Below are 133160 nucleotides of genomic sequence, written 5' to 3' on the forward strand. Positions count from 1 at the left end.
ACTGAGTATTTAGAATAATGATGACTTGTCATCAATCCTGCAGTTCAGCAACTTGTGCGACATGTGGAGGAGTAGACAAGAAAACACTAAACAACTTGGCCAAAACACTAAACAACTTGGCCAAAACACTAAGAAAAGATGCAATATACCATCAAAATAAGAAAACAAAATCATATTAGAACGGTTTACAACTCTATTAGCAGATAAAAACTAGAAAATATTTATATGGTTGCCTGACCTACTCTCATTGCATGGGTCATATTGTTAGGAATAAATGAATTGTCTGTGGATGCAGACTGGCAGCTCCATAATGGTCTTTCAGTGCCATTGCAATATTAAGTCCATAGTTTTGTGAGCGTCACTCACCACAGTAAAAAACCACAGCATTTCTGACCATGATGTCATCAGGTGAGTGGATGATATGCCTTGCCACTTAGCTGCCTAATGTGTCATGTGACCACATAGAGTGCACCATGTTAAAAATGAGTGTACCTTTTCTTGTTTTCACAGGCCCAAAATGACGCAACCCGCAAAATGTCTGTCAGTATCAAGGTTGTACCGCTCTTTGGCATTTAGAGGTTTTGGGTGGAATGGGTTCTGAAATGTTCTACGGCCATTTTACTTCTCACTACTGACAGCACTTACCCTTGCTGCAGTGTTTGTTCAGTCAGTTTGGAGGTGGAGAATTAAGACCATGTTCACACATTTAAGCTTGGTGCTTTGGCATGTCAGAGGGCAATTTGCTTCTGGTGACTTGGGACTAGACCAGAGAAAGTTTATGGGCAGAAACAATACAATACACACACTGGAGGCATTAGTGTAGTCCAGTGTTTCCTAAACTTTTTCAGACCAAGGACCACTTAACCAATAAAAACAAAAACTCACGGACCAAAAAAAAAAAAGTAGATCTACTTTAGCAGTATATTACACAATAGGCCTCCTTACTGAACCACCTTGCTTATTGTCTTTGCACCTTGCTTATTGTGTCAGTGGATTCATATGATTTAAACTGGCGTAGCTTACATAGGCATGTTGCAAAACTGTTTGGATTTACATACAAGTTGCTTCAATATTGCAAACAACTCATCTATATTATATTTTACCACGTCTGCTGACGGACCACTTGGGACAGCTTGCGGACCACCAGTGGTCCCCGGACCACACTTTGAGAAACACTGTTGTAGTCTAAGGGTAACTCCCATCCCCACAATGTGTGTTATGTAGGCCATTCTATTGCTCTTTTATGAGCACAATAGCACAAAGCTCAAATGTTTGTTTTTGTCTTGGGCTTTACTTTATTTTTCACATAGTTTTTACCATGTAAGTCTAAAAGCTACACTACATTTTTCACCAGGCAATTTTAAAAATTAAAATGAATCACCTGCCTGTTTCCCTGTCAGTGTCTTGACAGCATTTCACAGATAAACCACAAAGAAAGAAATACATCAGAGAAAAAGTCATTTACAGCTGATGTTGACATGGGATCAGGCCTTGAGACCAGATTTCCTGATGACATGTTTCCCCCTGTTTTTTTTACAGTGAATAGCATGGCCCTAAGTGGATGCATAGGGCTTTATTTAAAACTGGCATGGCATGTGTTAAAAAGATTCTGAAATCCTGTTACTCTATTGAATGTTGCCATATGCAATAGTGTCTATGTGTGTTTGGCATCCTGCTGACTCCTGACAAGTGTGAACCTCTGTCAGAGTGTCTGGGTTACACTTTGCCACTACATAAGAGTAGTATGAGGTTCCTTAGTTAAAGAGCTCCAAATGGCTATATGTGCTCAGTGTTTTTTCTTTTCTTTTTCTATTTACACTCAGAGATTTGTAAAGTGCTCTCACCAGATGTAAAGACCAACATACCTAATGCCCAATGGAAGCCTTGTCCTTTCTGATGCTAAAAGCTGACCTGAAATATGAGCAACTTGCCATGATTTGTTTGGTCTGCCCCTGCTGCTGGGACCACTCCTGAAACGCCACTAAGGTCACTGGTGAGAGACCTGATGGCCCCTCCACAGTGCCTGGTGGGCCATTGAGAAGTTCCCCAAGGAGAGGCCATACTGCACAGCAAACCTTGTTAGCCATGCCAGAGGACAGTGGGGACGAGGTCAGGCCAAACACCAGAAACTCTTCAGTGGGCAGGCCTGAATTGAAATCAGGGCCCACATCATCCTGGATGTTGCTGTTCAAGGCCAAAAGGACCACTTCCTTCTCCCAAAGGAAAATATGAATTTCGACCCCTACAGAATCCTCACTTGATTGATTCTCAGTGTAAATGCAGACACTTCCTGCTTCTTTGAGTATGAGGAGGATCATATTTGCTTGTGAGGAGAGTTGTCAACAGAAGATAAAATGCCACTTTTCAGCAGCTTCTCCTACCCTATCTGTCTCCTATGCACCCTCCACATTTATTGGCACCTCTAACGATGAGTAAAAAGAGGCGCTAAAAATATTTTAGTGTTTTATCTTAGTTTCACAATGAAATCAATGAGGAAAAAATAAACCTTGAAGAGAAGAAAATGTATTTAATAAAGATGTATTATTATTATTATTATTATTATTATTATTATTATTATTATTCAACTTCTTTAAGGTAATCAGAGTTCTTATTAACATTCAAGCATTAATCCGTGATTTCCTTCCTTTCCTTTATTAAAGTATAGAAAAAAAGTCACAGAGGTGAAACGCCCAAGGCATTCTTCAACCAGGGGGAGACAGGAGAATATACAATTTGAATAAGGGGAAAGTGCATTGACCTTGGTAAGCCAAGACATGCATTGAAAATCAGGTACTTGTCTAAAAAGGCACATATTTACAGTTAAAACAGTAATTAAGTTCTAATCAAATGGAACTGTTACAGACTTGTCTGGAAAATGATCCATGTCTGTCTTGCCCCTACGCACAATGAGGAGGATGTCAAGAGAGGTAAAAATTCCCTAAAGATCACTGTTGGAGAGATAATGATATAAGTCTCGTCTAACATCTTGGCTAGTCCAATCTGGTGTGCGAACTCATCATTCCTTTTCCATGCATGTGCTTTTCTGTCCAGCACCCAGTACTCACTGTGAACTCTCATCCTAGTCCAATTTGCTTCCCTTCAATGTTGTTTTTCCCTCCCCATTGTTTTCATTGTGAAACTAAGATGAGAGGTTCATCTTTATCACAGCTCTCATCTTTACCAAAGATAGGAAGGTTATGAATGCCTCTGAACACTAGTTTCAATTAAATTACTGAATGTCATCATCCCAAATGGAGACCTTCAAAATGTATTATGCCTAAAGATTTGACTGGGAAGCTCTGAAGGGAGCATATGCTGCTTTTTCATACCTGTTAGTTTTAAGACCTGTACCTTGCACAATGATGTTTAGATCATAGAAAAGGTGGATCTACAGTTGTATCTTTTCTTTAGTGTCTACAGCTAAACTCTATCTGGTAATGTTGGGTAACTGACTCTGCCCCAGAGACTCAATGACAAGAAAGTCAGGACTGTGACCTTGTGGCATTGAAGGCATGGTTCAATTACAGATAGCAGTGGGATGTTTGAATGAGGAAGTTCAAGTAGTTAGATGCATGCTGTATGCTCAAGCTACTCTGTGGGCCCCCTTCAAGACCTTTGACTTGATGTAGGCGCCATTGGGGAGTCGAGTGAGGTGGATAAAGTGTTGGTGTCGTGTGGGAGTGTACAAGTGTTGGTGGAAGAGGATGTCTAGTGTGGTTATGTTTCTATGAGGATGAAATACAAAGCTTTCATCTAAGTAGTGGCAGCATATTTTCTCCCAATTTTGCTGTTTTTGGACTTAGTTTGTGAGGATAATGAGCCATTTAATTACTTTACTTGCATATTATTTGTATGCGTTTAAGTACTTTTTAAATATACACCCATGATTTAACTGGCATCGTTGAATGTCTATGATTTAGTAACTAGTCATTAAATTGGTCACTTGTTCAGTGCAGATACAACACATTGTCTACAACATTGAAGTGCAGGGTGGCAATGTGGTCTGAAAGCTAATGAGGGGAAGAGTAGAAGGGAAGACCCCCCCCCCAGCTATGCATGTTTGTCTCTTCCTGTCGTTACCTTGTATTCTTATCGACTAAACAGGTCAACAGAAATCCCTTTTAATGCACTGAAAAGTTCCCCTGATAAATGGTCATCTTTATTTCACTTTAGATCGTTGATCACCAGGGTAAGCCTGAGTCAGCTCCCACAGGATAGACGTTAGCAAACGCCCACAGGACAAGCCTCATCTGCACACTCGGCCTGCCTTCTGATCCGGCTTGCATGAGTAGGAGGTCACAGCTCATAGCTGCCCTCTAGAAAGCTCACAGGGCCTGGACAAAATGAGTTGGGCTGAGTAAAAGAATGCAGAATGCTAACTTCCACAATTATACTATAAAAAGTACAGATGCCACAGGAATATGTATATTCATTTCATTTATCTCATGTGGGTTGAAAATGCCAGCTATTTTATCAAGACCCTTTTCTGCCTAAAAATATAACCAATAGCAGTGATTATTGGGGTCCAAGCAGAATTGTAAGAAGTGCCCTTAAGCAGGAAAAGGTTGCAGGTCACTGAGGAAAATAAAGTGAAGCAAAGCACACCAAATTTCACATTTCTACGTGTGGATATTGGCATGTGGTAGTTTTAGTGACCCCTATGTACAGAATTTCACAAAATGTGGTATTTGTCTATGGGGTGTGGTGGTGATTGCATGTACCAAGATTGCAAAACAATGGCAATAGAATCATTGTGGGCCACATTATGACATTTGATTGATGTGTTTGAAAAGGAGCGATAAATTAAAAATGTAGACATTTTGTATTGATGTTGTACTAGTGCAGTGCCCGTTCAAACCCGTAGCCCAAAAAACCTGTAGCCCAATTACATGCCCACAGGTATGCCTGCTTTAAAAAATAGGATGATAGGGAAACATCATTCCAGCTAAGCATCCAATAATGAATATTGAATATTATAATATATTATCCTATAATTAATGTGGCCTCTAATAAATGTGTAATAAATTTAGGCATGGCTGCATGTGACATTTCTACAGATCAGAATGACATAAGCTAAATGTGTATTCAGCTTACTGAATAACTTCCTAATACTGAAGACAAACCATTTTGTGGAATGATGCATCATTGTTTGAAATTTGCAACAATGTGACTCAAAAACATCTTTAGCATAAGTGACGTTGCTCAGTCTGCCACTTGTTGTCTAGCTATGTGGCATTAGCGTATCGCTCGTTTCAAGAGACCTGACTCCACTTTTTCTGACAGCGTTTTTTCTGAGACCTGACTCCACTTTTTCTGACAGCGTTTTTTCTGAGACCTGATTCCTTAGAGATGTTTTTCTGAGGCAGTTTCGTTTGAAGCAGTTTTATCTGAGGATGACAGAGGTTTTTCTTACGCTGAGGCAGTTTTGTCTAAAGATGACAGAAGTTTTTCTGAAGCTGAGGCAGTTTTGTCTGAAGATGACAGATGTTTTTCTGAGTCTGACATCTGAGTCTGGTTTTTCTGACGCTGAGGCAGTTTTGTCTGAAAATGACAGCAGTTTTTCTGACGCTGAGGCAGTTTTGTCTGAAGATGACCAATGTTTTTCTGAGTCTGACACCGGAGTCTGAGGATGTCCTAAAATGAACACCTTACAAGCGCCCTCTGTTTCATTTGTAGGTGACTATATCTAATTTAATTGTTGTTATGAACTGGATATGTGATGATTCTGTGAATACTGGATATGGGGCCCCCGTTGTACAATGCCTGCATACCAAAATAGTGCAATCATACAATCAATGAGAGCATGTGGTTATAAATTCTTTGATGCACCAGTTGCTTTTCTGGACCAGTGAGTGACATTTGGGTAATTTTCTGCGGCACGCCTGAGGATCTCTCACGGCACACTAGTGTGCCCCGGCACAGTGGTTGAAAAACACTGGTCTGACAAACGGTCAGCGAGATATGCGTGCCACAGATATTAGGACACACAGACACACAGACGCTTCTTGCTTTATAGATAGATACCAATTTCCTTGACATTATGGATGCATGTTGGAGTGTAAATGGAAAACAATGTATGTTAGATTCAGAAGTTTACAGCGAATGAAGCTGGAAAATTATTTTTGTGCAGTCTCCTGTAATACGGCACATCACACAGTGCAATGCAGCAGAAATCAGTTAAGTTTAACATCTAAAGAAACACGATGGAGGTTAACTTAACTTTAAATGAGAGTTTGTCGTCACCAGTTTCATGGAAATGGTCTCATTTTAAACAAACTCATGTACTGTGCTGAGAACTTCCTTATCTGTGCGCTGATCTACCAGTCATTGTGTGTAGCATGGTGAGATATGGTATTAAACTAGCTACATTTTTTGCCCATTTCATTAAATGAATATTAGCTTGTGCAAGTGGTTATTAACGTATTGCACTGTGTATTGTGTGTTACACCAAAGAGAGCCCTTAATGTATGTCATTGCTGTGGAAAACGTGTGTGGCCACATGGTAACACTTAACTTGGATAGTCAGCCCACAGAGACTTAACAGATCATCTTTTAAGATTCAAGTTCAGTCTTGTCAACAGATGGTTTGTTGATAATCTGAGCATCTGTAGATAGTCTGCGGGCAGTGTGCATGGTTTGATCACAAATGCCATTGATTTGAATATATAGGTATTTCACTTTGTTTATTTATTCACTCTATGATTAAAAAGGACCAACCTGGTGGAGCTGTGGTGCAAGCGGCAGCACCATACCACACTTGGGTCTTAGTGCCCATGGGGACCCAGGTTCGATTCCGGCCTGCGGTCATATCCCGATCCCACCCCATCTCTCTCCCACTCGGTTCCTGTCTCTCTCCACTGTCCTTGGGCATTAACTTTTCCTGCAGGCTATTTTCCCTGAAGATCATCAGGAAGTAGAGTCATTGCTGTGCTTGTTTGGGTTTAAATGTGTGTAGTGTATCCAGGCACCTTTTCACAGTTTCCTGTTGATGTACAGTATGATAGATTTCTGGAAGTATAGTAGAGATCCACTACTTCCAGAAATCTATCATGAGTTATTTTACATTACATTACATTACATTTGTCTGACGCATTTTTAACCAAAGCGACTAACAACATGGTAACAGATTAAGTTTTAAAGCAATTCTCAACAATATTAGGACAATTAAAAAAAAAAAAAAACGGTTGAGCACAGTAAGAATAAGTGCATCAGTGAGTGCTGTTTTTAACAGTTGAGTGTCAGTTCAAGACGGCTGGTAAGTGCTGGTAAAACGGCTGGTAAGTGCTGGTTTTGTTTTTGAGGAGTTAAGGACAAGATTATTCTCTGAACACCATCTTTATCCCTGCAGGCTGTCTCATCCCCTGTTGAGATACTGACCCTCAGTACATTTAGCAACCAGTCCTAGATGAAGGTGTTTATGGCAAATGTGATGTCTAAGAGCATCCTTACATAGCCGTCCTGTTGTCAGATGGGCCAGCACAGTGTGAAGAGTGGTGGTGATGGCATCTTCTTTAGACATGTTTGTGTGGGAGGATGGTTTTGATATACTGCTGGACAGGCCTCTCGAAGTGCCTCATGATGACCAGTGTAAATGTGACTGGACTGTAGTCGCTGAGGCTACTGATGGCTATTTTTTTTTATCCAGCAGTGGAAAGATTGTGGCAGACTTTAGGCAAGGTGAGATGATGGATTTAGTCAGAGACAGGCGGAAGATCTTTGTGAAGACCTCAGAGAACTTGTCCACACATTCCTTCAACACACTTGCTGTCACGCCACCAGGGCCAGCCGCTCGTCTTAGGTTCACAGCTCTGAACACACGCCTAATATCACCTACACAGTGAAGGCGGTGTCATGTCTGTCTCCACTGCTTTCTTCTCCTGGCGAACAAAGAAACTCTTCTCTTCCTCGACAAGCAAATCATCAGCGTTATATGTTGTATGATTGCTGGTCTTGTGGTTGGTAATGTGCTGGCCTGGGTCGTTGTTGGTGAAGTGGTCCTCTATCTTCCTCTTGATGTTGATGTATACTCCTCTGTCTCTGATACAAAACAAAAAATGTTTCATTAGGCTTTCAAAGCTGCTGTAAGGAAGCTCCCTCAGACCATGTCTTCCTAGTCTTAATGATTGATTGAGCTTTCCTCCAGAGGCAGGCTGCAGGTGTATACATACTGTACCCCCCCCCCTTCACCTTTGGTAAAGTTAACTAAAAACAGGTTTAAATGGTGATTTATTGTAATCTCACAATGAAAACAATGAGGAAAAATACAACCTTAAAGGGAAGCAAATTTATTCAGAGAAAAATTAAAATCTCATAAAGAAATAAATATTTGTATTAACACATCACCCACAATTATTGGCACCCCTGCTTGTAAGACCTTCTTAAAGCTACATTGTGTCATTTTTTGGGCCGATTATTAGCAAAAACTAATTTTTTCTTTCAAAAATAGGTGCTCATTCATGTGTCATTACTTCCACCAACAAATCAAAGTATTCTCATAAGCGTAGGATCTGCCATTCAGAATACATACGAGCAAGTTGCCTGTATGGCCTCTATCTTTAGAATACAAGGAGTATGCCGGTGAATATTCAAATGTGTAACAGAGTTTTGCAGCTGTATAAAACTATTTGTGCTTGTGCACGGAAACTTTATTTTGTGCATGTGCGGAAAAAAAATTGTCTTCAAAGATATTATTTGCACATGTGTAGAACCGTTTTGTAGCTGTGGAATTAATTGGTCTGTGTGCAAAAAAATAGGCCTACCTGCAGAAATATTTTGAGCACATGTGAAAAACATGTGTAACAAAAAGTGTGACATCCATCGTTCGGATAGGTCCACACTGTTTTTAGACTTTAGATCAGGGGACTGAGATGGCAATGGCAGAAGCCATTTTACATGATACCATGTACCTTAATAAGGTTTCCAAGGCTATTGGTAATAAAAAGCCATGGGGTTCTTTTCAGTATACTTTAGTCATTCTTTTATGTACGCCAAACCCACCTAAAGTGTTTCTTGTCAAAGAGTACCATTTTCATCTGACAACAGACCACAATTCCAGACAAAGTCAATGTACCATTTAGTAATTCCTGCCATTTACATTTGTAATTAAATGACTGGAGAGGCTTTTACTTGGCATGCCCTCTAAATAATCTATTAGCAGTGAGGTCACTTTTGAAGATTTTTTGGGGGACTTGGTGACCCCAAGATGATGCATTTTTCTGTAACTCTCCAACAGTGATTGTAATCAAGGAATTTTGTGCCTCTCTTACCATTCTCCATACTGATAACCATGGGTCTTTGTCCAAGCATGTTTATCACATTTCCAGTTTATTAGAACCTTTCAATTCTTGTTTTAACTGTAATTATGTAGCCTCGTGAGACCATCCTGATCTCGCGAGCTTCAGGGTTTCACTCGCAGCTCAGTCTGGATACTTTCCGTTAAAGAGAATTTGGAGCAGTTCACCAAACGAACGTCCAATCAGCGTTGGCTTTGAGGCGGGTTGAGGTGTGACGCAACGAACAACATGACGGCATCCACAGAGATGAGCATAGCTATCGCGCAAGTTTTATTCAAATTAGAAAGTATTCCTGGGTAAGCTGTGAAGCTATGAGTCTCAGCCATGCAGCTGGGAGGAATGAAAGACACAGACATCCTCCACGGCTGATTCTAGTTCACAATGGAGGAATATACTTTCTTCAGAAGTGTAGGGCCTACCATGAAAACTTGATGGGCCTACCATGAAACTTTCACTGCGAGTGAAACCCTGAAGCTCGCGAGATCAGGATGGTCTCACGAGGCTAAGAGAGATACATTGCTGGTCAAAACGTTAGCGTAAGAACTGGTTTAAAATGCTGAATGAAGCACAAAGCTTTACTAAAGCACATCCACTGTTTAAAGAAGCCCTATGCAACAATTTTAGCAAAAGTGACCTTAATTGTGCAGGTTGAGAGTCGTTCTGATGGTTCTACAACACTTTTTGGGTCGTTTGGTGGGTGCTTCATCTCCCCCTAGTGTTTCTCCGCGGAAAAAACGAATATGCAACTTTCTGGTCCCGGACCGAAGAAATCCGGATGTGACTCGACGGAAGGACTCGAAAATGTAGTCAGATTGTAGTTTCTAAGAAGACTGCAAAACAGACTCCCAACTAGCCTTGGGTGAACTTCGTTTTTGTAATGTGGTTTGATAGTCTCTTGAACAATGTGTTTGCTCAACCGTTTTATTGTGAGCCCTGTATGTGTTTAGCTTGGTTTCTTGATGGCTAGCTCGCTAGCTAGTGGGGGTTTAGTGTAGCAGTCACTTGCTACCGAAGCTGCAGGGGGAGCTATGTCGTGAAAAATGCGAGCCCAAATCAGGCGAAAACCCAGAAACAGCGAAGGAATAACCAGACTTGCATAGGGCTTCTTTAAAGTCACAAACACAACGAACTAAGGTAACTTTTATGCATGCGCGAACCTATACATACCGGTAGATATGTGTAGTCTGTGCCATAAGATTTATTCCTGCAGGCTGCCCGTTTCGGCTGTCATACTTTAAAATGGCTTCGCAAGAAGTAGGCCTACATAGACCATAACTTGTACTGTCATCTTCTTTAAGAACTTTTCCCAATATTTCCCATAGCCTATATCGCTTTTCCTGAAGGGGTGTCTTTATTATTTTAACTTGCGTCTTCAGCTTCTTTACTGTTGACTTACTGTATTGATGCTTTACTGTATTGATGCTAGCCTTCTCGTGATATTTTAAGTAGGCCTATTTGTAGAAAATATATATTTAATTAATTTTAACTGACCCGCCCGCAAATGACCCGAATATCATTAAAATATTTGGTTTATGACTCATAACCGCGGGTGACCTGCAAGCTTACGAGGGGAGTTTTGGGAGATTCAGATTGCGACTTTTTGGACTCGCCCACTCTGTCAAAGAGACGTGAATCATGTTTTGCCCTACAAACCTTTTAAAATATCGAAAACGGATCATTGATCAGGGGAAAAAAATATCATGGATCAGGAAAAAATAATTTTCCTCGGCCCTCCCCCCAGGCCAAAACATTTCTCCTGGGCCTTCCCCTAAGGCTTAAAAAATTCTCTTAGGCCCCCCCCCCCCCCCTGACGACCGGCCCTCCCCCCCCGGTAAATATCGTACAGTCCCTTAGAAGAACACTTTGTTCATCTAATTGGTTGATTTGGCCCGTCGATAACCAACAAAGGTAGTGATAGACAGATGGTTTATCCAATCAGCTAACCAGTATTTCCGCCCCTTCCCAAAAGTTCTTCAATGAAAAGTTCCCAGATGGATATGCGGAGCAAATCCATCTGGCGGAGTCAGGTTAGTAATTATGGGCATTTTCAATAAGGTATTTTATAGCCATTCCCTGACTTGTGTCAAATGTCAACACACTTTCTTTTTATTTAAATTTAGTGTATTCTCTTGTCTTTCCCATGTTGAAAAATGACTAGGGGATTTAGCCTCTGTGTCACTTTATTTTCATAGTGAAAAATAAATTCATGAATTACTTCTGAAAGTTCACAGACACTATGATTAACTTAAATAAGTTGAATATCAATAAGAAAATGCTTCTGTTACATTTTTCTAGGGTTGCCAATAATTGGGGGCAATGTGTTTTTGTTGAGATTTTGTGAGATTTTCCTTTTCCTCAGAATACATTTGCTTCCCTTCGATGTTTGATTTTTCCTCATGGCTTCTATTGTGAGATTACAATAAATCACCAAAATATTACTTTTTATACCAGTTTTTAGTCAACTTTACCAAAGGTGCCTATAATTCTGGAAAGTACTGTATGCTGGTGTGGAGTTTGATTGTCAGATAAGTGGCCTAAGTTTAATAATGGTAAGCCACAAGCTAAAATCACCAAAGGGGCTCCTTTGAGATAGATGTTCTGCTGTGAATTTATAGCACTGAGCAGGTAGCCTAAATGCTAGCATTAACATCTGATGGAATGTAAATAGCAGTGATGATAACAACAGGAAGCTTCTGTGTAGGGTAAAAGTGCCTGTATTTAACCCTAATACTGCTACAGTTACTTGTTAGTAATCATAGTTATTGTATGTTATGTGGTTTGGCATAGATAAGTAAGATTCAGCCTTGGAGTGAACTACCGGTGATTATTTTGATAGCTTCTATCTTTTGAAGGTATATGTCTATGTGGAAGCTAGTGTGAGTTGAGTATTGATTGTCTCTCATGTGTTCCCACTTCTGCCAGTTTCCAGGTGAGCACCTAATTAAAGTTAATTTTGAAAATACACAGATTGATCACCAACAAAATAGCCTAATCCTTCGTATACATTAAAAAAAAAAATCCACCTTCTCAGTGAGGTAGCACCTGTTAAAACCCAATATCAGCATGCCTGGATAACACTGCTGAAAAGAAACAGTTGTGTTCAGAGCACACTGATATTTCCCCCTCTGGGAAAGGCTGTGGGTGCTGGCAATATGGAGAGAATAATGTTTAGTGATATGATGGAACTCAGCTATCTCGCCCTCACCAAAGGCTGTTGTGTGAGATTCCAGTATATAAATGGCCCCAATAGACCTGCATCCAGCAGAGGTGTAGTGATAGCGCTTGAAGTTCAAAGTGTAATCTCTGCGGGTCTGTAAGGAGAACTAATGAGAGACTGGGAAAAAGAGCGGGAGATGAGTATACTTTACATACTAACCTTGGCTACTCAGCCTGTCCTTTAATGACAGCATAATTCAGCTCTCACCTTGAGAGGCTGCCATGGATTTTGGTTTATGAGGTCACCTGTGTAACCTCAATCATTCAAGTGCAAGCTCTGTCTTTGCACCAGTGACTCCCTCTTTCGCACCGTAGAAGAAGTGCAGAGATGCCGCTGTTGCAGTCTGTCCCCCGGCGCTACAATCAACAACCTGCCGTGCTGCCTTGACTTTAAACATTTAGGTGCCCATATGGTAGGTTAGGGTATGTGAACATTTTTTGTACATCTTATATATCCTATGAGATTTTCCAATGCAGTACACAAGGTTTCTTGGAGGCCACAGAACTTGGTTTCTTGGAGACCACAGCAAGATGTCTATAGTACACTGTACAAAATGTTTCTCATTTTTGTGTTAGTGTTCATGAGAGAAAGATGCCTGTGGAAAAAATGGCTTTTAACAGAATTACTAGAGACAGGAAATGCCATTTGAAGAGATTATCAGTCAAGGCATTTAGACTTTTAGGTTGATATTCTTCAGCCTCACATGAAAATCTCATTTGGTAATTCGAAGTGTGTGATGTAAAGGTCATGAGCTTTACTAAGCAAATTCTAAACTTGTCACCGCTCTCCTCATTATTGAGGTTTGTGTGCATGTCAGTAATTCTGATAAGAGCCTGTGTAATGACAGGCTAAAATAGGTGTTTGTTGTTGTGCTACAAACACATAAACAAAAACAGTACACAAAAGTATCAGTGGTGAATGTCTCAGTTCCATACTGTACGTTGCCTGAAGCAACATTATTAAACAATATTGTTCAATGTCGGGTCTGTTTTCACATGTGTCATCTTAGACTGCAAGTATCATATGCCACCATTATGAGCCTATTTATATACTGCCTTCACAAGTCACTTCAAAATATTACTCACACACATATGCACTTACACACCTTTCACTGTGCTGTTGTGTTGATGTGCGGTGTCCTCAGAGATCTGCATTATTAAAGCTCTTAGATGAGTTTTGCTTGTTTCCAGACAATGAAATATATTACCGCTCTGCAGGAGTGGGGGGTCTGGCCACACAAAGACATGTTAAAAGCCGCTGCCAACCCAAGGCAGAGAGTGAGTGCATCTGTGAACTCCACAAACGCAGCAACTTGGAAAACAGAACACGAGATAATGCACTCGTGATAAAGTCTTCGTACACACACTCCCTGAATCCAAGAGTAGGACGAGCAAGATATGTGTTTAATTTTGCAGTTATGCATGACTGTCCAAAAAGAAATGAGTCGACCACAGAAATATGACTGCCAGTATATAAAAACTTCTGTTCATTTGCAAGTGAATATGCTGCAGGGACATGTTCACTCTGGACTTCGACCTGACAAAATGTCAGATCATTAACAGATCGTTGCAGAGGGTGAAACCATACATTTTGTTTCTGTGTATTGCAAGTGCTTTAGTGATTCCTTCAGATTGGATCTGAATTTAACACAGATAGCCTCTCTCCATGCATCAGTGTAAGTACCTTTTGTAAAGGATCGTTTTCATGCTAATGTGAGAATGTGCTGGGAGAAATCGCTGCGGTGTCTGGCATGCCTTGTCGGTTCAACTCCCTACCCGGGACCTGTCACGGTTTTCAACAGTGCAGACAGGATGAGAGCTCTTCCAAGATATAGGAATACCATTGTGTGTAAAACCATCAGACCTGTCTCGAAGATAAAATTCTTATGGGAGTGGGGCCTTTGAGATATAACAATATATAAGAGGAAGTGTTTTGTCTGATAATTTTAGTGCAAGAGTGATTGGCTGTAGGCCATTGTGAAGTACAGTAGTTATGTATTATCCAGCTCTTAATGAAAAATATCATACAAAAATAGTAAGTAAAGAATTTATTGTTGGTAATGCAGTTGAATGACCACATAAATAATATTGGACATGTGAACTGATTGTGTTAATTTAGATTATATTACTATCAAAGATAATAACAATATATTATATTCTTTAAAATGACAGCCAAGGCCTATGTTGTGCTTCAGAAAAAGCAAGAAAAAAGAAGTCAAATGGCCCAATCTTCCCAAGTTTTTAACATTTACCTTGTGTGTAAATATCATGCAATTGTGATCGAGGTTGATAGATGGAGATATTTGTTGTTTTGTGTCCAGCAGAAGTCTGCATGAGAGGCAAAAGAGGTTTAATGATGATTGAAATAATTGGCCTTGGCTTTCATGGCATTTGAGGGTAATCCTACATTAGTGCTGTGTTGGGGATATGTTAACAGATTCCCTTCATTTTGCATTTTCACGTAAGGGAGAGTCATTTCATTCTATTTGTCTCATACCTTCCTGAAACATCTTATTAAAGATATAATGTACCAGACTGAATGAGACATGAACTTTGCCAGTTGCCTATTAAATGTAAATCTAATTCAAGTGAGATCGAGATAACACAGATGCAAACAATGACTGAATTTCTATTAACCTTGAATGAAGAGATGATATTAACTTTTTTATAAAGATACACAGAAAAGACATATAGCATGTGTTAATTACTTGTGAAGACTGAATTAGAAGTTGCTGTCACCAAGTATGACTTCTCGAATGAAAACAGCGTTCAGCTTTTGTTCTCACTATCAGTGGTGCATTTGAAGGAAATACAGATTATTTTTGTTGCTATATTGCCACCTAGTGATACCTCGGAGATGCTTGCTTAAGTCCTTGAGGAGATAACAGATGGTTGACATTGTGGAACATGGCTGAAATGGACTTGCCATTTTGAACTGCCGGATTAAAATTAGTTCTGTGCAGTTACACTGCACTTGAAGCGGGCTCCCGTTGAAGGAGTTGTGTGGAGCTCACAAGGAACAGTTACTTGTTTCACTTGAAGTTGCTCAAATACCCAGACTGCTGAATTTTGTATTAGACTCACTTCTATGGTAAACAGCTCTGATGGGCACGAGCAACGTGTGTTATTCAGTTCATCCCTGCTGCAGCTCTGCTTATGAAATGAGAAGTCAATATCTGGATAGCAATAAATTATTCACCTGCTGACAATGTATTCCCTGACAAAGAGCATTACTGGTTGACAAACTGTATTAATCTCGAAAAATGATTATTGATGTAACCAGAATGGAAAGCTAATGTTAATAATGCATTAAGTAAGGGACTTTGGATGAGGATAAAATGATTCTTGGCACTGCCTTCTTCTCACCAGGTTCCACAGGGGACCCGGGAAAACCCAGATGAAGCTTGAGGCTGGCAATAGAATGGAATGTCTTAAGCTCTGACAAGAATAACAAAGATTTGGGAAAGGGAGCCGTTTAGCGCTGTGAGTTTCTATTTTCAATCACACCACGGTTGAATAAGGTACAGCATCTAAGATGTATGTTTCTTAGGCTTTAGACTTTCTGTATCTTTCATCAGAAAATAAAAAGCATTGTTGAAATCGAAACTATTGTGAATGCATGTTTTCACATTTCAGAGCAGGGCAGAATCGTGCATGTAGAATGACCCAGGTTAGTTGATGTCGAGGTTGTCGAGGTTGATGTTTTGTAGCGCTGCTGTGTAATGTGGAGCCAAATTAAGCAGATTAATCTGATTGTCGGTGTAAGGTCATTTCTCCCTTTCAGGTGAGATGGCACAACCTTGAGATAATGCTGAATGCTTCTGATGTGATGCTGCTAAATGTGAAAAGAAACTTACCAATCAGATCACAGCGTCAGGTGGGATGCTGCGTTATAAAAGCCTGTCAGCATAGCAATTGTCTCTGAGTCATTTTAGCCTGGATTGCTTGTCTGGCTTGATCAATGGCTTGCCTGTGTTCTCCAGGGAGGTAGGGGATGTCGTGGTGGGAGGGGCATTTCAGTCATCAACTGCACACACCGTCTTAATGGGATATATACAGTAGGCATGACTGGCATGCTTTCAGAAGCCATCCTGATGGATCCAGGGGAATATTACAACTACCAAATTAATATGGAACCCTCTGCAAATGTGTTTTGTGGAAAATGGAGGTGTGTTTGTTAAAGCTGTACCTAAAGGTGGAGAAATCAAACTTATTTAGAGAGGCTTTTAGGATGGAAATAAACCCATGTGAGTCAGAATCCTTGTGTGTTTGACAGAGAATAATAATAGCAGCGTTGTCAGTGTACACCCAGGACAGGCCTGAAGTGTTTGAGAAGGAGCAAGGTGCACTACCGGAGTAGAAAGCCGCTGTTATCTGTTCTGCATGCAAATGCATTGATAATGAATCTTTACCTCCACTTTGACGCAGTATGTGTTATCTGATCTCAAAACAGAGAACCAATCATATTTATATTAACCACTAAGGGAGGTTTTGAAAGATTTCTCTCCCTTTGAATATTGAATGTAGGAGTCTTAAAAATTGCAGTGAATTTGACTGTGCTCTCAGACTGTGTAGACGAATGAATGTTGAAACTACAAACACTATGCACACATTTTCTTCCTGCATAGTTCAGCAGGGCTCTATTTACCCACACATACAAAGCTATAATTGAGATTTTAAAATATACATAGGGCCCGTATTTGAATATAATCACAGTTGGTAGCCTGCAGTGAATCTCATGCAAAAAATAAGTAGACTACAGACTTCAAGGACTCCTTGTTCCTCTCCCAAGGCATGCACAAGTCCATACAACAAGTGTGCAAAGCTGGCGAAAGAGTGAAGCACTTTGGTCAGATATATTCAGTAGAAATTGTTGGAAATTCATCACATGCATTATAGAACACAATATTCTTCTGAATTTTACAGTATCAGATATGCAGATATTTTGGCAAGTCATGACATCACATTGTTCATACAGAATGATTTAACGAACATCTGGTTTTCAAAATGTGTTTAATGATTTCACATTCATCTTACTCCAAATAGCTAGAGTGCGTGCAATTACATTTTTAATTAACTGTGAATGTGGTTTTGTCAATTGCAGCAATTTGTCATTGTCACATGAAATATATGGTTCCACATCCGACAGGATGCATTCATTCAAATTAAATAAACCGTCGGTTTCTTTGAGCTTGAAACTTTTCTTTTGTACAGGATTCTAAAAATGCAATAGGTTTTTTATCTGTCTTAGCCCCTCAAAACTTAAGAGCCTGCTAAGTGCAAAGTGACTTAATTACCCCCAAAAAACAGTGCTCAGTCTGACATCCCTGTTGAACATTGAGAAAATCTTTTTGAGGCAACGTTAATTCCTAGAACCTTCTGCACCATTCAAAAATTTGTCACCAATCAGAAAAGCAAATGGCTGCATTTAACCGTGATGAATGGCTCCCAATATGGCTTCTATCAATCCAGGAGCTCGAAGAAAGCCTCCCAGAGTCTGCCCTGATAGTCATTTCTCCAATGGATCACTAATTCCTCATTAAAAATGATGAGCTTCTTCATCACCTTGCTTTTGGAAAGGTTAGGCCCCGGCCCCAAGGAGCAGAGGAAAGTCCTTTAGCTGGACCCAACTGATTTTTCACAGGTCTGCTCATATTGATCGGGGACTTCAGGTTGCCTTTCCTCCAGTTGAACTCAATGTGGGGTCTGCAGTGCGGCATACTAAGCTGATGTATAATCAATGATTCATAGCACAATCTCCTCTTGTGCCATCCATCAGAATTGTATACCTCAGCAGCTGAATTTTTTAATTCATTTATTTATTTATTTTAAACGAATATCAGCTATCGGAGTGTTCTTGGAAAATGTAATGGAGACTAAAATAACTTTTTTTTTCAGGTTTGCAACAGTTGCACTCACACTGGAAATAACTCTTTCTTTACTGTTCTGTTTATATCAATACATGAAAACGTCCTTTTTCATCTTCTAATCTTATTGCCTCTATCTGTGTGAGCGTCTGTATAGTAATTGATTAGGCCTGATCACTGCGGGCAGTCTAAAGCGAAACGCCCAGTGGACAATGCAACAGCTAGTCTGAAGTTTACATTCCTGTAGCCTATTTCTCATATCTTTTTGAATAACCTTTTACAACTCACCAGTTTGAAAATGTAGCTGCCATCCCAAAGCAAAGTTTGCAGTAAAACAAAGATATGATCTAAACTGTTTTGCACATGCATTTGAACAATATGACTTGAACACTGTGCACATAAAATAATACTTTAATGGGGTGCCAATAAAGAAGGAGTAATGAAAAGTGGTGTGACATCCTTTTGACTGAGTCGAGAGGTAAACTGCACTGCATTTGGAAGCATCAGAAGAGGTTTGGCTGTAGTTGCTGAAAATACATTGGGCATAGCAGCAGTCTAGATGTGAGATCCAGTTCAGTGTCTGCAGTAGGGGTTGTCTGGTGCACTTGGACAGGTAGGGCCTAATTGCTGTCCTGGGAGAATCGCTCTCTTGTACATAAGAAACAAGGTGGTTATTTATGCCACCTTGGAACTTCTCCTTCCAACATCTTTATACTAAGAGCACTACAGTGCAGTACTGCCTTGTGTTCCACTCTCCTTAAGCAATACCGTGTGGTGAGATGTGCACCTTCTCTATCTCTTTATCGGACTGTTTATCTATATGTGTGTCTGAGATGGATCATGAAGAAATCCATATGAATGGGAGGACCTCAGGGCCATGTGGGTGGCATGTGGCAATTATGGCAGGCTACTGTGGAGTCTTTTGGGGAATGGAGGATGGGGCACCTGCATGTTGAGGTCAGGCTTATGAGGTCAGGCTTATGAGGTCAGGCTCAAAATGCTGAAGAAGAGCGCTGTTTGTCATCTTTCACTGCTAAACAAACAGTTCATTATACAGTACATACCCAGTTTTAATCATTACAGTCATTTGATGTGATTATCAGTGGATTTCTGAGTATATTCACATAGATAGATAGATAGATACTTTATTGATCCTCAAGGGAAATTCAAGAAATTCACATTCACAGTACTTCCCAATTCCTTCATTATGTGCCATACTGCACTTTTTTTAATGTAATATTCTGGCAAAGGAGGCAGTTGGAGTGTTCTTTTTCAAGTGGTGTAGTGTTTCCTATAGTAATGAGATTGCAATTGTGAGTTCAAATGAGCAGATCACTATGATTTACTAGATTATTAAAGTGTATGCGTGCTACCCTGTCTATCCCCTGTTTATATTAGCATGAATTCTTCTGTTGGTGATGTATGTGTCTGTGCGTAGTGCTTTTGTGTAGTTGCCCCGTGTTAATGTTTCTGTCTATCCTAATGTGTAGTCTATGTGAATGAGTGATGTCTTGTGTAACTACATAGCTAGTGGTATCAATCCATTTCCATTATATATATATATATATATATATATATATATATATATATATATATATATATATAGAGAGAGAGAGAGAGAGAGAGAGAGAGAGAGAGAGTATTCATTTCTTTGACACTGGCATTCCCGAATGCTCAAGAAACCCTTGTCTCTTCTGGCCATTATAATACTGTTATTTTATTCTACCCTCACACATATAGAGTATTGAGTGTCATGTTGGAATGCATAACATGCATGCTCTGTATAATTTGGCTCTTTTATGACTGCTATGCGTTGTGTATATGTTTGTGTGTGCTCTGAATTGATCTCACCTTTGTAATGTTACTCAGTAGTGCCTTCATGAGCATTATGAGCCCGCTGAGGGCATGCTCTCATTGAGATGGGCTGTAGGAGGCTTCCCTGAGCGAGTATGCAGAGTTCGCTCTTTGTTTATAAATGGTCAGGTGCGTTTTCAGAATTTGTCCCAGCACCAGTAGCCATCACTATGGTGATTTAGCTACACAGTTGTATTACTGTACTTAATCCTGCATAAGTCAATTTGTCATATGAGTGATTGGGGGACCCATTTGTTGAAGAGCTGCTCAACAGAGAAGCTGAAATGTATAGATTCATGAGTAAATAAGAGAAGCTATCTAGGCCGGCGTAGCCCCTTACTCTGGATAACCAGAAATGTTTGTGAGATTCTGTTAGAGCAGTGGTTCTCAACTGGTCTGACTTTGGGACCCACAATTTCCCATGTTCATAAAGTCGCGACCCATATATATTTTTTTAGCGTTCAAGCCATGGATATGGTGAGCTACATGGTAAGACAAGCGAAGTGCCTGTAGGCCTACTTGTTTGGCATTAGCCTACATTTGTGAAGTCTTCAACTCTTAATGTCACCTTTCAAAGTACTCTAGGTATGACTTTGACAGAGGTGCCTTGTTTCTATGTGGCATTTTAGTTTTGATGGTTTCATGCTCTCATGTGCCAGCCATCTACTGCACACCACACAATGGGGTTTCTATCCTATTTTGTCCTCAGTTTAAGCAAATCCATATCTGAGCTTACTGTAGGCTACTTCAAATATTCAGAGTAGCAGCCTACTTGCTTTACCACTAAAATGATCTCTAACATGATCTGTCACATAAACATTGTCTATGTCCATGACAATGACTGATATGTAGGCTACAAATAAAGTTTATCGAAAAAATAAAGGTCCAATATTAGATCTGATAAGGTATCATTTTAAATTGCTGATATTTAAATTTATTTTTAACCACAAGCTCTGCGACCCACCCAGAACGGTTCCGCGACCCACTTTTGGGTCCCGACCCACCAGTTAAGAAACACTGTGTTAGAGAGTTATATGTTCCATGTTCTTGTGAAATTCATGGATTAAATATTGTCTCCCACGTCTCAAGCAGGATCTGTGCTATCTTTGCTGTTGAAAATGCAAAGTGGAAATGAAACCAGAGTGCACAGAGATGGATCTGGTTATGCAGGAAGCTATGCTTAATGCATCATCCCTACAAAAAAACTGTTAGCCTACTGCAATTAACAACATCCTCCAGAAACAGTTGGCACGTGCTAGGACTTCACTTCACTTCACGTGGTCACTCTTGCTCTCCCACTTCACAATGGTGTTCTGTTATGAAAGGTTTAAGAAAACCACAGAAGTCCACTCAAATTTGATAGCAGAGTCCTCTAATGCAGGAGTCCTCTAATGCAATTCCGAAGTAAAGTTTTCTGTTCAGATTAATAGCCCCAGTGTGGTCACATCATTTGGTACATAATGCATTTAGGTGTGAAATAGTTTGCCCAATAACTTTTCCAGCAAGATGTAGAGCAACATAATCAAGCCAAGCCGTGCCATCCTCTGCCATGCACGTGTCACTGATGGGTGAAGGGGTGGGGGAGAGGTGTTCACACAGGATGGAGTGACCAACACCCAGTGGCACTGGTCAGGTACGTTGCCAATTTGCATCCTAATGGTTTGTAAAAAATATGATTAATACATCTGCAATTCAATTTCAAGCACAAATTCCAAACTTGAGGCAATCCAAAAAATTGGTTGACCACACGTGCACCTATTTTAAATAACCCTGTGTCTCATCAACGGTGTCTTTGTGTCTCAATCGCTGAAATTAGAACACCTTTTGATATCCGCTATCTGTTTAGAACATCTGAACAAGCCAAACTCATTCTGGGAGCATGCCCTAAGGACAAATGAAACAAAGTTAGAGGGTTTTTAATTAATTACAAGTAAACCAAACTCATAAACTATTTTTTTTCCAAAATAGAAGCTTTTAAAGAAAATAATTTCTCAAAAGTCCACCATGGAGGAGAGTCACTGATGGTGGGGTCACTTTGCTGCAAACATGGCAATATCATGATTCCCTGTATGGCTTCATGGTGGTCCCAAGTTATTTTAGAACACAATATTCCATCCAGTGTCACGAAGTTGCATCTCTGTTGATGGTCCTCTAGCTGAACAAGGACTCAAAACAGGCATCAAAAATCACCCAGAAATGATTAAAGGAATCCAATGTAGTTTTGGGTGTTTTGGCAACTCTAGAGCTCCCCCTAGAGTCATGAAATATTTATATTACACAAATACTTCTCATGGCTTGAGTCCGTCCCCTGGACACGGTACTGTACATGTGTGATTGTTTTGGAGCCGAAGGACAACAGGTGAAGACAATCTCTAAAGAGCTATATTTACTGACCAGGTAATTTCAAGATTCTCATGAGATGTCTCCAGGTCGACAAGACCTAAATTGCAAGGCTGGTTCTCCATCTGCGGGTCGCTGCCAGCTATGCTAGGTGAACGATTCCCCTATTACAAGTTTGTTTACCATCAAAATGGCTTCGAAGCAGTTATATTAAGGTAAAAAACTTGCATAATATTGCTTTAAGTGTCCAACAATTAGTACGTATCTGCATCCCATTGAACACCCATGGAGGGATGGCTGTGGCTCTCACCAAATATCTCGAGTGTCAACAATTTTGCTTGAAGTTCTGGATCAACAAACAAGTTAAAATATTAAAAGTGAAAAAGTTGTTTATATGCAAGGGTGCCAATTTTCATTTTTAAATCACTTAATCAGTACATAACATTCAACTAAGCCCATGTTTCTTTTTTGTTTTGTATTATTATTGTTATTATCTTGTGATGGATAAGGACCCATGCCATGTGTGGCAGAAATATTTCCTTTTAAATGTTTGACACTCCTTTCATACTGTCATACTATTTCAAAGTTGCCTCTGTTGCTAAGTGTGTTTTAGGTGCCAATGATAACTCTGCAGTGCTTTCTATTGATGTACGCTGACATGTTAATTTGCGTCTACTTTATGTTGGGCTCCTCTATGTACCTTGCCTCAGCAGGGTAGTTCTGCACTGGCAGAGTGAACGAGAGGCAGCTGCTTCCCATTCTCTGTCTGTCATAACAATAATGTTGTTAACAGAGCCGGCGAAGCGCCGTCTATTGTGTTGGCTGCATTACTTTTGACAAGGCAGGGGGAAATTGTTTGATTGATGAACAAAGTCATTTCCCACTTGTAATTAATATGAGAGGATGTGAAGCCATTTCCAGAGCTGAGATATTCTATTAACAGGGTTTTTCTGTCGAGGAAGAGTCCCACCAGGCTGAGAGGCCATGTTCTCGTTTATCAAAGCACACTCAAAACCTCCACGGTATTATTAAAATTTTTGGGGGGCTGAGGGGGAAAAGCTCTTTAGGAGGCAGAAAGTGTTGGTTTGTAGTTTTCTATTTCTAGTGATACATTCTACAGCTCATCTGGTAATAACGAACAATTACCACAAATGTCACTCATTTTAGAGAGTCAGAATTGCTGTTAATTTTTTTTATTTGAAAGCCTTTTTTGTTAGATTTTGGTGGAACTGAATGGATACTGTTTTTATGATACCTACGGTACAATACCAAGTTAATGAGCTTTACACATCTTAGAAATTTGTGTCCTTCCACATGTATGTGCGATCTTCATACTGTCATTTTTATCTATCCTTCAGATCAAAATGTGTCACAATTGTTGCCCATCAATACAAATAGAGCCCTTTCGCCAAGAAAACTTCTCAAAAGGTTCAAACTATGAGGTGTTATGTGTGTTTCAGGTTTGTGCTCTGATATCACCGATTCATGCTGGATAGATATGAAGCCTTGAGAGATCCTCCTGAAGGTTGCTGAATGGTGAAGATTCCAGGTGCAGTTCTCATTTATAATCCAGTAGACTTTTTTTTCAACTTATGTGAGCTTCACCTCACGCTCCTCTGTCTGTCTGTTATGCATGTGCACTGAAAAAACACTTTGGTGTTTTACACAGTCTTGGCTCTCTAATTGGGAAACAAACAAAGAGGCTTGGACCAAGTATTGCATCATTTCAACTAATCAGCAGCATTGCTTCAGGAGCTCTGAAGCGAGGGGTGTGTTTGATTGGCTGTTGGATTCAAGTCACAAACGTTCTCCAGGGTTGATGAATGCATTAAAGCACATGAAGAATTCTCAGTTTCTCAAGAATTCTCAGCAAGATGGAGAATGCAGTATTCGCTGCGTTTCTTCACAAACATGTTCTCTGCGAACGCACACAAATGTGAAAATACATTATGAAGCGGAGGACACCAACCTGAAGGGCAAATAATGTTGCTTTGGCCAAAGATCCTTTAGAACACCGTATCTGCTTTGGCCTTTGCAGTTGTGGTTCCAAATGGCAGCATTCCAAATGGCAAACTGCAATCAGCTCCACTGTTTAATTGTCTCTCCACTTGGTAGTGTGATCCATATCTGTATTAATAGCAGCCCATGTGATTATCGCAGTGAACGTACAATTATGATAGAACAAACATATCTTTAACATCTGTCAGTAATAGTATATTGTATGTGTGTATAAATGTGTATATAGATGCTTTTCCAGAGACAAAATAGCACCCATAACATCACAACTGAGATTGCCTATGGCTATACTACGGGTGGTATTGTCTTTTTCCCGGATTGGTTGCAGACTCCCAGCATAGCACTCAGTGCATTCATGGCCTCTAAAGAGTGTGTGATTATGTGAACTATAGTTACATTGGTAAACATAAAACGCAGTCGTTAGTGGCGATGGTAATGTTCTGCAATGGTCGTTGATGTGATTGTTGCTTATGTAGAGACAATAAAGTAAACTAACAGTTTAGTTTAGTAGGTTGTGGATTTGTGTGGTTCCCTGAAATGCACGCACAGAAGCACAAATCACAATAATAGAAATTACTGGATGGAGTCATTCGGACATCAGGCACAGTGCCATACAACCATCAGAGGAAGTGAGTTTGATCGTGCCCAGAGTAGTACAGTATTGTGTTGTGAGACAGTTCTAAACGTGGACTACTGTAACGCAGGGAAGGAGAGGTGACTGGCACTGTGCATATTGTGTCTCCCTGGAGACCCACACAAATATCATTAGCAAGGTTTGTTTTGGTTTTGTAATTAATATCATCACTTAGTTGTCAGTAGATTAGATATTCAGGGTACTAGCAATTAATATACAGAGGAATGTGCTATGCTGTTTGCTGCCACATTTTGAAATATTCATGGCAGTGTTTAACTGCAGTCTTGTGATGAATCATGTAAACAGAAACCCTAAATTGAGTTGCATATCAGCGCCTGAGCAGCATATTTGCGTTAACAATAACAACTCCTCCCCTGCCATTGCTTTGGAGCGGCACCCTGCCAAGCTCACCCACCACCCCGTTTCAGCATAATCAGATGGATACTTGTCATCAGTAAATTGCATAGAGAAAAAAAATTGGTCCCATGTAAGTGCATATAACTGTGATTGTCCATTGTGTTTACAGTAGTAAAGTTTTACTGCCGGTTTGCTGTGTGGATGATGTGAGAGTCCTTTTCTGTGGCTAGATTACTGGGCAGGTGTGATAGAGGAAATTTATTCATAAACAATCTATTTCTCATACAGTACATCTTTCTCACATCTTAGTTTTGGAAGAGTAAAATTAATGTGAGCTTGACTCACTAAAACACTGCCGCTTCCCATTTACCACCACGTGTTATGTCTCAACTATGTTGCCAATGAGATATTTGCTCTTGTGGATAGTGAGTTTGATAAAAAAAAATGGAACAACCTTGGTAATAGATTTTACCTCAGAGAAAATATGCAATCCAAAGTCTGAAATGCCAACTAGCCAGGACAGGAAATTTACAACGAATTTATACATTACCCAGTTCTATTCACTCTGGAAGAAGATAGCTTACAAACCCTTTAAAAATGCAACCACTGTTTCCTTATTTTGCCTGGGGCAAGGACTGATATTGGAGCATTTGCATATATATGCATTTGTAAAGATCCAATCAGACATCAAGGTGCAAACACAATTCCTGAATTCAAAGCACAGCTAGTGTTTAATAAAACAAATATGTATAGCCTCGGGAGAGAGGGGTAAAGCTGCTTTCTGTATCTACCTATAGATTAGTGAACACAGCTCTCTAATGTTAATAGAAAAGGTATAGATGTTGGAGGGTAAACTTGTGAATGCCTGGCCATTATTTTTAGCACTTTATCATTCGATTACCCATTATTTAAGAATATATTTTATGAGAATGTCCTATTAATGCAGATTTTTCTCTACACGGTGAACTAGTCACATCTATCTACTGTAAGTACACAGGAGAAAATATATTGATATTAGGTTCTTTTCATTCTTCACAATTGTCAAAGTCATTTTTGAGTGCTTCATCTATAGGTGATAGCATGCTCAGGCATCTGGTCTGTATTTTTCTAATAACTTTGCAGTAAGATTTCATTTGAACTCTGCAATAATTACAAAGTGGCAAAAAGTGGAAGACAGAAAGAAACGCTGGAATACATTAGACTGAGCGAATGGAGATAGTGGAAATTTCCCCCGTTCTAAGACTTCAGAATGCATTATGAGGGAACAATTTCAACAAGCTCTTAGCACCACTCATTAGAGGGTGTATCAAACCAGAACAAAACTCACTTCTCTCGACTATGTGGGGGAAGTGGATTGGAAAATTAAATGCAAGAGATGGCACAGCCTTTGCCATGGCTCTGTCACCAGGCCCTGCGAATGCTAACAAGTCCGCACAGCTTAGAGTGCAGCTAATTCACATGCTCCTTAATTTCACATCATTGGCCAGCATTTAATGCTTTGAATGTACCACAAAGCACAAAGATAATCTCCCTTTAACCAAGTGTCTCCCATTCCTATCTAAATTGCCACTGAACTTTTGTGCTGTGTGTAAGTATGAAAGTTAAAGGCTTGCTGGATTTAACTTTTAAATTTGATGGACTGTCTATGTTCTCATCTAAGATGCTGAGCTAAACCCAGGCCTCACAGTTCGACAAGACACACGATGAGCCAGAGGAGAAAAGGAAATGAATAGAAAGAAGGAAACTTTCATTATGAATTCTGTCTATCTCCACGGTGCAGTCTGTATTTTAATTTTGATCAAACTAATTTGTTCAGTTTTCCCCTTTCTGTCAGACCTTGACAGAAAAAGAAGCTTTCAAAATTACCTTCTATAGTCACCTCTTAACAAAAAGGTTCTGACATTCACCAATCACTGTATTTTCATCTATATCTGTCAACACTAAGATGTCTCTTTTGAAAATAACAGCCATAGCCTAAAAAGAAAGCTCATCTATAATTTTCTTTTTACAAATTACACGTTTTACCTTAATATTCCTCCAATTTCAGCAGTAGGCATTTAAAATTTACATTCTTCATTAGGAGGCGAGGCCTCGGAAGTCACTCACACACGCTTTAGAATTAATATGCTTCAGGCCCTTCTTTTTTGCTCTGTGATGACAGTGCTTTAACTCAGGCTGAATACCTTATGAGTAATATTTTATTGGGCTGGCATGGAGCTGTGTCAACTGCCCCTCCTCCTTTCCTTCCCTGCACACTGCTGGCAACCCTCAAATGAGTCTGGTCTCTCCTCGCCGTCTGCTACAGGGAAACAGATAAAAGCCTCCTCAAAGAAACCTGCTCTCTCCCATAAGCGCTACGATGGGATCACACAGCCACCTCATGCGTCGGCTGGTGACAGGACGTGACAAGGTTGCACCTCGACTCCTCTCCTGCCGGATGGGGAGGGCGTCGCGAGCGTTCGGAGAGAAAGTTTAAAGGGTTGTTATGTGTCCAAAGCAATGTGGAGAATCCAATTGTGTGGACACGTTGTCTTTGTTTGGTGGTGTCTCTCTGGGAAGACTGAAGTTTGTATAGACTTAACGACGGGGTGAAAAGTTGAATTGCAAAGTAACATTTCAAAACACACAGTGATCTTTTAGTGGACTTGCATGACTTCATATCATTATGTTCATGATGATATTTAAAAATCTTTGATGAGGGTAGATGTATATGCTCACTCGAATCAACATCACTGCATCTACAATGCTAATGAAATGGAGTGGACCTAGCAGCATGGGGGTTTGAGTGGTTGTACTGCACTAATATAAATAGCCTAATCTATTGATATGCTTAGGATGCAGTAGCTAGATACAGAAGACACAAGCTGTCTGTGCACCAGACAGGCTCATCAGTAGGCCTTTTTTCCCTTCCTTTTTAGCGTTTTTGTTCTTACTTCCCTAGACAACAATACATCTGTCAGAGGAATATGATTTCCATAAACATCAAAACCATCTCTCTCTGTGTCTGTTAGCGTACACTTGAAAAAAGTATTTGCATATCAAGGTTGTGATTATGTCAAGACAACTGCGGTTTGCATCCAACTTTTAAAACTCTTTAATAATCATTATGTTTTTATTTTCCCATTTGATTTTGACACTGGTCCAATATAAATGTTTTCTGTGCATTTGATGTTCTTCAGACACAAAGATGAGAAATGTATCATATATTTTGGGAGGAAGTAGGCAGCTTTTCTTTTGAACGGCGTTCAAAGACAATGATTAAAAATACCTGAAAACAAAGGTCTTATTGCCCTGACAGCCAACAATTCACAGGCTTTGATAATTGAAGTGGATGCAACTTGAAGATAGTGTGCGGTGTGGTGGGCAAAACAGTTCCTAAATAATACCCTTGATGTTAGAAGAGAACCAACTCCTTCCAAGCCTGAAATATAGTGTGATCATCTGAAATCCTGCTGTGTACCTCCCAGAATAAGGATTGAGAAAGTTTCGCTTTTCCGTGCAGTTTCAAACAAAAACATAGGTGCCAGAACACAAAATAAATGAAGTAACAAACCAATTCATTTCCTAAGTTCTCGCCGCAGACAGTAACACATTGGAGTGAAAATGACACCTTTTGGAAAGTGTGCGGCTGCTCCATGGATCATTCTCACACTGATTGCGTTTTGCATACATGCAGTAATGTAGTGACTTTCCTTCTTCTCAATTGTTCCATTGTAGGAAATGGTAATTTAAGACCAATTGTACATAATCTAGATCTTGCAAGTGACACAATTTGTATCCATATCCCAAATTTCATTTATTTTGGCGAACAATGAACCTCCTACCTACACCGGAGTTTGAGCTTTTCAACAAATTATACGGAAACACAGCTGCAACTTTCCATCAATTTCACGTCTCAATCATAGTCAAAGTGGAGACTAAGGCTTCATTCAGTATCTAATAACCAGACTGAGTGTGCATGTGCGTGCGTGTGTGTGTGTGTGTGTGTGTGTGTGCATGTGCTTGTGTGTGTGTGTGTGTGTGTGTGTGTGTGTGCTTGTGTGTGTGTGTGTGCATGTGCGTGTGCGTGTGCGTGTGTGTGTGTGTGTGTGTGTGTGTGTGTGTGTGTGTTGTGTGTGTCTGCGTCTGTGTGAGTCGTATAGAGCAAGTTGAGCAAGTTAAGGTCTAATTCGATTTATCCAGTATGGAGCTGTTGCCAACCATTTTCCATCTTGCTGCTCGCTCCCGGCTGTGTGTTTCCACAGAGCACTCTAAGGCATTCGCCTCAACCTCATGCCAAAGAAAGCTGCTGCACTGGTCTGCCTCCTTATAGTTCATCCACAGTACCATCGGCACTCCACCTGAAATGACTAAAAACATCCTTGAATCTGTTAACCTTTTTAGGTCAGCACTGGTCTTCCTATGCACCCAAACACTACAGGACTTTTCAAGCAGATATAACAGGCTCTGTCAATGTGATGTCCAGATACTATGTTTGGCTTAGCTCTCTGATCAATATTCTATGAATTTCTGAGGTTCATTTTGCCTGAGAGGCTGTCTCCTCCTGCAGGCAGCAGGGACATCCATGTCCAGCACTGCTTGCAAAAAAACAAGACAAATCTGGTGCTAGATTCCTACAGCAATTGTTTGCACAAGGTATTATTATACCATTTCAACATTCCCCAACAGGATAACTAGCTGTATGGAATCTGTGGCTGGTGAAGGGAGATCAGTCCTTGCATACAAGCCTGTGCTCTTACCCTCTTCACCAATGATCCTGGCCCCCTGGTATAAGAGCCAGAGCCCATTCCCCACTGCAGCGATATCCTCCGTTTGGGGCCTATGGTGTCACTTCACACACCTTGTGCACATTCCAAAAAGTGTGCTTTACCCACCAGTGGATGCGCCATGCGTCGCCCATATCACACAGGACTTCATATATATATATATATATATATATCCCCGGGCTTCCTCGTACAGTTCTACACGCCGGGCATGCCGCCAGTGAGCCGACCTCACTGTCCCGCTGACAGCCAGGTACTCCGGCTGCATCGCCAAAGAGCCCGGGCTAGTTAGTATGGCAGTCAGATAGCACCTCCAGCCGAGTCGATGACCAGCAGCTTCACCCTATAAGAGCAAATCTGTACATCCTCTCTCTCTGCGCACTACACAGATTACACATGTTATGTTTCATTTTACCTCAGAGAACACCGTCCTTCACCCTCAGATAATTGCATTCTTCAAGACTACACCCCACAGGTGGAGCAGCATTAATACTTCAGGTGTGACAGTGTGCGCTGGGTAGAACTGGTGCCGATGCAGTTCTGCAAGCATATCAGTTAGGAATAATGCATGCCAGTCTAGTGCCGACTTGTGTACTCATCATAGGGTCCATAGTCTCAGATAAGATATAAAACATGACAACTTGAATGTTTTTGCATTCATCGTGTAAAATGTTTTAGTTTTAAAGAATTAAATAACGTTACCTAAATGTCTTAAATTTCATTTTTGTTCCAGTTTATGCCGTCATGTTTCAAACGGTTCAGTTTATTTTGCCAGGCTTAAGGATATAAGCCTTTTTGTATCCCACTTTCATCAATCTGTCAAAACAAAATATTCAATTCTGCCTTGCCTGATCATCTTTTAATTGCAGATGAAATAGGTGACATGAATTATTCATTTCTCAGATGCATCTTAAAAAGTTACTCTTCTATGAAAACTGAGAATGTTTTTTTTTTTGCACTGAGTTACATCACCTCAAGGTTTCTTTCAAAGTTGAAGATATTCACACTGACACAGGTGAACTTAGTATGCAGGATGAGAGGGTCGGTGAAGCTCACTTATCTTTGATTTAAGGTGTAATTACGCTGAAGCTCAGCAACGGAAATAGATCCACTCAACCTTTAACAAAAGGCATTTGTGTTGTGACACTTTGTAAGATTTCCCAGGAGGCACCAAACATGGCCTGATCACATGCTTGGTCATCTGTCCTGGAGATTAATTCTAAATTGCAGGCCATAGATGTACTGATTAGAGGTGCATAATGCTCCAAAACAATGATCACACATCATCAAGTGCCATTAGTAGCCATTCACCCAGGGAGGAAATGCTTGCATCATTGTCTGCGACTGAGTATAATTTTTTGACCTAAACAGAATTGGATCTGAATAGACAACTTTAGAGCCTTTATCCTGGCATGGCTTTGTGCACCTTTCCTGAGGATACCTCAATATTAGATAGTCTTTTCCATCATTCTCTTCAGACCTTGTTTGCAGCCTGTTGAAGATATGGCCTTGTTTTCCTGCAGATAGCTAAGGTAATCAATAATTGATCATATTATGTGATAAGTGTGATGATTTTCAGTATTTCAAAGCTTGTTGTTGCTGTTGTAGCTGCTGCTGCTGCTGCTTCTTCAGGGTAATAGTATGGATTTTAACATCGTTGTCGGGTTACAATCATCAGTTAAATGTTGTGTACTGGGCTGGAATGCCTGTTGGCGAATAATGGCAGCGAGTGAGTGATGCTTTTAGACAGCCTCATGATGTTCCTGCTGGTACCTCAGTTAAGGCACCACATGTCAGCCTTCATTTGAATCACTCCCACACTTTACTGATCCCACTGTACGCGTCATGTACGGCACTTTGATAGGTACAAGTATCCACGCTCATCACGGCCACTGAATGCTAATTTGCTTTGGCACCGAGCAAAGCATTGAAACAGGGGCTTCCCAAACGGACCAATGGGTTTCGCGTGAAGCGGGTCAAGACGTGATGTCGGCCAACAAAGGGGCTGAATCCGTAGGTTGCCTTTGTGACCCAATTATGGGATTACATGTTGCAAGAAAGCATTCAAATGTGCTCATTTTGGATGATGTGGTGAGTTGTTGTTATGGATGAATCAAACCATTTTCCATCAAAATAATGAAGTTAAAATATATGAAAATGAATTGCTTCACATGACTAGAGATGCTCAGTGTATATTGTAGCCCACTCCATGTTCCACTACACCTGGATATCTTACCGTAAAATTCACCTGCATTTGAGCTGTGGAAATCCTATTTTGTTGAAGTTCATCCTGTGGAGGTGAGTGATTCAGACACGGTGCTTCATAAATTTGGCACCTGTGTTGGCTTAGACCTGTGCAGAACCCTGTCGACCACCCAGGACTGTGAATCTCTCTGCTAGCTTTAAAGAAGGATTTTAGTCAACTCTGAAACAGTGCTTATTGCTCTGTTATCCACTTTTGCGGTAATGAAAAGCATGTCCTGAATCTGTCAAGGGAGATTAGGTGAATGTGATTACTGTTGTCCTTTTGCCAATGTAGATTTATATCCATATGGGATTACAGTCAAACCATCCGGATGTGGATAACCTTCTTCCTGCCAGCGAATATTATGAAAGGTTGGATGGGTGATAAGGAGTTGAAATAAAGAGGTGTCATCGGAATTACAGTCAGAAATGTAGGGAGAGCACCTCGGCATCCTCCACTCGTGCACGGAGAAAGAATCACTTAAACAGGTCGCACAAAATCTGCTCTCCTCATTGAATATATTCCCATGGCTCATGGGGGTTCCAACTCGCAGTTCTCTTTTTATTCTGTCATGTGTCACATCCCATGGCAGGCAACAATAAATCAGGCGTTACTATTACTGACACAAATTGCTCGTCGGTGTATTGCCAATAATGTCAAGCTGCCAATTTTAGGATATCAGTGTTCTGGATTAGGAAAAACTTTACAAAGAATTCTAGATAATTTTATTATCACTAACACAATGGTAAAAAGTAAGTGCTTCTCAGTTTTGATTAAGGCGTCTGTATTTACTTTGCAAAAGCTTCTATGCAAGTGGGTATTAGGACTCATTTCAGAGATAAAGAAACAAGACCGGGTGGAGACACTATGCAGGAATACTAATTGCAGAGGCTAAACTACTTAATATAGCACAATGGATACTTGTGTATGACGTACACAAAATCACAGAGTGGCAACATGATTGGCTAATTCATTTCTTTTTAGAAATGGGAATAAAATGAGAATCCAACCACAATCCCATTAGAAGTAATTCTGTTATCAGAACAATGGGCTTCTTAGGGATGACATAGCTGACACTTTAATCGTGTGTTTGAGTCTCTATCGAGCTCAGACTGGGGATCTCTTTCAGGCCACAGCTCAGTAAATTAGTTCATTATTACATTTGTGGAACAAAATGAACTACAGCTAATATTGAACTGCAATTGTTATACAAGCACCATGTTGACTTTACACATGGAGAGGAACAACCGAGAACATGATGATCTGTGTTTCAGTGTAACAGAGCTTAAATCGGAAAAAAAAGAATAACTTGATGCAAGCAACAACAACAAAAATGCTGTGGATTAGAATAGACTGTGGATAGACTATAAAAGCCCCCCCAACCTACACACACACACACTCAGAATCAGATTTACCAAACTCCACAAGAAGTCTGTTTCAGGGAAAATTAATTATACTCTACAAACATGTGTTCAATTTCCAAATTCCACCTCTGGTTTGTTAGATATGCATGCCAAGGCAAACCATCACATGTTTGGCTGGGTAATTAACAACTGATTTATATGATTGCATGCATGGTCATTCTGTTATCTATTATATACAGTACATGACCCTATTTGGTATAGAGGGAACCTATTTAAACTGACAAATGATTTATGTGACTGCACATAGAAATACCCCTGAAACGCAATACAGTCAAATGTTTAGAATATCCATTGTTACAGGAACTATAAACAAGACAGAATATATAAAATTAGGATGGCGTTAGCATTGCCGAGGTGAAGGGTTCAGTTGCACTGATAAAAAGAGTATCCCTCCCATATTTGTAAATTACTTTAGATGAAAGCACTCGCTAAATAGATAGCTGTAAAAGCACTTCAACTCTAAATTGACTATTAATGTTTTATTTATCATTTTATCTCTCATATTTGGCAAACCATGGGGTTTGTAGATGTGAATCGAGAAAGGAGAGCTTCATGAACTGTGATTAAACTTTATCATGGTGTCCTCATCAAAAGCATGTACTGTATTTCGTATAAAAAGGCAGAGATGATGTCAGTCAGTCAACCACCCCCCCACCCCCATCACCACCGGGAACAGTCTCCCAAACACTCCCAAAAACCTCTGCCCCTGCCCTGAGCCCTATAGGACTTGTGTATTATCGAGCCCATTCTAGAAGTGACCACGCTTAATGATTGAAAGAGGGATATTGAGCCCGCTTAATTAGCTTCATCTGAGGAATTATTAAGCCCTAATATAATGGCGTGATTCATCTCTCCCACCATCTGGTTATGGAGAAGTGCTCCTCTGGTGCTGATTGCTTCCCCCGGTGCGGCGGCGGAGGTAATAGGCTGTTCAAAGGCTGCTCTGCCATGGACAGCTGAGCAGAGGTGGAGCCGGAGCAGCTGGGGCTCAGTCTGTCACCAGCTGCCTGTCACAGGTACACGGCTCACCACGGCCCTGCCAGCAGCCACCAGGGGTGGGGAGGGGGTGGTGGAGGAACATTAAGCCTCGTGAGCATTTGTCTAGAGAAGTATGAGACTGATGAGTCAGTCTCCCTCCATTCAAAAGCCCTTCCACATGGGGGTGATTATTCCTCCCTAAAATCGTGTTTCTCTCTCTCTCTCTCTCTCTTTCTGTTTCTCACAGGAATTGAAAGCATCACGGACAACTCTACAAGCGACTCAATTGGAGGCACGCACAGAAGTCGCCTCTGAAGACTACTCAGTCCAAGTTTGCAATGCATTCTTGTCATTTTTGCATGACCCCACGGGCCAAAAAAGCATTAGAGGACCATTTGAATAACAGACATAAAAGATGGCATTCATTGAAGGAAGAATTGAAATGGCTGTGCTAGCCTGCACTGCCTGCGAGCTTGTCACTGAACCACAAAAGCTTCCCTTGCAGAACAACTCGCTATTGTAATGTTTCCCCTCAGATACTTTTGGCAGCAGAAGTTCCCAGGTGGAACAGAAGCAGGTGCAGCTCTACTCTGAGGAGGGTCCAGCTCAAGATATCTGCCTTTTATCAGTGACTACTTCTGTCTTTTCCTTTCCCTTGTGATAGATTTACAAAATCTATCTACAGTAACTTTAGTTCTCTTTCAATTACCATTGTCCTGTTTTAAATGCTTCACAGAGCTAACATCCAAATGTTCTCAGGTTTTACATCATTTTGTTCTGGGCTTGACATTACTTCTTGTCGCGTACAATATGTAAAGCACACAGAAATAAAACACTCCAACATACTCACAGAAACCTACACTGCTAAAACCATACCACAATCCTTTCGCTACAATTAGAGATACCAGTAGTCTCTTTGCAAATGAAAGTCACATTGAGAAAAGTGTGCATGCTAGTGTAACAGGTCATCAAAGCAGAACGTTACAGTACATCCAGACTTGCCCTCTATCTTTCCCCCACTAACAACACAGCAGCGAAACTTTATGGTGATGGTGGGGTTTCATCTTGACCGCTGCCCTGGCTGCAGACTGTAATTTGGCTGCTCCTGGGGGTTGGGGGAGGGAGGTCTGTGGATTTCTCACCTTATTGTGCAGACAGAGGTCATGTGACCTAAGGCCCATTTCAGCATCCTCCCAGTGGTGAGGTTTGCTGGTGATGACCTGGTGATTGACCCACTGATAGGGCGTGCCGTTATTTGCGCCCCGTGATAGAGGTCGAGCATCGCTGTTTGACTTTGAGGATGGCCAGACGCCAAGCAAACGATTCTCTCTTTCTAACTCAACCTTCTTACCAGCACAGCCACACACACAAGGCTATAAAGCATAATTGTCCACCAATATGCAGTAATACTGTTGGGAATCTCACTCCATTGCTGTCCAGAAGGCACTAAACAGCACTATGTGCCAGTGTGGCAGAGAGAGAGAGAGAGAGAGAGAGAGAGAGAGAGAGCGATAGTGCAAGAAAGAGAGAAAGATAGTCTTTAGTGGCACTGGCACTAGTTGTTGGTGGCAGTCTGGTGGATATAGATCTGTTCCAAGAGGAATCCTCCCTCTTCAGCTGTCACCGAGGAAGAAAACAGAAATCGTTAGTGTGCGTTTGCCATCTCTTGGAACCACCACCTGGACAGACTGGAAAGACCTCAGCATTTGATGTCATTATGAAAATGCCTTGGTAAGAGGAACTGTATCAAAATCATTCAATTTCATTGGCCCCAAATTGTCAGTTTTCTGTCCGTCCTGTGGCTGCGTTTCCAATGACTCACAGAGACTCTCTTCACAGAGTGGCTTTGTTGCTGGCTGTTGTGCTCTACCTGGGTGGTACGATGGAACATATTGTCCTGTGGTTTAAATGAGGATCATCAGTCTGATTCTGATCTGAGGCCATATGCCAGGCTTCCATCGACACTCCTCCACGCAAGTCCTGGTCATCCTACAGTATGGGTGAAATGATTCAACTGAGTCCACAAGAGTTAATGTCAGTCTTGTAACAATATTTATACATTCACCTTCTACTCAAGAGTATTAGGTGGATCTCAATACCTTCAATCTAAACTTTCTCACCGCTATGTCCTCCAATTGACATTCGGGCGGGGGGGGGGGGGGGGTTGGGCATTATTAAGGGCATTTCAGCTCTTCACATGCAGTCTGCGGAGAGAAGAACTTTGAGCTCACGTCATTAATTCAACTATTTCAAGTTGGCCATGAAAGAAATACCTCCCTGTCATACATTTAAAATGCAAATCAAGACCTGAGTGGGAGATCTGTCAAGTAAGTGCTGTTTTGATATTTTTAAATGTTAATAAAATGGATCATATTCAAATTACAGGAATACGTGCCAGACTCTCTAATAACCAACACATCAAATATACATACATAGTTTACAAATATGTTAAAATATAAGGTTATGCAAGTCCATTTCTTTAAGTCCCTGCTTGATAACCCTAGGGATTTTTGCTAAGGCATTCAGGCTGCTGGTAGCCCATGTTGTGCCGTGAAGGAGAAATTTTATGAATCACGGGAGCTATATTGCTGATTTTGTGAAGTTTCAAAAATATGCCCCTCAAAGTCAAGACTCATGTCAAATTAAGATCAGAACCATATTAGATTACAATTACATAAAACAGTCTAGTTTTGAATGAAACACAACCTTATTGTGTTCAAAAAGTCATTCCAATTAAGTAATCCATTAAACTGGGGGGGATTAAACAAATTCACGTTTTTCTCTCAAACACAATGTTATTACGTTGAACTAACATTTTGCCACAGCAATGAATTTATCCAACAGAATCATGTAAGATCAATGTGAAGCACCTAAGTACTGAATCAGTAAGGCAAATGAACACGGATGCCTTGGTGTCACCATTTCATTGTGTTCCCATGAGCCTTTGCAAGAACACTGAGATAATCACGCAGCTAACAGTGTTGTCAAAAGTTTTCACATGAGTTTTCTTAAAGAGGGTTATGCTTAGAGACCAGTAGAATTTGAAACCGAGTTGTATCTAATAGGGCTGTCAATCGATTAAAAAAATTAATCTAATTAATTACATAATGTGATTAATTAATCTAAATTAATCGCGTATATCATTTTTGCTGTGAAAGTATTTTAAATATTTAAATTCAAATTAATCATTGAATAATCAACATTAGTGACATTAAAGTTAAAAAACTCTTTTATTATTATTTTCACTGTTCAAATAATTGCCATAATAATCTATGATATGACCTAATATGCTGAGGAAATAAATTCAAATGTGCTTCGGGAAGAAGTTTTTTTTCACATACAAGGCATTTCAGGCCACAGATATAACCTAGGGGACACAATGAAAATGAATAAACACTCCCCTCAATGTCAACACTTATTTCTTTGCATTGATGTGCGACTATAGAGTTGATGAACTCCGGTGATATGCAAATTCCTTGCTGCAGACATTTTCAGGCCATTTTTTAAAAGTAAATGTTCCAATCAATGATCCAAGCAGCACGTTTTCTTCTCTCCTTCATTTTACAGTCTAATTTTTACTGACTAGAACGGCTCGGGGTCAAAGGTCATACGAAATCGATTAATCTGCACTAATTTTTTAAATCAGTTATTTTTTCTCAAATGAATTAATCAAAATGAATCAGTTATTTTGACAGCCCTAGTATCTAATGTTATGCTTTGTTATGTTTCAGCATGTTTAATATCACAATTATCTTCCTTTAATATTGATGTTGCAATACTAATTACATCTGAATGCCTACTCTCAGTACATGTCGCCTGTATAACACAATGACATTGAAATTACATGAATAATTCATGTAAGCTTAACTTAAACAATTTCATTGGAGTTACTTGATCAAATTGGGTAATTTTGTAAACCGAAAGAGAAATGTTGGATTCATTCTAGACATTTCATTCATGTGCAACTGATGTACACAACAAAATCAAGTAAATCCAGCGGGTTTTTTTCAGTGTGGGATTGAGTCTGTGCTCATAAGGGATATGCAGTGTTGTGTGTGGTGTTGTGACTGTTATGATATTACGCAGGGGAAAGTCAGAGGTGTTCTCACTCAGAGTGCTCATGCCACCATTATAGGTCGTCTCAGCTGCATGACCACTACAGAAAGGTAGCCATGACCCACTCACCTCAGTGTTTGGGGCCTTGTTGTTTTTTAAACAGACCAAAAATTCGAACTCTCTTTGCAGACTCTCAAATGAAGTCTGGTGTTTTCAGGGCCACGTAGAGACCCACCAGGTATGATTACGCGGTAATACTCCTCAGATCTAGACCTAGACCTTAGAGGAGAAAACATGAACTCAATACCTGCTTGCCTGACTAATGAACAGTTTGAGGAATTCAGAATGTTTTGTATAATGGGAGCTTCAACAAAAGCAGTGTGTTCATAATGACAGTTATACCTTTTTAAAAGAATTTGAAAAGAATCTGCCCACACTGACCTCTTTGGAGGCTTAGAAATTCATGAATATAAAAATGGCGGTGTACTTACGGTACCATTTCATTATCACCACGCACCACTCTGATGATATGGCCACTTTGCCATTTGGACAAATCATTTGCTCCTCAGTGGTGAATCAACTGGTTGTCAAGGGGAGCCGTTCTCCAACAAACAAATTAACCCAAGACATATTCTTGTTCTTTAAAACATGTGATGTGCTGTGTCTACAATCTTGTGATTTCAATTCGAATGGCTAATTAAAACGGCACAGGCCTCGCACTTCATTACCTGAGCTCTTGACAATTTGTGGGCCATTAAGTCGCTACCTGTTATGGTGGGGGAGCTTTAGAGGTGAACATCTGGAGGTTATTAGACAGAGCATGAAATGAAATGTCACCAGCGCTTTTCACTGCCTCTCTGTGTGAGAAACAGAGGATAATGAAATATAATGTTAAGGTTTCAGGGTCATGGCTGCTTGAACGAGCGTTTCAGAGACACAGCAGCACCAAACAAAAGTTCTTTACTGGCACTAGCACAGTTGAAGGCAGTCTGACAACGTCAGGCTGAAGCATTAAGTTAATAAAAAAATAATACCATGAAAGGCTCTCAAGCCTCACAGAAAAAAAAAACGAAAACAAACACAAACACATTCATTAAACACGTAAACACTTCGGCCTTTGGCCTACCTTGGACAACTTTGGAGGTTCCAAGGGCTTCCATTGCAGCAACAAGTTGTTCCATCCAAATAACTTCAAATAATTCCCTTCTGCTGAATAGAGGTGCTCACGGAAAGTATAAGGTCTAGATTCTTTACTGAGTGTCCAACTCAGAGAAGGAATGGCAGAGAAGTAATAGGCTCAGTGTTTGAGAGAGAGAGGCTTTTATACACAATGTGGGTCCAGCCTTGCCTGTCCTGCCTATTGAGGAAGCAGACAATAGGGCCTCCTACAAGCTCTCTGGAAGTCATATTTTTTTTGAGCTTCATGTTTTGAATCTCCTCTTTAGAATTTTCAGAGCTTCAAGGATTGTGTAAATGTATTTCTTTAATTTATGTTTCTTTGAATTATTTAGGTGTTCATCTATGTTAAATGTCCTCTTCCTCTGAAATCTCAAAATCATGTTAAACTCAGCCTTGGGCTATGTTTGAGTCTAGGTTAATCAATATTTTTTTAAAAGAAAAGGTTGAGGCTTAATCTTTCATTAACTATTAAGCTGCCACTTTGGAAGTAGTCTATCACCAGAATATGTGAAATAATAGGCATTTTATAAGAATAAGCCTGAGTCTGAGTTGAATATTTGATCATGTGTTTTTGCTGTTTTTTGTTTATTTGATGCTTTATTTTTATGTGTATTCATCCCCTAAGGTCTTTATGCTTATGACTCCTTCACTTTAATGTTAATGTTGTTTTCATTTGGCCCAACAGCAGAACAAACAAATACAACATAGACACACAGAACCTCATTCTTCACCTTCATTTTGAAAACAATCATGCTTTTTCATATTTGACTCAACATTATTGCACCCAATGTTTGAGATCTAGTCAAGCGCAACAAACACAACTTATCTTACTGTAATCAAGATATCAACTTTAGCTGATATATTTTGTATTTAATTCATATAAAACCCAAATATAGCCAGGATATTTTTGTCTATACTTTCTAAGACATTGAGGTTGCGTTATAGTTGAGTAGAGGAGCTCATTTTATAAGGAGACTGACCTTTGAAATTATGTTAGCAGCAACCACGTTCTGTGTTGTTCATTCCCCGGAGTCAAGAAACAGGCCTAATGTGTCTCTGCTAATGTTCTGAGGTCAGAAGGCATGGTAAGAATTGGACTCATAATGTTGGATAGAAGCACAGAAGAAAATGCTAATAGCATGGATTGATGAAGAGCTTTCCTGAGATGTTCCTGTGATGGAGGTAGAAACCCGAGTCCACTTGGAAATGACACCAAATCATGTCTTCTCCTGGCAGGGATTGTTACAGGACGAAGTGAGTGTTTACATTGGAACAATTGCCCAATCAATCTAAAATGTCAGCAGTCTGGATCTGCTATTTCGCTCATCAGCATGCGTGGAGTTCTGTGAGAAAGGCCGTGGTTTCTGTGGGGGTTTTCCGTCCCAGTAGCTTTAACAAGCACATGTGCCCGTTTTACCTCTCATCGTATAGACTTCTTTTTAGTCTGTCTTTCTACAGTACGTGACAGCAACACCGATACTCACATAAAACTCTTCTCTGTTGGGATGTATTTCCACAAAAGTAAAGTGATGTGTTTGCCAACTACGTGAGGGGGGGGGGATCTATTTTATGTAGAGCATTGGAAAGATCTGTTTAGTTTATCAGTTCCCCACTGTATCATTTCATAAGTATGTTTACTTGCTTTGATCAACATCTATATATCCTAACAATATATTGTCACATGAAATATCATTCTGTTTGACACGCTACACAGCTACAACAACAGTTTTACGATTCATTTTTATCAAAATAGAATTAATAGATAACAGACCATGGACAATGTTCAGTATTTAGGTGTTGCATGCATATGCCTTCAAGTGGTTTGTTTTGGCCGGCACATTTCAAAGCTCCTCACAAAAATCTTGGTGAGCATGGTCCCGGACATGGATTTCTACACAAGTCATTTTGTTGTCACTGATATAATTTTGTGAGATAGCAGAGTATGTTCCCACTTATGAATAGCTTTGCTGCTGAAAGGACAAAACATCCTCCTTTTTAAAAGATTTTTTGCTGTATGACTGCTGCTTTACTTACCTCAGTAGACTGCAGTAATTGTCTGGAATATAACTGAAGAAACACACACACACACACACACACACACACACACACACACACACACACACACATATATATATATATATATATATATACACAATGTAAAGCATCATATCGTCATATGATCTAATTAAAAGATTGACTGGAAGATGGTCAAGTTAATCTGTCATCAGTTGAACAGGGGTTATGGGTACTGAGATTTTGGCATGTTGGATAAGTGCAGTCATGTCCCCTGTAGTTGTCCTTGAATCCATCAGAAATCCAGGTATTAAGTTTGGAAAAATTTAGTCACAGAAATAATAGAAACGTGTCAATGTTGCCATCTTGTGGATATAAAAAATAAATCATTCAATGGTACACAGCAGCAAAAGATGAGCATCATTAACAATGCCAATTCCAGAGCAGTATATACTGTAGCTCTGGAGCATTAGTGCTCTGCACTCTACTTCCTGTTTTAAATCCTGACCTCACCTTGTGGTTTTATTATTCAACCTGTAGCAATAAAACTACTTTGCTGTGTAAAACTACTTTGCTGTAACACAGCAAAGTAGTTTTATTGCTACAGGTAAAAAGAAATACATAGAAATACAAAAAGAGAAATACATGAAATACAGTATGTACTTTGAATGAGTATCCAAACAGTCAGATAGATTCGGCTTCAGCCATACACCAGTGCATTTTTAAAGACCAGTTCTGCTAAAATGTGATTGCTCATGGCTATTCTTGATATCTTGAGTTTATTCTTTGGATGACAAGAAAAGTCATCCTTGTGGTGTTCATAGGCTGCATCCATCAAACACACGCCCAGTTTCTTTCTCTCTATGTTTGATGTGGTTTCTCTGTACAAGTTGCAGTGAAAAAACATTTGTGAAATGCCTTGCGACATTTTTCAAACTGGAGTTATAGCTAAAATTCCATAATGACACACTGAGGCATTGTGGGGCTATGACTATGCTGAGAGTCTATAAAGCCTTCTCGCATTTCTGTTATCGCAGTCAAACAGTATTTAGAATCTCACAGGAGATTTGGGTGGTGCATGTTGTACTTGGGATGATATGCGCTAATCAACTCCTTTGAGTCCCTCCTTCTAAAGCTGGCACACAACTTGCTGTGTCTTTGCGTTACATCATTCTCGGCATGGCACATTATTAAGCTTTGGGGATCCATCTGGAAGAAAGCCTCGCCTTCAGATTTGTCATTCCAGAGAGTTGCAATTGTTACAAGGGGAGATGAATCGCTCGCCATCCAAACCAGTGTAAGCTGAGGGGAAATAATTTATGTACAGTTTTAGAGCACAGAGCACATACTTCGAATAGACATGGTTCCCATCCTTGTGATGTTGCCCCTTTGTGTATTGTACTAATGACAGGAGGATGTTTTGTAAGGGACAGGGTTTTTCAAATAGGAACAAAAAGGGAAGGTAGGTTGCCCCCACCCATCCCCCGACCCTTCTCTCCCGCCCCCACCTCCCCCCTCACCTCACTTTGTAGTTGCCACAACGTTGTCCAATCTGAAATTCCAACCAGGTGCGCTGTGGTGTCATGGTGAGGCTTAGTTATGCAGTGGTATTTATTGTCTGCACTGCGGCGGATTATCAATGATTAACATGCCACAGTGGAGACTGAGGCAGCTTCAAAGCAGCCTACTGGCTCCTTCTGGTTGTACATGATCAGGATGCCACGACTCCTCGAGCCCTGAAAAAAAACACATGCATGGACACAAACACATGCTCGCAAATACTTCTCAGTCCCTGAAATGCAGACACACACATACACGCACACACACACACACACACACACACACACACACACACACACACACACACATACTCTTCACCTCTTAATAAGCATGTACACACGAAAACACACTTTGTGTTGTTTCTTGGAAAACACATAAAACACACACACAAACACACACACTCACATAAATGTGCATATATCGAAACATGCTGTGAGGGGCATGCTTATGGAGAGAGGCACAGCTTCTGTTCTGTCTCAGCAGCTGATGGCAGTAATCGCTACTATAAAGCACCAGAGCAGAAGAGACTGTCAGTGTATTACTGTAATGCATTGGCACAAAATCACACTCTGCTAGACTTCTTTCAATGTGTCCGGTTATGCAGCATTGTGATTCATAAATCCCATAATGTTATGTTATAGTGCCTCTGTCAAATGTCATTGTTCAACATTACCTCATGTACTGTAGCCTAGTCCTATAAGAATACTCTCCCCACTCATAATATTGCTACGTTTATTCATAAATTACTAAAAGTGTTTAATAATGTACTAAGCATAATAGTGTACTAAGTCAAATGATACCTCTCAGCTGTATGTGCAGTTCATATTGATTTTCAAACTTTGTCCTTGTCTATATGTCTTGTGTGTTCTGGTATGGGAGTTTGACTAGCCATTAGATGTGCAGTCATTGATTTTAAAGAACAAAGAAATCTAATTTCTTATTTCTCACTGCAGCATATGGAAGTAAAAAAATCTGATTAGATGGCAACTATGTACATGCACTAACAATGGAGCGAGGTTAAATTAAATACTCTTTAAGACGAATCCATGCTTCTTTGACATTAGTAACATGTTGTATGGCATAAGCATTCCAAGTGATACCATTTTCTAAGAACAACAGAGCTTACTAGTCAGTCTTCTGGACATTTGTTCAAGGATAAGTCTTGACACGCACTCACACAAGGCTATCAATTTTCATGTCCAGTTGAGCTCTCCGTTCACAGCAATCTGCACTGGAATCACAAAAAACCATAGTGTCTCCTCTCTTCAATAATATCAGCCTCTTTAAAGGCAAATTGGTGCAGAGACGAGTTTCAAGGCTGAATCTACAGAGAAAATGCTCGACTAAAATTCTAACTTGCAGTATACCGCAAGTCAACAGGGGCTCACTTGTAACGTGTATACTAAGATCAAATAAATCTTGTGAAGTTGTTAACGGAGGTAGGCTTCATTCCTGACTCCGAGCACAAACCAGTGGAATGAGGCAAGCCACTGGCAGGCCCTCTGGCAATATATGTAGAGTACAGGCCTGGTACATGTGATGCGGTTGCCTGCAGAGAGGCCACCTACAAACCGCTCTGAAATTGATTAAATCAAGGCCGCGTGCCACTGTGCAGAGCTCTTTTGCAGCCGAAGCTCGAGCATTCCCTGCTGTGAGAAGACTGTCATTGCCTTCAGTTTCATGTTTATTATGCCATCGTTGTTGGGATTAGGTGTACAGTACTCTCATTGCACATACGGCACACAGTGCTTCTGCTCTCTCTGCTCGTGTGCTATGATGTGATACACACCTTGACACATCAGCGCCAAAAGAACACCGTATATGTACATGGCATGCTTTACATGAAAGAAACTGAAAATATGTATGTGAAATTATTCAGAATGTTAAACATTGATGTTATAAGAGGTACATGCAATGGCATGCTCATCAGTAAAAAGAGTTACTGTTTTTGATCTAGCTAACATCTTGAACATCTTGGAACATGAAAGCACCAATGATTGACAACTAGGTAGGCCTACTGCATTTTCATTTTTGTCTCTTGTCGAATAATTGAATTATTTAGATAGACAGATATGTTCTCTGATATGTTCTAGTTTGTGGATACAAGAGCTGTTTCAATTTGAAGTTGATTCTGCACATGTGCCAGGAAGTCCTGCTTAGTGCAATTTCTGAAAAGTTCAGGCACACAGTGAGATCTCGACCTCCCTGGAAAGATTCTTTAAAGCCACAAAGCCTCTGAAGTGGACAGTGGCTTTTTGGAGTGAATGGCTCAGGCCCCAGATAAGGCCGTCCATCTCTCAGAAATAGGTTTGGTGGACTTGGCTGAATCTGATATGTTTCAGTGATTTTAAATCCGCAATCATTGTGTTCTTCACCTCTCTTCACTTTGGTGGAGATTAAGTTCAAAAGTTCATACACTACACAGTTAAAGCCAAGGACCAGGTTTCATGTATGCCAGGATTGCCTGTGTGAAGTTCACTGTACAGCATCTGTGTGTGTGTGTGTGTGTGTGTGTGTGTGTGTGTGTGTGTGTGTGTGTGTGTGTGTGTGTGTGTGTGTGTGTGTGTGTATGTGTGTGTGTATGTGTGTGTGTGTGAATAACCTTCAAGTCACCTTTCAGTTGTGTCCACAATGGAATACACCAGCTGTCCTTTTGAAAGAAGGCTAGAGAGGGCTAGACGTGTATAATTCCTGTGTCTCCCACCAGACACCAGGTTCTCTTATCAGCAAGGGTATTTCTGTAATGTACTATAAAGGTAAATTTAATCATCCAAGCTGTTGTTAAAGACTTGAAAGCACACAGACATTGTTAATCAAAATTTCCATATTCCAGATGAGTGATATTACTATTAAGTAAATCTAAAGAGAATTAAAATAGGCTGTTTCATGACTAAATGCCACTTAACTTCAGTTGACCCAATTGGTTTGTGTTAGAGCAAGCCTCAGTGGTGAATCTGGAGATGTTTTTGTATCTCTTAACAGATACTGTGTCTATGTAGTGTTATCATGATTCAAATTTACAAAGAAAAATAATACTATGAAACATGTATATACTGTAGGTGACCAGTTTCATATTCTGTCACATGTGTGCCACCTAACCCGTGCTCTGGAGTTAAATGTGAAAGTGTAACCTTTGAGTCAGGTAAAGTAATGACCTGGAAATTTAATTGTCATGGGTTGTTAATCATCTTTATAATTTCAGACTCTGCACAGTGACTAACCTCCTTAGGCTCACAGAAAGCAGTAATGCTGCTGGAGATATATTAAGGAAAGTCAGCAATCTGAGTGTGATGTTGAACTTGTGACCTCAAATTATATATCTGACCTATGCAGAAGTGTAGCTGTAACTGTTACAATCATGATCATGGTAGTCTATTCTCTGAGACAATCATATGTTTTTACCCTGTTTTAAAAACAAAACAGTTTTGTTAGCTCTTCTGCCAGTGCAAAAGCCCATCTGTGGTTGCTGACACTGTTGTGGCATAATCACCTTGGACCATTTACATTTCTCTCTGGATAAGTAGACCAATCATGGTTTAAAAGTGACGGGATCTTTGGATATGGGTCTTTGGACCCAAATGACTTTAATCGCAGCACATGTGCATGTAGACCCTAAATTGCTGAATGTCTCCCAAGAAAGTTGAAGCCCATTAAAATGATAGATTGCACAGTGTCACGGTTTATGCTGAGGGACAGTTTACACCCACAAAACAGTCTAATTGCATTCAGTCTGGTCCACAATTGTTGAATTTGGAGCTCTCCGGAGAGTTGGCAACGAGCCATCTGACGGCTTTGCTCTGCCTTTGAGGGAATAGAAGGAAAAATGTAAATCCTGACAAACAAAAAGCAAGCGTCCGAATCATCTGTCGCCTGTTGACAGGCCTCCCTTGCATAATTTCAGAGACGGCTACGGCGAGCGATGGGCAGACTCATTTTCCTCTGGCTCCCATCTTGTTGATCCCCCACTTTCTTCTTATCACATCTTGTTAAAATACTTGGCACTTAGCGTTCTGTTTGAGTCCCTGAGATTCAATCAGTAACCACATGGTCGGTTTCGAACATCTGATGTTCCAAGTGTGGATTCCTCCCCAGCGAATCCGTAGTCAATACTGCTTTTTGTTTTTTTGTTTCTTTTTTTTCTGGAGTGGGAACGGTACTTCAAGAATGGTCTTTGTAATCCTGCCTTGTATTAAATCAGAGATTTTTCCCCTCAAAGGAGAAACATAAATATGAAGGCAGGAATTTTGATCATCAAGAAGAAGTTGAAAGAAGAGTGTGCCTATCTGTGCAAGTGTGTCTGTCGATGTGTGGTGTGTGTGTGTGTGTGTGTGTGTGTGTGTGTGTGTGTGTGTGTGTGTGTGTGTGTGTGTGTGTGCATCCATACTGTATGTGCAAGCGTTAGTGTGGGTCTCTTTGTGTGCCTCACAAGATAATGAGATGACAATGTGTTCACAGACCGTGTAAGGCACGTCTCTGTTGTGATGAAAAGCGTGTTGGCAGCATTGAGATGGACAAGAGAGACCAGAATCTTAGTCAGAAATTCTCTCTTCCTAGAGTTCAGACCACAGTGGGAGGCATATTTAAAGTATAATGTATTTACTGCCATCTCTGATTGACAGTGAACTGTGGATAGTTCTGTATTCTTTGAATAATGGCAGATGTTTTATTAAAAATAAATAAGATATGAACACTGAATATCAGAATCTTGTCTGATGTTTTATTGAGTTAAGTGCATAGATAGTATCCATATTCTTGTGTTATTGTTTTTTTTATAGATAAGTTGAATATAGATTTGGGATCATTTGAACTGTCTATACTGTTTGTTCTGACATGCTTCCACTTATATTTCTTGTATTCAGAATAAAAAGATAAAGATACTTTTCTGTAAAGTTCGCCAGTTAAAAAGAAATCCAATCCAAGGTTCTGATTAAAAATGTATTTGTATTGACAATAACCCTCAACATTTACTAATTTACACATGTTCATTTGATCAGTTTGTTGTCTCCATAGGTTTTGAATCCTTGGACCTGGACTTGTTTGGACTTTTCTTTATCCATTGAGGTACAGAACCATTGAGATATGTCTAAGCATAAGATATAGAGCTAAACTCTGAGGCTATTTAAAAGTTTGAAAGCTTACATAAAGGCTGGTGCACAACAATACATATTTCTTGCAGGACTGAGTATTTAGATATTCTTTAAAGTAATCATGATGTTGTTCCCACCTTTCTAATGCTGACTAGTTTGTTTAAAAAATACAAAATAGTGTACAATCTTGGCTACATCAAGATTGACATATGACAAGAAAATAATTTGTAAAAATAATTTGTGTAATGGAAATCTCCGAGTTGGAAGTCACAGCCATTTGGCAAAGAGGACACAGCACCCATCATCTTGTGCTGAGACTATGGGTTTGAGCAAAAGCAAAGCGCTGTTCCGTTCTCACTGTCAAGCCAGGCTGAGAGCCAGAGTTTGAGAAGCAAGCGCAGCCAAGGCTGTAGCAGTGCTGTTGCTGCCGTAAACTTCACATCTGAAGCCATGGAGGTCTGACAACAAGCTTGCCCGTGAGTGACATGGTGAAGTTCCGGCGCCAGGATGTGGATTTTCTCCCTGGCATGGTCAGGCTTACTTGAGCTGTCACACAACAAGCTGTAATGAGAGATCTTGAAAAAAGCACAGCCGACAGCCTTTGTTTTGAAGAGCTTGGCATGACAGCAGGCATATTTACAACAATCAATATGGTAATCCATTCAAGTCCAGATATCCTCCACTAACTGCCCGTTATCCTGGTATGATAACTTCTGTGTTCTTGTGCAATCAACAAAAAGACCATAGTAATCACTAACAGAAACAGTGTGTTAATCGTTAATTGCGTCTGAAAATGGTTTCATCACAAAGGCAGTCGTGGCAGTACAAAATGTGTATGCTTTTCTCCCAGAAATTGCTATTCTCAGAGTAAAGCACTGATGACATACAGAGAGGCGTTCAAGGCAAAAATGGATCCCTGCGATCTTTAATCTGCACTCTAAAGGTACTCAGGAGACACGCTGAAACAGAGTTGGTTTTGTTTCTGATGTAGCTCTATATTTGGGATCAAAGACAATTTTGTAATTTCAAGACCTTCGTGTTGTCACCTGTGCAGTAAAGTGTCCAGGAATGAACCTCACACTGGATGTGATTCATCTGGCAAATCCACTTCAAGGGAGCTCACAATGTCAAAAAGCGAAGACATATTCCAAGCCCAGTAGAAATGAGTAGGATTTTGTCAACCCCACCAAATTTGGGTTGCAAATCCCAACAAAGAACCTAGCTTGTCAACTTCGCCTTTAAATGACAATCCCAAAATAAAAATGCTTTTGTTCTATCCTTTTATGTTCATGCTACAATGCTTTGCATAGCACCACAATGAGCCTTCCTGAAGTGCAACATGGTTATACGCAACAATAAATGCATTCAGAATTCAAGGACTGTCGTGAACCATTTTAGCCACTACTACTGAACTGGGCTCTTTGGGACACAATCCTTTGCCACCATGAAATGTATTGAGGAGATGTGCATTCAAGGGGCATTCTACCAGTATGAAGACACTATCGAGACTGACAAAAGATTTGTTGAAAACTGTTCACCATATCTTCATGCCATCCCAATGTCTTTCACATACACAAATTAACACACAATTATTCCTTGTCAGAGACTTCAGGTCACGCCTCAACTCTGGCATAAAAGTGCTTGTTAGGCTGAAGGGGATGCTTACCCTTTCATTTCTCAATATTTCATCAGCTAGCCTTGTTATTATGCAGAATTGTTAACTCAATTATTTGTCCTTGACCCATATGATGCTGGTTGACAACTACTTTGAACACAAAAGATAGAAAGTAGCTTTTTCATTCCACTGCATGCGTATCATGCTCCGTCAACAACTACGAAGCAACAGCATCATCTACAGAACATTTGAAACATTGCAGTTGAATTGACTGTGTCCCTAATGAGACAAATTAAGAACACATGTCAAAAAAAGAAAAAATAGAGTGTACACAACAATGATAAAGCATGATGTGAAATGATCCTGCAAACAATGAAGTCAATCAACAACAACATTTTATAGAGTGATTTTATAGACAAATAATACCAAGATCCACGCACAGCCTGGTTAGGTGCAGATAGATAGCAGGAACATACTTAATTAGAAAAATTGAGAAAGTTCTACCGCACACTGTTTTGATGTTTCACTTGATTTTATTCAGAGCGAACAACGCGTTTCGCATATAGCGTCCTCAGGTTCGCTCAGGTATGGTCTGAGCTCTCAGGTGTGTCTTTAATTACCTTCTAGTCACATGACCAGTTGTTTGTAACGTCCATTTTAAATGCCAATATCCCATATTCCCATAAACAGTTAAATACAATCAACAATTAACAGACAAAGATATAGAACACGTCCGCAAAGATATACAATATACAATATATACACAATTCTTATCAAATATATACATATATACATAATTATCATCATCAAAAATAGTGTCATCCAAAGTCCAACAAGATCAAAGAGTTTTGCAGAAAAGTACATATAGGTCACAGGTATCATCAATGCATCACCAATGCCACGAATACAGCTAAACCAGTGGACAATACCCCATTGTCTATACACTTACATTTACAGAAAACAGCTTAAGTCCTGTGATTCATTCATGCCAGCGGGTTCAAGAGTGGACAGTTCATTTATCCAAAAGGCCTCTCTTCTCAAGAGCTGTTTGACTATGTTACCACCTCTAGGGTTTGGTTGGTTTTCTGTAAATGTAAGTGTATAGACAATGGGGTATTGTCCACTGGTTTAGCTGTATTCGTGGCATTGGTGAAAACGCGTTGTTCGCTCTGAATAAAATCAAGTGAAACGTCAAAACAGTGTGCGGTAGAACTTTCTCAATTTTTCAGATTTTATAGACATTTCCACTGACAATCCAAACTAAATTGAAATGATCTATTATTTTTTTAGAAATGCATGATATGATATATTGTTATATAATAGTTTGTTTGTTGTTGTTTTTATCACAATATGTATCAGCACTGTGCAAGCCACTGTCTCTTGTTTTTATCTACCTGCTTTTAGAGTAGGTTTTAGATGAGTGCAGCTCCAGGCTATATCTGATTTTCATGAACAATTTAGAAGGGCGAGAGGGTGCGGAATCTGGCACGTCATAATCACAGGCTCTGCCCAGGAGAAGCCAAATAATACATTTTGATGGGGTTTTATTTTTGCACTTTACTTTTCCACTCTCCACCAGTGCTCTCATCCATAGGCATAGCCACGGGCGGGCCTGGACGGGCCTAGGCCCGTCTACTTGTCAGTCTTGCCCATCCGATTAGAGGGCTTTCCTTCGTTTTTCGTTCACCATGTACACCAAATGCATTCAATACATTCCACTATGTCATAAATATAACATGCCGATTAATGTTTGTATGGTGTACCTCATCTAGGCTCCTCTTATGTAATCAAATTGGCTTTTCCCACCCGTTTTTTTTCTGTGCCCACCCATTTGAACATTTCTGGCTACGCTACTGCTCTCATATCTGTATTCAAAGTTGACTCTTTGCCATCCTGTTTTTATCATCGAGTCTGATCTTGCTCTTAGCTCTCAATTTCAGTTAAATCCAGCGCACCTCTCCAACATGCAGGTGGTTTTTTTACAATTTTTTTTAAGAGAAATGTTGCATGGATCACAGTACATCAGATGGCCACTGGGTGGCACTGGTGTGTAGCTCTGGGATTGGTGATGGTTATTTTGTTTAAAAACAAACATTTAATCAACTTCCAAACAAAACAAAAACAAAACATCCTCTATTCAGCAATAATATAAGTAGGAATTGATGATGTTATTTTGGAGGTTTTGCTACATACATTTTTTTAAAAGCTATCCTTTCTCTTTGGTGTCTCTTTAGGAATGCATCCCTTTCAATGTACATGATTGTAGTTTAAGCAGTAGGACACAAGTGAGTGTGGGGTGGCTAAACCTCAAAAATGATTCACAAAGGAAGATGTCACCTTCAATTATTTACACTCAAGCACCTAGCCTATGTATTATGACACATCAGTTGTACTGCAAAGAGAGATTAGAGGGTTATCGCTCTTTGAACCCGGCAAGATCACTATGGTGCCTTATGCTGCAAATGTCCACAGGGTGTTATGTTTGAGATAACACATCAAAACATATAAACACAACGCCTACCGACCAATCAATTATCTTGCAAAACTGATTCAAGATCTTGGAAGATCCTGTTACAAAATCCAGGGATGGATTACTGCACGGGCCTACCGGGCCCAGGCCCAGGGGCCCAAGTGTTCAGGGGGCCCTGAAGCCCAAGCCTTTGCATGGAATCATTGCCTCAATATCAACAAATCAGGATGTAGGCTATGAATCTGATTGAATTTAGTATTGGCCATCCCCAAAATGCACCAGAATACAGGAAATCACATCAAACAAATTAAAAAAATTCTGGGGGAGGACCCCCAAACCCCCCCTCCCACTTATACGACAATTAGTGGGGGACCCTTAATACATCTGGGCCCAGGGGCCCGAAAGTTCATAATCCGCCCATGCAGAGCTCCACCTGTTTATGTTTCCATCTGCTACTATTGTCTTTGACACCATAAAAACACATCTAAGCAACTCATTCATTTAATGGAATATATATAGCCTACATATAGCCTATAGTCTGATCTACTCATCATGCCTGAATAACAGTGATGTTGATTAATTTCTTGATGCAGTAGGCTAATGCATTAATTTATGCATTGACACAGTTGGCAATTTTCTTTGGCTGTTTTTTTTTCTGCTTGAGTGAAATTGGTTGACTTTACCTTACGGTTGCAAGTGGTCAGCTAATGTCAACATCCCCCTATTTGGAACACATTTAGAAGCAGAAAACCTGGGTTAAGAAAGACATTTTATATTTATTTTTTTAGCATTATTTATGCTATAGACCAGTATACTATTCATTTAGAGTAGATTAACTCATGCCATTTCTTTATTATAGTCTTGGGAAGTAGGTATGAGTAAAATGTGGAATACAGATGTTTAAGCTATAGGGCTTTAAAAAATCTATGATGTTCTGTGGTCTTTCTCATTTTAAAATGCACTACTGCTCAGTATGACTGTATATTGTGTGTGTGCTTGTGTGTGTGGGTGTGGTGTGTGTGTGTGTGTGTGTGTGTGTGTGTGTGTTTCAAAAACATTCCAAACACTCCTGACATTGCAATTGTAATTGAGGCTTGGAATTCTGTATTTGTCATTGAGGTGGGCTGCTGCTTTCACCTGTACATGGAAACATGCTATTTTTCCAAACTACTGAAATATCAACCACTGGTAGAGCTCATGCATCAACTTGGATACCACTGTAAGTTAATAACTCTGGTATAGTTTAGGCCATGTCTGCAAGGCCATGTTTTGCTCTGTCAAATATGGAGACGGAGATGTTTTGTTTATAGATATAGATATAAGTATGTGAGCCATGTAGACCTTGTGCGTCAGAACCAGAATAATGATGACAACTTTTTCAGAAAAGAGAATGGACATGTTTATTTGTAAGCCCACATGCTATATAAAATAATGAAAAACAATTGAAAACGTTCCTAAAGGCATCACATCTTTTGCAATTATAAATACTTCATCTTCTTAAGAATGTTCTCTGTATGGCTGCAATACTTCTTCAGATCTTAATAACCATTATGTAAAAGCCCTACCATTAAATTGCAGAATAACTGGACATAACACCCAATAATTTGAGCATCTTCAAAACCCAGAATGGAAGACTCCCTTGCCGCAATACGAGGCTGGACAGATCTCTATTTCAGAGCCATCAATAAGGCCCCTCCAAGTGCAGAAGAGTTCTTCGTCATAGCAAACAGACATAAAGTGTCTTTGCAAATATTGGGTATTTAGCTCAAACATTCATCTGTCATTATAAGATGCTGGCAGTGGGGTCAGCTAATCCTCACAATATCACTGTGGAATTTTGTTTTCTTGATGCACGTTTGTGCCTTTCAACAGACGCGCAGTAACGGAAGCCAGTTTTCCTCTTAACTTTAGTGTAGAGCCTGTGGATGAGGGGTCAAAGAGTTCACCAGCAAAAAGTATCACTTCATATCAGCCTTAGAGTCATATGAAAATAGAAAGCAATTTTCAAAGTATTGCAGAGAAGCATAAAAACTGTCTCAAAGCAGCATGCTCTAAAAAGAAACCCGTTAGAAATGTCAAAACATCGGCTGGAAATGAAGCACATGGTTGCAGTCATTGGCAAACTTTCAAAAATCTTTACAGTAAAGCGAAATATCAATATGATATAGTTGCATATTCACTATTGTGTAAATTTCATCGACATCAAGACAAGACCCCTAAAGCGTGCTAATGACTTTGGTGTTTGTCAGCTACTTTAAAAAAATAATAGTAATAATAATAATAAACTCAGTAGATGCGTGCTAAATCTGGGTTTTAGACAAAGACTGCGTCAGGATGGCAACTGTGTGTCATGGTTACTTGCAAGTGCTTTACGTAACCTAGCTGTTGTTTTGTTGCAAGCTCACAATATTGGAAATATTCACAGTGTTTCTTAAAAAGGCTAAAATACATTGTTCACAAAACATCTAGAAATGAAGTAAACATAGTAGTACTTATTTTATCTCAAAATACAGATTTATAGTGTGCACCTAAAATGCAGGAATAATGAAACATTTGAAGATGTACAATGAGGTAATCATGAAGTGATTTCCTAGAGATGAAAGATTTTGTAGCTCTCTTTTACATTTTAGCTGCTCCCTCTTCACCTTTCGGTAAGTAGTGTGTTGGAAGGAAGTGTGTCTTCCTTCAATGAAATCAGTCACTGCTGTCTGACACAAGGCTTTTGGATCCTCATTGTACAAAGTGGACGCATTGTGTTGTAATCAGTGTTAAAAATCAAGGGATTGATTTGATTTGATAACTCTTGTATCCTTGTCAATACGCTGCCTGATGAGAAGCATACATGTGTCTGTCTTTGAAAGCAGAGTCCATGGCGGTGTCCTCCTCCCCATAGTTCCTGTCTCCCATGAGGAAAGTCAGAGTCCTCAAGGCAGTTTCACAACCACAACACAAGCTCCAGCCCTTCCGATCTTCAGTGGGACCTCCTATACGAGAGGTAAGGAGATAAGATTAATGACAAACATAAAAATATTTGTTTATAAAAAATAAAATAAAACAAATTAAACAAAGATTAATGATAAACAAATCCTTAGCCTCCACATCCCAGCTCCAGTTTTTAATATAGGTAATGTAAGTGGATTAGAGATTCGGTTACTGAGATTCTCTCCTCAAAAACGGGGTCAACAGAGTCAACAATTCTTTGTTGATTATCACATATTACTCCAATGAAATTGTTGTTCTATGGCACAAGTATGCTTACACATACATTTTCCAGATGTTCAGATGGTCATTGAAAAAGGGGCAATTTTGAGTGTTACCTCTGTCCATTCATTGTTTTGAGCATCATAGGATTCCACAGTATTTAAGTAGGACTGTCCATCATATCCCCCGACTGCATACAGTCTGTCTCCTAGAAGACAGACACCGACACCATCCCGGGAAACACTGAGAGATGCCACGGTAGTCCATGTGTCTGTTTTTGGATCGTATCTGTCATGACAGGAAGGGACAGTCAACCATCACAGCCTGGTAGACTGAAAATAACAGCATAGGGCCTAAATCTTATCTTATGATTATGATCTGATTTATTTATTCTTTAGCAGACTGATTGTCTTATTATTACAATATTCATCACGTTTACTTCCCTTATTATCTATAGTTTTAGTTGTTATAGCTTGTGGATATTGAATTTCCCCTTTCTACCCCATTTTAAAAGTATAGCAGGCTATCGCAGGGTTCTGAAATGGACTAAATTTGACGATCATGCTGTGTAATTTCCAGTAGATGGCGCCAAAAACCTAGTAATCGCAATTTATTTCACACTCCTCCATGTTGTCCTGCTAGTTCTCCGGCTGAAGAAAAGATTAATCTACAGGGTTCTACAGAGATGCCTGCTGTGTTGACATTGATATTCTGTTGATAGTCCATTGGCTTTGAACAATTCTTCTCTTCAATTCCCTGAAATAGGCTACCATACTGTAGAACATTTTGAATGTTACAGGATCTAATGTTTACCTTTCGACGCAGTCAGAAAGACGAGAGCAATGATTTGAAGCTGGTGCGTCATGCCCTCCGACTGCATACAGGAAACCGTTGTAAGTGGCCACACCTACACCGCCTCTCCTCTTGGACATGGGTGCACACATACTCCACTTGTTGGTATGGGGATCAAAACATTCCATTGACCGAAGGCATGAGCTCCCATCCCGACCACCTACTGCAAACAACCTGCAAAAATACAAGGATAAGTCAGTCATACTTGCTACTGACCAAACAGATTATGTTATTTTAGGCTCCTCAGTGAACAAGGCAGGGCAAGGTACAGTAAATAAATAGCTCATATCACACTCAGAAGCAATGCAGGTGTTTGATAGCCTAAGCTAAAAAAAAAAAAAACATGAGCAAGATCTTCAGAATATTTAAACTACATTATGACTTAAAATGAAACAGGAAATTCTAAACATTGCATCTTTGAATTCATTTGAAGTTATTTGTTTTAGCTTACATCATAGCAAGTCGGCGTGATAATAACATAACCAAATTCACATAGCATGTTAGGCTACTGTCCATTCTTAGGATCCTAGAATATATGGTGGCAAATTGTTGTCTGGGCACATCCTGACCCTGCCATGGAGAAGAAATTGCTCAGTCAGTCTCTCGGCTATAGTGTATCAACGGACTCCATTTTCCCCAGTAAAAAACAAACAGCTGTGTTTTTTTCCATCATGTTCTGATACTGCTCCAGAGCTGGTCTAATGTAAAAGACATTTGAGACTCACTGGTCTCTGAGCCCATTACCTTCCCAGGCAGCCATTTGGGGCCAACAAAATGTATTGGATGAGCCACCTAATACAGACAGTGTCATTATAAAAAGCTGGGGGGTGGGGTAGATTTATAATCATAATCAGCAGGATAACGACATTGTGCAGGATGGGAGTTTTTTTATTTTTACTTTCAGACTATAGGCAGATGTCTCAGTCTATTGAGTATTTGGGAGCTGTCATAGTGTCTGCTCTGCACCAAGTGACCATATAGATTGGCTTATTTGACCACGAGTTCATCATAAAGCATCCTTTGAATATCGGACTGGAATGTGTCCTTAAGTAACGCGTGGCGGCGGTAATTGTGACCGCTCTAATTACTTACTTCCCATTGAGGGCTGTGACGCCCACTGTGCTGCGCGGAGTGGACATGCTGGCCACATAATTCCACTGCCTCGCCTGGGGGTCCCATCTCTCCACTGTGTTCAGATAGCTCCATCCATCATGCCCCCCCACAGCATACATAGGGCCTTCCAGCACTGCAATGCCTTCTCGACAAAGAGAAAAAACGAGAAAAGTAATAATTATATTTACACTACACATACATTCAACTGACACATTTATGTGTCTCTGGTTTGAGCAAGCTGGATTTGGACATAGAGGGGTGAATCAAATTAGAGTTGAGGGTTGACGATATAATAATAATAACGAGGGCAGGAGACAAGAAAGACATTCTTACTCATGTATTTACAAATTAATCGTTGAAACAATCATGTGTAATCAGAGTGTGTTTATACAAACCAGGGTAATATCAGAGCAATGAAAACTAAAGACCACCCACTTACATTAAAATACCAAATAAATCTGCAACCCCCAACTCCCGAATATGGCTGCTGCGAGACTCTGCCATTATGTATTCATGTTGCATCCGACTGTCTCCTCTGCAGAAGAGCCCCCTTATGCTCCTGCAATAAATCTTGGCATGCTGCTTTTTTGCTACTAGATGTATAAATAGCTTCTTGACCAACTGCAATATATACTACCTTCTCTCGTGTAACCTTCAATAACCCCAAACTGGCAGCACACAAAAGGTTTTCGGAGCAACCCTGACATGTTATTCAGACCACAGAAACATTACATTGTGTGAGGTCATCTGCAGCTTTCAGACCAATGGTGATATGCTGTTAAGTGTAATATATGATCTTCTAAAAAAGGCTAGTAGGTGTTTTGCCAATGCTGTCTTTAAATCAGCACAATTACATTTTTTATGTGATATAGACTCTAATTAGGCTGGTAAATAAATATTATGTTATACCTGTGAATGCTCAAACTATAACAAAAGCTCCTTTTTTCTTTGTTTTATGTACAGTACTTTGACTCATTGTTGTATATTAGTTGCATTTCCTATGGATTCTCTCATAACTCTGACAGTCTGTCGATATTTAATACTTTGTTATTTGCATTTAATTTCAGCAATTCTCTTCTCACTGGTCTAGAGTGTAATTTAGAGAGAGGGTTTTTAAGTCCACCATCCATCTTTTATAATCTGCAATATTATTGATGCAGTGCAGATGTTAAAGAGCTGCAAATGTGATTTTATGACTTTCAATCCACATACGGACTTAAATTACTCTCAGTATTACTACTTCAATTTTCTCCGTTCTTCTTCCATTTACCCAAATCCATCATTCCCTTCAGTGAACTGCTCATTTCTTTAGAACACCAATTGTTTGACTGTGCTGCTGTGGCATTTCACCGGGTGCCATAAGCTGTTTTGAGACAAGTGCATGGAAAGCCAGCGGTACTGAAAGCATCTTCTTGCCAGTGCATCATAATGGATACCTCTTAGTCACCACATACTTCTCATCACTTCATTAACAGCTTACTCAATATCTTACTCTATAAATCTGTTCAAAAGCACAGCACTCTAAAGCCAACGTAAAAAACTCTTCTCTATTCATTTTCCAGTTGGTTGTTTACACAGCTGTTTTGTGCAATGTGCAGCATGTATGTGATTGAGTAGCATTAATGCATCATACAGTGCATGCACCACTCTAGAGGCTGCGCTGTCATTGTGTAGTTTTGTCTTCGCACTGGCTGGGAAAGCAGTGTTATACCCCTGTGTTTCCCAAGCATATGACATCCAGCTCTGTGTGGGAGGAATCCAGTAGCCCTTGATTTCACAGCCTTTGGAATAGCATTCAGTCTATCGGCACATATGTTATTTATGTCCTCCCAGACTGTTTGCTTTAAAACTGGATCAAAACAAGGCTGCTTAATGCCCTATATGGAAGCTAATTTAGTCTGACTTGTCAGCAGTGATGCTTTTAGAAGCATTTATTGCGGTATTATGTTGAGTCTTAGTCTTGTAAACCAACAAGTTCACTGACAGGCACTTAATAATATTTATATGCCTCTGGCACATAATTTAATAAATAATAAAACATCATTTAAATAAACAAACATTTATTTTTTCATTCGATAAATCATATCTGAGCGTATCACAGCCAACGGGGGAACCTCCTTTTCAATTAGGCAAGGTTAACTGTGCATGCAGGCAGTCGTGACCTAAATGTTTTTGTTCTTGATATTTATTGTGTACACCACCACTGAGAAGAAATGAAAATGGTTTGTCGAATTGATTGTCTTGGATGTATTCTACTGCACAAACAAAGAGGAAACCTAGGGCTAAACATGTTTTCTGCTGGCACCAGGGGTTAGGTGGTTAATTTGCTGTTCCGGCGGTAAGATGTAAGCATCTAGGCTCTCGCTTCATTGGGAGTCAAGTCGTGTTCTAGGCCTCACCCATTTGTTTTGACTAATTTTATTTGACAGCCTCTGGAGAGAGCTTGTCAGTGAATCCTAAACGCAACACAAAATCTCACTCTTATAAATGACTGTGTCAGCTGTGAAAAAAAGAGAAGTCAGGCTACAAAGAAAGTACAAGTAGGTCACAAACATACCCAAACCGTGCCGATGGGTAGACATTGGAGGCATGGTGGACCAGACTTTGCTGAATGGGTTATAGCACTCCACCATATTGGAGGTCTTGAGGCCGTCCCTTCCCCCAACCACATAGAGCTTGTTGTCAATCACGGCGACGCCAAACTGCAGTCGTCTCCCGTTCATGATGCCAACCTGAATCCATGTGTTTGTGCGTAGGTCATACTTCTCTATTGTAGTTGAGCCTGATCAAAAACAGAAGTTGGATTGCTACTGTTTCTCTGATTGCAACATCATTATACATTATATGTAACTGTTACCTATACTCTTGTCATTTACTTTTACGCTCCTTCCAAACATGTTGAATAAGCTCCATCACCCATGTCACATCTGTCTCCATAACCCTACATCTGTCTTCTATTAATATATGCAGGTAGGTATATATATCCAAAGCATACATACAGTACAATACAGATCCAAGTTTCAAAGATTACTACACTAACCTTTTGTTGAGTCCATTCCTCCCACTGCATACAGAGCCCCAACAGTGGACTTGCGCGGTTTGGTTCTGGGGCTCTGTAACATTGGCCGCCGCTCGGGCAATAGATGGTACTTCATTGCCTCCATGAGAAGCTTTTGGCACTCCAGGTCTTCCGAAAACATTTTATTATTTTCCAAGTCTGCCAGGAGCTGACGGAGAGAAACAGCAATGCAAGCACATTATTTGAAAGCCGACACAATTACCTTAAATCAGTTGACTTGTGCATGGTTCAGTGAAGGTATTAAAGTGTAATATGTAATTTGTCTTTGGCAGACCTGAGGTGGCAGAAGAGGTAGACGAATGTAAGCCAAAAGCACGCCCAGGTCCTGCTGACGATGCTGCACGTCGTGGCGCACCCACATCATCAGAGCCTGGAATATCGTCTCCTCATCTGGAACGTTGATGTCATCACTGGACAGGAGCTTCACTATTTCCATGGTAGGAAGTAGCAGGAATTCCTGGTTCTGGATCACTTCTAGAAAGTTTTCCTGAGGAAAGAGTGTTGAATGATCAGTGGCAGAGCAGAGCTAGGGGGGAAAGCCTATGGAGCAAATAGAAAAATGATTTAAAAAAAAAAAAAAGTTAATATGCTCCATAACTACATTAATGATTGTATAGTTATTTTTATATCAAAATGTATGTTTAATTTTAGCCTGTATTTTGATCAAAATGTGTTAAGAAGATCTACATTATAGAGAGGGTCAGTCATTTGTAACAGCTCGAAATGCTTTCTTTTTAGTGGTGTTTAAGTGGTATTTTAAAAATGTAATGTAATAGTGGTGTTTTAATAATGTAATGAACTCTCAGTCGGGTCTGCGAGACAAAAGCCTGAGTTACTGTGAATGAAGGTTGTGAATCAAGTCGGGTAGTGAGCCTTGCATTGCACCCTGTTGGTCCTGCCTCAGCTCTCTGCTGGCAGGTCTGCAGTGATTTGCTTGATCACTTCCTCAAGGACATCGGAGATGGCCTACTGATATAATGGCTTCATTCCAGATAAAAGATATCACGAGGATCAAGCAAATCTTTTCAGCCGTTGTTTCCTCTGAGCCCCAGTGAACAGGGCTTATTGCAAGGACCTCTGTGTCGCTATGCCCTGAAAGGCCCAAGGATACGTCCGTGTCACTTAGAAACACAAGCATCCCATTGATCATCAATCAGTTACAGAATGGGAGCGCCTCTGACATCATGTGATCATGCTTTTCAAAGCGCACTGGAGATGTAATGAAATGAGTCCTGTTTATTGATCTTTCTTTTCCTCCAATCATTGCTTAGCGTAGATTCCACTTCTGTCACCAGTGGTGCTTGACATTGGTACCAATCCATTATTGCAATTATCCCCATATGCACCCCAAAAAATTAATTGAATATCATAACCTTACCCGACAAGAAACAATCGCTTAAAAGCCACTTGGAGGTAAATGTTCGGGGCTTTAAATGTCAGCAGTAAGAAGGAGCTTAGAAGGAAGTAGCCTATATCAACAGAGACTTGCTGACTAGGGGGTTTGATGATATAAATGGCAGAGTGTTTTGTATGGTTTCACCTTTAATCCAGCTCCAAGTAAATACAAAAATACGAATTAATCCAACAATGTTGACTGCGCCCCTGCGTTATATATCTAGGAAGCATTAAATAGGTTGATGCGTTTGTGTACTGAAGATATTAATACCACGTTTATCCTCACTGCATGGCAGCAGATAACAAGATTTGCTCAAAAAAGCTTTTCTTCTGTGATACAGTACTCCTGCTTTTGTCAGTCATCCGAGGCCACTGCTACCTACAATATCGCGGCTACGAAGCACAGCCTGGTTAATTGGCACAGTGATGGCTTCACAAGAGGAGCAGGATGTCACCATCAGAGGCCGGGGCGAGAAAGCGCTGGAAAATATGCTTATCAAAATGGAACTTTTCTGCCAGCGCCCAGTGGACTGTGGCCGAGGAAGCCCTGTTCTCCCCACCTTCATTATGGAGGCGATTGAACAGGAAGTCATCCTGCTTGTGCTCTGTGATTAGATTAGCCCCTGGGCTCTCTGGGAAGCCCTACGTAAACAGCCTCTGCAGATGTCCTTTAGGAGATAACAGCCATCTCCCTAAGTTGTTTCCGCACCAGGGTAGATATGTCATCCTGCAACGCTGGGCTGCGGATCTAGATCCCCCCTGAAGAATATCAAACACATAGCTCAGGCTTTTCATGAAGGCTACGCTTAGGTGTTCTCACGCTGGAGATGGTCAAAAAACATCCTGAAATCAATGGCATGCCATGCTATGACGATAATAGCTACCATTTTATCTCTGCCTCTCAGTCTCCCTGTCAATAATTCAAGTCATGAGAGTGGATTGATGGATTAAATTGCTTATCAAACTAATTGGTCTCCACTCAATGGTTCTCTGCCTATTTCCCAGTAATAAAGGCACTGAGCAGGCAGTCTGAAGTGGAAATCAGTCCTCTATCAAGCTCTCTGTGTGGACGGATTAGATGCCTCCATCCGGAGTTTGTATTAGTATTTTCTGTGAGTGCGCAACGAGTTTGCTGAGGCCCTACCATTGTGTAATTATGGGCGACGTTCAGCAAGTCCATGCAGCCCTGCGCATCAGCAAACGAGCGGATTCCCAGGCAGTTGGATGGGTGGAGCTGTTTCATCAGGAAGTTACAGCAAACTTCAATCACTTGCGAGAGCTGCAGAAGGCACGCAGCAGCCAGTAGGCTCTCAATGGTCTCCTCCTTCAGCTCCAGGACCCCTATTGAATAAAGAGTGTTTAACATTATTGTTTTTGTTTTGCTTTTTCAGTGCACCTCTCCCATGCATAATTTTGGAGATGTGGTTTATCGGAAGGATGGGTGGGCTACAGTGCTTTCGCTTTCAGCACAAAAGAAAACAGGATGTAACTAAAAATGGCTGCCACTGTGGGTGAATGAGCTGCCTCTTGGCATGTGTATCTAAGGAGATGAAAGTACATCTAACCTGCCTTTAAGAAATCTCATATAAGCCAAAAATAAGGTAAATCTAGAGATGAGAATGTTTTATATTCATTGAAGACTAAGTTAGATTAGCACCTTTGATGAATGAGGGTGAATGAAGACAGACAGGGTGAAGAGAAATACAGATTGAACTGAAATAAAAAGATACTGTAACTGTCCATGTCATTTTTCATTCTCTCTTTCTATAATCATGCTGCACCTTGGGGAAAAAACGTTGTTTTGCAAAAATTGTGATAAAAGATTGGACTCTTGTCTCCTTTCAGGCTAATTCAGGGGCTTGTTAGCATATAAAAGGAAATATTCCTCAAAAGGGGTTTAATTCTGTTTAACTCCCCCGAACCATAAAAGTTAAAAGTATCATGAGAAGGCTCACCAGTGTATGCAAAATGAACCAGCGATCGCAGAGCCTCTGGATCAACGCCCTCCATTTTGATCTCCTCTTGTTTCGCCTCCCTTACATCATTGGTGAACATGGCCGCAAAATAGTCAGAGACGGCACTTAGAACGAGTCTGCAATGACAAAAACAACAACATTGAGGCCAAGAGTGAAATGTTGTACATTTGGTGCCAGCTGTGCTCCTGCTGCAGTATGTTCAACATTTCTTGAATGATGAAGAACATCTGTTGACAGAATGAGCACGTTCAATAAACGCAGCCTAGTTTATTTTACACACTGTATTTTGGTTTCCACATATTTAAGGGACCTGAGGTACACAGCCACAGAAGGGAACTTCAACATTTTTTTTAACTATGCTGATAACTATACAATTCAAAATCGTACGTAAAATCATTTGAAACAGTTCCGATTTTTCTAACTTCATTTCAAACTAATCATCTGACCTGTCTTTGATTTAAGACAGATCATGTAATCACTATACATCAGTGTTTGTATGCTTTTCCTTTATTTCTTTCCTTTGAAAAGCACATATATACTATCCATATGTTTATGTCAAACATGAGGGGTAACTGTGATAAGTCTATCAAATTGTAGATGCTCATATTTATTTGCATTGATAACCCAGCTGACCTGTGGGCAGGGATCTTGTGGTCCCCGGCGATCAGCAGGACATCACACAGCTGCTTGTGCTGCAGGTATGTCTCCATTTTGCGGAAGGTCTGCTCCGCGTGATTTGTGGCTTGGAAAAACTCGTCGGAGCTGTGCGTGCTCATTCTGGAATAGGTGCTCAGAGTCAACCTATGAAATCAAAAGGAAGGTCAGATGTCAGTGATGGGGAGGAGAGACGATGCCTTATAAAACCTCCACTGGCCTGCGGAAGCAGGAGGATGTCAGAGCCCTGAAAATAGAGGATATTTTACAACAACATCTGTCTCGTATATCAGGCTCAGCCAATTGAGGTTGTCACTATATCACCGCTGATGCTTGATAGGTTGCGCCTGTCAAATTGGCCCCTCAGGGACCCATCGAACTGCCATTAAGCCGTAGCTGCCATTATAAAACACACAAATCAGAGATTACATAGTATCAAGGCATGAACCTGCAATAATTTAGTGTTGATCCCAGGCATATTAGAGCAGGCCCAAAGAAAATTGCTGAACTGAAATGACACCAGGGTGTCAGGCTGACCATAGAGTTGCTCTGTCAGTCCTGTGTATATTGTGCACCCACCAGATAAGTGATACAATAACAACTTGATACAATGGTGCCCGGAGGGACGCATATGACACTGGATATCTTCTTCCTTCACACTTGTCAGGGCTGAAATTAAAACCATTACAGCTAAACTCCGTAAATAAGAGGATCAAGAACTGCAGTATTCCAAAGGGGCAGCTTACAATCTGGGCAACTTCTGCCTTCCAAAATTTGTGCTTTTTCCACAGACTTGGCTTTTTCTGGGCATCTGGCTATTGCTTCAGAGTGTTGCGATACTGTTCATTCTGAGCTTCCATCCCTGTGGACCAGTAGATTACATGCTGTTGTTCAGCATCAAAATAATCCCTCAAACTCATTGCAAATAATTCACACATGTTATTTTGGTATCCTTCACAGCGCAAATCCGCTCGTTGACATTTCAGCAGTCTGGATCACAGCTTGAGCAGTCAAGCTGTCTTGGGTAATAGAAGTACAGCTTGTTTAATCCAGTGTTATTTCGAAATAAATACTATCTTCATTTACTTAGTAATATCATATAAACTCTGTAGTGTTTGCGATTTTATGCTGAGATACATATTTTTTGTATGTTTCATTACTAAGCTATGGTTGACTCTTTGTATTGAATGTATATTGCAAATTTGATATAAGCAGACAGTACTAGTGGTAGTCTTTGTGAAAATGGTAGTCTTTGTGATTAATGTATTTAACAACTGAACAAACTCTAGGTGAACTTCAAAACACTTTAACATTCTGTGTAAATGGAGAAACATCCTCTTAATTTTATGTACTGGCAATAAAGTTGTAATTACTGTGTATATCCAACTGAAGGCTGAGTTAGTGGAATCAATAGGTCCGCGACCTGTAGTAGCATCTCCAAAGACAGTACATAAAGAACCTTCCCCACTATGTCCTTGCATTGGAGGCCAAATGTATAACAGAAAAGTAATGGAGGTACGGGTAATTGCACAGACATCAGTTGTTTACCCAGAGAAATCTGCTTGCTTTTGCTTTTGCAGTGATGATGTCTCTGCTTCTCCAGAGTTGACTGAAGTGGACTCTACCCGGCCTATCAGCAAGGTCATTAAGGTAAGCAACAAACAGAATATGCTGTTGTATCTCTCGTGTTAGCTGTCAGGGGCTTGGAGGCCCAGCTGGACTTGTATGGACCTTTCAAGTTTGAAGGGAACGGCCAAACACTGGACACCTGAGGACTGTGCTGTTTTTTTTCAAGCCAGAGCTGAAGGTCTGAGCTCTATATACCCGCTAGAAAAGAACGCTCAACTCACTCCCTCTAGACTGTCTTATGAAGGCTACATGAACTGCAAGAATGACCATTGCTACACCGAGGTAGAGAATATGTCGTCAAACGGTATTAGAAATAGAAAATGGTGATAAGAAAGTTTCACAGGGAAACATATAAATCTGTGTAGATATGTTCAAATATACAGTGTTTGTCCCTATGCTGCTTTTGCCCCAAGTACATGAAAATGACCAAAAACATACAAAGTAGGCTATTTAAATTTACTTGGAATAGCATATTCAATCGATTTCAATACTGAAACCATACAACATCTCCTTATGTGTATCAATAGGCACTAAAATTTCCTTACAGTCTTTTAATCTGTCAGATACGAACCAAGTTCTTAATTATGTCTGAATTTATGGCTAAATCTAGTTGTGTTCAGTGGTTTTGCTGAGAAAAATGGAATGCTTACACTAATATTGTGTATTATTAATTGACTATTTTTATTGTAACTTAAGGGCTGTTACTTAACTGTATATCAGGTGTTTCTTTATTTGACAATGTGAAGTGCACAGTAGTAAGGGAAACACTGTATAAGCATTTCATTTTGACAAAAACATTTATGATACCTTAATTATCCCTTGAAAATAAGTTGTTTTTTTTACATATTAACTGTAAAGTTTTGGTATTGGAGTCCCCAGAGAGATCAGCATTTTAGAGACTGAGTTTGAATTCTCCACTCTGAATGTAGAAAAGAGCTGATGGCCGTCAAGGGGGCTTGTTTGTTTTATGTTAAATACTCTGGTAATTTATCGGGCTGTCGCCACTGCTCCAGCCTGACCCAGGACCGCCTGCCCTGAATGAGACATAAGGCTGAATGAGAGGGGCAGTAAAATCTAGATGCATTGCCTTTATATCAGCTCCAAGGCATGTGCTGAAGACTTTTTTATGTCTACCAATTTCACAGACCTTAATTGCTTTTGTATCACATCCTGAAGAGCTGTAAATTTCCTTAAAATGTTTACTTTTTGTCAGTGGAATAGGGCTGTTTACGTAGGCTTTTTCCCGCAGTAAAAAAAGAGTCCACTAAAACTGGATAATGTTTTTTAGACCCTGCAGCGAACTCTGGCGTGAATGAGTGTGCACATTTTCAGAGTTTCGGTACCAAACAGAACATACTCACACGTGCATTATGTTGCTGGTGTGGGTATTTTTTTACTTTATCTCCATATTATATCATTGTGCCAAACTCCTAAACTGTGCATCATCCATTGGAGGAGTCTAACACTGTAACTGGTAACTCTCCCTTGGTTTGACTAGTTTCCATTGCCTTTCCAGGTACAGGTAATGCAGGCAATAAAGCCTTTCTCTCCTCTTCATAGACAAAACAAACATTCGCCTGGCAAAAGATATTGAACCACCAACCCACAAAACTCAGGGGAAATGCGTTTGATTATTAAAGTTATCTTATGAAATACAGCAAGGTTTTGTAAAAGTACAGTAAAGTAGATAGATATAATCAATAAATAAATAAATACATTTGCAAAGAACTTGATTCTGCATGTAGACGACTAGACGTATAATACAATACTTATATATAATTTCACAAAAGATCCTAGTGGCTATCTGTATTTTAGAGCACATGATGTTATAGTTGCAGTATTAGAAATGTGTGGAATTGCACAGCAGAACTCCACATTTCCAAATCAATAACTTGTGGGATGCACACTTGAGCAAACATCACTGAATTCATCTTAAAATAGAGGCTTCCAGTTGAATCACCAGCCTCAAAGTATTCTCACTAGATGCACCTCAAGCATGACTCTTTCTGTAACATCATGTATTAATTTATCAATGTATGTGTGCTATATAGTATGAGAGACTACAGTAGACTTTAGGCCATGAGTTATTTTCCAATAATAAAATATCTACTTTCTGACATCGAACCCAGCCAATACTGAAGTAAAAAACATTTTTCCAGCCTAGAGGCAGTGACCTGTTGCATGCCCAGGGGTTTCCTGGCACAGGCAGAAAAACAGCCTCTGAGGAGATTCATGTCATGATCTTTGCTGCAAGGCATCATGGGGAGGATGAGTCATTTTGCATTTTGCCCATGTCCCCCTATTTATATGCACAGAGAGGTATTAATTAACGTTTCAATTTCTGGGCAGTTCAGATATGAAAGCAAAGGAGAATCTGCCACACACACACACACACACACACACACACACACACACACACACACACACACACACACACACACACACACACACATACACACACATAGACAGACAGACACACACACACACACACACATACACACACATAGACAGACAGACACACACACACACACTCTCTCTCTCTCTCTCTCTCTCTCTCACACACACTCACACACACACTCTTACACACACACACACACACACACTTCAGGGTGCCGCTGGAGATTAGCAATGGCAAGAATCAAAGAGGAAAGATCTTCAGGTCCAAACCAAACACACTATTTTAAAAAAGCTTTTGGTAATTTTGTCCATTCTAGAGTCAGCAGCTTTCCGAAGCTGTGACTGGCCTGAAGGGGTGGACTGGCTTGTAGAAAAGAGTTATGACCAATTCAGTGTTTATTCAATAAAATAGTTCCTCTAAAAGGTAATATGCCCCATTTGTGTGGTATTGTTTTCATGATATGCAGTGCCATTGAAGATTTCATTAATAGCATCACACTAAATTGGCTTTGTGTTAATAATACTTTCTGAGAATGATCTTGACTGAGGTATAATCCTCCCATGGTTCAGACAGCAGCAAAACAAATAAAAAAGCAATAGGGTTTTCAAAATGAACACATCCATATTATGCAGCGATTGAACTGAGTTGCCACTGAGTTGCAACATATTGCTACAAAATACAGAAATCAATTTAAGGATCCAGACAAACTGATGGGTTATATCTCATCAAAGGTTTATCAGCACAAACTGAAATTGTAATTGAGAGTGATATTTTGATTGAGAAATGTATTATGCAAGATATACTGTATGCCTAGAAACAACAAAATTAGTCTTAATCACCAAATCTGCATCAAAACTGTATCGGAATCATGGTATTTCAGGACAGCTACAGGCTGGGGCATGTAATTCCTGGTTCATATTCCAGGATTTGAGTCTATGTCACTGCCCACATCCTCAACATTACGCACTGATACGCTTGACCTTTCGAGAGGCAGCCTTCGGCAAGTTCTAATCACACACTAGTACAGCCAAAAGCTTTCGTTCTTTTTGGCAGGATTTTTTCCCAAGTTGGATAAGATAATGTTGCATCATTTTGCTCAAGCATGTTTCTTTTCCATGGGTGAGCTAAAGAGAGAGAACAGATGCAGTAACACTGTTACGCTAAATACTTCCTAAATGTGAAGGGCATGGCACATGTTACAAAATGTACTTTTAGGCTGGGGAAACTTTTTTTTTTTTTCCCCTTCCTTATACCTTTATGACTCTTTTAATTCAAAAGTGGGATTTAATGTCTTATCGTAGTTTCCTCACAATGCCAATTCCATGGTTAAAAAACCTAAGAGGAGCTGAATGAATTCTACTTTCAAAGAGGATTACAGTATGCAGCAGCAGAGTCCCTTGTGGCAGTTTGTTTCTTGGAAATCTTCTTAGACGCCCAGACGACTCGACAAGACTACATATTTTGTATGATCATTTCTCTCGCTCTGTCCTCTAAGTCCAGTGGATTGACTACAGAGGGACTCTATCTCCTCCTTTTTAACCTTATCTCAGTTCATGTTAATACCAGGATTTGTGTGCTAAAGAATTCTTTTTTATTCAGTGCAATCACTGTATTGAACCAATCAAAGGGGACTGTCTGTTTATGAGATAACTGTCCAGCTAGCCAGAGGATTTAGAGACTGCTGTGAATTCCTGGGGTCCTTCATCTCTGGTTGTCCACCTGTAGCCCTGTACTGTTGTGTGGCATTTGAATACCGTGTGGCATTTGTGATCATAAAGGGGTGATGGTGGTGGTGGTGGTGTAGAAGGCAAATGTCACTACAAGCAGGAATGGATTTGACACTGACAGAAGTTTGTTTGTAATGCACTGAATTATTGTATTATCTAAAAATAGCTTCAGAAAAAATGTCAAGGTAATTCAATGCCACACATGGCTGTCTAAGGTGTTTTAATACAGATATAAAATACCTTTTCACTCTATAACCAAGGGCACAAATGATCTGTACTAAAGCCATCTGTATTAGCCAAGGGCCTTTGAGCTCAGATATATATGAGGGGAATAGCTGCTGGTAGAAAGAGTCATTGCCTTTTGTCTCTGAGAGCCCATGAAAATTGCTCTTGCTACAGTAATGTGAACGAGTTATGGTCTCAACATGCCTTGCAATCTATTTATGAATCCCACTTGTCATAAAGCCCTGTCAGCAGAATTTCTGCTACCGCATAGATGATATAAGGTATTTTTGATCAACTGATTCATTATCTATCATTACACATTTTGTATTTTGTATAACAGTTGCAATGTGAGGGTATCTCAAGATTTGTACATAAGAGTATGTTTCAGTGGTGGTCTATAAAAACAACAGGGGCTGTTGTCCTTAATGAGAAGAAATGAATATTTTCTCAGTAATAGTTTGCAGAGAAGTGCAGAGGCGAAATATGCACTCCTTTTCCAGTGGAGATTTGACATCAGGAGCCATCACCTGATACTGCACTGCTGAGCCTGAGGATTTTCTTATTCGCTGCTGAATGTGCAGATTTAGCAATTAGTTTGTGGGTTTCATATTTATTTATTGGCCATTTCTGTCTAGTTTAGGAGCGGGTACTTTTCAGGCTACCTCATACAGGGTTGAGAGCACTATTCTCTATCCTGCTGTGGAAAGTACCTCATTATTTGAGTCACCAGTTTCTGGGAAGTTAAAAAAACAAAGAGAGATCTCACACAGAAAGATATTGCAATTTAAAAGTGGTCTGTGGGCTATCTTCATATTTTAGCATGCCACATTTGAGCTTTGTGCTCATGCACTATCAGGTTAAGCTGGCATCGTAAGGAAAATGGGGTTTTACTTGTTTAAATTTGCCCTCAACATTTTCATCAGCATGTTAATTGCACTCTGAAGATTAAATATGTCAGTTAAACGTAGTTCAGACAGAGGAAAACTGCCAAAAAAAATCAACATTAAATGTAATGCAAATTGCATGAAAAATTTAATTGAAATTAAAAGCTGAAATTAGTATATTTATAGTAAATTTGTAGTTCATACGCAGGCTTAATTCACATCCTAATCACACCAGCAATAAATGAGGCACAACATTAATCATTTTTGCTGACAATTTTCCTACTCAGTTTGGTTGTTTGCTGCTTATTGGAAACGCTGCACATAATTGGGCACCACTGATTCACCCAGAAGGAAGTGTACTACACACTGGATTGCTGCGATGCAAGGAGTGTTACCTGATGGAATGCCTACTTTGGGTACGCCTGATCTGAACCCATCCACCTATCCACAGACCCACAGACCTAGCAGCCCACGGCTACATGTACCAGGCTAACAATACAGTATGTGGTCGCTCTCCCCTCTAATACTGTCACCCTTCCCTATTATAGACTACATTCTGCTGTAGCTTTCCTTCTCTCTCTCTCTGTGTCTGTCTATATACCAGCAGGTTATAATCAGACCGGAACAATGGAAGTCAAGGTGTCAATGTCAACAGTTTATGAAGATGCCATGAGTCTACTGCTGAGATGAAGCTTTTAGAGCCTATTTGAGTTACTGTTCATTCCTGGGGATGCTGCTGTCATAACTCTCCAAGGCAATATGGTGAGAATTGAGATATCCTTCAAAATAACCGCTGCTGACTCAACTATCCCATATTCCCTTTATGACGGGGTCAGGGACGACATGTAAAGGACCCCTTACATCAGCGGATCAAACCAAGGGTAGATTGCAATTTTAAATATTTGAACTTTTTTGCCAAATTCAAAGAAAACCAACTACTATTATACTACTACAGTAATTATTTCAGTTTGTTAAAGTTATCTACGGTGATGATTCAGATGGCTGGTCACAACAACTGTTATTTGTCAAATGTCTGCACTGAGTGTTTTATTCACAAAATAAGGCTTAACAGATTACCAATCACTGAATCTGTGAGTCATGCGTTATGACTGTGCTAATGCTGTGTGTTTGGGTGGCATTTTTGATCTTAGGTGTGACCATGTCAACAAAATGTGACTGAACTAGTAATACAAAGTCAATTTGAAGAAAGATAAGCACAGAAAAAAAACATCTCCTCATGCAAACACACTCTGGCTGAGCTGGCCCGACATTAATATTGATGTGGCATTGGGTGGTGCGAGTCCTGATCAAAGTGTTTTGATTGTGTCGCGACAGGAGAGAGCGAGACTGGTGTTTGTTTGCTCAGTGCCATATGCTGTAGAGCGCTGGACCCTGTGACACTGTAGTGGGCAGACCTGCTGTCAGTCTGACAGTCGGGCCAAACAAACGATAACAGACATCACAGATGCTGCTTAGATTTCAGGCCCAACCACCGACAAGGGGAATGAGGAAAAAGAATCCTCCCTGTGATATCAGCTTGACTCGAGATAAAAAAGGCTGGCCTGAAATGTTTAAATGGAGTACAGAGAAGTGGAGGTCTACCAATGACACGCACGCACGCACACACACAAACACACACACATTGCTCTCAAGAGGGTACTGCAGTGCCACTATTAAGTTGTGTGCGGTTGCTGAGGTATTCAAAATGAAGCAGTCAGTACAGGAAGAGTAATTATGACAATGAAAAGTGAGATCTTCATAGTCGTTGTGCCTTGTCATATTTCCTGTGTTGAACTATTTGTCAGTCCTCTTATGACCACAGCTGAGATGGTGACAAATTATGCATCACTGGTTTATGATGGGAAACTTAATGGGGAACCTCAGCTGTAAAAGCAAATTGGAATGGGCCTCTTTGCCAGCAACACATCTGTTCAGCAAACAAGGAAAACTCATTTAGATCAATCTATCATAAATTCCACATAAAGATATGGAGAACACATTATTACGGCTTGGGGAAAAAATCTGCATTATAGTGGTTGTTCATATTTTTATGCCTTACATGGAATAGCTAAAATATGTATATGTCGGTTGAACTAAACTGAATGTGATATTTTCAATGTTTTCTTAGAACTAAATGAGTAGCACATTATTGTTATAGTCTTTGTTTACACAGCTACTCCACTCATATTAAACAGTGCAAAACATCAAATAACTCTTAATGAAAGAGTGCAGTTTTAAGAGTATAACCAGAATGCATGGAAGAAAATAGCAAATGTGTGTGAGGGAGAGAGGGGTGGTTGTAATAAAGCCAGGAGCGAGAAAAGAGAAAGTAAATACTGTAATTTCCAAGATGTAATTTTAAGATATTCTGAAATTACAGTTTCAGATATAGTGTATATTAGTTTCATTCTTGGTTGGTGTAATGTACTTCCATATAAATTGGTCTCTGATGAAGGTTTCGCCACCCTGCTAATATCATCCTGATCATGAAGGAAATTATCTGTCCATTTGATTCACCCACTAGTTAAACTGGTGCCACAATTGCTACACTAGAGCTGCAAGTGCAAGCAAGGCCACGAATCCCCTCTCAAAATGAGCCCACAGAAAAGGCAGAGACAAGGAGATTCCTCGGACTTGACTTCTCATTCAAAGACAGTGGGATCAGCCTCAGTGGAGAGCCTGGGCTGCTCTTGCTCCAGAGGGGGCAGGAGTGAGGCTTTCATCTCGCAGCCCTGCCTAGTTTGCCTTTGTTAGTATTTCCAAACAACAGATAAATAACTTCACGGGGGAGAGGCGATGGGGACCCCCAATAACCAAGATCAAATTTAAATGCTAGCCACCACCAGATGCAGAGAAATATGAGGAGGAATATGTGGTGCTACAATGTTTGTCAGATCCTTGAGTATGACTCACATGGACTGTAACAGAATGAGCTGCTGGTTCATTGATAATTTTATAGTCAGCAGGTCTTGCTTCCCGCTCTAATTGGATGGTGGGGCGATCCGAACATGCTGACATCATTCATATGCATAACTCAATGGCTCTTTTGTTTTAAACAGCTTTTTTAGAGTGCTTCAGGACACTGCAACCAACCAAACAATGCATTAATAAGATGGAAGGATAAAAGTGTTTGAAGTCATTAAACTTCTAATGCCTCAACCATTATTTTTGACGCATGGTGTTATATAACAAGAATGTCTTTGTCTGGGCCACACTGTATTTTGGCCAGGTTGGCATAGAAAAATCTGTCTGAAGCCTCAACATGTTTGTTTGACCTCAACTTAAGTACAGATGACTCATATTTGCCAGTCTACAGTAATAGGGGTTTTAGAATGATTAGTTTCTAGAAGAATTTGCTTCAAGACAAAATTATAAAGGTCACATCTCCCCAATCACTCTCACATTCTCTGCTGATTAACTCACTCTCTCTTGCGCTGTCTGTCTAATTCATGGAGGGAATTATAACATTGAAATATGGTGGCACACTGACCTCATGCTTCAATTGTTATGAAATCCAAAAACCAACATTTGCATCTGATGCTGTCAGGATAGGGCACAGAAATATTCTAAACGCAAGCACTTGGCATTTTCAACCATTGCCATGGTGATGGTGTTACTAGGCTGAGTCCAAATTAATTCATTGCCTGAAATATTTTATTCATTACGTAGTATGATCAAATTTGGCTGCCTTACAGGTTTTTAGAAGAGCTGCTGCATCTGGAAAATCAAGCCAGCTGGCTCGAGTTGTTAAAAAAGGTGATCACAGTTCACACCTCAGAGTGACAAACACACCAATCTGCTTCTTTTCTGGAGGCCTCTTTTAAAAATGAGCAGGGATCTGTGATCTGTGAATATCTAAGCTCATCTGGGCTTCATCTTTCATAAAAAGAGGGCATTAATATATCAAGAAATTATTTTCTGTGGTTATACCACTGCATGGCAACCTGCTGCAGGTAATTACAAGCATATTTCACTGACTAAATTTAGTTAGTCAGATCTCAAAAACACTACGAGTCTTAAATTGGTAATCCGTCCTGCCTTTTCCAACATTTGGCAACAATCCATGTTTTACAATCTGAACACACAATTTTGAATACGGTATATCACATGCACCATCACTCACTTCACCCTCACTTCAATTAACACCCATGTGTGCCAAATTGGCATGCAGAGACAATAATACATTTCACCGTCAGATTATTTCATCAAGAATGAGAATCAGTTTCATTTTCACCCTGTGGACAGCACTGCAGCGCGAGGACCATATTAGGCTTTGATGAAAACATCATCATCACACTGCTTGGACACCCTTGGTGTCTCTGTGCATCTCCTCTCAGAGGGCACCTTTTGCATGCCATTTGGAACTGACTTCAATTATATGTTGCCTGTAAGGCTGCTTTGCCCCGAATTGGAGCAATTCATTGAATTCCATTGCTATTTAGTTTGCTTTTACACAAAGACTCCTGCATAGGTGCATAGTCATCTTCCCACCTCTGTATTTTTCTGTTTTTCAGAATAGCCTGTTATGATGCTATGTGCATGTGGACAGTATTCTACCCAGTATAATATTACATACAATTGAAGATTTAATGATATTGACACAAAATGTAAATCTATTTTTGGTCACACCATGTTTCACCCATAATAAAAATAACATACATGTGACGCTATCATCTGCATTTCAAAAACTGTGGCTACCAGTGACATCATGCCACTTCTGTCAAGCATGTGCAAAATCCTACACCTTAGGTGAAGGACATATTACAATACCTCAAATATAGCGCTTAGCCCATTAATACTGGCCCAGCCTCATTTGCCATTACCTTGAACCATTGCTTATAGACGAAACTGCAGGTCAGTATTTACATGTAGGGTATTGACCTTCTCATCCATTAAATTAGAATGAGAGCTACTCCTTGAGAGGAGGGTCAATAGATACACTGTCCTGATGGACACCAAGATTAACATGTGTTTCAAGTGCAGAAACCCTGGTGTAATTGCAATTTCATTAGTCTGACTTTATGTATAACACAAATCTGCCATGCCTATTCTCAACTAAGATTGTACTGAAGAAATGCAAAGGTTAGATATGCCGTGAAATGAATAGTGAGGAGAAGAAATTTGAATTTCATATTAACAAGAACAAATTTGCAAAAGAAATATAAATGTGCCTAAATTGTCATTTATTGCATCAATAAATCTCAGTACAACCAAATCTACAGTGGCTACAACACAGCTCCATACAGGAATGTCATACTTTATGAGCAGGGAAATGTGCTTCTACAATTGTCTGCATTATTTTGGAAAGCAACATTTCCAATAAAACAATCTAAATAATGCACTGCACATGACAAATCATGAATGAACTCTTAATAACATGTTATCTTGTACGATTCTTTCACAGTATGCTTGCAGTATTGCAGAATTCGACATCCAAATGCTATTACGTTAAAGTACTCAAAAACTTTCAGTGACCTAAAAACAAGTACCATCTGTGTAATTCAATTAAATTATGTATAGTTCTGAGCAATGTGGATAAACTAAGCTCATCAACCTCTCTTTAGTGAGGCAGGATATGTGTCTCAAAAGAATGCTAATATAGAATATACAGATATATTTTATATATATATATTATTTATTTATTTCATTATAAATTACACTATTTTTGTAATGCTTAGCAGTTCTTCTGTTTTGCTTATCAACATCCAGAGTGCTTATGGTAGTAATGAATGGGTGTGTATAGCAGGGTCATATTGTGCATCATGTTCATTGACAAGGCATTTCAGTTTGCATTTTCCCTCAGGCCATTTCACCCAAAGCCTATCTCACATGACATCGCCTTTTAGTGGGGTCACCCATGACACTTCCTTTCACAAGACAGCCTGTTTACTTCCTGCCACATCTCAAAATGAAATTAGACTGGACAGAAGTACATTTTTACAGATTTCTGTAACAGTCAAGGCACTTAATGCTCAGATATAAAACAGCCATAAGAGCTGAGAGAGTTCATAATCTCATAAATTTCTATCGATCCTGGTGAACAAATTAAACTCCCTCCTTTCACTTGTGCTCCACAGATAAATAACATTTCTAGCATGGATAATTCATGCTTTTGCCCTTCCCAATTTTATAGCGCCTGCGCCAGTACTCTCTGATGTAATGCTGTTCTTCCTGTAACATTTATAACTCAGTGGATGAATACGTTAAGATGCATGGGGGGGGGGAGAGAAACCCTGCTGCAGGTTATAAAAATGCAGTCGAGTTACTGACAGCACTCACAGCCCAAAATATCGCAACTTCGTATTTGAGTTGTCTGAAAACAGCACAGCGCAAGCTTGTGACCGGCTAGTGCTTGCAGTTATGCCGTCTGCTTGATGAATAATGAATATTCAGGATATGTTCGAGGTCTGTATTTTTACCCCGTGCACTATTTCACTGAACAATTCCCAGGTGTGCAATAGAGCCGCTGCTCCTGTGGAGCTGATATGAAACCAATAGCCTCAGAACACATTCAGTGACTTGCTTTAATAGTGCTCAGTGGGACCAAATATTATGTACAGCAGACATAAATGATAGCAGCCCCTTCATTAGTGAGTTCAGTTTGACAGGCATAAGCACACTTGTGTTAAGAGTCATCATAGTACTGTTTATATTTAATACTAGTACAAACTTGATGTACGGCACCATTCTCAGATATACAGAATACTGCTTTTGGTGTAAATAGTTTTACAGTAGGCAGAAAGGCTCAGCAACCAAAGTTGAGAGTATCAACTAATATTTATATATATTTCTTTATTTCTAGCATTCTGAGTTTGATTTTCAGAAGTAGTACTCTTATAGGTGCTGGCACATCAGCTTCTGTCTGCTCAGTTCTACATGCGCGTTTACCTTTCTTTTGCTGCTTCCTCCAGAGGGTCTGCTGGGATGTTCTTCACATTCTCCTGGCCACTGGTAGCGTCCTCCTTCCTGATGCTGGTCGGCGAGCTGGACTTGGGGAGCTCGTCTCCGCTGTGCAGGTGCTGTATGATGTTGTGTTGTTGGTTCCATGATTGATGGCTGGGTCTCACGTAGACAGGCGTGGGCCCGGGGGTCGGGGCCAGGATGCTGTGCGCCGGGCTGTTGGCCTTCCGGAGCGCCCCTCTGTCCCGGGCATGACTCTTGAGCCTGCCCTGCACAGGTGTCCCCCGGTGGTCGTGGCCGCCGTCCGGCTGGAGGAAGCCGCCGTTCCCCGCGGAACTTTGCGAGGAGTGACTGAACCAGCGCCAGCGCAGCCGGAGGATCTGCTTCACGTCAAACTCCTTCTTCCCCGACACAGACATCCCGTTCTCAACCAGTGGCGAGGCAATAACACATGGAAATCCCGGAGACAGTGGAGGCAGAGGCGCCCGTGCCGTGAGTGTCAGTGTGCGCGCTTGCTCGCTTGCTCCTCCTCTCGCGTCTTGGCCAGGCTGGCTGGTCTCTGTGCAGGCGGTAAAAAGGAGAAAGAGGGTGCTGCTTTTGTCTGTGCCAGAGCCCTTTTCCCTTTTTTTTTCTTTTCCTCCCTCCAACTCTCACAGCCACTCCTGGTGCTCAGTTAATGCACATGCATGATACACTCTCCCCTTTTCTCCCCTCCCTCCCTCCCTCCCTCCTTCCCTTCTCCTCTGTCTCTCTCTCTCTCTCTCTCCCCCTCTCTCTGTGTCTCCTGTGCACCGCGCACACACACACATACGTCCACACAACCCTCCAAAAAAAAAGAGAGAGGGAGCGGAAAGGAGAAACCCAATGCAAGCCCAACCCAGATTCCAGTGCCTGACGACGCTGAGGCACTCTTACCAGAGGAGGTGGAGTGGCATGCTGACAGGATGAGGAGGTCAAACCTTAAACAAGTAAGCCATGCAGTACAGGAAGGAAGGCAGCCAACAATGCCAGAGCTAGCTATCTCCTGGTAGCAGTGTCCTCTGCTGCTGCTCACTCTCTCTCTCCCCCCCTTCTCTCTCTCCCTCTCTCTCTCTCCCCCTCTCTCTTTTATGTGAACACACATGTGCACACACACACACACACACACATGCACATGCATACACACACTCACATACATGCGCACAGAGGTATCCTCCCACATGCTCAGCACCGTCCCCACATCTGACAGGATCCCGGGGGAACCAGGCTCGATCTCTCATTGCAGGAAACCATGCAGAAAAATGATTCTCCCGCCATCATCCTCAAGCCTTACTGACAGCTAAACAATAATGAACCTCAAAGGAAGACTGCAATTTTTTCCGGCAATGAGTGGGGACCCTACTATTGTTTAGAGATTTTGCTGTCATTTAGATGTGCTTGCAGTAATGGCTTTATTAAAGATAATAATGATGCCGAATGTGTGACATTGAAAAAAGAAACGTTGGGCAGATTATCATTGCAAGTGATAAAAATCCAATACAAACAAACCACTGTTTTTGAGACACCTTCAGAGCTATTGTTAGTCAAGTGCTTTGTCTGATTTCCTCAAAGGTGAAAAATAGTCTGCAGGGCAAGAGCTAAGGGGTCAAGTCTTTGTACTGGTACCACTCATACAAAACCTTCATTTACTTCATGCTCCTCATACAGCAGTATCATATCGGTCTGTACCCCTCAATATTCACTGCCCACACTGTAAAGCATACATTATGGATTTTTGTTATGTTCATTGTTGGGTCTCACCTATAATCTTGTGTTACAAACTACACTGAAAAGGAGTACAAACAAACGCTATTGATGAAATGTATTAATGTATTTATAATAATAATAATAATAATAATATAAAAACATATATATATATATTTTAAAGAATGCTCAACATTCACTATGATAACCCTTCAAACTGCTCACCCCAGAATGTATTATCAGTAACCACCCATACTTTAATGTTTATATGCTCTGTGAGGAGATAAAATGGTATTATTCTGCACTGCTGAGAGTGTACGATTCCATAGTGACTGGTGGCAAAAGTAGATTTAAATGTGCCTTTGAGCATCTCACTCGATTCCTGGGCTCCTGCGGAATACCAGGGATTTCCAGGTCCTGTACCACTGATAGCGTGAATGATTTATTCATATGTTGTTCCTTCAGCTTACTGCTCCATTGTCAGGTCTCACAAATAAAAAGCGGTTATTCTATAAAAATATCCCATTTCCTATGTAGCATCACAGTGAGGATGTTGGATTGCTTTACTGCACAGTTGGGATAGACTTGGAGTGAACCACTGGCAAACTGATGTATTTTGAGTAGATCCATTGTACAGTGGCTTGGTCTCTAATCAGTCTGCTATTGATGTGAAAGGTTAACTGTCAAGAGGCTATATTTTAATGACATTATTTAAATGTAATAACCACCAGCATTAGCAAAGAAACTGTACAGGTGTTTCCCTGAAAATTTGTATTTCATTCACATTTTATTTCAGTTTAATGTCAGAATATCACCTGAAATAGCAGAATTGACTGTAGAATTGACTGTTGATATTGAAAATTCATGACGAAAGGTGTGATTTTGACAACTCTGTAGCATGATGCATTATTTAAGACAATCTATGCGAGGAACAGCGGGGTGCAGAGGGCACATGTGTGGGATGGATAGATTTCCCTTTGTTTTCTGCTGCATGGTAATGAACTTGCCTGGCTGGCAACACTGCCTCAATTGCCTTTGTGTCCTCCTATTCGAAACTGTCTAAGATTCATTCTTTCAGACAAATTTGTTTACTTGCATGTCTGTTTGTATATTTTACCCTCTTTATTCTCAATAGCCACTGTGGTTACACATCAACAATAAACAACACTTTATTTATGGTTAAATGTTATAGACAAGGGTTAGATTTGGCAAAGTAAAAAATGGTACGCCTTGAAACAACTACACCCGAGGGAATGTGATGAGACTGATTGCATAACAAATACTCTGGTGTGCCAAGCACAATTTAAGTCCTACCACCCATCTACCACATAAGAATTACATTCTTACATCCATTAGTCAGGAATCAAGCTATCCCTACCAAACCCTTTTTGTCTGGAGTATGGTCAGCTGTAGTTAAAGTGGAGAAGGAGCAAAGATCAAAGTTTTGATCATGAACAATTCATGACGTAACTTCTGATGTATTTGAAGTGTATTTTCACTTCTGGGCCTCCAAATACCTCAATCTAGGTTAGTTTGTACTGTATATAAGTTGTTTCATCCACCCAGCATCTGTTTACGTTTGCTTGTTTTAATATTTTCCTTCGCCTCTGATACAGGTTCGTTTTTCGAAACATATTGAAGACTAGTTTGATTGCTTCTCTAAAAAGCACAATAATAATAAATAATAATTTTCAGTGTTGTAATATAGGATTAACTAACTTATTGAAATGCAGGAGTGGTTATGTGTGCTTTTGTATGTATGTAGACATTCAGAATCAGATATTTTCAGCTTTTCATTCATAACAATGTCTGCAAAACATTTTTGATCAATTATGTTGATGTTGTTTTGATCAATTAGGTTACTTAAATAGAACAAATTTAATATTTTTTCTCAAAAACAATTATTTTTTTTATAATTGGAAATTGTTCTTGAATGGTAGGGTGCATTGGGGTTTTGATTCCTTTTGTAACCTACTCAGTATCACATCATTGACATATCTGTATTTTCCTGTTTTCAGAATCTGGTATCAATCCTACCTCCACATATCAAATAGATAGATATTAGATAGATAGTCTTTAATGTCCCCAGGGGATAATCGCTTTCACACATCACTCCATGCTGCACTGCAAAGAATGTGGGCACAGCACACAGCACACCACATAACACATGGCAGCACAGGTAACATAACACGTTAGTTTGTTTACCTCGAGGTGCCACCATGTGAAATATGGCTATTTTTGTATATATATTTTTTTTGTACATATATTTTATGTCAGCTATAGCAACTTTCCTGCTCATTGTCTATTACCTAGCTAGCAAGGTAAAGCAATTGTACAACTGTCGCCTAAAGTAGGCTATGTAAGATACTCATTGCATCTTCATTCACATATTGTACATGTCTCACTTTTGGATAAAGCTCAGACATACGCAATACCTCTAAACACATAATATAGAATGTTTGTGCTATCTTAATGCATCTGCTGAAATCAATGCAGAGAAATGTGTTGTTACATAGTGAAGTTTGTTGCTTGCTATGCAAGTAAATTGACTTAATCATTGTTAAATTTGAGAGTTCACTGTAATGACTGTGACATCTTATTCTTTCAGGTTATTCTAATGGCCAATACCCTCAGTGACTATTAATGGTCTTTAATTAGGCCCAAATTAAAATAGGGCTTATGTTCCTACTACACACTCATTATGTCCAGTGATCATGTATATTTAAGTTTTAAGTCTGCAACTCTATGACTGCCAGACATACAGTAGTCTAGTATACCTTGTGATTTAACTGAAATTTAATTCAATCATTATTATTGTAGATGATATATTTTTTATTATTATTAATAATACACTGATGAAGTCCCTATTAAACACAACATGTCATTGCCCACCTTTGCTAAACACATTACTATCCAACACATCTAATCTTTACTCTTCTTTGTTTTTCCTATAGTTTATTTTTCTTGGTTTTGATTCCACTGGCTTAACATTACTGACAAAGACATGCCACATGCATGACATGGTAGTTGCCATAAGGGCATGACCATGATCACTGACCTGCTAAATGTATTGTTTTCTGAGCCCTTCGTAATGGTGTAACACTCTGACTGATATGAATATGTTGCAGTAGCATATATTGTACTGTACTTGTACATTCGAAAAACAATATACAATTGTTTAAATGTTCAATTATATGTTATATAATGAATGTGACATGAAATGTCATTAATTCACATATGTAATGATGCAGCTATGTTGGTGAACAGCTCAAGTTTTCATGTATTATGCATGTACTGTACTTTCAGTCTGTACTCTGTCAGCTACCCATTTAGCAAATCAAGCTTTTACTTTGCTCACATTCATAGAACATATTGCCATCGGTCTGGAGGTCACAATCATCATTTCCAATTGATCAAACTTAGAAAACACAGGAAAAACTACTGAATTACATGCCCCATCATGACTATACAAACACGCTAAAAAATAATGTGTGTGTGTTATCCTATGCTTTAAGTGGCTGCTAAAATGTGAATTAAGCTTACCTTAAAATGTTTGCAGGGTGAGTTTATTCACATAGGTCCAGGATAATAAGCAATTATGCGTTAAAAGAAAAAAAGACAGAGAGGAATGAACAGTGGCACGTTTCTCTGTTTGGACCTCACATCTCTATTCTACTGACAAATATTTGCATACAAAAGAAAAAAAAATACTTTTCCTCTTGGAAAGGAAATTCCTGACAAGTTCCTTCCTTGACTCTAAGCTGAACAATCATTTTGAAACAACCAGGAACTTGGGTCATATCCTGTGTTCCTGGTGTCCCACTTTTTGAGCCATTTAATAGAAAGCCCACAACAACAATTCTGAATTAACTATTCATGGTTAGACACTTGCTCACAAGTACCAGTACATTTCTGAGAAAATAGGCCTACTTTTTTATATACATACCTGATGTATAATGTTAACACATCTACACCAGCATGTGTAACACTACTTTCTAAAATAGCTAAATGTATTTTATATCAAATGTTTATTGAACTAATAAAAGTACTGGGCATGTGTGTGAAACTGAGTGTCATGTATTTCAATTGGCTTTTATGTGTGGCCATTCCAGTAGCCACACAGGGGAGCTCCAGCATTGGCATTCTAACAGCATGACAACTTGCAGCAATCCTGCCATTATGGGCAGTGTCAATGAAGTCAGTCTTGCACAATATAAAATGAATTCGGAAAAAGAGAGTATAGGCTATTTTTTTAAGACCTTATGTCATGACAGTCTAGCATTATTATGCTCAGATAGGAGATGGTTATGCTCAGAATTTCAAAAAAGAAATACTCTTTAAGGTGATCTTTTTTCCATACGTACACATACAATATGAAGACTGAATAATGTTATTTTTGTATGTTTGTTTATGTTTTACCAGTGTGGTTCTCGTGCACAAGTGTGGTGTTAATATGGACATTTGAAGAAATCACCTTGTATCTTACATGTCTTACATGCGATGTCTTGAATTTCCCCTTGGGGATCAATAAAGTATCTATCTATCTATCTATCTATCTATCTATCTATCTATCTAAATCAGGGGTCTCAAACACCCGGCCCGCGGGCCAAATCCGGCCCGCGCCCTGCCCAATTCCGGCCCGCGACGTATGACAAAATAATAATGTAATCCGGCCCTTGAGGCTATTAATTGCGACAAACAACGATACTGATTAAAATAGACGATAGATCCAGGTACGGTGACAAATCTCATTTGTAGGCCTACTCTGCTCCACTATGTGCAAGACATCCAGAGCTTGATTCAAACCCAAAATCGCTGCGCAAAGTTTTCAGGAAATACTACACGCGAGAAACACAAAGACGTGCATATGTAATGACGCGGAAGCGATGCAGGCCATAGTGTTGCAGAAATTGAAGCAGAAATTAAGCAGAAATAGGCCTACACCAAATTTTGAAAAACGTTCACGTGTGATGAAGTCTTAGGTAAGCTATGTTATTCACCTATTCTAATTCTGAAGGAGAATATCCTTTTGGAGATTATGATCGATCGTCTATGACAGTGATAGTCACGGTGCGTCTGTGAATGGAGGTGCATGTATATACAACGGTGTCCACTAAGCATACCATGCTTGTTTCGACCCTCTGCCCAACATAGCTTGGAGGTTGCAGTGGTAATCGTGATGAGTGTCCGTAATGGATGTGGTACAGACAGCAGGGCTAGTAGAAATAGGGCTCTAAAGAACTACAAAGTCACCCGCAATATGATGCGAACTTCTGGGTACTGCAGATTACCCGCGATAGGAACTGTTTGACCAGAATACTTTATTGTAGGCCTATATTGTAGTAATCTATTACTAAACCACAACATCTTAGGTGTTGGTATACATCTTAGGTGTTTTCCTGTAAATTTGTTATGTGGGTAATATGAAAAAAGGAAAGTAAACCTGTCCAGTATTTACTGAAAGGTGCATAATTTTGAGGTGCTTGCCATCCAGTGACAAATTAGATGGGTAAATTTACCCCCTTCATAAATTTTTGTTTTACTCAAAGATTTTTACATTTACAGTAGGACTTTATCTCTGACCACTTTCAAGCCATGGCCTTTTGAACTTTTGATATAAAAATCCAATGGTGTTGCTTTCTTAACCCTGATGCCTAGTTTGCCAGGTTTAAAAAAGTTATGAGAGGAAATATTTTTATTTGGTGTGAAACACACACACATACCTGTTTTTATGTTTTTCATTTATTTGATAATTTGTATTAATATTTATTTTATCATTATTTTATTTATAAGCTAAGGTTGCTAGCACAGGTGTCTAAAACTAGATAAAAACACTTGCACTTTCTGTTTGCAGTTTTGTGTGGTATTTGAAAAAAAGAACATTGCATTTTCAGAAATAGCCGGCCCTCCAATCAGATGACGTTGGCAGAATTGGCCCCCAGCTCATTTGAGTTTGAGACCCCTGATCTAAATGCTAATAATGATAATGAGCTGGTCTGAAAACCAGTCCTCATACTCAACATTTTTACATTTCTTTTCTGGACCTTATATGCTGTACAATATTCTTAATACATAATCAATTTCAATCAAACTCAATCAGTTGTTATAGCCAATGATCATGATGGTTAATGATACAGTAAATATGATATAGCCTACAGTGTGTATAAGTGTAAATTAAAACAGTGACATGAATGACAGTAAACCCCGTGGGTACTTGTACAGTTTATTTGGTTTGTTTTGTAACAGGAAGAAACATAGAAAAATACAATTTAGGATCTGCAGCTGAGAGTGAACAACATTTTATTAGTGATTAAAGTGAAATTGTCACCCTTAGTTTTTCCACCAGACACTACCATATTTGCTGAGAGAGAGAGTGAGAGGGAGAGAGAGAAACAATCATCTCAATTTAAGGTAATGTGTGATGGGAAATGGATGAACTATTGTGTACACTTTCAAAAGCAGTAACCTAGTTTATAGAAAAACACATTTTTTTTATTTAGGTTATCATTAACAAGTTTTACCAAATATAAATAATTTGGATAGTGACAAAAATGTAACCCAGGTGAAATTGTAATGGGAATATTATATACCTATTCTTTTATAGATTGAAATTCCAATTCTGCCCATCTCTGCAGTAGGATGAGGCAGCCACAGTTTATTTACAGTTTGTACAAAAGACATTTGTTAAAATCTCATTTTTTCTTGCAAAAGGATTGTCCTGCAAATCATTTTGGTAACTGTGAAAACAGGAATGATTATATGTGATGCTGCAAAATAGTTGCATAATTTCAAATATAAAGATTTTCACTGCTCTAAGTGTATATGCAAAAACACATTCTTATCAGTAATACAGTGATTGCAATATGTTGTGAATTACTCCCAGTATTTGTGTTTTTTAAAATATTACATGTTAAAAAAAGAAATGATAAAAAATCAAAACAAAATGCAAATATTGTTTGGATTCTCTAAGGCACTGCTTGATTTTTGTGAGATGGTGTAGTCTCAATAAAATTTAACTATGTACAAAAGGAAAAAAAATAATTACAATACAGTTTTTTTTCTTATTTACAGTTTAATAGCAAAAATATGGTATGTACCTCGAGAGGCTTCTAAATTGCTGGACTGGGATAAGAGAGCGAATGAATACAACTCACATATATTGATTATTAGTAATTATGTGACTGTGCAGTGAGGATTCAAAGAGAATGGTGTGAATATGCTATTTGATTTCAGATGCTTGAAGATTAGTTATGAGTGGAAAAATAACAATAACAATATGAGTACATTAGTGCTTTTTGTATCACCATTTCTTATTTCTTAGGTGACACAGCAAGCTCTAGTCTTGGAAAATGAAACCCACTCTTTGATCCACTATCACTACTGGAAGAGGAAGACATTCTTGACTTTTTCGATGACAGTGCCACATCACTACCTCCCTCTAGCTTTCCTTCAGCCTGCTCTCCTAGTGTCACCTCATATGAACCTTTGGATTTGGCTCCAAATCCACCAAATGTGCCAAATTTCAACTTTCCCTTTTTCCCCTTGACCTTACCCCCACCAATATCCACAGATATATCGCCACTGCCTGCCTCTAAGTGACCTGAAGCAGAGGCAGGAGAGGCCAGTTCCCCTTCATCACTGAAAGATGAAGAGCGATGTCGTGATTTTTTGAAAAGATCAAGAGATGCGGATTTGCTTTTGGGTGAAACTCTAAGTTCAGTACTTCCCCCTACTGACATTTTGCCACTTTGCAACTCTCCAGAACTCAAGCTGAGGTCTCTTGACACTTTGACATCTGGACTGCCCATGGTAAGGTCAGCAGCACTTCCACCCTTAGTCTTTGACTTGCCAAAGAATTTGGGCATCTTCACCTTCACTTTCCCACCTGATTTAAGTTCAGGGTCATGCAGATCTGAACCAATATGACCACTCATAGATGGAGCTGCCATTTCAGCCCCTCCACTAACTTCACTAGCCCCAACATCCACCCCAACCTCTGGCCCTTCCAGTCTGGGTAATGCAATACCAAACTTTGGAACTTTTATCTTTGGAAATGAAACATGTCCCTCTGGGTACTCCATCTCACCAGATCCCTCCATGCCCATACTTGCTCCACCTTTAACATCATATTTCATGACCTTCCCCTCAGCGCCCACTCTCCCCTCTCCAAATCCTCCCTTTATTTCTGGACCCTTCAGACTGATATCTGGGGCAGAAAACTTTGGCCCTTTAATGTCAAGACCAGGGGCCTCAACATTTATTTCAGGTGTACTCAAGCTGACATTCATATCTTGTCTTTCTAGACTGGAAGTGCTTACACCTGATTTGAGCTTTGGCCCTTTTCCTTTAGGAGACCCAATGTCAAGTTCAACATCCGGAAAATGCAGTCTTCCAAACAATGGCTTCTTTACTTTAGGTCCTTTGATATGCAGGTCAGGTGATTCTGCCTCTAATTCAATATCATGTGCTTTGAGACTTATGTCAGCACCACTGTTTTTCCCCTTTCCTTTCACTTTAGGTAATTTGAATTTTCCCTTCTTTCCTTTCAGACTTATGTCTACATCAGGAGCGGCAGCACTAGCATCAACATCGGGAAGATCTAATTTGGGGCTTTTTCCACCCATATGGAATTTGGGTTTCTTGACTTTTGGCGCTTTGATATTTGCCTCTGGCCCCTCTACAGTAATGTCAGGACCTGCAATGCCAATGTTAGGATCAGGGAGGTCAATTTCTGGACCTTGTACTTTTGGAGATTTTATCCCAAAACTGGGGCCCTTGAATTTTGGAAACTTGACTTCTGGCCTTTCAAAACTGGGACCTTTGATGTCAAAGTCTGGACCTTCAATTTTTCTACCAATCTTTGGTACTGATACATCTATGTCTCCCTTCACTTTTGGACCTTTAAGGTTAATGTCAACATCAGGCATTGAGACTTTCGGTGTAGAAATTGATGGCATTTTAAATCTAGGCCCTTTAATGTTACCTTCAGGGCCTTCTATACTTGGGCCTTCAATGTCGATCTTTGGTGCTTTGATGTCACCTTCAATTTTTGGTACAGACATATCCAAATCTCCCTTCATCTTAGGTCCTTTCAGATTGAAGTCAACATCAGGCATTGAGATATTTGGACCAGAAATGGATGGCATTTTGAATTTAGGCCCTTTGATTTTTCCCTCTGGGCCTTCAATGTCTATATCTGGACGTGTAATGTTGACATCAGGAGCTTTCAGATCAATATCAGCTCTTGGCAAATGTACATCAATATCACCTCCTTCCACTTTTGGCCCTTTAAATCCAAATGAAGGCATTTTGATCTTCGGCATCTTAAATCCTCCCTCTGCTCCCTCAATATCAACATCTGGGCCCTCAATGTCAACTTTTGGCATCTTGATATCACCCTCAAACTTTGGAACAGAGATGTCACTATCACCCTTTATTTTTGGTCCTTTTAGGTTGAAGTCAACATCTGGCATTGAGAGTGATGGACCTGATATTGTTGGCATTTTGAATTTTGGCCCCTTGATCTTTCCTTCTGGGCCTTCAATGTCAACCTCTGGTGCTTTTCCATCAATATCGACTTTAGATAGATTTATATCAACATTGGGTCCTTCAACCTTTGGCCCTTTGAATCCAAATGATGGCATTTTCATTTTTGGCATCTTAAATCCTCCTTCAGGTCCCTCAATATCAACATCTGGGCCTTCAATGTTAACTTTTGGAGCTTTGATATCACCTTCAACTTTAGGGCCAGAAATATCCAAATCACCCTTTACTTTTGGTCCTTTCAGGTTGAAGTCCATATCAGGCATTGAGATCTTTGGACCTGATATTGTCGGCATTTTGAATTTAGGCCCCTTGATTTTTCCTTCTGGACCTTCTATTTCAAGATCTGGTGTTTCAATATCAACATTTGGTGCTTTAAGATCAATATTTCCTTTTGGCATTTTCAAATCAACATCTGGTCCTTCGACTTTGGGACCTTTGAATCCAAATGAAGGCATTTTCATCTTTGGCATCTTGAATCCACCTTCTGGGCCTTCAATGTCAACATCTGGGCCTTCAATGTCGACTTTTGGACCTTTGATGTCACCTTCAATTTTTGGAACTGAAACATCCATATCACCCTTGAATTTCGGTCCTTTCAGGTTAAAGTCCACATCAGGCATTGATATCTTTGGACCTGATATTGTTGGCATTTTGAATTTAGGCCCCTTGATTTTCCCCCCTGGGCCTTCAATGTCAAGGTCTGGAGTGTCAATGTCCACATTTGGACCTTTAAGTTCAAAATCTCCTTTTGGCATTTTCAAATCAACATCTGGTCCTTCAAGTTTAGGACCTTTGAATCCAAATGAAGGCATTTTCATCTTTGGCATCTTGAATCCACCTTCTGGGCCTTCAATGTCAACATCTGGGCCTTCAATGTCGACTTTTGGACCTTTGATGTCACCTTCAATTTTTGGAACTGAAACATCCATATCACCCTTGAATTTCGGTCCTTTTAGGTTGAAGTCCACATCAGGCATTGAGATCTTCGGACCTGATATTGTTGGCATTTTGAATTTAGGCCCCTTGATTTTTCCCTCAGGGCCTTCAATGTCAAAGTCTGGAGCTTCAATGTCAACATTTGGTGCTTTAAGATCAATATCTCCTTTTGGCATTTTCAAATCAACATCTGGTCCTTCAACTTTGGGACCTTTGAACCCAAATGAAGGCATTTTCATCTTTGGCATCTTGAATCCACCTTCTGGGCCTTCAATGTCAACATCTGGGCCCTCAATGTCGACTTTTGGACCTTTAAGGTCACCTTCAATTTTTGGAATTGAGACATCCATATCACCCTTGAATTTCGGTCCTTTTAGGTTGAAGTCCACATCAGGCATTGAGATCTTCGGACCTGATATTGTTGGCATTTTGAATTTAGGTCCCTTGATCTTTCCCTCTGGGCCTTCAATGTCAAGATCTGGAGTGTTAATGTCAACATTTGGTGCTTTAAGATCAATATTTCCTTTGGGCATTTTCAAATCAACATCTGGTCCTTCGACTTTGGGACCCTTGAATCCAAATGAAGGCATCTTGATCTTTGGCATGTGGAATCCACCTTCTGGGCCTTCAATGTCAACATCCGGGCCTTCAATGTTGACTTTTGGGCCTTTGATGTCACCTTCAATTTTTGGAACTGAAACATCCATATCACCCTTGACTTTCGGTCCTTTCAGGTTAAAGTCCATATCAGGCATTGAGATCTTTGGACCTGATATTGTTGGCATTTTGAATTTAGGTCCCTTGATCTTTCCCTCTGGACCTTCAATGTCAAGATCTGGAGTGTCAATGTCAACATTTGGTGTTTTAAGATCAATATTTCCTTTTGGCATTTTCAAATCAACATCTGGTCCTTCAACTTTGGGACCTTTGAATCCAAATGAAGGCATTTTCATCTTTGGCATCTTGAATCCACCTTCTGGGCCTTCTATGTCAACATCTGGGCCTTCAATGTCGACTTTTGGACCTTTGAGGTCACCTTCAATTTTTGGAACTGAAACATCCATATCACCCTTGAATTTCGGTCCTTTTAGGTTGAAGTCCACATCAGGCATTGAGATCTTTGGACCTGATATTGTTGGCATTTTGAATTTAGGTCCCTTGATCTTTCCCTCTGGACCTTCAATGTCAAGATCTGGAGTGTCAATGTCAACATTTGGTGCTTTAAGATCAATATTTCCTTTTGGCATTTTCAAATCAACATCTGGTCCTTCGACTTTGGGACCTTTGATTCCAAATGAAGGCATTTTGATCTTTGGCATCTTGAATCCACCTTCTGGGCCTTCAATGTCAACATCTGGGCCTTCAATGTCGATTTTTGGACCTTTGATGTCACCTTCAATTTTTGGAACTGAAACATCCACATCACCCTTTAATTTCGGTCCTTTCAGGTTGAAGTCCATATCAGGCATTGAGATCTTTGGACCTGATATTGTTGGCATTTTGAATTTAGGTCCCTTGATCTTTCCCTCTGGACCTTCAATGTCAAGATCTGGAGTGTCAATGTCAACATTTGGTGTTTTAAGATCAATATTTCCTTTTGGCATTTTCAAATCAACATCTGGTCCTTCGACTTTGGGCCCCTTGAATCCAAATGAAGGCATTTTGATCTTTGGCATCTTGAATCCACCTTCTGGACCTTCAATGTCAACATCTGGGCATTCAATGTTGACTTTTGGACCTTTGAGGTCACCTTCAATTTTTGGAACTGAAACATCCACATCTCCCTTGACTTTCGGTCCTTTCAGGTTGAAGTCCATATCAGGCATTGAGATCTTTGGACCTGATATTGTTGGCATTTTGAATTTAGGTCCCTTGATCTTTCCCTCTGGACCTTCAATGTCAAGATCTGGAGTGTCAATGTCAATATTTGGTGTTTTAAGATCGATCAATATTTCCTTTTGGCATTTTCAAATCAACATCTGGTCCTTCGACTTTGGGCCCCTTGAATCCAAATGAAGGCATTTTCATCTTTGGCATCTTGAATCCACCTTCTGGACCTTCAATGTCAACATCTGGGCCTTCAATGTTGACTTTTGGACCTTTGAGGTCACCTTCAATTTTTGGAACTGAAACATCCACATCTCCCTTGACTTTCGGTCCTTTCAGGTTGAAGTCCATATCAGGCATTGAGATCTTTGGACCTGATATTGTTGGCATTTTGAATTTAGGTCCCTTGATCTTTCCCTCTGGACCTTCAATGTCAAGATCTGGAGTGTCAATGTCAACATTTGGTGCTTTAAGATCAATATTTCCTTTTGGCATTTTCAAATCAACATCTGGTCCTTCGACTTTGGGCCCCTTGAATCCAAATGAAGGCATTTTGATCTTTGGCATCTTGAATCCACCTTCTGGACCTTCAATGTCAACATCTGGGCATTCAATGTCAACACTTGGTGCTTTAAGATCAAAAGCAGCCTTGGGCATGTCAGGAGCATTGATATCAAGTTCTACAGATCCAATATCAACATCTGCTTTAGGCAAATCGATATCTGGGCCTTCAACCTTGGGTGATTTGAAACCAAATTTAGGCATTTTAAATTTTGGTAATTTAAATCCACCCTCTGGACTTCGACCTTCCACATCAGCACCCTCAATCTTTGGCCCTTTAAAACCAATTTTGGGCATTTTGAATTTATGCTTTTTTAAACCAGCGTCAGGTCCACTGATATCTACATCTGGGCCTTCGATCTCAATCTTTGGTCCTTTGATGTCAGCTTCAAACTTTGGACTTGATACATCAACATCACCCTTCATCTTGGGTCCTTTCAGGTTAAGGTCAACGTCAGGCATTGAGATCTTTGGACCTGATATTGTTGGCATTTTGAATTTAGGCCCCTTGATCTTTCCCCCAGGACCTTCAATGTCAAGGTCTGGAGTGTCAATGTCAACATTTGGAGCATTAAGATCAATATTTCCTTTTGGCATTTTCAAATCAACATCTGCTCCTTCGACTTTGGGACCTTTGAATCCAAATGAAGGCATTTTCATCTTTGGCATCTTGAATCCACCTTCTGGGCCTTCAATGTCAAGGTCTGGAGTGTCAATGTCAACATTTGGTGCTTTAAGATCAATATTTCCTTTTGGCATTTTCAAATCAACATCTGGTCCTTCGACTTTGGGACCTTTGAATCCAAATGAAGGCATTTTCATCTTTGGCATCCTGAATCCACCTTCTGGGCCTTCAATGTCAACATCTGGGCCTTCAATGTCAACTTTTGGACCTTTGATGTCACCTTCAATTTTTGGAACTGAAACATCCATATCACCCTTGAATTTCGGTCCTTTCAGGTTGAAGTCCACATCAGGCATTGAGATCTTTGGACCTGATATTGTTGGCATTTTGAATTTAGGTCCCTTGATCTTTCCCTCTGGACCTTCAATGTCAAGGTCTGGAGTGTCAATGTCAACATTTGGTGCTTTAAGATCAATATTTCCTTTTGGCATTTTCAAATCAACATCTGGTCCTTCAACTTTGGGACCTTTGAACCCAAATGAAGGCATTTTCATCTTTGGCATCTTGAATCCACCTTCTGGGCCTTCAATGTCAACATCTGGGCCCTCAATGTCGACTTTTGGACCTTTAAGGTCACCTTCAATTTTTGGAATTGAGACATCCATATCACCCTTGAATTTCGGTCCTTTTAGGTTGAAGTCCACATCAGGCATTGAGATCTTCGGACCTGATATTGTTGGCATTTTGAATTTAGGTCCCTTGATCTTTCCCTCTGGGCCTTCAATGTCAAGATCTGGAGTGTTAATGTCAACATTTGGTGCTTTAAGGTCAATATTTCCTTTGGGCATTTTCAAATCAACATCTGGTCCTTCGACTTTGGGACCCTTGAATCCAAATGAAGGCATCTTGATCTTTGGCATGTGGAATCCACCTTCTGGGCCTTCAATGTCAACATCCGGGCCTTCAATGTTGACTTTTGGGCCTTTGATGTCACCTTCAATTTTTGGAACTGAAACATCCATATCACCCTTGAATTTCGGTCCTTTTAGGTTGAAGTCCACATCAGGCATTGAGATCTTCGGACCTGATATTGTTGGCATTTTGAATTTAGGTCCCTTGATCTTTCCCTCTGGGCCTTCAATGTCAAGATCTGGAGTGTTAATGTCAACATTTGGTGCTTTAAGGTCAATATTTCCTTTGGGCATTTTCAAATCAACATCTGGTCCTTCGACTTTGGGACCCTTGAATCCAAATGAAGGCATCTTGATCTTTGGCATGTGGAATCCACCTTCTGGGCCTTCAATGTCAACATCCGGGCCTTCAATGTTGACTTTTGGGCCTTTGATGTCACCTTCAATTTTTGGAACTGAAACATCCATATCACCCTTGACTTTCGGTCCTTTCAGGTTGAAGTCCATATCAGGCATTGAGATCTTTGGACCTGATATTGTTGGCATTTTGAATTTAGGTCCCTTGATCTTTCCCTCTGGACCTTCAATGTCAAGATCTGGAGTGTCAATGTCAACATTTGGTGTTTTAAGATCAATATTTCCTTTTGGCATTTTCAAATCAACATCTGGTCCTTCGACTTTGGGCCCCTTGAATCCAAATGAAGGCATTTTCATCTTTGGCATCTTGAATCCACCTTCTGGACCTTCAATGTCAACATCTGGGCCTTCAATGTTGACTTTTGGACCTTTGAGGTCACCTTCAATTTTTGGAACTGAAACATCCACATCTCCCTTGACTTTCGGTCCTTTCAGGTTGAAGTCCATATCAGGCATTGAGATCTTTGGACCTGATATTGTTGGCATTTTGAATTTAGGTCCCTTGATCTTTCCCTCTGGACCTTCAATGTCAAGATCTGGAGTGTCAATGTCAATATTTGGTGTTTTAAGATCAATATTTCCTTTTGGCATTTTCAAATCAACATCTGGTCCTTCGACTTTGGGCCCCTTGAATCCAAATGAAGGCATTTTCATCTTTGGCATCTTGAATCCACCTTCTGGACCTTCAATGTCAACATCTGGGCCTTCAATGTTGACTTTTGGACCTTTGAGGTCACCTTCAATTTTTGGAACTGAAACATCCACATCTCCCTTGACTTTAGGCCCTTTCAAATTAAAGTCAACATCAGGCATAGAGATCTTTGGCCCAGAAATGGATGGCATTTTGAATTTAGGTCCTTTGATCTTTCCATCTGGTCCCTCCACCTCAAGCTCTGGACCTTTAATGTCAATTTCTGGTGCCTTAACATCAATGTCTGCTTTTGGAAGTTTCACATCAACATCAGGTCCCTCCACTTTTGGTCCCTTGAATCCAAATGAAGGCATTTTGATTTTGGGCATCTTGAATCCACCTTCTGGGCCTTCAATGTCAACATCTGGTCCTTTAATATCTATCTTTGGTGCCTTAATATCACCTTCGACCTTCGGTACTGACACATCCATATCTCCCTTCACTTTAGGTCCTTTCAGATTGAAGTCAACATCAGGCATTGAGATCTTTGGCCCAGAAATGGATGGCATTTTAAATTTAGGTCCTTTGATCTTCCCATCTGGTCCCTCCACCTCAAGTCCTGGACCCTTAATGCCAATTTCTGGTCCCTTAACATCAATGTCTGCTTTTGGAAGTTTCACATCAATGTCAGGTCCCTCCACTTTTGGCCCTTTGAATCCAAATGAAGGCATTTTGATTTTGGGCATCTTGAATCCTCCCTCTGGGCCTTCAATGTCAACATCTGGGCCTTCAACATCTATCTTTGGTGCCTTGATTTCACCCTCGACTTTGGGTACTGAAACATCAAAATCTCCCTTTCCTTTAGGTCCTTTGAGATTGAAGTCAACATCAGGCATAGAGATCTTTGGCCCAGAAATGGATGGCATTTTGAATTTAGGTCCCTTGATCTTTCCATCTGGTCCCTCCACCTCAAGTTCTGGACCCTTAATGTCAATTTCTGGTGCTTTAACATCAATGTCTGCTTTTGGGAGTTTTACATCAATGTCAGGTCCCTCCAATTTTGGCCCTTTGAATCCAAATGAAGGCATTTTGATTTTGGGCATCTTGAATCCACCCTCTGGGCCTTCAATATCAACATCAGGGCCTTCAATATCTATCTTTGGTGCTTTGATGTCACCTTCAACCTTCGGTACTGACACATCCATATCTCCCTTCACTTTAGGTCCTTTCAAATTAAAGTCAACATCAGGCATAGAGATCTTTGGCCCAGAAATGGATGGCATTTTAAATTTAGGTCCTTTGATCTTTCCATCTGGCCCCTCCACCTCAAGTTCTGGACCCTTAATGTCAATTTCTGGTGCTTTAACATCAATGTCTGCTTTTGGGAGTTTTACATCAATGTCAGGTCCCTCCAATTTTGGCCCTTTGAATCCAAATGAAGGCATTTTGATTTTGGGCATCTTGAATCCACCCTCTGGGCCTTCAATGTCAACATCAGGGCCTTCAATATCTATCTTTGGTGCCTTGATATCACCTTCAACCTTCGGTACTGACACATCCATATCTCCCTTCACTTTAGGTCCTTTCAAATTAAAGTCAACATCAGGCATAGAGATCTTTGGCCCAGAAATGGATGGCATTTTGAATTTAGGTCCTTTGATCTTTCCATCTGGTCCCTCCACCTCAAATTCTGGACCCTTAATGTCAATTTCTGGTGCCTTAACATCAATGTCTGCTTTTGGAAGTTTCACATCAATGTCAGGTCCCTCCACTTTTGGCCCTTTGAATCCAAATGAAGGCATTTTCATTTTGGGCATCTTGAATCCTCCCTCTGGGCCTTCAATGTCAACATCTGGGCCTTCAACATCTATTTTTGGTGCCTTGATTTCACCCTCGACTTTGGGTACTGAAACATCAAAATCTCCCTTTCCTTTAGGTCCTTTCAGATTGAAGTCAACATCAGGCATAGAGATCTTTGGCCCAGAAATGGATGGCATTTTGAATTTAGATCCCTTGATCTTTCCATCTGGTCCCTCCACCTCAAGTTCTGGACCCTTAATGTCAATTTCTGGTGCTTTAACATCAATGTCTGCTTTTGGGAGTTTTACATCAATGTCAGGTCCCTCCAATTTTGGCCCTTTGAATCCAAATGAAGGCATTTTGATTTTGGGCATCTTGAATCCACCCTCTGGGCCTTCAATGTCAACATCTGGGCCTTCAATATCTATCTTTGGTGCCTTGATATCACCTTCAACTTTCGGTACTGACACATCCATATCTCCCTTCACTTTAGGTCCTTTCAAATTAAAGTCAACATCAGGCATTGAGATCTTTGGCCCAGAAATGGATGGCATTTTGAATTTAGGTCCTTTGATCTTTCCATCTGGTCCCTCCACCTCAAATTCTGGACCCTTAATGTCAATTTCTGGTGCTTTAACATCAATGTCTGCTTTTGGAAGTTTCACATCAATGTCAGGTCCCTCCACTTTTGGCCCTTTGAATCCAAATGAAGGCATTTTGATTTTGGGCATCTTGAATCCACCCTCAGGGCCTTCAATGTCAACATCTGGGCCTTCAATATCTATCTTTGGTGCCTTGATATTACCTTCAACTTTCGGTACTGACACATCCATATCTCCCTTCACTTTAGGTCCTTTCAAATTAAAGTCAACATCAGGCATTGAGATCTTTGGCCCAGAAATGGATGGCATTTTGAATTTAGGTCCTTTGATCTTTCCATCTGGTCCCTCCACCTCAAATTCTGGACCCTTAATGTCAATTTCTGGTGCTTTAACATCAATATCTGCTTTTGGAAGTTTCACATCAATGTCAGGTCCCTCCACTTTTGGCCCTTTGAATCCAAATGAAGGCATTTTAATTTTGGGCATCTTGAATCCACCCTCTGGGCCTTCAATGTCAACATCTGGGCCTTCAATATCTATCTTTTGTGTCTTGATATCACCTTCTACCTTCGGTACTGACACATCCATATCTCCCTTCACTTTAGGTCCTTTCAAATTAAAGTCAACATCAGGCATTGAGATCTTTGGCCCAGAAATGGATGGCATTTTGAATTTAGGGCCTTTGATCTTTCCTTCAGGACCCTCCACCCCAAGATCTGGGGTGTCAATGTCGACTTTTGGTGCCTTAACATTAATGTCTGCTTTTGGCATTTTCACATCAACTTCAGGGCCCTCCAGTTTTGGCCCCTTGAATCCAAATGAAGGCATTTTCATTTTGGGCATCTTGAATCCACCCTCTGGACCTTCAATGTCAATATCTGGGCCTTCAATATCTATCTTTGGTGCCTTGATTTTACCCTCGACTTTGGGTACTGACACATCCATATCTCCCATCACTTTAGGTCCTTTCAAATTAAAGTCAACATCAGGCATAGAGATCTTTGGCCCAGAAATGGATGGCATTTTGAATTTAGGTCCTTTGATCTTTCCATCTGGTCCCTCCACCTCAATTTCTGGACCCTTAATGTCAATTTCTGGTGCCTTAACATCAATGTCTGCTTTTGGAAGTTTCACATCAACGTCAGGTCCCTCCACTTTTGGCCCTTTGAATCCAAATGAAGGCATTTTCATTTTGGGCATCTTGAATCCACCCTCTGGACCTTCAATGTCAACATCTGGGCCTTCAATATCCATCTTTGGTGCCTTGATTTCACCCTCGACTTTGGGTACTGAAACATCAAAATCTACCTTTCCTTTAGGTCCTTTCAGATTGAAGTCAACATCAGGCATTGAGATCTTTGGCCCAGAAATGGATGGCATTTTGAATTTAGGGCCTTTGATCTTTCCATCTGGTCCCTCCACCTCAAGATCTGGGGTGTCAATGTTGACTTTTGGTGCCTTAACATTAATGTCTGCTTTCGGCATTTTCACATCAACGTCAGGTCCTTCCACTTTTGGCCCCTTGAATCCAAATGAAGGCATTTTCATTTTGGGCATCTTGAATCCACCTTCTGGGCCTTCAATGTCAACATCTGGGCCTTCAATGTCTATCTTTGGTGCCTTGATATCACCTTCGACTTTGGGTACTGACACATCCACACCTCCCTTCACTTTAGGCCCTTTAAGATTTAAGTCAACATCAGGCATTGAGATCTTTGGCCCAGAAATGGATGGCATTTTGAATTTAGGGCCTTTGATCTTTCCATCTGGTCCCTCCACCTCAAGATCTGGGGTGTCAATGTTGACATTTGGTGCCTTAACATTTATGTCTGCTTTCGGCATTTTCACATCAACGTCAGGTCCTTCCACTTTTGGCCCCTTGAATCCAAATGAAGGCATTTTCATTTTGGGCATCTTGAATCCACCTTCTGGGCCTTCAATGTCAACATCTGGGCCTTCAATGTCTATCTTTGGTGCCTTGATATCACCTTCGACTTTGGGTACTGACACATCCACACCTCCCTTCACTTTAGGCCCTTTAAGATTTAAGTCAACATCAGGCATTGAGATCTTTGGCCCAGAAATGGATGGCATTTTGAATTTAGGGCCTTTGATCTTTCCATCTGGTCCCTCCACCTCAAGATCTGGGGTGTCAATGTTGACTTTTGGTGCCTTAACATTAATGTCTGCTTTCGGCATTTTCACATCAACGTCAGGTCCTTCCACTTTTGGCCCCTTGAATCCAAATGAAGGCATTTTCATTTTGGGCATCTTGAATCCACCTTCTGGGCCTTCAATGTCAACATCTGGGCCTTCAATGTCTATCTTTGGTGCCTTGATATCACCTTCGACTTTGGGTACTGACACATCCACACCTCCCTTCACTTTAGGCCCTTTAAGATTTAAGTCAACATCAGGCATTGAGATCTTTGGCCCAGAAATGGATGGCATTTTGAATTTAGGGCCTTTGATCTTTCCATCTGGTCCCTCCACCTCAAGATCTGGGGTGTCAATGTTGACTTTTGGTGCCTTAACATTAATGTCTGCTTTCGACATTTTCACATCAACGTCAGGTCCTTCCACTTTTGGCCCCTTGAATCCAAATGAAGGCATTTTCATTTTGGGCATCTTGAATCCACCTTCTGGGCCTTCAATGTCAACATCTGGGCCTTCAATGTCTATCTTTGGTGCCTTGATATCACCTTCGACTTTGGGTACTGACACATCCACACCTCCCTTCACTTTAGGCCCTTTAAGATTTAAGTCAACATCAGGCATTGAGATCTTTGGCCCGGAAATGGATGGCATTTTGAATTTAGGCCCTTTGATCTTTCCTTCAGGACCCTCCACCTCAAGATCTGGAGTGTCAATGTCGACTTTTGGTGCCTTAACATTAATGTCTGCGTCAGGCATTTTCACATCAACATCAGGTCCTTCCACTTTTGGTCCCTTGAATCCAATTGAAGGCATTTTCATTTTGGGCATCTTGAATCCACCTTCTGGGCCTTCAATGTCAACATCTGGGCCTTTAATGTCTATCTTTGGTGCCTTGATATCACCTTCGACTTTGGGTACTGACACATCCACACCTCCCTTCACTTTAGGCCCTTTAATATTTAAGTCAACATCAGGCATTGAGATCTTTGGCCCGGAAATGGATGGCATTTTGAATTTAGGCCCTTTGATCTTTCCTTCAGGACCCTCCACCTCAAGATCTGGAGTGTCAATGTCGACTTTTGGTGCCTTAACATTAATGTCTGCGTCAGGCATTTTCACATCAACATCAGGTCCTTCCACTTTTGGCCCCTTGAATCCAAATGAAGGCATTTTCATTTTGGGCATCTTGAATCCACCTTCTGGGCCTTCAATGTCAACATCTGGGCCTTTAATGTCTATCTTTGGTGCCTTAATATCACCTTCGACTTTGGGTACTGACACATCCACACCTCCCTTCACTTTAGGCCCTTTAAGATTTAAGTCAACATCAGGCATTGAGATCTTTGGCCCGGAAATGGATGGCATTTTGAATTTAGGCCCTTTGATCTTTCCTTCAGGACCCTCCACCTCAAGATCTGGAGTGTCAATGTCGACTTTTGGTGCCTTAACATTAATGTCTGCATCAGGCATTTTCACATCAACATCAGGTCCTTCCACTTTTGGCCCCTTGAATCCAAATGAAGGCATTTTCATTTTGGGCATCTTGAATCCACCTTCTGAGCCTTCAATGTCAACATCTGGGCCTTTAATGTCTATCTTTGGTGCCTTGATATCACCTTCGACTTTGGGTACTGACACATCCACACCTCCCTTCACTTTAGGCCCTTTAAGATTTAAGTCAACGTCAGGCATTGAGATCTTTGGCCCGGAAATGGATGGCATTTTGAATTTAGGCCCTTTAATCTTTCCTTCAGGACCCTCCACCTCAAGATCTGGGGTGTCAATGTCGACTTTTGGTGCCTTAACATTAATGTCTGCTTTCGGCATTTTCACATCAACTTCAGGGCCCTCCAGTTTTGGCCCCTTGAATCCAAATGAAGGCATTTTCATTTTGGGCATCTTGAATCCTCCATCGGGGCCCTCAATACCAACTTCTGGGCCTTCAATGTCAATTTTAGGGGCCTTGATATCACCTTCAACCTTTGGAATAGACACATTCACATCCCCCTTTACCTTTGGTCCTCTTAGGTTTAAATCAACATCTGGCATTGAAATCTTTGGACCTGATATTTTTCCTTCCAGATGCTCTACCTCTAGTTCTGAACCTCTAATGTCAACTTCTGGCGCCTTAAACTTAATGTCTGCTTTTGGTAGATTCACATCAACTTCAGGGACCTCCCCTTTGGGACCCTTTATTCCAAATGATGGAATTTTTATTTTTGGCATCTTGAATCCACCTTCTGGGCCTTCAATGTCAACATCTGGGCCTTCAATGTCTATCTTTGGTGCCTTGATATCACCTTCGACTTTGGGTACTGACACATCCACACCTCCCTTCACTTTAGGCCCTTTAAGATTTAAGTCAACGTCAGGCATTGAGATCTTTGGCCCGGAAATGGATGGCATTTTGAATTTAGGCCCTTTAATCTTTCCTTCAGGACCCTCCACCTCAAGATCTGGGGTGTCAATGTCGACTTTTGGTGCCTTAACATTAATGTCTGCTTTCGGCATTTTCACATCAACTTCAGGGCCCTCCAGTTTTGGCCCCTTGAATCCAAATGAAGGCATTTTCATTTTGGGCATCTTGAATCCTCCATCGGGGCCCTCAATACCAACTTCTGGTCCTTTAATGTCAATTTTAGGGGCCTTGATATCACCTTCAACCTTTGGAATAGACACATTCACATCCCCCTTTACCTTTGGTCCTCTCAGGTTTAAATCAACATCTGGCATTGAAATCTTTGGACCTGATATTTTTCCTTCCAGATGCTCTACCTCTAGTTCTGAACCTCTAATGTCAACTTCTGGCGCCTTAAACTTAATGTCTGCTTTTGGTAGATTCACATCAACTTCAGGGACCTCCCCTTTGGGACCCTTTATTCCAAATGATGGAATTTTTATTTTTGGCATCTTGAATCCACCTTCTGGGCCTTCAATGTCAACATCTGGGCTTTCAATGTCTATCTTTGGTGCTTTTATATCGACTTTGACTTTTGGTGCTGAGACATCAATATCTCCCTTCAATTTAGGTCCTTTCACATTTAAGTCAACATCAGGCATTGAGATCTTTGGTCCAGAAACAGATGGCATGTTGAATGTAGACCCTTTTATTTTTCCTCCTGGACCCTCAACATTAAGAGCTGTACTTTTAATGTCAATTCCTTGTGCTTTTAGATCAACATTACCTTCTGGTAGCTTCACATCAACATCAGTGCCCTTGATACCAAATGAAGGCATTTTGATTTTGGGCATTTTGAATCCACCTTCAGGGCCTTTAACATTAACCTCAGGTCCTCCTATGTCTATCTCAGGTGATGTCAGGTCTCCTTTGAAAGTTGGAAGCGAAACATCAACATCTCCTTTCATTTTGGATCCTTTGAGGTTGATATCAACATCTTGGCCTCCAAATGATGGCATTTTAAATTTCGGTAACTTATATCCCATTTCTGATCCATCAATGTCAACACCAGAACCTTCAACATTAACTGCTGCACCTGCAATGTTTGTATTAGGCACAGTAATTCCACTTTTAATGCCTGAAATAGACACATTAGAATTACCCTTAACTTTTGCCCCTTTAAAACTGATGTCAGTGGCATGAGTCTGTAAGCTGGGACCTGAAACCTCTGATGTTTTGATTTTGCCATCTACACCTGCTGTTACTGTGGTATCTGTACTTGTACCAGATATTCTGGCAGTAGGAGCATTCACATTGATGTTGATTCCTTGACCTGCTCCCCTCAGCTGCTGGTTACCTATAGTAACTTCAGGGCCATTGCTTCCTTTGCTATTTCCTTTCTCCAAACCAACACCTATTTTACCTGAGAAACCTTGGGTACTTCTACCAGGTCCACTGATATTAATCTTATCACTATCTGTTACATTAGTGCCAGGTAACTGAATACTGCTATGTTGATGCTGCATCCCTCCAGATAGCCCAAATTCAGTCGACGACCTTTCCCCCGAAAGTCCAGTGGCAGGAATTTTAAATCTGAGCTCTTTTTCACCCTGCTCAACATCTTTTGTAACAGTTGCCGTTTTAACATGTCCCACACTCCAGTGTTTTTCAGATGGGCCAGTGGCATGTGGACCTGTGACAGAGACATCACTTGGGACGTGAATCTTGAATTCTGGACTACCTATTTCATATTGCTGCTGCCCAGGACCCTCTGGCATGTCCAAAGTGTAGGTAGTAATTCGTCGGGTGATGGTGGTAATTGTGCTTCCATCACTGCTTGTGCTGCTGTGACGTTCCGTACGCACATCTACACCCTCAGCAAGGTCCTCTGATTTCAGTCTAGGTTTGATCTTCTTAGTGTAGATCCGTCTGTAGTCCTCATCATCTCCACTCTGGTATTTAAAAATGTATAATAATATGTAAGTGTAGAACAGATTATTCAGTATTTACAATAATGTAATATTTTAATAAATTGAAACATGCATATACAATAGATTAACTCTCAATAGACATTAATTTACACTTATTAATGTACACTTCAACATAGTGTTTACAATTATAAGCACAACTGACAACAGTTATTGTCTGCAAGTCATGCAGAACCATCAGTGGACTTTTAATATAATTTATGTATGTATGTAAGAACTCAATTTTGAAAGCAATAGTTTCCTTACAAGGATAATGTCAGGACTTGATCCTCCAAATCTTGTCTTGCCTTCCCATGACAGTGTGCCCATGGGAGATCGGCAGGGTGATTTGTCTCCCTTGTTCTGTAGTTTTAGCCCAACTTTATGTCGATTAAGTGTCTTCAGTAACTCTTCTGTTTCTTCTGAGCTCATGTTGTCAAAGTAGATGGTTGCACCCACGATTTGGTCACCTGAACAGAACATTGATGGGAATGGCAGTAAATACAGAGTAATTGTTGATGTTTGATAGTAAATGGGATTTTTTCCCCTGAAATCAGTTATGACTTTTACCTTTGTGGACTCTCCCAGTGTGTGCAGCAGGGGACTCGTCCTTTACATCTTTCACGTAAATCTCTCCCTCACCCGTTTTTTCAATTGTCAAGCCATGTTCATCAGGGCCCATCCACTGTGGGAAGAGCACTTCCCTTGTCTCCTCCTCTTCAGCCATTCTGGCAGAGAATGGAGAGTTTACTTTGGAGACAAATTGAAATAAAGAAGGCAACCAACACTTCTTTTTCACTGAGGCCTCATGTCTACGTATCATACAATAAGACAACATTAATTCCTTTCAAAAGTGATGTTAATAATGTGGTTTAGAGGATTTTTGAGTAAAACAGAGGAGGCCACAAAAAAGTCTAGCCCCTTAGTGACATCTGGTGGTGATTTTGCAAGACCATAAAGTAAAGCATGGTGAACCTTCATTATTTTACATGTATTCAATATAGACATGCTCTGAGAGATTATTGATATAAAAAATACAAAAGTAAGCATTAACACAATGTATGACATGAGAGAAAAGAATAAGGATTATAACTAACCTTGTTGTCTTATTCTCCTCTGAAGTCCCCTGGTGTAAAGTGACAGTGTTGTGTCTCTTCCCTGAGGCAGAAATGGAATTGTTAATAACAAATATTTTATTTCAAAGAGAAGTATGATAATCATGTTCACTTGTATGAAATGTGTTACTGTAATGCTGCATATACACAGCCTCCTTGTCCATTAGGTCTAATCACATTCAATTAATTAATTTAGGAGTGAATATTTAGATTTAGATTAAAGACCACTGAATGCAATTTAGAACTGTCTACATCAAAAATAGGCATAATAGGCTGTTTAAGCTTCATATGATATGCTATCTTAGCTCCATTTACATCTCTTGTTTCTATTACAGATAACAGACAGTGCTATACATACTGCCTGGGTCAAAAATCGATTAAATTAAACAGTCCTCTATGCGATAAGTATAAGGAAAGATACATTGCGTAAAACTAACTCTCAACAGAATATGACTCATAAAAGTGAAATGTTCCTTTGTTTAGTTGACAACCCAACAACAGGGAATGATTCAGATCTTCAAACATTCTCACAGTTACACTGCTGGCATTATGCCATTATAAATTTTGAATAGAGAGTAGGTTGTTCAAATTAAAACCCACTCAAAGGCTGAAAAATGACTTCATCTCATTCATGAATGAAAATGACAGGTGGCTTACATGCTCAGTAAGCATACAGAACAAAATAGTCTGCTGAATAGATTTGCACTTTTAATGTATAATTGTATAGTCTGCTGAATAGATTTGCACTGTTCATGTAGGCTTACAAAAGGAACTGCTGATTACTATTTTAAAAATGATCATTCTTCTCAACAGCATTTGTTTTTCACTGATGGGTGAAGCAGGGATTGGACCTTCCTTTACTAAAGCGGCTTGGGTACAATGCACATAAAGTGATTTTGACTAATAAAAACAAATTGTTTATGGTACATGATGCTGTGCCCGTGTTGCTAACCTCATCCCTAAACCCCATCCTAAGTAAATCTTGATGCCACATTCTAAATGACTTCCACTAATAATCCACTACGTTAATCCACTAAGTAAATGCAATGAATCAAGACAAGAAGTACAATTACTTTACATGTAACATTAATTACATTGAAGTGAGTTCTTAATCAACTGGTTGATTTATGATGTTTTTGTCTTTCTCTGTTTGTTTGGAATGGCTAAAAAGAGCATCTTCATGTCAACACACGGGCCCAAAGCCTTTTGCAGGATAGGGTGACTGAATGGCCTTGACAGCATTGCAGAGATACCTAAAGTTCCTCAGCCACCCTCATGCCTTCTAACCAGTCAGATGCTCAGTGAGAACCCAACATCCTGTAAACAGTTTCTACTTGCAAGAAACACTTTTTAAACTGGTCCTTTTACTAACTGATATGATCAACTGCCAGAAACACTCTGGCCAAACAATGACAAATTACCTCTAGTAGTATATGATTTAAATCTTGCAGGGACCAAATGCCTATTCTTTGCAAGCTAAAAGGAATCTCCCCTATGCCCTGTTTCTGTCAGAGATGATACCAAACAAAATATGGCCACTTCCACTTGTAGTTTTCCAGGGCGTTGATCTGATGCAACTTAAGTCACAGACGAACACAAATAATTTATACTATTTCCAACTATTTCCAATTTGAAACCCTTCACAACAGGCAGAATGATTAAATGTTTTATTATTCAGGTAGGACTTATAAAGTTTCCAAAAAACCTTTTCCATTACCATTTGGAATTTGTAGAAAATTATCTATCTTTCGAGGCTTTAGATCTTCATCAGACTGTCTCAGCTAAACTTGTAGCTCAACTATGGTAAAACCACTATGTCATATAAGTTTGAAAATTACAAACAGTTCCTGGCACAGATCCTTTGGTAATCCCCCAACCAACAACACCCAACAAAATACTTATGTATCAATTCAGGCCTATCTGCCTATGATTTCCCATCACATTTTGGGAATCACATTCAACAACTTTGCCATGTGTCATCCCTCTCTCTACAGCTTCATCAACTGTTGACACAGTGAGTCCCAGGTAAGCTCAAGCTGCGCACTCAAATGCTCAAACAAGTCTCATTATTGTTTTTGGCGAGAAGAGGTATTTACTAAAGCACTGGGAGGGAAAAATCAACAGTTATGTATTTTCAAGGAAAGAGGAGGAGTGGGGAGTTGTTCTCGCCATCTCCATGGCATGTTCTGCAGCCTGACTGTGGTGCCACACCCTTTTCTTTTATCTGCTGTGCCCCCAGCCGCTACAACACAAACTCGAGCACGGAGCGCATATTTTCCTACTCTCCTCTCTCCCACTGCCTCCATAATCCACCCATCGACTTCTCTCAAACTTTATGATCTTGAGAACTCTTTGGGCAGCCCACGTTCTCACAGCTTTGACAAATTCTTGGCAGCAAGTGCAGGGAGGAACCCATGAGAGCGAGTGGGAGGGTAGGGAGAGAAGAAAGCCGGGGGGGGGGGGCATTCTACCAGCCTGTCAGAGGAGGGTGGGGGGTGAAAACGCAACATCATGGTCCTGGCCAGCAGAGCAAACACCTAACAAAGAGCTCAAACTACTAAGTCTAATCACACACTTTCCATTTCCGATCACTCATTCATTCAAACAGAGGTCTATTTTTTATGTTTTCTATGAAATAGTCATCTACTACTTCATATATGATGACGATGAACTAAACACTGTGTGTTGTAAGTATCGCTCAGATCCGGACACACAGTATTCATTTGCAGGATCTGGAGCCTGCCCAAAAACATATGATCAACATTAGGCGTAGACACATAATAACACCTTTTGTGGTCACATAAAACAAGCTGACACACAACACTGGAAGTACAAATGTTGCTTTCACCAAGCAAGGAAGGCATGTAATATGAAACTTGAAGATGGCAATAGACAGAAATAGACTGAAAGAAATGGAAAATATTGATATTTTCCTGACTCTGAAAAAGGCATAAGAACCTCACCATGCGACACCACACTCATGTCTGTCACCACTAGGAAACTGTAGAGAAAAAGGGAATTTCCCAGGATCTGGATCACACACCAGTTCAGAGCTTGTTTAAGGCCTTTACAGAGATTCCATATGCTACAGCTACTGCTTAATATTAATGTAATAGTTGTGTTTACTCTTGCAAAGCAGTTTGCCGCAGCTGTTTTTGATCTGCTCTGAAAGCCAGCCAGCTGAACTGTGCTGATACACACGTTCATAGTTCAGGGAAGAGGGGGCTCCTCAACAGGTGGCCAAGCAAGAGCAAATGTGCATGGCACAGACACGTCGGCCAAGGAGTCAAATTACTCAAAGCAGGCCTTTCAGAGCTCACAGGCTAAGTGACCTTCGAGAGTCAAACATAGACTTTAATAACAATCATTCCAAAACTGCTCAAGAATTTGGCCTAAGAGGCCCCTTGGCTCAACTAGATTCCTCATGAATCATCATCTCTGTTATATATTGATAAAGTGATATAATATTACCATTTCATCAATACTGGTAAAACAATGTCATGGTTATGTAGTTGTTTACAATACATTTACATATTTTGCTTTAACTAAACTAAACGTCTACAAAGATTAACAAGGATTACCTGTTGATTGCTCAAGCACCAGCTACGGCTCACAGTGTTCTGTCTTCGTTTATCTTCTGAAATGGAGAAGGACATGATTAGAAAGATGTCATTTTTCCGCTCTCTACAGCAGACAACAAAAACCCCTTCAAAGGTTCAATAACAATAACAATGAAAAGATAGGATGAAATAATAATGAAAAGGTAGATTCTTAATGAACCTAAAGAACCTCCTCTCAACGATCAAATGTGTTGTTTAATCAATCATTGTAACTTAAAATGTGTACGTATGCCTGCATGTATACTGTATAAATATAAGTATAAGTATATATACTCTTTTGATCCCGTGAGGGAAATTTGGTCTCTGCATTTATCCCAATCCGTGAATTAGTGAAACACACTCAGCACACACTAATCCCGGCGCAGTGAGCTGCCTGCAACAACAGCGGCGCTCGGGGAGCAGTGAGGGGTTAGGTGCCTTGCTCAAGGGCACTTCAGCCGTGCCTACTGGTCGGGTTCCGGGAACCGGCAACCCTCCGGTTAAAAGTCTGAAGCGCTAACCAGTAGGCCACGGCTGCCCCAAACTGTGTGTGTATGTGTGTCTTTATGTGCGGGTGTGTGTTTATGTGTGTGTGTGTGTGTGTGTGTGTGTGTGTGTGTGTGTGTGTGCATGCGTGTGTGTGTGTGTAAGTGTGTGCATACCTGTTTGTGTGTGTGTGTGTGTGTGTGTGTAGTGTAAGCTACTGGTAAAACAACACTTTTTAATGATTAATAGCCGTCAGACCACACCACAGATTAGAGATTGGAGGTCCTATCATGGTGACACACCCAGAAATAAAGTACATTTATCCAAGCACTTAAGCGAGGCTATATTCACACACAAAGTAAACAGAACTATTTTTAAGATTTACCATGAGAGTCAAATCATAGGATCATCAACACAATTTTGTGACCCTCAAATATTTCAACAAAACCTGAATTGCCTATTAGAATATAACCAAATGCTTATTCAAAATAGGCAGCTGCAGCCCTGTCCTTTCAGTGGCAGTGTGGCAAACCCTACATGTTCGTTGCATGACATATACAAGTATGTTTTAGAAAAATGTGTTTGTTTGATTGGTAGTACATAAATGTAAATATGGAAATGTAAACAAGTCAATTAAATTAGAAAGCAAGTATAGGTTTCAGTGTTGATTGTAAATGTATTACAGAACCATAGTTGAGCAACCATCTGTGGTATTAGGAAGGAAATTTAAGACAAGTGTGAATTGCAAACATGTGAGATATGTCCCTGCAAATTCCATAGCTTCCATTCCACAAGAGTCAGTCTATGGCGGGCACTAAGTTAGATCACCCCTCACAGACAAGATGCTAGCAGGGGTCAATTAAGTTTCCCTTCAGGCGAAAACAAAAAGCTCATGGGCAGATACATCTCCATGTTATTCTACAGTGTTGTTTATTATCTATTTATAAAGACCAACTGAACTATAAAAAACATTGACATCTTTTAGAAATCAACAGACAGAACGGAAAAGATTTCAAATGAAATCAAATGTATGTTGTTTACTCAGTCATGTAAGCCATCTACATGAGTCAATGATTTTAAGGCAGAGCCCACTAAGTTTCAACAAAGCAGCAACACTGGAATAATTCCAAAAGCTTTGTCAGAATAAATGCTATTGAGAATGAATATACAATATATTTATTATTATATTTCTTTCTCCTTGAGGTCCATCTCTTCAACAGTCTTCAATACATTCTCACAGATATCTGCAAACAATGATGTGGCTGTTCTGTAGCTGTCACTCAGCAGTAAACATATCCACGGGATGCTGGAGTTCCACACACTTGCCCAAGGGACTACAAAGTATTGCAGCATGACAAGCAATGATGCAATCCCGTTAACAGATACAGGCTTGAAAAGATTATCATGATCAAAGCCTCAATTGAAGATAAAATACATTTCAGATCGGTTGTAGGTACTGCCCTCAGAATCTGACTTTCCTAATATGATACCTTTTCTTACAACTTTGTTATATTTTGAGGAAGGCTGAATGTCTGACACAAAGAAATGAAAATGAGCGCTATGAAGCATTGCACAACGTAAGGCTACATAGGAATTTGTGAAAACAGAATGTCCCTGTCTTGACATGACACCATAAATACTTGAATAAGCCCAGACAGGTATACCGGTGAAAATCCACTGAGGAATGATGGCTGCCATGATCAGTCATCTCTGGACTCTTACACAATAAAGAGTCACGTTTTTTCAGTTAGAACAGTTAAGGTTGTTGGCTACATAGAAAGATTCAAGTACTCTATCAAGCTCATACCAGTTGCATTAGAGAAATGTTTGGAAGTCAAATAACTCTAAAACGATTACTTATTTATGGGGTAGAATGCCTCTATTATTTGTTTGTGGAAGATTCCCCCGAAAATTTAGTTGCAGGGACATTTGTTTTCACAACATCATTCTCCTCTATTCTTCACCTTCATAATGCTGCTTGTAATTTGTCACCCAGAGCTGTTACTGAAATAGAAGGGGTGATAAAGGCCACGCTGGTCGAGGTTGTCACAGTGTTTGCATAGAGCAACAGAGCTTGAAGCAGCTGTGCACACTCAAAGATACAAGTTCCATTATTCAACACTTTATTCACATCTGGCTAGCAAACCAAAACACATATTGGAAATGTTTAGTAATTTCTGCCAAATTGCTCTATTTAAAAAATATTTTTTTAATTTAATTTCTATATGACTAAATGATGCATATTATTTTGGCCAAATGAATGGCCCTGTTGGCATGATGCTTTTGGAAAAAGTTTGTTATTAGAATTTAGAGCAAGATGAAATTATCAAACATATAACACTCCAACAGAGTTAAATGATACTTTAGACCACAAATAATACTTATTGCGGCTACTTAGAATACAAATGTTCAGAACCTGAAACCTTTGCCATAAAAACACATTTCAAAAAACAAATACTATGACATTCTCTCCCAGCTACTTGTTAAAAAATGAAAGTCTTCTGCCAGCTTAATTGATCGATTTAAAAGGAATACCTTTAATGTCTCTTTGGAACTACTCTCAATGGGACACACCCTTTGTAGAACAAGGGAACTGCAGAGGACGCACCATCTCAGAACTTGCACAGAGAGCAGGAGGCCCCACCCTGGCCCGTAGTCAGACACATTCCTTGATAGAGCCGTCAGGCCAGCTGGAAATGTGCCCAGCCTCTCCCGCAGTGACTAACTCCACAGATATGTCCTCTGCTCCAGTCCGCCACACCACTGCTCACGCTGAGTAGCAAAGCAGGGAGCTCCAAAAGAGGATGGCCATTTTAAGCTTTTGGCCTGAAAACCAGCTTTTGTGCAAACAACAGACGATCTAACGTGGTCCGGAGTACACTGATTTAACAAAAGCCCAGCAGCCCACAGAGAATCTGTATGCCTAATCTATGTGGAGATATGAAGTTGCTGATTGCCTTTAATTGGTTAACGCCTGAGCCACAGGGTTGTGGAAAAGACATGAGGTACCTCACTTGTGTACAGGAGCCAAACCACTTCAAGCTAGACCTTTTCAGGCTTACCCGGTTTGAGGCAGGTAAACACAAGAAATACTGAGCAAAATAGCATGCCTCACTGTTTCAGAATTGCAAAGCACCCGAGGGCAAGGGATTATGGTACAGTAATACAGCAGAGAAGTTACACTTTAATTGATAACCTGTTGATAAACGGCTTTATCATAATCCTCTAGCATTGTCTGAAGTTCGCTAGTGATTGTCTTATTCAATGTCAACATTCCAAATAAAATCAAGATCTATTCAAGAGCCCCTAACAATGGCACCCTGTCAAAAAAAATCCCCTGAGAAACAGATGTGCATACTTCTTATTTAGAAGGAAAATTAAATTATGTATTGCTCAGACCAAACTCATGCCTAAACTGAAAAAAAAAACATTAAGAAGTGACTGAATGCAAAAAAAAGAAATCAAACTTAGACAACAGAAGACCAAGGACTAAAATGGGCTTGCAGAGGCAGCATGACGAAGGAGAAAGTCAGTCAAAATAACATGTTGCCAGACCCGAAAACTGACTAAAAACCAGAGGTATGGTTAAAGGAAAGGATTTCGCTTGAGGGTCATAATTATTGAGTGGCGAGAAGGGGAGGGAGTGTCAGCCTGTGTCTGGTTCAGAGAGAATATGTAGACTAGACCGCCTATGAGAAAGCAAACTCTTCCTACAAGCCAGACTGGTCCGTGCAGGACAGCCGACTGACTGCTGCCATTGGGGGTATCTGCTGAACACACATGTAGATGCTTCACACTGACACTTCAGCCACTCTCCACTAGACCTCCTTACAGCCCAATAACTTGGCAACCTGAAGTGACACCAGTAAGGTCTATAATCTGTTTACAATTACTGACTAACAGGCCATAATTTAATGGCTGTTTTTAACATGTCTGTCATAAAAGGTTCTTTCTCAAAACTTTCACTTCCCTGCTTCAAGTCTATTGCATCAACACACCCTATGCATTCTAGGCAATAAAACGTGCATGCTAAATAACACATTCACTAACTAAAGTTATTGAAGGTACATTTTTACCCAGAGTGATATGAGTATAACTCTCCAAATTATGGCAAATGAAAGCACAGCCCAGTCATTGTGATCACAAGGCTGCATTCCTCGTTTCAAATCCTTTATTTAATTCTTGCTAGCAATTCAGGAGAATGGGTGAGGCTGTGTGGTGCATCAAAATAGCAGAACTCTTAACGGATCTTGAGAACAACAAAGTTTTGTCGAAACAAAGTAGCAGAGTGAGGTGCCATGGAGGTGATTTGCATGAATTACAAACTGACAAAAATGTCCATATAAAGCTGGAGAAACAGGCCACACAATGACTTGATAGTTGACAGTGTATGTTTGACTTTTGATAAGATCATTCAGGTCATAGCAATCCTATTTGATCGAAGCCTGTGCTTTCCAAACTCAATCTGGATTGTTAATTCAAGTAAACCAGGACAAGATAACAAGAACTCTTTCAAGTACCACCAAATTATCTGTTTTACAATGCAAAATAATTCTAATCAGTTAACAAATATTTCAATGTTTGCCTAATGACATAATCATGCCTGTATATATGCAGTACTGCTATAATGCTGTCAATTTCACAGAGGTTGTTTAATAGAAGAGTATATTGAGCACAACTAGGCTATTTAAAACCGGAGCTCAGAGTTACACAGTGACAACTATTGTAGCTAGAGACTCCAAGAACAAATCAGAGAAACACATGGGAAACACGCCTGCTGATGTTTGATCCCTCACGCTCATGCTCAGTCCTATCTGTTGATTTGCTAATTGATTGGGCAGCACTGCCTTAACATGGCAACTCTCTAAGCAGATCCCTTTCTTTGTAGAGATATAACTGCTTTGGTTGTTGCCTTCAACACAGATATTCACTATTTAACACCCCAGGTCAGAATGTTCGGAGAGCTCGTTGCAGGGTGCTGTCTTCTGTTCTCCCCTCACACCTTAGGCAGATGTGAGTCGCTTCCATTTCCAGCTCTGGGTGTAAACAATGTTAATTTTGTCTTTGAGTCTGACTGAACAGTATCATAAGACTCTATCTCACATGCACCAAGATGGACCAACCCCATCACAAGCCTCATGTCATGCCTCGTGCCCCATTGTGTAAATCCCTGTGGCTTTCCCAACAAAGTTTTCATTACAAACTTTTCCTCACATCCATTTAACACATGGAACCTGACCAACTGAATAAGTCTGATAAAGTGGCCATCCAGAATAAAAAGGTTTACACAAAACTGTGTATACAGCATGTGGGCTAAATCACCTTTACACTATTTCAATACATTCATCCGACTTTCAAACAGATTCAGCATATTCAGTGATTGAGAGGCAATATTCTTGGTGGTGGGCGGAAAATTGGGTAAGATGGATGTTCTACTGGGGCATGACTCACTGGGATGCTGGCAGAGGCGACGCCAATTGCTCATACAGATTCCATCTCCTGTACTCAGTCTTTCTCAACAACTACACTCAATGATAGCTTCGGGCAAGCTGAAACAATGACAGATAATGCAACAATCAAATCGGTGGTTGTGAAATCTGGGTGTATCAAATTGACACCAAAGCTCTATGGTTCGATGAGTCAAAGTAAATCCATATCCACCCATCCCATCCATTCCCAGCTGTTTCTAGGGGTGATACCTCTGAACTGATCTTTGCTTATCTACCGAGGTTCACTCCACAAATCATTTGAGAGCAATTTTGTAGATGAATGCATAAATAGCAGGTCATGTCACACAGCATATTACCACAGGCTGGAATACAGTGGAGCTTAAGACAATTGCCACAAACATTCAGTAACAAAAAAAAACTCAAACGTGCCAATCATTTGCTAGAAAGTATTCCCTCATATTTTCCATGACTTAGTTTAGAAAGAAACCTCTGAAAAAGCCTGCAAGGAAATGACAGAGGAAGTGTGCGAGAGATTGCGCTCTTTCCGTTTCACACTGCGATAGCAACACTCATTGAGTGGTCCACTCATTTCTCTTCTATCAGGAGAAGTCAAGAGAAGTCAAAGTTCCTCTCCAGGACCCTACCATCCCTGGAAATGACGACCTACACCACATTCAGACTGACTTTAGACAAAGTACTGTTATGGTGTAATTTGCTTCAAGCAAGCAAGGATTTGCTGTCTATGGTTAAAAACAAATACAGAAGACTTTTGTGTATGTATCACAACAAATGTCCAGCAAATGGCACAGCCAGTGCCAGCAAAAGGATTTTGACACTGACAGTGCCACGAGGGCAAAACTGCAATCCTGCATAGGCTAGAGCTTTATTTGATGAGAATGTCTGACTAGTCGACTGCTTTGCCTACAACGCCACAGAAGAAAGTCCAGGGTGTGGCCGCAGCAGGGGGATGGGCTTCCAAATTTGTAGTTTCCTTGCAACCATCCCATGGATGGATTTCTCTCTGCCTTTCTCAAACCAACAGTTATCCATATACTTACAAACTAAAGGAACTACTCAAATATCTATAATGTTCAACCTCTCAGTCTATATGTATTTTACAGTGGAACTGGCTATTACTTTGCCATCACAATTTAGAGAAATAAAACTTCATGCTGAAGCCAACCACAGAAAGGAGGTCTGATGTAGATAAAACCCTTAATTCTTCCAACTCCATAGAGCCTCTTGCTTTTCCTCTAGTGCTTCAAACCTGGTTTCAATTAGTTAGTCTTTCCAAACCACTACATTCCATTACCCTCTACCCCCACCCTTCCACCCTCCCACCTCCCTTCTCCACACTCTGGCTGGGATCCCAGGTTAAGAAAATCGAAGCAAATTTGAGTGAATCCCCGAACTCCACCCCTCAGAAAAAGTTTTAACTTTTAGCTCAAGAGTAAGTACTCGCAACCCGTCTTAAAAATGAGTCTGTTATAACAATGAGTCCTATCACTTCAGTGAACGTTTTCAGGCCGTTTTCGTGTATTCTATACACAAAGAGACTGCATAACTGCCGACGTCCAAAACGTAGGTTTCTAATTCTACATATGGTAGGGCAGGGTGATATTCCCTAACTAGAGGGCGGGGGAAGGAAGGGAAAGCGCTGAAAGAAATCCACACCCTAAAAAGCTCCATGCGTGACAAACAGAGATTCTTAATTTCTTATAGAAAATAAATGCAAATCAGCTTTAAACTCCCTTATGCAAATCTAATTAAAGTGGTTCATTTTAGGTAAACGTTTATTTAAACTTGCTACATTGACAGAGTAGCCTACGCACTTTGTGAGTCAGTGAAGGCGAATAAATATCCACGTCGCAAAGCTGAACTTGTATGCACTGTCTGCTGGAATGTGCCTGCGCACAACTTTTCTTTTGACGCATGTCGTTTTGTTCATAAACGCATGTCGTTGTTCATGTTCGTTGTAAAATGGTTTCAATGTCTCTTTAGGAATTCTCTATTTATTCTAAAAAATGTTTTTTACAAATATAAAAACGCTTAGTGGCATTAATAACTATTCAAATATACCCGCTTCAACAGTACACTGTTCAACAACTCACATCACAAGAAAAATAAGCACGTCTCTTATTAGACACATATAACAAAGTTTATGAGACTGAGGAGCCATCATTAGCACTAGCACCGTTTGTTGGGAGTGACGATACACACCCACCTTTCCACATGTTCAACCATACAAGTTCATGCGCCACCGTGAAAAGGGATGGTTTAACGGTGTTTACATACCCCTACAGATGTCAAGAATTGTATGCTAACTCTTAGAATATTAAACGTCGTCCAAGATGTGACATTTCGTTTGTGTTCAATTCAATGCACATGGATGCTCAAAATAGGCACAGGCTATTTAATTAGTTCAAGAAGCATTAGAAATGATACAATGAATTCATAAATGGAAAAACTTCAGCTTACCTGAAAACAGACCAGACCTTATAACTTCACTGCTTGAGCATCACTGACACTTCACACGTCTTCGCCACAGCCCCAAAGTTAGTTCTTTAATTGTCGTTGTCTAAAAGTTTCTTGTTAAGTTCTCTCTCTCGCTCGCTCGCTCGCTCTCTCTCTCTCTCTCTCGGTCTCTCTCTGCAAGGCAAAGGTGCCTTTTTATACTTTTGTGTTTTGTAACTCTCTCCTTCTCTCTCTCCCTCTCACTTTTAACGTCTGTTCTTCAGGGCTATGTGGCTGTAACTCCGGGCTATGGAGAATGGTCGGGCGTAGGGCAGAGCAGGACTCTTCAGTCAGGTGGGAGGGATCAACGGTGTAACAGGGAACAGGGAGTGGTCGGGTGTCATCTGCGCTCAGCCCACACAGAAGTAGTCCCTCACTCACAGCTAATATTTGCTGCAGTTACCATGGCAGAAATCTAATGTATTCAAAATAATGCAACTGTCCTTCTGTCATCATATTTCATTTGCTAAATCAATTAAGCTGCATTCAGCTATTATGAATATCTTTCTTAGGCCTAATAATTATGTGGCAACAGTATGACAATACCTTCAGCTTTAAAACAGCTCTAATGTGAAGGGTTTGTCACTGTCCTTTACACTGGTGCAGACTGCAGTGTCAAGATTCAAACAAATGGCATTTGCATTTACATGCATGCGTTTGCAGCTGTTGATGACCATGAATGTGTGTCTTGTACTTCAAACATTAACAAGGGTGCTGCACACGCAGCTTCTGTAATGTAAAACACTGATATAACCATCTCAGCTTGTATCTGCATTTGTAAAATTGATCACAGTTCCAGTACACATAATCAGGGATGGGTAGTATTTATGAAATACATATTTCAAATACAAAATATAATTTTTATGTCATTTGTTTTTTTATTGGGTTGAAGAAAAACACTTTATAGGTGTGAATTTTTGTAGCTTAAAATATTGCCAAATATTTTGGGCAAAACCAATACTTTTGGTGATGTTATGACATCATAAAAGTGCAAAAAAATGAATGTAGCCTCTGACTGGTGCTGCCTTAGTAATTTGCCCACACTTGTGATTAGAATATTGAGATTCAGGAAGATGATCCGGTGCAAGATGCAAGAGCATCGTGTAGGTTGCTCACACACAATACACCCCCTCTCTCACACCAACCTTAAGTTTCTTAAGAATTTTACCCAATTTTGCCCTGCAAAATTAGTCAAAAGTTCCCTCATATATCATCCATGTCTATGCCCATTGGCGTCAATATAACCCCATTTAGCACTTACAGTACCCGTTAGTTAAAAACCAACTAAAAGGGTCACATTCTGTGGCTCTCAGTAGGTTCGGTGGTTAGTCTGTACCACTTGACAAGTTCAGTTGTAACTTCTTGAGTACATCTCTGATACGGTAATGAGATGTTACAGGCAGGTCAGCATAGTTGATCTGTTGACTGTTTGCAGATTTATGGTGTGCAAATGCAGATGAAAGCTGTCAAACACTGCCCACTTTATCTGTGTACTGATGAAGAAATAGATTAAATAGACAGATAGAATGTTTACAAAGTGATTTCATGCTCCCTTTAAAGAGTATGTTTAGTATTTTCAAATACAAAAATACAGTATTTTATTTTGATATATGACAGTGCTATACTGTACTTTGTAGGCCTAGTTTATTTCGATACACTTAAAATTAGGGTATTTGATATTTTATCTGAAAATACATTTTGATGTATTTTTGCCCATCCCTGCACATAATGATGCACTATACACTATTATGTAATGTTAATGAAACAAAAGAAATTACAATCTGTACAATGTAATCAGCAGGGGATCTCTTCCAAACTGCTAACTGTTTTCAGTTTCACACAGTGCTTGTCCCTGCGACAATAATTACAGTATTACTGAATGTCTGTCACACTGAACTTTCTTATTGCACTCTCGGGACAGAACCCCTAAAGAACAAACGCCTTACCAAGTTCTAACATGTTTTGAAATATGATTCTAAAAAAATCTCCTTTTTAGAATATGGAATGTTATGTGTTCTCAATGCTGTTGACAGATGATGGTCCATCAGGTGTATAAGTTTCAATAGTAATGAGGAACATCTCTCTCTCTCTCTCTCTCTCTTTCTCTCTCTGTCTGTGTGTAGGTGTGTGAGAGAGAATGGCTAGGTGCAAAAGGGTGTGTGCGTAGGTGTACGTGTGCCTAATCTGCCCTTGAACAATTTCTCTCACAAATCCATGATACGCCCAAATTCAAAGAAGCGCACAGTAAACAGAAAACAGTAGATGGATTCAGCAAACAGAGAGGGAGTCATAACATTCTGCATGTTTGCAGAGAAGAACAGGGAGTGGCAAACCGCTAGGAGTAAGTCAGCTAAGGGAACTCTGATTTTAGTTAAGGACAAAAACATGGAGAGGAGCAGATGGCCACATCTCTTACATGCTCAACAAACTAAAACAGACATTGCTTCACCAAGTAGAGCGAACACACAATAAGAAAAAGATTACGCCCAGAGAACTGCTGAATTCTCCTCTGGCAAGCAGTCAGTAGGAGTTTGTATTTCCCCCCACACCAATAAAACTTCTTCTGTGTAAAAACAAGACTGAAAATGTCAAACAACAAAAGAAAAAGATGTTTTTTTTCCCCCTTAATGCTGAGGACTTCTGGAGCCGCACAGGGAAAGTGGCCACAAGACCTCCATTGAAAGTAAATGAATCCAACATGCATTGGTGCATTTTTGAGAGATGAGTCAAACTCAAACTGCAGTTTTATCTAAACTGCCATAACCACATACAATTGGTAGAAAAGGCTGCTACAAAGTGAAGCAAAGTATTGCAATGTGCCACATGGCAAGTCTAAATAATTCAATAGTAGGATATGTGGGAACGGGTGTGTTTCCTGATGAACTTGACATAGGTGTGTCTGCCTGTGTGAACCAGTGCAAATAACATGGGTGCGTGTGGTGTCTCTGGGTGACTCATAACCTCTGACTACAATGCAACTCATGCCGAGGAGTGAGGGAGAGGGAAGAGGGGGAAAAAAACAAGGAGAGGCTAGAGGCTTGACTGGCTTGGGTGTGTCCTGTGATCCGCCACTACGGATAAGAGCAGCTGCTTTATTTGTTCTTAAAACACAGCTCTCCAAGGGAAACAACAGAGCAAAGGAACTGCGAGTGAAACGTTACAAAATCAGAGAGAATCAAATGTTAGGGTCCTCTGGGTCTTTTTCAGTTGGTTTTGTTCATGAAAAAATGGGGGGTGGGGGGCAATTTTCATGTGAGAACACATAGTTACAGACCACAGATTTTTTCCATTTAAAACAACTGAGGATGAAAATGAGTACTGAGTTTTTTTCTTTCTCTGTACTCAGATGACAGACACAAGCCAAATTCCCCTACGATTCAACAATAAAGTCAGTGTACTTCAAGGGGCGGAGCCTTCTCCTGAGGTCCCCATTAGAGATGTGTTGATAAATCATAGGGTGGTGTCTGGTCTAGCCACACCCTAGCGCTCTCCTGCACAACGCCATGCACTCATCTTAAACAGGGTTAGCACAGTCAGGCACATAGGAGAGATAACAAGAGGACCAGATCGCTGGAATGACAATCAGTTCCTGCTTAACACACAGTCGAAGAAGTTGTGAAGTGGGAAATCCCACTATAAATCCCATAATAGCAGTTTAAATGACACTAACAAACCCCCTTCATAGCAGTTAAAACTTTTAAACACATTTTCTGTGGTATTTGTAAGATGAAAATCAGTATAGGTCACAGAGACGGCAGTCCAGTGGTAGAGCAGCTGAAACAAGAGGTCAGACAAGATCAAGGATCATTTGTTGATTTGTTGATTTGAGGACAAGAATGACCTGTTTATGAAGGACATCAATCTGCTGCCATTTGTGTTCACTCTGTGTTCACTCACATGTCTGTCTTACCTGCCAGAACAAGCATGTAGCTGAGGTCATCACGGTCACACTTGCATTCTTGGGTGGTTCATGATGATTTGTAGGCTGCACAGGTCCTGTGCTCAATAACAACACAACCAGATGACTTAAAGAACTTACTGGTACCTTACTATTACCCTCCTGCTGTATAAGTTGTATAAGTGTGTATAAGTGTAAGTGTTATCTTGCCTTAAAGGTACACTATGCAAGATTTTCACCTTTACGAAGGTGAAGTCGCTACTGAGAAAACCAGCCATGCAACTTCAAGAACGGCGGCCCGACAAATTTCGCAAGAATCGTTACCTTGTCAGTAGATATAGCTTTTTGGAGATAGTTTTTGCCTGTTGTTAATCCTTTACCTCCACAACAAAAGCATTTTCATTGTGTACAGGGGGGATAAGTCACGAGAAGTTTGCTATTTACAACAGCAGAGTAAAATATAAATATATTACGACTCTAGAGGGAGCTCTACTGTTGCCAAAAATACTTAAACCTGCATAGTGTACCTTTAAAGGTAACCACATCCTCATGGCCCTAATTGTTCATTACATGAATGGACAACAATAATGAATACATACATACATACATACATACATACATACATACATACATACATACATACATGCATACATACATACATAAACTCCGGTGTTTATACACAGTTCTGGATCTGTAAATGAGAAATAAACAGTGGCTCCGATCGCACCATAAGCAATTGCAACTAATTAACATGTTGTTTCAAGGGCACAGAAGGGATGAAGCACTGTTGAGCTCAAATAGCAACATTTATCTAGAATCCTGGACTCTGCCTTTTAGTTTGCATCTAAACAATTGAACAATTGAACAAAGAGAAGTGATATGACTCTACTGCAGCACAGTAGAGGAATTATGCTAAGTTGTGACAAAGGTATTGGCAACATAGCAATTTCCTAGGGTGCCAACAGTCATGGGGTAATAGGCACATGTCCCCCACTAAGTCCCCCTCCGCCACATACACACACACACATACACACTCACACACAGACACACACATACACACACACACACACACACACAGACTGTTCATTCAACACGATCCCCAGGCTATCGTCAAGTGATTTCAGAGGATCCAGAGATGACCCAGAGTCACGATCAATGTTTTAATCCTATTGATTCTATGGAGACTGGGTAGCAGGATCTGAAAGCAAATGTCTAGAGATCAATCACAGGGCTGGAAGAATAACTTCTTTTTTACATTTTACAACTTCTTAAATGCAACACATTTTATGCAAAATAATCCACCTTAATTAGCCACATTCTGAGATGAAACTGGAAATGAAGAAAAAAAATGGTATAGCTTAATTTTTCTATGAAGATACAGGCCTTAAAGCAAGGAAATAATATGGGCCTGAAGCTATCATACATTTTCTGGCCCACACCTGTATTCAGGTACAGAGTCTGAGAACTTAAAGGCCTGGAGATACATTCATATGCCATCTATGATTTTGTAGCCTGAATATTTGCTTTCTCACATATGGTAATTGTATGGTATGGTATAATGCTTGCTTGTTATATGCTTGGTATGCAATAAAGATAACACCACAAATGAATTCCTATCTATAGAAGTATCTGCACTTCCGCACAGGAAGAATGCATGTATCAACTGAGGGGCAAAGATACCTCATACCAGAACCATACCTTAGGCAAACAACAAGGCATCTGAGTCAACATATACACTGTAGTTTACATTATCCAGGTTCATTGCAGTATGCACCAATAGAAGCAAAGCAATGACCTTGAAAACTTCATTTATAGGTTTTTTTGTCCATGACCCATTTTGAAATGCCTCAGTATATGGCATCCATCTCAGTGTAATGACACAATTATGTTGACCCTAACTTTGTTGCTATGGTTACAGCTCATATCAGCATGTTGTTGTGGGGATCCCCACGCACTCTTGTGATTCAGAGAGGTGATCCGTCTCTTTTCTGTAAAGACAGTAGAAAAAAGGGAATAAGAGACAGATTGAATTGTGGTTTCCCCTGCAGATTGTGAGTCACGAACACGAGGGAGGGACTGAAAAGGACTATTCCGGGATGGCTGCCATAGCAACATAATAAGCAAGGGGGCAGGTTATTGCAAGAATGTTTCCATAGCAATGCCATCTGTGTGTATATAAATACGGGCTGCCAAAACTCTGCTTCAGGAGTCGTGACAAGTAGTAGTTGTTGTTTATGCAATATAGCCATCGCTAAGACAGTAGGGTAACTTGGCAAAGGCTGTTTACTAAAGGGAACTCCCAAGTATCCTCTAGGCATATCTTAACCACTCTTCTTCTTTAATGTAATTTCTCTCTCTTGGCTCAATTTCACGTCTCCAATTCGCTAGAGACAATCCACGGTTTTCTCCTGAGGTAACTGAGTTAGGACAGGCGCTCTCTGGCCATGGCAGGATAAAGAATATAATGTCCCAGTTAAACTCTTTCCCACTCTCTGTGCGCTTGAAAAGGGATATTGTAGTTATCTAAAGCTTTTATTTTGAAAAAGATAAATAGACATGCATTGCCTGGTTGAAGCTCAGTTTATGTAAATGATCCTGTGATTTCAGAGCTCTGCAACAGAGGATATTTGTTCAGCAGCTTTCATGTTTTCGCACAGACATGCTACCTTCCTGTGAGCAATACATTCCTGTCATAGTTTTAAAGTGTTTCAACAGCCCAGCCCTTTATTGGTGGGATTCAAACCTCATGCTCTGCATAAGTTTATACTTAGCTGGCAATATATAATCAAGGGTAGTGTAAAACTTTAACTTGAAACACAGTGTGATGTGCAGTTATTGAGTTTTTTTTTTAAATTTACTACAAGTTTTGTCTTCACACACTTTCACAGACACTTGAATTTCATGTGTATCTCCATGTACTCCTAACACAATGTATGATATAGGCCTACTTCTGTATATTTGACAAATAATCTTGATTCTTCCATGCAAGTGCTTAAAGGCATATACGCTATGCAGTATGTTTGCCATGACCTCGTATATAGATCAGGTATGTTGACTGTGAACATCTAATCTGGCCATGCATATTAGCCAACAACTGAAACTGTGTTGTCCTATAGTGGGCTGATAATGTGGCTCTGGAATTCTTGTTATGTTATGGACAGTGTTCTGTCTGTTTACACTGCAGACAATAGGATTGATGTTGCAGGCATATACACACTTGCACTTTCATTAAACAGACAGACAGACAGACAGAGAGGCCGGCAGGAAGACAGGCAGGCAGGAAGACAGACGTGCAGGCAGGAAGGCATAGACAGACAGACTGAATGTACCGGTATACACTTAAACAGAGCAAGGGATAATAGCCACCCATGTCATGCTATTGAGAAAACTAACACAATACAATACAATAACAAACCAGGCTACTGTATGTTTCAACGAACTATGCTAATCATCCAAGTGATATAGCCTAGCTCTTAAAAAGATTACGAGTGTTTTCTCTGGTGCCTGAGGATATTTGGGGCTAATATGATCTTCTAACAAATAGCAAACACTATCAAATCCTTTTTTTCTAGTCATTCTCTTTCAAAATAGTTATCTTGTTTTTGTAGTGTTGTGTAATGTTTGTCTTACATTAATGTTTGTTTGTGTGTAATGTGGTCTGATAAGACTAAGTATTTCAACAGAGATGGATAAAACACTTCTGATGGTTGACATCACAGAGCATTGTAGTAGTGCTTCTGAAGAGACCATCAATTCCAGCGCTCCACCTCCCCCATTGGTAATATGAGACTGCAGAACTATGTATGGGGCCTCATGTCCAAAAAAGCAGGGGCTCTGTTTTCCCTCTTCCTCCTGCTCCTTTTTCTCTCGCCATCTTACTGAGTCACACTGTTCCTCACTTATGTGCAAAGCCCTCAGACATATTGTTGTTTTTATGGAAACAGAAGAAGGTGACATATTTCAATTTTGGCCTCTTTCGCCTTTAGGTGGTTTCGACAAGAAAGAAAGGAAGTTAGCTGTGACTGACGACGCCATTCCACATTCTCCCCTTCAGCACCCTGACCTCCGACCACCTCTGCGGAATGCAAAAATGCCTCCCTGCATTACAACACCGTGGAATATGCAGGCGTCCGATCGCACAGACCAGATCTAGACAATAACAATACACACTGATTCACAAACTACAGAGGAAAGTCTTGCACCCAAATACCGGAAAAAAAAGAATATTTAGTGAATAGGAACTTCATAGCCTGTACAATTTATGTTTTCTGCATGAAAATGTGAAACATCAAGGACGCCGTTTCCGTAGGGGAGAGAATATTTTCCTCACCAAAAGCTTTTATTTTTTTCCTGCCTGCAAATACTTTCAGTTGATTCCAGGGGAAAATCCCAGTATCAGCACAATACAGCACTTAAAACCACTGCCCGCAATGATTCTGCTCGCTTTTAACTTATTGCTGTTTTAGACAATCAATAACACTGTAACATTATTATAAACATTCTCTGGCATGCACAGTCTACAATCTAACACTAAAATTACAAACAATCAAATCATTTAAAGGTCTTGTGTAAAGAGCATTTCTTTAAACCACATACAGAACTGGACAGTAATGCTTAACTTAACAAAACTGCACATAGTAATACTTAGTCCAACAACCTGAATTGCATTTGTGCTTTATCACTGGACTCTTGGGTGCAGCAGCATCAGCACCCTCACACTTTCCAGATGTGCAGAGCAGATGCATAGCACATGCATACCATACCATGCCCTGAACTCACACATGGGACAAGACTGAAAACCTATCAACAACACAGACCTTTTTTGTGTGCTCTGCTTTGTCTTTTGCGGCGATGGCATACCAAACAACCCCCCGTGTAAACCACAGCCCAGAGACATGGAGAGAGGGGGGAAGGAGGAGGTGAGTGGGGAGAGCAGTGAGAGGCCAAGAAAGCTTTGAGGAGAAGAGAAGGCTGGCAGGGCTGGAGCTGAATGTTGCTGTTGGCATTACACAGTGTATTGTTCTTGTAGTTGCTCTGCGTTTTTACGTGTTTAACCCTAACATGTCCGACACAACTGCAGAGGAAGCTAGATTTGGCTACAACTTTAAATTGGGTGGTTTTTTTGGCATGCTTGCCAGCACCATACTACTCACTTCCCTTTGGGTTTCCTCTTTCCAGCATGTTTTTTTCCATCCACCCATATCCCATAATGCTTTCTGAACAACAGTTGGCCAACAAAATGTTTCAGTAACTTGAAACTCCTGCACATTAGAGTAGTTCAGCATGCTACTTTCAGATAAGTAACATAAAATGTGCTTTACAGAGTTGTAAAACCAAATAAATAAGCAATACCTCAGTTTTCTATTCCTGCTCTCAACAAATTCCTTTCGTTCCAACAGGGAATGGCTTAAGTGTGTCTAGATTTGCTATGCTATAAGTAGAATAAATGTATTTTGAAGAGATTAAAAACATCTTGAAATAACTTGCGCATAAATTGCCCATCCTCATTCTGAGCTATTTACTCCAACCATAACTTGGGCCATTTTAAGGGGCCGTGCCAGTGGTCTGTCTCTCTCTCTCTCTCTCTCTCTCTCAAGGCAGCAACAAAATGGTTGACTGACTTGCTTTCCTCACAGCTTTGCTGGGCCCAAATGGCTTTGCAGCCATAGTGCTAACCAACTTGCTATTCACACACCATGGAAAAGCAGATAGCCAGGGCCAAAGGGTCAGAGCACCCACCTTTGCTGGAATGTTGGATGGCTGACAGAACAAGGGGCTCCTCCCTGCACTTAAGATTGCATAATCATTACTCAAGGGGAACTTTTTTCAAATAAAATCCAGTGAATTGTTTAATTGTACATGGGGCGGTGGTAGTGTAGTGGTTAAGGAGCTGGGCTAGCGTGCAGTAGCCTGAAAGTTGTCGGTTCAATTCCTGGCTTCCACCGTTGTGCCCTTGAGCAAGGCACTTAACCCCAAGTTGCTCCGGGGACAATGTGATCCCTTGTAATATAGCTGACATATGTAAGTCACTTTGGTCAAGAAGTGTCTGCTAAATGTAATGTAATGTAACATAATTGCAATAAAAAATGTGAGTATGTCTATTCGACAACAAAGCAGCCTAAAGCATGCTTATTACTTCAATTAACTCTTGCTTATCAGTTCATCACATCAATTCAATTAATTGCTTATCAATGTTAGCCTGGGTGTTCCCATGCTGCCTTGCGCGCAATTTGATTCACGCTGCTAAGGCAGCCTGGAGACCATGGAGCAAATTTTCGCCTGAGTCAATCACAGAACAAGGGGGAAAGCAAGACGATGATGAGCTATGCACAGACGCATTTGATAGACATCCGTGGCACCCAATAAACGGATCAGGGCATTTTTTTCAAATACGAGAAAATGAACGTTTGGTTCCCAGACCACGTCTCATTGAGAAGTGGTGGCGCTAGCCAGGCTATATCAATGTATTCATTCAATTCATGCCAATTTTGGTTTGGTTACCTGGAGTTAAAGATTTCTGATTTCTGCTACCCAGTTCAGAGAGTTGTACCACTTTTGCCTGACTATAGCAATGATCTAAAAAACATTCAAGTCCACATTATTATATTGTTAAGTCAAGTCCACATTATTATATGTTTGATAGTTCTATCATGCCACAACAGTAAGTTATATTATAGAGAACATGAAAGTGGAATGTAGTGCCTGAATACTTCACTGAATGACCATGAGTCATAACAGTGTTCTTTGTCAGCACTGCATTGATGACTTCCCTCTAAGCCATAGCGCGAGGAGTGAGGAGTGAGGATAAGCAACTCAGTGAAATCTAACAATGGGTGTCCTTTTATAGGTACAGTCCTCTGGTGGCGTGTACATGTCTAGTATATTTAACTCAGATGTACATTATAAACCACCTTCAAAAAGTTTTCTTTTCAAAGCTTCTTGTCACGCTGCATAACTCTGAGCAAAGCAAGAGGCTGTCAGAGGAGGAAACAAGTTGAGCAGCTGCACTGTCTTCTAGATGGTGTTGACAAACGGTGTTGGGTCAGATTACTTTGAAATGTAATCCATTACAGAATACAGACTACACACCAATTTTTGTAATCAGTAATCCATTGGATTACAAAAATAATGTAACGTAATTTGAATACTTTTGGATTACTTCAAAATAAAAAACTAAAAAATGAAATACATTCAATAAAAAAGACAGGGTTTACAGATAGCAAGCGGCACTTGCTGCAAGGTTGTGCTGGGTTGAGCGAATGGCCCAAAGATTAGGGGGCAGCCGTGGCCTACTGGTTAGTGCTTTGGACTTGTAACCAGAGGGTTGCCAGTTCGAACCCCGACCAGTAGGCACGGCTGAAGTGCCCCTGCTCCCTGAGCGCCGCTGTTGTTGCAGGCAGCTCACTGCTCCGGGATTAGTGTGTGCTTCACCTCACTGTGTGTTCACTGAGCGCTGCTCTGGGATTAGTGTGTGCTTCACCTCACTGTGTTCACTGTGCTGAGTGTGTTTCACTAATTCACGGATTGGGATAAATGCAGAGACCAAATTTCCCTCACGGGATCAAAAGAGTATATATACTTATACTATACTTAAGATTTGTGTTGTGGTGCTATTTCTGCTACTTTATAGTACACATGTAGCCCCCTCTTCCCCTTTTCAACACAAATTGCGTGTTAATGTCTAAACCTCACTCAAGATCTGGGTCATGGCACCAATGCCTTGTGCTGATTTGCACGGCTCAGCCCTGCACTCACTCGGACTCGAACCCACAAAGAGCAGCACCTTGGATTCGAGAGTCAAGCGTGCTAACAATTGAGCTAAACATTGGGGGGTGTCCTAATTTTGGCCAATTGGTCCTCACTTTATAGATAACTTGTCCTCCTTTTCAGAGTCTGGTTGGTGGTCACCCTAGTTCTGCTACGTTATAGCATGCATGTATGTAGCCGTATACTTCCCCTTTTAAACACAAATTATGACAATCAACTGGTCTTGTATTTCTGCACAGAACCACTCACGTGAAGTGGAAAAAATAGGCGTCCATTTTATTCTCTAGCTGGGTCGCAGTTGGGTGTGCTAAAAGGCAATAACCCCTTAAATTATGACTTCTGGCAAGTTTTGTGCAAATAAATGACAGATTAAGACTTATAATATAACCATCAACATATTTAAGGCATCTTGCTGTGAAAAAAGATAGCAATTACAAAGCATGATTATCACATATAGCGTGACCCATGTTATTTGAATGAGGGGCCCCATTTAGATATCAGGGTGAATAATATAACCTATGTTATATGATTGAGGGGCCCTATTAAAGACATATCACATAACATAACCTATGTTATTTGACTGAGGGGATCTATTCCGTTATCAGGGCTGGAGAACATAGTGACTTCACGCAGAGGTTTGGGCTTTAGGGATCCCTGAACACTTGGGCCCCTGCCTGGGTCCATTAGGCCCGTTCAGTAATCCATCCCTGCTCATAAATTTGCCTGTTTAGAAATGTTGATCTGTTTTGGAATTCCTGGTGAGTGATATTCCATATGTAGTCTTATTCGAGTTTTAATAGCCTACAGGAAATGTTTGGAATAAAAAGGCTGATTTAGAAAGTGTTCCATGCCCTATTGAAAAAAGTATTTTGAGTATTTTCAAAATACAAAAATACAGCATTTTATTTTGATACATTATGGCTACAGTATTTTGTTGTTTATTTTGATACATTTAAAAAGAGAGTATTTGGTATTTTATTTAAAAATAGGCTACGTCCTGCTGTATCTTTGCCCATCCCTGTATGTATTGAAACACGTAAACAAAAAGTAATCTTAGACAATGTAACTATAATCTGATTACACATTTTTCTTATGTAATCTGGTCTGATTATAGTTACTTGTTTTTGTAATCCATAATCCAGATTACTTGTAATCAGTTACTACCCAACCCTGTTGACAAATGACAGATGGACTGAGGACAAAGTAGGTCCTCAGTACAGAGGTCTCAGAAGGTACTTATCTTGGGGCAGGAATTTACAGCAGTAGAGACTGTAGTGGAACTAAGATTAGGGGTATGCATGCTCACCAGTCACCTCTCTGTACACCAAGGGCCAACATAGTGGCTGCTACAGTATAGCATAATCACTTTTAAATTGCAGATACATTGACTAATACACAACTCAGACAAAAATGTGTATTGTGTAGACAACCCAAACAGAAGAAACATATAAAGAAAATAAGACAGTGATGGTGGTGGCAAATCTGCTTGTAATCTGTGAAGGGTTTGCTTCACATTAAACTCTTGCTTTGGAACAAATTGGGTCTCCATTTTACCCTCAACAGTGGGACTCCACCCTTATCATTTTAGGGTCAATGCACCATCTAGTGGAGGATATAGGCCACTGCATAAGAATTTTGTACATCAAAGAAAATGCAATGTATGTAATGTCTCTTTACAGCTTGGTGAAATGACCATGCCTTATTGATATTGAAAATATTGTTTTTAAAAACATTACTTTGCTAAAGTTCATGCAAAATCTAACATGTATGGAAGTCGTCTTTCAAGACACAATTTCAGGGAATGGACTTTAAGAATGGCTTTTACAACCATTGAATTCTCTGCTCTTCAAAGTCAAAGTCAAAGTCAAAGTCTGCTTTATTGTCAATTTCTTCACATGTCAAGACATACAAAGAGATCGAAATTACGTTACATACAATGAAGAAATAAGAGCAGCAAAATTTGGGTTGAAATTGTGCAATTGTGCATACAGTAGACAGTCAATATAATAGTGCAAAAGCCAGGCCAATAAATGGCTGAGGTAGTTCTGTTTGACCTAAGTGGCATAGTGGTGCAAGTTATGTAAGAGCAGCAGAAGTGTGTTCAGAAGTGTTTTCAGGACAACAGGACAACAACAACAAGTTGCAAAGTGTGCAAGTGTACAAGTGGAGTAGTGCAAGGCAGCCATTGTGGGTCCAAAAGTCCAGGATGTTATGTGGCTGAGGGTGGAAGGGGGAGAGGGGGGAGAGAGTTCAGCATTCTAACAGCCTGGTGTATGAAGCTGTGTGAGTCTGGTGGTGCGAGCGCAGGCTTCTGTACCTCTTCCCGGAGGGCAGTGGACAGAGGTGGAAAGTAACGAAATACATTTACTTTACTGTATTGAGTAGTTTTTCTGTGTATTTTTTAAGTAGTTTATAAAATCGGTATTTTAAATTTTACTTGATTACATTTTGAGTGAAGTATTGTACTTCGCTACATCAAAAATCCCATCCGTTACTTGAGTAAAAAAAGACTAACGAAAACGGAAAGGGAGAGAAAAAAATCGTGCCCTAAACCACTAATGATCAGCATGTAGCCTACAACAAGACACGATGAATCAAGCTGGCACCATGCAGTCTTTCTGAAAGTGATGGAGACTGGATCACGAAATGCATCAGATTAGCCTAACCTATGAAAGTGTATTTTCCGCTATTCCAATCGGTTGTCTCAGTTCATTTTAGCACTAATGATTGCGGAGATATTTAAGCAAACACCATGGGATATTGTGTTTTGACGTTTGTGCTCACCTTTCTTTGGAAAGAAGTTTATTAGCAGTTGTTTCCCCTCATTTTGATGTCTCTCTTTTCCCCTGTTTTGGCCTTTGTTTTTAGTAACCCGACTTGGCTTTCTTGGAGAAAGACAATGCACCAGCAGCAAAACAATTAGCGGTCCACTACTAGCGATGCTCGACTAAATAAACAAAAGATAGACTACCTTATGAATCGTGCAGGCGGACTTACACCATTTAGCTCTTTAGCAAGGGAGAGTGAGAGTGACCTTACACAGTTTTCACTATGTTTTGTATACAAAATCCAGTCAGTCAAACTTTAAATTTCGTCTGACATTTATGTTGACATTTAATTTGGATGTTAAAATATTCAGGTAAAATAAATATATGGTGGAAATAAGTATTGAACGCTTATTTTTTTCCCAGTAATTAGCCTAAACTTCCAGTGAGTCTATTCGAAATTTTC

General features: G+C 40.2%; 2 protein-coding genes across 5 annotated transcripts; both read right to left on the reverse strand.

The window, feature by feature from the left end:
• Nucleotides 1-54347: 54347 nt before the first annotated feature.
• On the reverse strand, nucleotides 54348-84365 carry klhl4 (kelch-like family member 4). 4 transcript variants are annotated; one of them, XM_076292383.1, is made up of 12 exons: nucleotides 84266-84365; nucleotides 78989-79559; nucleotides 65217-65384; nucleotides 64563-64699; nucleotides 63752-63948; nucleotides 61487-61699; nucleotides 61174-61360; nucleotides 60691-60915; nucleotides 58113-58275; nucleotides 56982-57194; nucleotides 56285-56456; nucleotides 54348-55951 (listed from the first exon to the last, which is right to left on the reverse strand). In XM_076292383.1, exons 2-12 carry the CDS (start codon nucleotides 79417-79419, stop codon nucleotides 55892-55894), a joined length of 2166 nt encoding a protein of 721 aa, XP_076148498.1. In that variant the 5' UTR covers nucleotides 79420-79559; nucleotides 84266-84365; the 3' UTR covers nucleotides 54348-55891. The 4 variants fall into 4 exon arrangements, with proteins under 4 accessions (XP_076148498.1, XP_076148499.1, XP_076148500.1 ...); XM_076292384.1 differs by lacking the exon at nucleotides 84266-84365 and adding an exon at nucleotides 80176-80829; XM_076292385.1 differs by lacking the exon at nucleotides 78989-79559.
• Nucleotides 84366-86929: 2564 nt separating this feature from the next.
• On the reverse strand, nucleotides 86930-118518 carry ahnak (AHNAK nucleoprotein). The gene is given in 7 exon segments (XM_076292386.1): nucleotides 86930-93150; nucleotides 93152-105085; nucleotides 105368-105570; nucleotides 105671-105850; nucleotides 106198-106258; nucleotides 109797-109852; nucleotides 118229-118518. Coding segments are annotated over 4 exon segments (17412 nt in total). The 5' UTR covers nucleotides 105828-105850; nucleotides 106198-106258; nucleotides 109797-109852; nucleotides 118229-118518; the 3' UTR covers nucleotides 86930-88032.
• Nucleotides 118519-133160: the final 14642 nt, after the last annotated feature.

The sequence above is a fragment of the Alosa pseudoharengus genome, unplaced genomic scaffold (genome assembly GCF_046254945.1).
Source record: "Alosa pseudoharengus isolate Yale_2024_CS ecotype anadromous, Long Island Sound unplaced genomic scaffold, YU_APseudo_1.1 YU_APseudo_1.1_scf_19, whole genome shotgun sequence".
Lineage (NCBI taxonomy): Eukaryota > Metazoa > Chordata > Actinopteri > Clupeiformes > Clupeidae > Alosa > Alosa pseudoharengus.

What these genes read in the sequence shown, in the direction of transcription:
- klhl4 (XM_076292383.1), bottom strand. Translation starts at nt 79,419, where the DNA reads ATGTCTGTGTCGGGGAAGAAGGAGTTTGACGTGAAGCAGATCCTCCGG. An exon ending in CACAAGATCCCTGCCCACAG is followed by an intron (nt 64,700 to 65,216) that starts GTCAGCTGGGTT and finishes TTGTCATTGCAG; the next exon opens with ACTCGTTCTAAGTGCCGTCT. An exon ending in TCGCCCATAATTACACAATG is followed by an intron (nt 61,700 to 63,751) that starts GTAGGGCCTCAG and finishes CTCTTTCCTCAG; the next exon opens with GAAAACTTTCTAGAAGTGAT.